The sequence below is a fragment of the Tamandua tetradactyla genome, chromosome 4 (genome assembly GCF_023851605.1).
Source record: "Tamandua tetradactyla isolate mTamTet1 chromosome 4, mTamTet1.pri, whole genome shotgun sequence".
NCBI classification, from domain to species: Eukaryota; Metazoa; Chordata; class Mammalia; order Pilosa; family Myrmecophagidae; genus Tamandua; species Tamandua tetradactyla.
Window position 1 is genome coordinate 83,266,080 of NC_135330.1, and position 113,310 is coordinate 83,379,389.

Below are 113,310 nucleotides of genomic sequence, written 5' to 3' on the forward strand. Positions count from 1 at the left end.
GCCAACGTAGACGTTTGAGATCAAGGCAGAAGTAGCCTAGATGCTAAGCAAGGACTCACAGAAATAGCCAGAAACTAAAGAGAAGAAATCTCTGGCCCTGGCAGATGCTAAGCCAAGAGATGAAACCCAGAGATTTGTCCTGGAGCAGCCAAGTGAAGGCCCGCAGACACTTAGACAGAAAACCACTGGCATCAGAAGGTGAAAGCAACAGCACTGGGAACCGGGAACAAAGACCAGCAGACGGCAGTCACGTGCCTTCCCAGATCACCCTTCCAGTGAGCCAAGGGATCTTTTTCTGGATGCCTTAGTTAGGATATATTTATGGCCTTAGAACTGTAAACTTGTAACTTTATTAAATTCCTTTTTTTAAAAGCAGTTCCATTTCTGTTATATATCATTCCGGCAGCTTAGCGAATTAGAAGGTCATCTCCTTCATTTAAATTAAACTCATCTATCTAATAAGTTACATCTATTTCAGAAATCATCTCCAGTTAATTTGTTGCTGGGCTTGCTAAAACTGTCTTATTTGTGAAGCAGCAATCCATGAAAGCATCTCTGCTATAGCTGTGGTTACTATTCAGTCGACTTTTTTCACTGGAAAGTAAATTTAATTTGTGGGATATGGAAGATTCTGTGTTAATTGCTTCCAGACAACCATTCATTTTGTTACTTCATTCAGATCTGAATAAAAGCTAAGCTAATCATACCATGTTCATTTTAAGCTCCAATAATACTGATAAAAAGCCTTTTGTAGTTCATATAAACTACTTAATGTGAAGGATAGCAGATACTTCTTCAAATAAATTTACCCTTTGATATATGTCTTACGGTCTTATGAGAAAAGAGAAAAAACAATCAGTTTTGCTACACTTTAATAGTTTTTTTAAGGGATTATTTTTTAGGTCTCCTCAGCTACATCAAATAAAAGGTACTGAGTACTCCACAGGGTACAGGGTGCTGTCAAGCACTTTAGAAAATTTACATGACATGGAGAAGAAAATATGGTTCTTGCCCCTGGAGGAGCTTACAATCTAGGGCTCTGACAACTGAGAGTGTAAGTTATTAAGTGAACAACAAAGTGATTTATTAAGGCAAATTCTTCATTCTGTAGTGCTATTGTGGACTGAACCATTTTAGAATTTGGAATTACTCCAACCAAGATAAGTGACAAGACTAGATTCAGTTGAGAACTCTTTCAGGCTCATATAGTTTTTATTAACATCTATCTAGTAAACAGAACTGACCTAACAGACAACTGAAAGTAAAGACTAGAGCTCTTGAAGTGCAAGGGCTAAAACAACTTACCATGATTACTTAATTTAAAAAACAAACTGTATAACTAGGGTTACACAAGTTTAAAAATAGGCCAAGTATTGACACTGCATTCCTCTCATGTTAGCATTGTTCGTTTAAAACAGCGAATATTAAAATAATGTGGGTTCTACACCTAACCCACAGAAAGCCCACCACAAATCAAAAGTTCTGTGTATCAAATATCCACCTCAAGTGTTCTATGAAAGTTTTAGTTATGCCCCATTATTTTATAGTCAAAAGTAATGTAAATAGTCAAATTATAAGCTAATGACCTGTATATGTTCATATGGTTGAATGTCAATGTATCTAAATAAGAAATAAATGGCAAGCCTATCTATATCAGAAAAGAAAAGAGTATCTTTCCAGATGTGCACACTCATCACTACAGGAAGAGGTGTGCAGGTTTTAAGGTTTCACAATCAGTTGTCAGAAAAACTGCAGTTATTCCTGCAGTATCTTGTTAGCATCTGACCCATTTTGTTTAGATTATGTGATTTAGTAGACATTATAACACCACCTGTCTGCTACTTTATGGTAGCTGAATGCTCATAAAAATTTGTAATTATTCCAAGTTGAATCCAACATTAACCCTAGAATCATTATCAGAAAGAACAATGATGCAGAAGTAAGCTAATAAACATAACTAAAACTATACTCACTTTTCAGAAAACAGTCTGGTCACCTGGACACACCCTGGCTACAATTTGGGGCACACTCCCACAGGGGACACCGACCTGGCCAAGGCACCCGATTTCCAGGCAGGACCACTCAGACCAGGATGACTTCAAGCCACCTCTGAGGAACAGCTCATAAGTTTACTGACTGACCTTAGCATAACTGGTCCAATTCATTCTTCTCAAAGCAGTTTAGTATCATCCTACCCATTTCAACCCAAAGTTTGACGTTAACTCAAAACCAAAAAAGTGAGCAGATGCGTAAACTAGCACATTCTTATTGCTGTATTGAGTTTGGAGATGAACCCGCCCTTCCCACAACAGTGTTGTTCTAAGAGGCAGGGGAGGAGTAGTAGTAAATTAGAATAGACTATTAATTGCACAATTAATAGAAAAGTAAAAACATGTCTCCAAATCTGTAATAAGCCCCATATCCAAAGGAGTCTTGTATGTCAGTGACGTGCTGGAGTTGAAATTCTGTGGTACATCTGAGCATCAGACTTACTCTGGCCTACTGGCATGGGCAGAGCTTGCTTTCTGCTTGCTGAAGGGTGAATATGCTACACAGACCTATGATGGTTCCTACTGAATGATAAAATTCACAGAAGTTACAGGACATTCATGTCAGGATCATTCCTTGTGCAAAGTTTGATGTAGATGAAGATAAAGTGGTTTCTTGGTCAATAACTGCAATTTCTTTCTTTTAAAGTCAGTGGGTTTCTTGTATCTGTAACCACAACAAAAAAACTATTGTTTAACAATACCTTGATGAGAAAAGAAAATTAAAGAAAAATACCTTGATGACTGATCTGTTCCAAGATTACATATTGTATATGGGGGAGTAAAAAGAAATACTAGTGACTGTTAACTTAATTTTAATTCCAGATGCTTATCACTTACAGTTCTATTATAATTGGCCCAGGTTTAATTTCATCCATCTCCATGAAAGCAAAACACTTGGTGCTGGTAAATCTTTTCTTAGGCTTGTAGTGTTTGAATTCAAAGAAGATAGCTGCACCTACAGAATTCCATAAAGCAAAATGAAAAAACCACATAAGCCACAGACAGTACATTTCTAGCAAGCCAATCAATTGTCTTTGATCTCCAGAGGCATATGCATGAACAAGCATCAGTTAGCATCATTTTACAAAGTAACCTGTGTCAAACAGTCTCTCTCATGATATGACTATATAATTGAAACTCTTCCGTGTCTGAATGGAGTAACATTTCTTCATATCATCTGATTTTACAAAGTAGAGCAAACTTTTCTGGAACTATACTGACTCGAGAGTATAGAAGTTTTTATTTACAAATAGGAGCATAAACTACTATAGAAAATACAAGATACTTGTTAATTATCAACATTACCTATAGCAATTCACTTCGTAGAAAGGGCATGGTAAAAGAGTTCCTAGAAAAAATTTGAAACTTGAATTGCTTCTCCCCCTGAAACAAAAACTCAAAAATTCAATCTGGCGGGCCGCGGTGGCTCAGCGGGCAAAGTGCTTGCCTGCTATGCCGGAGGACCTCGGTTCGATTCCCGGCCCCAGCCCATGTAACAAAAACGGAGAAACAGAATACAATAAAACAAGAAAATGTTTAAAAATGTTTCCCTTTCTTCCTTCCTTCCTTCCTTCTATCCTTCCTTCCTTCTCTCTGTCTTTCCTTTAAAAAAAAAAAAAAAAAAAAAAAAAAAAAAAAAAAAATTCAATCTTTTGGGTGTTTTGGAGTTCAAACAAAGCAAATCACATACTGGTTCTGTTTCTAAACGTTACCTATTTCCTACTATATTTTAGGAATATATTCAGGAAAAACAAAACACTGTTTCCCTCCCCCCGGAACTGCACATCACTATGGAAGATACTCTAGGTCTAAAGATCCAGCCCACCCCACCCCCACCCCCACAATGAGCAAAAGGGAATGACAAATTCACATAGTTTCATCTCCCCAAAGCCCAGCATAGAAGCTCCCCTCCTCCCCCAAAAAGGTTAAAAATAGAGAAATAACTTGCCTCATCAGTGTAGCCAAGAACAATTAATTTCTCAAGGTGGCACAGAAACTGTGATAAGAAGTCAGGGTTTGACTCTTAACTGGTTACCTATTAATGCTGTCTTAACCAGAGCACCGCCATATCTTGGCTTTTAAAGACCATCAACACACATCTAATACTTAAAACTCACAAGGAATTAGAAGCTTAGCAATATTCAGAAGTATGTGTACAGCCTTGGCACTTGGTCTCAATGGAGTGCCTCCCCTTTAAGGGGGAAAGAAAAGCGAGTCGCTCAGTTACACTGGGCTGTGGGTGGGGGAGAGATGAGCGTATTTAGCCAGTACTCTCAGCTCACGTGAGTGAGTTACAAGAGTCAGGCTCCAGGTGATCTCCTCTCGTAAGTGTATATCCCTCCCATATATGCAGAAGGGTGGCTTCTCTTATCTCCCCCCACAGCAATGATACTATAGAGGTTTTTAAGACAGCAGATCACAATTCGTAGTCTCTTCAGCTAGAGGACTCATCTCCTCTTCATGATTGCCTCTGAGGTCTGAATAAATGTGAAAATAAAATGGTATTTGAAAATGTTAAAGTCCCAAATATGTTTACCACCATTCTAAGGAAGTAAATTTTTTAATTATTCATCTGCATCATCAGTAAATAGATTTCTTGCATCCCTGGTACACACAGCTTTGTACTTCATGCTGTACATAAGAAAGAACAAAATGTAAAGTGAAAATAGCTAAGAAGATTAAATGAAATGCTTGTAAACATGAAGAAAGTACATTAATTTGCACTGATATGGGTTAAACCACAGTAAATGAAAATAAATTCAAAGCTGTAGAGAATGAATAAAGTCAAATTCCAAATACAGTTCTACTTTGAGCATTGTGCTGGTTTGAAAATATCATGTATTCCAGAAAAGCCATGTTTTAATCCTGATCCAATCTTGTGGGAGCAGCCTTTTTATTAAACCCCTGTTCAGTACTGTAGGATGGAAACTTTATTTCATTTATTTTTTAACATGGGCAGGTACCGGGAATCAAACCCCGGTCCTCTGGCATGGCAGGTGAGCATTCTTGCCTGCTGAGCCACCGTGGCCTGCCCCGTAGGTTGGAAATTTTGATGCGCTTATTTCCATGGAGATGTGACAGGCCCAATTGTGGGTGTAAACGTTTGACTAGATGGAGATGTGACTCCACCCATTCCAGGTGTGTAGGAGCCAAAGGGTTAAAACAAGACCTGCAGAATTTCCTGGGAGCAGCTGGTGTCCCTGGGTGGGCAAGAAACTGAGGAGATTGTTACTTGCTTTGTTTGGAACAGTCTGGGAGGAACAGAATGTTTGTTTACCCCCAAATGGTTACTTAAGTATGAAGAAAGTTAAGTACTTTGTTTCCTCAGGAAACCCTGTAGTATATAAGCAGGAGCTGGTGCAGAATAAAGTTGTCTGTTGTTTGCTAAAGTTAAGCTTCAGACCCCCTGAGATCTGTCTCTCTCTCTTTCTTTCTCTCTCATCATTCCTTAATATCCTTCGAGCTCCGTTTCATAGGAAGCAACACAGGTGGGTCCTGATGACCTTACTGAAATCTTTTAAAAAGAGGAAACACTCTGGAGAGAGAGAAATGACAGAAACAAGAGAAACAACAGAAGCCTCAGAGCCGAAAGAAACCTCACAGCAGAGCTGACACAGATGTGGCCACAAGGAGAACAGACACAGGTGTTTGGAGGTGCTTGGAACCCAGCAGACATCACCATGAGATGCTGAGCAAGTCAGCACCTTGAGAGGCAGGTGCCGGCCACCTGCTGAAAAGGTGTCCTTCACCCATGGAGGCTCCTTGAATTAAGATGACCTCTGGTTGGTGCCTTCATTTGGACACTTTCACTTCCCTAAAACTGTAAACTTGTAACTTATTAAATTCCCCTTTTGAGAAGCCTTTCCAGGTCTGGCACATTGCATTCGGGCAGCTAGCAAACTAACAAGCATCTTATGAATCAAACATCAAGAACACAGTGTAATAAAATAGAAAAGTTAGCACATGAACATTCCCGCTCATCACTATAGAAACATTTCTCAAAGCAATGGAGCTAAAAAAATTTGTTAATATTTTTACTCAAATCATACTGAAAGTCCTTCAACATTACTGATTTAGCACCTCTTCTCTACTATTCCTCTGACATGGTGATTCTTAAAGTGTGGTGTTTATCGGCATCACCTGGAAGTCTCGTTAAGACACAGACCATTAAGTCCTGCCCGCAGAGGTTCAGATTAAGCAGGTCTGAGGTAGGCCCCAGCATCTGCATCGAACATGGTTCCAGGTGACCTCTGCTCCCGGGGCTGCACTCTGAGAACTGGGGTTCAAACAGAGCCCTGGAATGGTGGGAGAACAGAGCAGAGGCAGCACCAGATTTGAGAAGTAAAATATCAACTGTTTTAGAGGCTGAGGCAATCATTCAAATGGCATGTGTATATCTTGTACAAGCTTCCTGCTGTACTTGAAAATTTCAAAAATTCCAACTGAACTTTGAGTGATAAAGGAATTCTGAAGTCTTCCTTTCAGAGAAAACTGACATTCCCACTGGGCAAAATGATAGGGAAGTTTTCCATTCTAAGAACTCTTTAACCTGGAAATATAACCACCTTTTTAAAAATTTGCTTTAGTCCTTTTCCATCCTCCTGCTAACTAACTGCAAGTTACAGTATCTTTCTACATAATAAATCCAGCTATAGTTCTTTGAATTGTTAGAATCTTAAATATTCTATTCAGAGTCTTAGGGAGCTCCTGCTTCCCCTAACTCTTGGGTATAAGGACATTTTTCATTCTATTTTGTTGTTAAAGGCAATACATTTTACTATCAAAGAATATTTGAATATTTAAAGATATCAAGTATTGTGGAACTAGATAATACAATTGATAACTACTAAATTAAAAAAAAAATCTGTATTTCACACAACTCAACAAATATTTGAGACATTTACTTATGCCAGGCATGCAGTGTGCCCAGCTCATAAGGCACACAAACATGAATAAAGGATAAGATGAGGCTTCTGTCCATAAGAAGCCAACTGTTTAGGATTACAAACCTTTGGTTAATTTTTCAACATGCTTCTGGAGCTCAATGTCCACATTAAAATGAACATATGTATCTTCTTTCCTTGAAGCCACAGGAGTATCTTGCACAGGAGTTAAATCTATGCCATTCAGATCTAGAGAGGAAAATAAAAGCTTCTACTTAGAAGTACATAAAGACACATACTAAAAAAACAAAAAAACTGGAAAAAAACCTGCAAACAAACTGCCAAGGGTTATCTTTCCTAAAGAGACAGGAAGAAAGCTGAAAGAAGATTCTCAGGCTAGTAGAAGGCCCTATATTCTGAGCTCTTCAGGTATCTGATGGGCTGGTTTCACAGAGGTGTGTGGAGGGAGCAGCAGGGAGGAGTGGGGAGAACTCACGGAGAGGGGAGCAGGAAGCCTTACCATAACCAAGGCATAAAAGGAAGATTGGAGAAGACAAAATTTGATCCTTGCAGTTAAGACATGAGGCAAGAAAAGTTTTTGGTTTTCCTTAGGGAGTAAGCCACTATATTTTGGTGTGCAATAAACATCTGGAATTTGAATGATATATCACAATGGGGTCCCTGCCCTTAATGCCCAACCTTAGTCAAAGCTTGGAAAGGCCTTTAAATCTAACATTATCAGAATTCTCCTGTTGTGTTCAAGGCAGAAAACCAAAAGAAGGACCTGTTAATGAACCTGCTGATGAAACCCTTCCATCAATGAACAGTTTGTTGTACACATAACGTATATGTGTGTATGGTTTAATCTTCTGGAACCAAGAATCTTCCAGTTTAATCAAATTCAACATGAATTTATTTAATGATTACTCGGTGTTTATGTATTATTCAACAGACCCATCTTAGGGAACTTAACTCAGCAGATTGTTTAAACACTTGAACAGATTATTTCCATTCCTAATGATATTTACGCAAAAACATGTTTCAGTTCAACTTGTATGCAAAAGTAATAAAATGTCTATGACATTATCATTAAAATGTTTGTTGCTGTTTTACAGTGTATCTTCCTAACTGAGATCTGCAGACAGCCTATGAAATAACCTGGGGTACGAATACTTCTAGTGGGCCATGCACTTGATGACCCGAATACTTTCTAGTGGGCCATGCACTTGATGACCCGAATACTTTCTAGTGGGTCATGCACTTGATGATCCGAATACTTCCAGTGGGCCATGCACTTGATGACCCGAATACTTTCTAGTGGGCCATGCACTTGATGATCCGAATACTTCCAGTGGGCCATGCACTTGATGACCCGAATACTTTCTAGTGGGCCATGCACTTGATGACCCGAATACTTTCTAGTGGGCCATGCATTTGATGACCCGAATACTTCTAGTGGGCCATGCATTTGATGACCCGGATTCTTTCTAGTGGGCCATGCATTTGATGACCCGAATACTTCTAGTAGGCCATGCATTTGATGACCCGGATTCTTTCTAGTGGGCCATGCATTTGATGACGCGAATACTTTCTAGTGGGCCATGCATTTGATGACCCGGATACTTTCTAGTGGGCCATGCATTTGATGACCCGGATTCTTTCTAGTGGGCCATGCACTTGATGACCTGAATACTTTCTAGTGGGCCATGCATTTGATGACCTGGATATTTTCTAGTGGGCCATGCATTTGATGACCCGAATACTTCTAGTGGGCCATGCATTTGATGACCTGGATTCTTTCTAGTGGGCCATGCACTTGATGACCCGAATACTTTCTAGTGGGCCATGCATTTGATGACCCGAATACTTTCTAGTGGGCCATGCACTTGATGACCCGAATACTTTCTAGTGGGCCATGCATTTGATGACCTGGATATTTTCTAGTGGGCCATGCATTTGATGACCCGAATACTTTCTAGTGGGCCATGCATTTGATGACCCGGATTCTTTCTAGTGGGCCATGCACTTGATGACCCGAATACTTTCTAGTGGGCCATGCATTTGATGACCCGAATACTTTCTAGTGGGCCATGCATTTGATGACCCGGATTCTTTCTAGTGGGCCATGCATTTGATGACCTGGATATTTTCTAGTGGGCCATGCATTTGATGACCCGAATACTTCTAGTGGGCCATGCATTTGATGACCCGGATTCTTTCTAGTGGGCCATGCATTTGATGACCCGAATACTTTCTAGTGGGCCATGCATTTGATGACCCGGATTCTTTCTAGTGGGCCATGCACTTGATGACCCGAATACTTTCTAGTGGGCCATGCATTTGATGACCCGGATTCTTTCTAGTGGGCCATGCATTTGATGACCTGGATATTTTCTAGTGGGCCATGCATTTGATGACCCGAATACTTCTAGTGGGCCATGCATTTGATGACCCGGATTCTTTCTAGTGGGCCATGCACTTGATGACCCGAATACTTTCTAGTGGGCCATGCATTTGATGACCCGGATTCTTTCTAGTGGGCCATGCATTTGATGACCCGAATACTTCTAGTGGGCCATGCATTTGATGACCCGGATTCTTTCTAGTGGGCCATGCATTTGATGACCCGAATACTTTCTAGTGGGCCATGCATTTGATGACCTGGATATTTTCTAGTGGGCCATGCATTTGATGACCCGAATACTTCTAGTGGGCCATGCATTTGATGACCCGGATTCTTTCTAGTGGGCCATGCATTTGATGACCTGGATACTTCTAGTGGGCCATGCATTTGATGACCTGGATACTTCTAGTGGGCCATGCATTTGATGACCCGAAACAGCAGAGGCCAAAGCAGCACGGCCGCAGTGTTGTGGAGCATGGCCTCTACATATTAAATTCTTCTCTACGTTTAATTTGCTCTTCTTTTGACTGAAACGTGGGTTGTCTTTGCTATTAATGAATCCGTGGGTCTGAATTTATTTCTATGATTGATAGAAGTTTGCTCCGTTTAATTTCAGCCCCTATCTGTTTCTTTGATTCGCCTCAAACTGGAAATTAAAGTAAGCCACTTGGATGAGCTATGCAGTTACTTTTGATTAATAGCATGGCAGCTTCCTCCTCAATCACCCAATAATTATTCTTTAAAACCATTAAATGTCTTACAAATGAAGTGCCTGGCAACAACAAAAGAATTCAACCATTTTGATTTTCCTCTCAAGTCAAAGACTGAAAAAGTTATATTCAAGGAATCACTGGATTGCCACATTTGGTAGGAGAAACACACAAATCCTAAAAGTAATCAGGTTTAATACCCCACTTTTTAGAGAAATGCTTCATTTTTTAAAGGCCCCACAGGACTACATTCAGATAACAGATGTTTGTAGATGTGTCCTATTTTCCTGTCTCTGCTGATAATTCATTGAAGGCTGATTCTCATCCACCCCTGCAGAACTGTCCTATGTACAAAGCTCTCTTGGATAGGAACAAGAGAGACTAAATTAGGAGGGACGGGAAAACGGGAGAACACTGGGCTTTGCAGAGAAAACCACACATCCTTGGAAGGTAAGGGACGTTTTGCTAACCTGTTTCCTGAAGAATGCAGCTTCTGCTGTTAAAGACAGTGTGAATGTCTAGTCCACTCCTAGATGGAATTTTAAAAATAAAAACACAGATACAAAGAACAACTCAAAAGCAAAGGTGAGTATAAATTATATAAATAGGAAAGTATTTTAAGCAAATCTCTCAGAAATGTTTGGGGGAAGGAGAGGCAGTCTCTCTCCTTCCAGGTATCATGCCTCATTGTAGAAAGGACTCAAATGAGCTGTCACGGATACAAGACCAAAACAAAAAACAAACAAACAAAACTGTCCCAAATGAAGAGCAATGGCATCAAATCCATGAGAGGAGAAGACGGAGACAGAGTTGTTTACCCTTTACACTAACTGTGATGTAGGGGTCGATGCACTGCCCGGCGTCTTTCAGGCCGATCTTCTCAATCGTGATGGTGAGTAAGGTCATGCCTGGTTCTGAGGGCAGCCTCGGTAATAAAGTACCTGCAACAGAGAGACAGCAACACAAGTCAGCGCCACCAATTCCTTCAGAATAAATGTTCTGGCAAACATAGTGAAGATACAACCTTGCTCTCAACCGACTTCCTAACTACCAAGTATTATTTTGGTTTCTGAAACCCCTGAAACACTCGGTATTATCGTTTTTAAACAAATATTTAATTATACACCAGAAAACCTGCCCTTCCATGCCTCAAAGCTAAAACGGAAATGACTAGTTCAAGCACCAGGAAGCCCAATCATAAGCTGCCACATTATCAATAACGCACACCGTACACTCATACAGCGATTGTTACATGAAGTGGCAGGACAACGACAAGAAAAGCTTTTTAAGCATTATCCTAAAGTTTGAGAAACTTAAAACCAGAATTGATCAAGTCCTTTAGTTACTACTGATGGAATAAATAATTTACAATTTAATATTTGTGCATTTAAATAATTTTACAATCTGATTTCCCACTCTACATGAGCCTATTCTATATAACCTATTTAACCAGAAGTTAATACCACAGAGAACGTCACATAACAACACAAGCGCAACTCTATTTGAAATCTTCATCCATACGTCAATTTTCAAATAAATGAAAAACCATTCCAAACTACAAGAGAGCATTCCTCCATTGATGAAATGATATGAAGGAAGAAATCGATCGTATAGTTTGTTCACTTACTGCAATCATCTATGGAGAACAGATGCACACAAAAAGGTTGATTTATTCCATTTTAATCCAGTATATATACAGTTTCTCAAACTATAGACAATAATTTTGGTGGACACTTTTCAAGTTGATGATGAAATATTTCATGCACATGCATCAATCGACCTGCCATATTAAAAATAAGTTATCATTTGAACAACTTAAACAAGCTTGAGGGAATTTTTTGGAGTGATGGAAATGTCTAAAATTGGATTGTGGTGATGGTTGCACAACTCTATAAATTTATCAAAAATCTTTAAACTGCATGCTTCTAATAGGTGGGTTTTATGATATGAAAATCATAACTCAATAAATCCATAAAATTAATACTAGTAAAAATATGAAAGTTTGTGTTTTCTAAATTTATAGTATGGGAATTACACAGAAAATGCAGGTATAGAAAAGAGTCCTCATTACACCATTGCACTGAGAGACACTCATGGGCGTGGGGTGTTATCCTACATGCATGCCCGATGTAAAACCCCTTCATGCTGTCTCCCTCTGACTGACATTTTTAGAAATGAAGGCAGCTCTAGAACAGAGGTTTTTAACTGCATTCTATGGGATGAACTTCAGAGTTAAGAAACACCCAGAAATTTTATGAAAATTTTGGATGCATGAATTTATCTGAATTTTTCTGGAGAAAGGTCTGTACTCATATCAGGGTCTCAAAGGGATCTGTTCTCAAAAGGGGTTCTGAAAAACTGCTTTAGAAAATGAGCATTACTCAAAGTAGAGATAAGTTTCAAATTCAAAGTTTGGTTGTGTTTGTGTAGAAGACTGTTTAAGTGAATTATCCAAAATGGAGGCTGAACTTTTTAAACTACTGGAGATATTATCTGTGAGTTTTAATTTGCCATATGTTTCTGTTTTCCAATGTCACAGAAATACCAGTCTCAACTGGTGATACTTGGTGAAAGAAAATTTGGGGCTGTAACAAAAAAGTCTAAAAAGCAGTAAATCAAAATGGAACACTTGAAGTATTGAACGCCATTTCAAAAGTAAAAATATAACATTACTTTAGCACACTGAATAGCTCTCACAAACCATGCTGCCAAATTTCAAAAATTAAGTTTTCTTATATTACGGTTTATAAAAAGGTCTTTAAGTTCACCACTATCTAGCCCTTTTAACCTTTTCAAATTGTGAAATCTAACATATATTCAGCAAAGCAAATAAAACAGATATACAGCTTAATGAAAAACTGGAAAGCACACCTCCACGTAACTGCCACTCAGGTGAACACATTAAACATTACGCCAGGGGCGCCCTCCAGCCCCCATGCCTTTTCCTAATTGCTCCCCACTATACTGGCTTTTAACATAATTATTAGAAAGCATCCCTATATAACACAGTTTTGCCTGCTTTCGAACTTTAGATTCGTTACCAGCAGCTGTAGTTTGCTCATTTTTGTAATTATATAGTTTCAGTTGTATAAACATAACACAGTTTATGTATTCATTCTTATGCAGATGAACATTTGAGCTGCTTCAAATTATTGGATACCGCTAACAAAGCTGCTATAGATATTCTTGTACACAGACCCTGGTGCACATAACTAACATTTCTGAAAAAGACGGATGACCGAGTCACTACGTAACGGTAAACTATTTTTCAAAGTGACTGTGCCAATTTCTCCTCCTAGCACAAGTGCAGTAACATCCCCATCGCTCCGTGTCCTCACTAACAGCTCATTTCAGCCAATCTAGGATGTAGAAAAAGCGGAGAGCTAGTTTTAATTTGCCCTTCTCCAATGACTAATGAAGCTGAGCACATTTTCATATTAAATTGGGCATTTGGATTTCCTCTTTTAGGAAGCTGTTCGATTATCTTGCCCATTTGTCTATTGGGTTGCCCTTCTTTTTCTTATTGATTTGTAGGAATTCTCTAATAGCTTTCATATAAACCTTTCGTTGGGCACGTTTTGCAAATATCTTCTCACTTAAAAAAAAACTTATTGAAGTATAATGTATGTATGAAAAAGTACACAGATTCTAAGTACAATTTAATGAATTTTCACAAAGTAAGCACATCTGTACAACTAGTCACCAATTCCAAGAGAAGAAATATCATCATCCATAGATCTCACTGTGCCCCAAATCATACTTCTCCCAAAAGGTAACTATCCTGGCTTCTAACAACAGAGATTAGTTTTGTATTTCTGGAGCGCCTTTTCTCTGCTAATGGTGACATCTGATTGCCGTACTTCTTAATGTTAACATAGTCAAATTTATTAATCTCTTCCTTTATAGTCAGTGCTTTTTGTGTCCTTTTCAACAACTCTTTCCCTTCTCCAAGTTCATGAAGGCATTTCCTTATCTTATAAAAGTTTCATTATTTTTCCATTTGCATTCAGTCCTATAATTCAACTAAAACTTTATTGTTCATGGTGGGTGGTAGGAGCCTAATTTCCTTCTATTCCACATGGATACCATCTAGACTGCCATTTCTCCCACAGATCTGCAGGGACCCCTCAATCATAAACCAGTGTGGGTCTGCTTCCTTATCCTTGCATTTTAATTATTATACTTTACAAAAAGTCTTGACATATGGTAAAGGCAAGTTCTCCTACCCTGACTTTATACTTTGAAAGTCCCAATTACTTTCGGCCCTTTGCATTTCCAGGTAAATCACAGAATTTGCTTGTCAAGTTCTTCAGGAACAACAGACGCAGCAACAAAAACTGCTGGAATTACACTGAAGTTCAGAACAATTTTAGAAATACATCTTTACAAATTGCTTTTTTCCAATCCATGAACTCGTGTACTTCTTTCCATTTATTTAGGACTTCTCAGTTTTCCTCAATAAAGTTTTATCATTATCTTCACAGAGGTCTTGTATGTCTTTTGATGAATTTATTAAAAGGTACTTGATTTTTTTATACGATTTGAATATCTGAACACTAGATATGGTTCTTCCTACTGGTATGTCACTGCTCCTAATCCTGAATTTTCAGTGGGTGGATCTAGGGAATATAGTTTTTGTTTTTTCTTTTTAATCTTGAACTCATACTGATATCTCTTATTCTAATCCAATACCAGAGCTTCCCTTATCTGTCCTCCATTCCACATTCACATCTTCACATTGAAAACCTTAGTTCCTAATCACATCAGTCTACTTACTTATTTGCTCAATCCTATAATACACACAAAACAGTTTCAATATCTCTATACGAATATCACCGCAGACCACAAACTTACTAAATAAAATTCAAGATTTTTATGCAGTTCTTTTTATCACTGGAAAATATCCCACTAAGGGTGTACACAGTATTTTATTCAAAACTATTCTGATTAGAACTTTTTTCTTCTACATCTTTATGTCTATCTTTATCAACGTGATAAACAGTTAAGTTTATTTCAGTTTCCATCACATAACAGGTTATTAACACCCCCATCACCATTAATTTTTGTTTTGAATATGTAAAATGTGGCTCAAAATTCAAAATAAATTAAAAATTATACTCAAAGATATTCCACTATGTAACCTAGCCCATCAATCCTCCATTCCTACCCAATGCCTTTAGGAAATCAATTCCATTAATTTCTGCCTTGTTCTTCCTGTGTCTCTTTGTTGTTGCAAAAATAAGCATGAATATAATTAGAGTTAGATAGAGATCTAATCATAGATCACTGGTGTCCAGAAATGAAAGCTACAAATGTAAGCTGCATACGTAATTTTACTTTTTCTAATAGCCACAGTAAAAAGAAATAGATGAAATTAATTTTAATAATATAGTTTAATTCAATATAATCAAGTTATTTATCACTTCAACACGTAACCAATATGAAACAATTACTAATGAAATATTTTACTTTCTTTTTTCATACTAAGTGTCTTTGGAATCTGGTATACATTTTACACTTGACAGCCCAGCAGTTTGGACAAGTGCTGAATAGCCACATGGGGGTAAAACCTACCATATAGGACAGCTCAGAGTTGTATAAATAAGAGGTAAATACATATTCTCTTCCTCCCTTCTGTTTTCTACAAAAGATGACATATTAGGTTCTTTTCTAATTCAAGGTAGGGTGTAAAACATTTCACTCCATAACGCAGGTTCAGTATTACCTTTATTAGAGAACAGCAGCCACTGACAACATAACCAGGATTACAAAGAACACAGAAAAGTGTCAATTCGAGGCAGTTCACAGCGGCTCTCTCAATGTTCTCTCTCCCTGCACAGCCAACGCCTAGTCACCATTCGGTTGTCAATTTATGCTAGCTCACCTTTTCTGGATTACCTTGTTAAGCTCCATTTGCTCACCTGTGAAATACTGTACATATTTCCCATAATTATTATGTATTTATGGCCCTGTCTCTCTAACTACATACACAGTAAGCATACTGAAAGAATGGTTTGGATAATTTTTCATTTAGTATCTGTTGCACTAGCAACAGATAGATCTTTGTGGAATGAATATTTTGCCGAATAAACAAACAGATGGTACAGCTTTTGAGGTTATTATGCTCTACTAATATTATGCTCTAGTAAACAAATGGCTAGAAAATATTTAAAATGTTTTTTTGAATAATAAAAAGATAAAATTCAAGAGTAATACCATATCATCCATAGATAGCTCCAGGGTTAGATGAGAAAAGTAGCATACTTGTTATCAAAGATAAAACCATATGATAGCTATAAATCAAAGCAATACATTAAAGCAAGATTTCCAAATAAAGAATTAAAATATTCAAAGATATAAAGGAAAATGAGAATAAGTAACTTTGTTTATAAAAGCTGAAGCCTAGAACTGGGTAAAGAAAAGAAATCATCATACTTGAACCACTGTAATCTAAGCTTTTCCTACAAGAATTAGATCATTTGCTGTTAGATATAGAGCAAGAATCAGGAATAATAAACGTCCTTCCACGTAGAAGAGCTGCATAAATAATAAAAAGCCAACATTTATAGAGCACTTCCTATGTGCCAGGCACTGAATCATTTATATATATTAATTTATTTAACCTTCATAATAAGTCTACGACATCGGTGCTAGTTCTAGTCCCACTCATCTGAGGTGAAAACTGAGGCACAGAAAAACTGCGTAACTTGCTCACTGCCATGCAGTAATCCAGTGCAAAGTCCATGTTTTTAACCACCACACTTCATTTTGCCATTTTCAATTTAAATTGTCCGCAAATTCTAAAAAGCACCTATATTCTGCTTTTCGTAGTAGTAATTTTGCATTCTTTGACTTCTAGCAGGTTTGGAGAAGCAAAAAACTGAACAACAGTATTCAGTTCCCAGTAGCTGTAAGACTGAGGTTTCTGTCTCCTTGCAGGCTGTCAGCTGGGGGCTGCCTTTAGTTCTTACACATAACCCCTGACATTCCAGAATCAGCACAAAGTGTCAGAAAGTCATCCTACTACCAACTTCCAGACCCTTTTTTTGCTATCATAATGCTTTCTGACCCATTCAGGAAAGGGTCTCTGCTTTTCAGGTCTCAGGGGAATAGACTCAATCACCCCAACAATCCAGGATGCCTCCCCATCTCAAGGTCCTCAACTTCAACCTCATCTCCAAGTCCCTTCTGCCATGTAGCACAACACAGTCACAGCTTCTGGGAATAGGGGGGTTGACATTTTTTTTTGGGGGGGGGGGCACTATCCTGCTACAACGTTTTTAAATACAGAAAGCTCTATATGCCACAGCTAACTAGTTAAATCAGGGTTTCTCAACCAGGATTCTATGGAATCCCAGGGGAATCCTTGAGCTGTTGCTAGAAGTTCACCCAAGAGAGTGATTTCACTCATCCAAGAGTGATTAAGAAAGAAGAAAAGAAGTTTTTCCGGACCTTTGCCCTCCCTCTCATTCCCTTCTTTCCTGATACTGCAGGCTGCATAAACTGCAGATCTGAAGGCACTGAACTTAAAGAGCGCTTGCTGGCTCTACTACCTGGTACAACTAATGCTAGACACACAGCTTTTACATATGCACTTGATTTTGTTGTATTTATAAAAGGTTTTTGTCCCCTAGATTAGACATTTTTCCTAGATTATTTTACAGTATTTTTGATTTTCTGTATTGCATTTCTTTGCACATATTATGGGCTTCTAACTCTAAACTTAGAGGCAAGATTAGCTACTTTAGCAAACAGAATTATGTGGTTTCTCTTTTATTTTTTTTACATAGTACCAATGCTTGAGAATTATGATTTGTTTTATCCATTACTAAACTTTAATCTATTATGTACAGTGTACTTTAATTTATAAAGATCCTCTAGTAACAGATATTATATATTAAGACATTGCTTAATTGGGAAAAAATAGCTACCCTATGGAGATGTGACAAACCCAATTGTGGGTATGTTGGCCTTTTGATTTGATGAAGATGTAACTCCACCCATTTGAGGTAGGACTTAATTAGTTTACTGCAGTCCTTTAAAAGGGAAACATTTTGGAGAAAACGCAGATGCAGATGCTTGGAGAACAGCTGCTTCAGAGCCAAAAGAGACAGATATTTGAAGATACTTAGAGTGCTGACAGAGAGACCAGATGTCTAGCCACAGATGTTTGGAGATGCAGAGCTCAGGAGCCTTCCTATGAGATGCTAAGCAAGCCAGAACCCAGAGTTGTATCCTGGTGGCGCTAAGTGAAGGCCCACAAATGCTTAGAGGAAACCAGTGATATCAAAACCTGAAGCAATGGAACTGGGAACAGGGACCAGCAGACACCAGCTACACGCCTTCCCATGTGACAAACATCGGCCTTTCTTGAGTCAAGGTGTCTTTATCTGGAAGCCTTAGTTTGGATATTTTTATGGCCTTAGAAATGCAAATTATAATTAAGAAATTTCCTTTTTAAAAGCCGTTCCATTTCTGGTATATTGCATTCCAGCAGCATTTAACAAACTAAAACAGATTTTGTACCAGAGAAGTGTGGTGCCATGGTTTGCAAATAATAAACATGTTGGAATGGCTTTTTAAACAGATAAGGGGTTAGGGTTAAGGTTAAGAGTTTTGAGGATCTTGATAGAAAAGGCCTAGAATGCTTTGAAGAGACTGTTGGCAGAAATGCAGACACAAAGATATACCTCCAATGAGGCTTTAGATATAAATGATAACTGTGTTGTTGTTGTTGCAAATGGAAGGAAGGCAATTTTTGTGGATATAAGGCAGAATGTGAGAGTGATGAACTTCGATACTTAGCTGAAGAGATTTCCAAACTAAACATGGAAAATGCTCTCATTGCAGCTTATTGTAGAATGTGACAGGAAAGAGAGAAGTTGAGAACTAAACTCCTGGGTATAAAGAAAGCAGAAACTGACAGTCTGGAAAATTCTGGGACTCCACCAGAAAGGGAGAGCTCAGAGAACAGTGCCCCATGTGAGGATTTAACCAAACACGAAATCACCCAGCCATTTCAGCATAAGTCAGACTGGACATAGAGGAACCAGGAAGGATTTGTGGAAAATCCTATTGTCTCATGGATGTACTCCTTGTATACCGCATAGAAAGCTGACAAGTTTCTTGTGAGATCTGTTTAAATGTAACCACTGGCAACATGGACTAAAAGGAACAGAAAAAGGACAGACTGAAGGAGAAATTACTTCAATGGCAGCACCATGGAAGTTAATGTCTGGGGCCAGGAAATCTCAGACCAGGACGGCATACTCACCCATACACGTGGAGAAGCTGAGTTTGCCCTAGAAGCAGAGGGCAACCCTTCTGCCTCAAGGTTCAGGAAAAGTTTTAAAGCCCCAGATCTTGGAGAGGTTGGAGTGCATAAACCAGGAATAGGGGGGAGCCTGGTGACCGCTCTATTTTTCTGAGGGGCTTGAGCTTGTGCCCCAAAGATGGTAAAGAGCCCAGGTGCTGCCCTGGCGCTTGGAGAAGGTGGAGCCAAGAAAAAGGTGGCCCCTCAATGCACCCCAATGTTGCAACCCTCACTCCAGTGTTGGGAAAGAGCAGGGCCACTTTGTCGGTCCTTGGGGGGTGGAGGGTCTGCCACTTTCTAAAGCCCCAATCATAAATGACTCTCAGACTCTGAAATCCAATGAGTTTCCCCTGCAGGTGTTCACAACTGTTTTGTTCTGAGGACCCTATTTACCTTTCAATTTCTGCATATGGCAATGGTGACATGTACCCTATGACAGTTCCTCCTTTGTATACTGGAAGCAGGTAACCTGCTCTGAATTGTACATGTCCAGAGTCAGAGGAGAATTCTGCCTTAGAACAGACCATGTCTGTAGCTGACTTCGATTAGATTTTGTACTGTTTCTGACTTTGTATTGCATTTGTATTGTTACTGAAATGGTTTAAGATTTTGCGATACTGTGGAATGAATGAATGTATATGGAAAGAATACATCTTTTTTGAGTCCAGAGGGTAGACTGTAATGGTTTGAAACTGTTATGTACCCCAGAAAAGCCCTGTTTTCTTAATCCTGATTCATTTGTTGTAGGGTGGACCTTTTGGTTAGATTATTTCCATAGAGATATGACATTTCCAATTGTGGATGTGGCCTTTTGATTAGATGGAGAGCATTCCACCCATTCAAGGTGGGACTTATTAGTTTACTAGACTCCTTTAAAAGGTGAAATATTGTAGAGAAATCTCAGATGCAGATGCAGACACAGACATTTGGAAATGCAGAAGCCCCAGGAGATGCCAGGAGCCAAGAGAGTTGATAGAAACTAAACAGGAACCAGAAGTGACAGAGATGCAGATATCTGGAGATGCTCAGAGTGCTGACAGAGAGAGGAGATGCCTACCGATGGACATTTGGAGATGCAGAGCCCAGCAGATATTGCCATGTGCCTTCCTATGAGATGCTAAGCAAGCCAGAACCCAGAGCTGTGTTCCGAGGAGCTAAGTTCCAAGGAGCTAAGTCCACAAATGCTTAGAGAGGAAACCACTGGCATCAAAACCTGGAAGCAATGGAACTGAGAACAGGGACCTGCAGAAGCCAGCCACATGCCTTCCCATGTGACAAATATTGGCCTTTGAGTCAAAGTATCTTTTCCTGGATGCCTTAGTTTGGACATTTTTATGGCCTTAGAACTGTAAACTTGTAACTGAATAAATTCCCTTTTTAAAAGCCATTCCATTTCTGGTATACTGCATTCCAGCAATACTTACAAAACAAAACATACGTCTTCACTACAAAAGTCACGAACATGACTATATGCTAAGTCCTGTAATTCCTCTTAGCACATTATCAAACCTTGCAGTGGTCTTGGGGACCAGTGATACAAATAAGACACTTTCAGACTATACTTTTAAAGTAGTTACTGTAAATACATGGCCACGAAAATTAGCTTAAGATTAGTATTGCCTCTGGAGAAGTTTTACTCCTACTAGACAAAGTAGTCTAGTACCGCCCTTAGATAAAGTAATGTGCGTTTTTAGAAAGCGATGCTCACCAGGAACTCGAGCAGGAAAGCAGTCAGGAGACCCAGCTCCAGCGCCACCCTCCTCCTCATCCTCTTCAAATTCCAAATTCTCTTCTTCACCAGGTGCTAAAATTCTTCTACATGGAAAAAGGTGGAAAAAGGATGAAACTACACTTACTAGTGGAGCCTCACGACGATCATTTCCCAGGTAAGATATCCAATGATGATACAAACTCAAAAAACAAAAGACAGAAATATCTGAAAAAGAGGTGAAAAATGAGAGGATAAATACGGATGCTTATTTATCTTACCTTAATGGGACAGGCTGAACATCAAACGGGAATTCTTTATTATATGTAAGAATATTCTTCAGGACTGCAATAAAAAAAGAGAATGAACAAGAAATATGAATTATTCCATGAATTAGAACAAAAAATTCTATCTTAGAAGGACTAATTTGAATCAATTTTACTATTCATATTCATATTTAAAAAAAATTCTCAACCTTATCATCATTTCAGAGCCACAGTGCATTTGTCCTTTGAAGGTGTTACCTAAAGAAAACACCCATAGTCTACTCAAAGTACCAGCACTTTCAGAGTACAACCAGATCTCCAAGGACAGTAAACTCCAGATTCTCAGAGCCCTCCTAGAAAACAAACCTCAAAATAGTTCTCCCATATACAAGATCTGAGGTGAGACACAAGGCACACAGAGGACAATGCTCCTTTCCCAGGTACTTTAATTATAAGAGAGGCATCAAAGATGACCAATTAGGTACATAACAGCACATCTTATTCTAAGTCCTGAGTAAATGTCCCCTCAACACCATCAAATTGGTAAAGACTGCACTAGCCTCAGATTTCTTTTATGATAAATTCATATTACACATATATAATTTTTAGAAAAAATATGTACGTATTTATATACATATGTGTATATATACACAAACACATGCACAAAGTGGGACTATACTCAAAACAGTCTACAAACAACATAGCACCACCTCTTGTGTTCTGGCAGCTGTTGACACATAATTCAATGATTTATTTATATTCTGGCATGTACACTTAAAGAAAGATGTTCCACAGTTCTGGTTACTTAATGGAGAGCTACTATCAGTATATGATTTAGTGCTTAATTTCTTCCCTTATGGGTCTGCAGTAACTATCTGCAATTATAGCAAAGTGAATTGCAAGAACTGGGCAATCCAAAAGACTCCTGTGATTTTGCACCAACTTTATTCCGCCTCTCTTGTGTTGGTGTCCTGGAGTTTAGAGCTAACATGGGTGTAGCATACTGGCATCCCAAAGGAAGAAACCCTAAAAGCCTCAAATAGGAGACAGATTCGTTTAGTATACTTACATGTGTATTTCTAAGTCCTCCAGTGAGAGAGAAGAGTGAGATCTGCGCTAGACTCTCATTCATTATTTTTTCTCTTTTCCTTCAGTTCTCACCTTCTCCCTTCCTTTCTTCTTCTCAACAAATATGCACTGAGTGTCCATAATGTTCCAGTCACAGTTTAGGAGACAAAAACGTGGCTGTGATCAAGACAGAGGGTTCTTGCCCTCAATATATGGGACTTAGATCTTAGTCAGGAAAGACAGACAATAAATAAGTCCACAAATAAATGAGATAATGTAAAGCTGCGATTAGTGTTATGAAAGACACAAATTGGAGGATTATGGGAGTAGAGGGAAAATTTTAGGTAAGGTGGACAGGGAAGTCCCTTCAAAACTAAGTTACTAGAAGACATTTTAACAACAACTTAGGATGAGAAGAATCATACAGAAATAGCTTTAGGATAATGGCTTCCAAGTATTAAAGAACAGATCAGAACAACAAGGAAGGTACTGAGGCAGGAACTAATTTGGCTTGTTCAAGGGACAGAATGGTTATACACCGATGTTTGATAAGCATGGGGAAAGTAGCAGAAGACAAAGTTAGGTTTGAAATCAAATTCTAGCTCTACAATTACACCACATTTGAGGATTCATACAACTATTCTGAATCTCAGTTTCACCTAATATGAATAGTACTTCCTTCATGAACTGTTGAGAGAATTAAATAATGTAAATGAAATTACATGGCAAAATTTAAAGTACCATGCATTATTATATGTAATTCATTTGCTCTACAGTTCTCTCTACCTAGCTGACCAGGATCTTATTTTCAGATCTCCCTAAGAAGCAGAATTTTTATAATTGTAAGAACATCCTTTCTAGATTTGGCACATGATTGCTCTTTGGGAGTAAACTATTAATTGAACCCAAGAAAAATCAATTTTAGTTTCTAACATGAACTGTGCTAGGTACTGTGAATGGGGGAGTGAGTGACAAAATAATAAAAGACCATGTATCATTCACAGCAGAAACAAAAGCACAGATATATTTTCAATGATAATAAAAAGAAAAAATCAACATATAAAATACATATAAAGAAACCTATCAATATGGTAGGGTGAGATGTTTCAGGGCTCCTTCTCTGCACAGAATCTTGGAACAACCATCAAGAACTGGCAGAAACAATTTTCTCAAAGTTCCAAAAACAGTTAAAGGCCTGCAGAAACAGGGTAAGTACGGAATCAAGAAAAAGACTACTTAAAAGCAGTAGGATTAAAAAATACATATAGGGCAGTGTGATGGTGGCTAAGCAGGTAGAATTCTCACCTGCCATGCTGGAGACCCAAGTTCGATTGCTGGTGTCTGCCCATGTGAAAACAAAAAAAAAAGCAGTAGGATGTCTTGGCAATTTGGTGGCCCCCTCTACCCCCACCTCTCTGTGGAGCTGGTGGGTACTCCCAGTACAGATTCCTGGTCCCAGTTCCAGAAGGAGCAGAGTAGCTAACAGGTACATGATGGGGACATGTGCGCCTGGTGGTCGCCTGATGGACTTGCTGTCACAGAACTTGCTCTGCCTGTAGAAAGTAGCTCCTGGAACTCTGAGAAGGTTTCGGGAAAACAGTCAAGTCATGCTACCTGGGGCAAGGGACTGCTGGCTGTAGGACATCCAGCGCAGTGCCCAATAGGAAACATTTCCCAAGGAAGAGGCACTGTGTAAATAGGGAAATTCCTAGGGCCACAGGCACAAACCCAAGATGAAAGACAGGTGAAGAAGCACCTACACTTTGCCTAGAGCTATTCTCCAAGCTCACTACATGCATAAACCCTGAAGGAGAGCACTCAGAAGTCAATGTACATAAATTGGGAAAGGTGATTAACTATTTTCCTTCTTTTTTTTTGGTTAGCTCCTGGCATTCCAGAAAAGCTCTATCATAACATTAGCTGGATGCAAACTTAAAGAACAGGTGCCTCGAGTCTAAATTCCAGAGGTAACACATTAAACTACTGAAATGTTCAGGTTTCAACAAAAGCTTCCAAACATACAAAAAAATGGCAGGTGATGGCCTAGGTAGAGGAGAAAATTAAAGTCTTAGAAACCATCAAAAAGGAAGACAAGACCTGGGACATACCAGCTGTGCTGGTTTGAAAGGAAGTATGCCCCCTAAGAAAAGCCATGTTTTAATATAAATCCCATTTCATAAAGGTAGAATAATCCCTATTCAATACTGTATGTTTGAAACTGTAATGAGATCATCTCCCTGGTTGATGTGATTTAGTTAAGAATGGTTGTTAAACTGGATTAGGGGATGACATGTCTCCACCCATTTGAGTGGGTCTTGATTAGTTTCTGAAGTCCTATAAAAGAGGAAACATTTTGGAGACTCAGAGAGAGCAGAGAATGCTGCAGCACCACGAAGTGGAGAGTCCATTGGAGATGAAGAGGGAGAGCACCTCCCGGGGAGCTTCGTGAAACGAGAGGCCAGGAGAGTAAGCTAGCAGATGATGCCATATTCTCCATGTGCCCTTCCAGCTGAGGGAGAGGCCCTGACTGTGTTCGCCATGTGCCTTTCCGGATGAGAGAGAGGCCCTGAACTTCATCGGCCTTCTTGAACCAAGGTATCTTTCCCTGGATGCCTTTGATTGGAATTTTCTATAGACTTGTTTTAATCCTCAGCCTTGGAGCTGTAAACTAGCAACTCATTAAATTCCCCTTGTTAAAAGCCATTCCGTTTCTGGTATATTGCATTCCAGCAGCTAGCAAACTAGAACACCAGCCAAAGACTTTTTAAAAAATGGTCCTAAATATAGCCAAAGAGCTAAAGAAAAACATGAACAATCAATTAGAGGAAGTCAGGAAAACAAAAGATGAACTCAAAGAGAATTTCAATACAAAGACGAAAATTACAAAACGCAACCACACAGCTGAATACCACACTTACAGAAATTAAAAATTCCCTAAAGGGCTTCAAGAGCAGACTGAACATGTGGGAGACCCAGGTTTGATTCCCGGCCTATGCACCCTGCAGCCCCCGCCCAAAGTAAAGAGAGCAGGTTGAAGCTGGCAGAAGAAAGAATCAGAGAACTTGAAGATAAGACACCTGGTATCATCCAGTCTGAGGAGCAGAAGGAAGAAAGAATGAAGAAAAGTGAACAGAACCTGAGGAAACTGTGGGACACCATCAAGTGTACACACACACTGTACGAGTCCCAGAAGAAAGAGAATATTCAAGGGAATAATGACTGAAAAGTCCCCAAATTTGACAAAAGAAATGAACACATAAATCCAAGATGCTCAATGAACTCCAAACAGGATAAACCCAAACAGACTCATGCTGCTGATATTGTTGAATGCCAACAACAGAGAATTCTGAAAGCCATGAGAGAAGCAACATGTACTGTCAAGGACCCTCAATAAGATTAAGTGCCCATTTCTCACTGGAAACCACGGAGGCAAGAAGGCTGTGGGATGACATATTTAAAGTGGTAAAGGCAATGAAGGATTCTATATCAGGCAAAACTGTCTTTCAAAAATGAGGGAGAGATTAAGATATTCGCAGATGAACAAAAACTGAGGGAGCTCATTACCACTACCTGCCCACAAGTGATGCCAAAGAATGTTCTTCAGGCTGAAAGGAAAGGACAATTGACAGATGCAGATTAAAGCTGCATGAAGACAAAAAGCTTTCCTGTGGGTAACAGCATGGATAAATATAAATATCATGTATTTTTGGTTTGTAACTCCAGTTTTTACTTCCTATATCTAAAAGGCAAATGCATAAAATGTAATGATAAAGTAGTGGTGTGGGACTCATAATATATAATCCTGTAATTTGTGACAAGAACTAAAGAAAGGTAGGGGGAGAGAGGAGTATAAGAACACAGGTTTTGTACCATTTGAGTTAAGTTGGTATCAAAGCAAATGAGATATAGATTCAGAATGCTAAATTTAAGGCTCATGGTAATTACAAAGAAAATACTGGAATATATGCAAGCTCATGGAGACAGAAATTAGAGCACAGCACACAGAAGCAGGGTAGAAGGAGGAATTAATGCATAATGGGTGGAGAGTTTCCATTAGGGGAAATGGAAAAGTTTTAGGAATTGAAGGTGATGAGGGAGTCACACTATTGTGAACATGATTAATTTCACCCAATGTTATTCTTGGGAGCGGGTGAGATGGGAAAGTTTATGTTGTATATATGTTCCCACAATTTTAAATACAGAAGAACAAAGAGCAACTAAAGATACACATGACAAAGGCAATACATAATTCTGGGATGGGATTCAGCAATGAAGGAGAAAAGGCTCAAAGGGTTCACTGAAACACATGGGGAAATGAAAAAAACCGAAACACAGATGCTAAGGTCTATCAATGCTACATTGCTTAAACTTGCTAATTGCACTAAAGATGGTTACATGAGTGACTATCCTTGCTCTTCAGAAATTCACACGAGTATCAAGTGTTCAAGGAGCATGCTGTACACAACCGACACTGAAAATGGACTGATGGACAGACAGAATGATGTAGCAAATGTGGCAAAATGTTAAAATTGGTAGATCTGGGTATCTGGGGGGTTAGGGTATGTTGGCATTCCCTTTATGGGATTTGTTATTACTTTTCTAACTGTCCTGTAAGTTCAAAACCATTTTTAAAAAATTAAAATTTTTTTAAAAGGTAGAAAACTGCATCAGTTTAAGAGTATCCTTCATTTATATTGCAGTAAAAGAATAAAACAGCATTTTCTTTCTTAGGTTTCAATGCTTTAAAAGGAAATGCTTATTTTGTATTTAAAAGTACAGAGTGTATCACGTATTTAAGTTATGTAAATAATTTTGGAAGGAATAAAGATAGATTCTAACTTCCTGTAACTATGGGATAGGTCTCCATTTCCACCAGTAATGGCAATAACAGAGATTCTAACCTCCTTTTAAAATAGGTTCTACTTTAAACTTCACATAAGATTTTCCTTCCACCAATACTAGTGACTTAGGAGATTTAATAAAGGTTTGGAAGAGGAGAAACAAATTTGTAATTTCAAAGGTACCATTGTGACTACATCACGCATTGGGGACTAACTGGTTCAATCACCAGAACTTATACACTTAGAACCACTGAAAGGCAGACATTTGAGGATGTGCTCTATACTGGTAAAAATTCAGCCCTCCCAGACTCATTTTCTGAAGCTTACACTCTAAAAATGACATACACACAAGTATCAAAATGTGTTCTGTTTTTGTGGCTGACCTGTTTTGCTTTTGCGGTAGGCAAAATGGGCTAGTACTTCCTATCTGAAAATTATGTGGTGAGATTCCTTGACCATGTTCAACTATATTCAACTTAAAAAACTACTGGGTTCGTACAATATGCAAACCATTGAAATAGGTTCCGTGGGGAAAAATACAAAGGTTATTCACAATCTTGGAAAGATAAATGTAAATAATAATATAGTGCAGACTATAATAATGGAGATGAAAGTACTTTTACAAAGAAGAGGTAAAGTTTAATTTTGATTGGGGAAAGCAGACAGCCTTCTGGGAAAGGTAGGATTTTGGAGGACACTGAAGGAAGAATCAATGGAAGGGAATTTTCCAGGGTGGTGGTGGGAGATATGTTTAAGTAAGAAGTAGTATATTACTGAGGATTAACAAAAGGAAATTAAATGATTCGGACTTTGAATATCTTAGGTTTAGTATGGATTTCAGACAGGACTACAAGAAATCTGAGAAACACTGGAGGAAATAATATATTAGCAAAATAAACCAAGTCCAACATTTTAAAAACTGCAGTTATTGATTTTCCTTTTCTATAATCTTTGAAGAGGCAAAGACCATTCTGACTAAAGAACATAATATGAAATACAAATACCAATTTGTAGAAAAGGTTCAATTCTGATAAAATAGCTCATAACATGTACCCAACTTTCATAAGTTCAAAATCATAGAGTATAATCTACTAAGATACAGTATATACATTTATGTTCTTTTCAAAAGCAGCATCAAAAATGGGCAAAGAGTGCCAAGATGGCGGCTTAGCGAGGTGTGGGATTTAGTTCGTCCTCCAGAACAGCTATTAAATAGCCTGGAACAGTACAGAACAGCTCCTGGGGCCACGTCAGCAACTGGACACACAGCGTACCCCAGTCTGGACCAGCTGGACCGGCTGCAAGCCCCCCCAGAACTGTGAGTTCCCCAAGCTGCGGTGGCCAGGGACCCTCCCCCACAGGCTGGTTCCCAGAGGGGAAAGGAAAGGGAATTTACCAGCAGCAGGGGCTGAGCGCAACTAAGCTTCAATTGTGGAATTAATTCACAAATTCTGACTATTAAAAAATAGGCCTCCAGCTCAGGTGAACCTGGTCAAAGCCAAGGCTACTGTTTTTCGCCCTGCCACTGAGGGGGCAGGGCTGACAGAAAAAGAAAAAAGAAAAAAAGAAACACTTTTTTGGATCAGACAGCACATACACTTGAAAGGGTCTGGGCCCTGAAGGAAAGGAGGGGGCACATAGGATCTGCAGGTACACAAAGCAACATACCAACTTATGCTATTGATTGGCAAACCTGAGGAACAGGGGTCCTGCTCTCAGAAGGATTTTTCTCTTTACTTTTTGTGGCTGTGTTTCTACAAAAGCTTGAATGCCTTTGGATACAGCAGTAGGATTTCTCAGGCAGCAACTGCCCCAGGCATAGGCAGAAACAAGCTCATTTGAGGGCCTGTCTGGAGCCTGTACCTTCCCCAGGGGAGGGGTGAAGCCCAACTCAGGTGGAATCCCTCGGTCAAGGAATTCAGACCCCAGGGCTTGGTAATGTGAAGCAAATAAAGACAGCCTACAACTTCTCCTCCATCTCCACCACGCCCCTAGCAGGGAGAGTCTGCCAAAGTTAAACATACTGCATCTTCTTATGCTGGTGGGAACCACAGGCAGACAAGCACCACATACTGGGCAGGATAAGAAAAACAGTCCAGAGACTTCACAAGAAAGTCTTTTAACCTGCTGGGTCTCACCCTCAGGGAAAACAGATGCAGGTGACTCTTTCCTCCTGACAGGAGGCCAGTTTGGTCTGGGAAAATCTGGCTGGGGTCTATAATACCTACGTAGACCCTTCTAAGGGTGGGGGGAAGGCACCATACAGGCAGGGCAAGAAACAAGAAAACAAGAACTGAAAAATTCTCCTCTGTTAAACAAAACTAAGCTAGTGCTCCAGAAGAAGCTGAACTGAATGTCAAAGAACAGATAGACAACAAATTCATCCAGCAAGAAAACCCTAGGTAAATGAAGTGAAAGAAATGTCCAGAATAAATTAATTAAGGTAATTAAATGCCTAGACACCAGCAAAAAATAACAAATCACACTAGGAAAATTGAAGATATGGCCCAGTCAAAGGAACAAACCAACAATTCAGATGAGATACAGGAGTTGAAACAATTAATTCAGAATGTTTGAACAGGCATGGAAAACCTTATCAAAAATCAAATCAATGAATTGTGGGAGGATATAAAGAAGGCAGGAACGAACAAAAAAGAAGAAATCAAAAGTCTGAAAAAACAAATCACAGAGCTTATGGGAATGAAAGGCAAGGTAGAAGAGATGAAAAAAACAATGGAAACCTACAATGTCAGATTTCAAGAGGCAGAAGATGGGTTAGTGAACTAGACGACGGAACATCTGAAATCCGACAAGCAAAAGAAAATATAGGGAAAAGAATGGAAAAATATGAACAGGGACTCAGGGAATTGAATGGCAACATGAAATGCATGAATACATGTGTTGTGGGTGTCCCAGAAGGAGATGAGAAGGGAAAAGGAGGAAAAAAAACTAATGGAGGAAATCATCACTGAAAATTTCCCAACTCTTAGGAAAGACTTAAAATTACAGGTCCAAGAAATACAGCATTCCCCAAAGAGAATACATCCAAATAGACGTACTCCAAGACACTTACTAATCACAATGTCAGATGTCAAAGAGAAAGAGAGAATCTTGAGACAGGCAAGAGAAAAGCAATCCATCTATACAAGGGAAGCCCAGTAAGACTATGCATATAGACAGAACATCTAGACAGAGGATCAATAAAGAAACTGAGAATTTGAATATTACAATAAATGAGCTAGACTTAACAGACATTTTTATGGACATTACACCCCACAACAGAAGGATACACCTTTTTCTCAAGTGCTCATGGATCATTCTCAAAGATAGACCATATGCTGGGTCACAAAGCAAGTCTCAACAAATTTAAAAAGATGAAATCATACACAACACTTTCTCGGATCATAAAGGAATGAAGTTGGAAATCAATAATAGGCCGAGTGCCAGAAAATTCACAAATACGTGGAGGCTCAACAACACACTCTTAAACAACCAGTGGGTCAAGGAAGAAATTACAAGAGAAATTAGCAAATATCTCGAGGTGAATGAAAATGAAAACACAACATATCAAAACCTATGGGACGCAGTAAAGGCAGTGCTAAGAGGGAAATTTATTGCCCTAAATGCCTATATCAGAAAAGAAGAAAGGGCAAAAATTCGGGAATTAACTGTCCACTTTGAAGAACTGGAGAAAGAACAGCAAACTAATCCCAAAGCAAGCAAAAGAAAAGAAATAACAAAGATAAGAGCAGAAATAAATGAAATTGAGAACATGAAAACAATAGAGAAAATCAATAAGACCAGAAGCTGGTTCTATGAGAAAATCAACAAGATTGATGGGCCCTTAGCAACACTGACAAAAAGAAAAAGAGAGAGGACGCAAATAAATAAGATCAGAAATGGAAGAGGAGACATAACCACTGACCTCACAGAAATAAAAGAGGTAATAAAGGATACTATGAACAACTTTACGCTAATAAATACAACAATGTAGATGAAATGGACAAGTTCCTAGAAAGGCATGAACAACCAACTTTGACTCAAGAAGAAATAGATGACCTCAACAAACCAATCACAAGTAAAGAAATTGAATCAGTCATTCAAAAGCTTCCCAAAAAGAAAAGTCCAGGACCAGACGGCTTCACATGTGAATTCTACCAAACATTCCAGAAAGAATTAGTACCAACTCTGCTCAAATTCTTCAAAAAAATTGAAGTGGAGGGAAAGCTACCTAATTCATTCTATGAAGCCAACATTACCCTCATACCAAAACCAGGTAAAGATATTACAAAAAAAGAAAACTACAGACCAATCTCTCTAATGAATATAGATGCAAAAATCCTCAACAAAATTCTAGCAAATCGAATCCAGCAACACATTAAAAGAATTATACATCGTGACCAAGTAGGATTCATCCCAGGTATGCAAGGATGGTTCAACATAAGAAAATCAATTAATGTACTACACCATATCAACAAATCAAAGCAGAAAAATCACATGATCATCTCGATGCAGAGAAGGCATTTGACAAGATTCAACATCCTTTTCTGTTGAAAACACTTCAAAGGATAGGAATACAAGGGAACTTCCTTAAAATAATAGAGGGAATATATGAAAAAACCCACAGCTAATATCATCCTCAATGGGGAAAAATTGAAAACTTTCCCCCTAAGATCAAGAACAAGACAAGGATGTCCATTATCACCACTATTATTCAACATTGTGTTGGAGGTTCTAGCCAGAGCAATTAAACAAGAAAAAGAAATACAAGGCATCAAAATTGGAAAGGAAGAAGTAAAACTATCACCGTTTGCAGATGATATGATACTATACGTCGAAAACCCGGAAAAATCCACAACAAAACTACTAGAGCTAATAAATGAGTACAGCAAAGTAGCAGGTTACAAGATCAACATTCAAAAATCTGTAGTGTTTCTATACACTAGCAATGAACAAGCTGAGGGGGAAATCAAGAAACGAATTCCATTTACAATTGCAACTAAAAGAATAAAATACTTAGGAATAAATTTAACTAAAGAGACAAAAAACCTATATAAAGAAAACTACAAAAAATTGTTAAAAGAAATCACAGAAGGCCTAAATAGATGGAAGGGCATACCGTGTTCATGGATTGGAAGACTAAATATAGTTAAGATGTAAATTCTATCTAAATTGATTTACAGATTCAACGCAATACCAATCAAAATCCCAACAACTTATTTTTCAGAAATAGAAAAACCAATAAGCAAATTTATCTGGAAGGGCAGGGTGCCCCAAATTGCTAAAAGTATCTTGAGGGAAAAAAACGAAGCTGGAGGTCTCGCGCTGCCGGACTTTAAAGCATATTATGAAGACACAGTGGTCAAAACAGCATAGTATTGGCATAAAGATAGATATATCGACCAATGGAATCGAATAGAGTGCTCAGATATAGACCCTCTCATCTATGGACATTTGATCTTTGATAAGGGAGTCAAGCCAACTCACCTGGGACAGAACAGTCTCTTCAATAAATGGTGCCTAGAGAACTGGATATCCATATGCAAAAGAATGAAAGAGGACCCGTATCTCACACCCCATACAAAAGTTAACTCAAAATGGATCAAAGATCTAAACATTAGGTCTAAGACCATAAAACAGTTAGAGGAAAATGTAGGGAGATATCTTATGAATCTTACAATTGGAGGCGGTTTTATGGACCTTAAACCTAAAGCAAGAGCACTGAAGAAAGAAAGAAATAAATGGGAGCTCCTCAAAATTAAACACTGTTGTGCATCAAAGAATTCATCAAGAAAGTAGAAAGACAGCCTACACAATGGGAGACAATATTTGGAAACGACATATCAGATAAAGGTCTAGTATCCAGAATTTATAAAGAGATTGTTCAACTTAACAACAAAAAGACAGCCAATCCAATTACAAAATGGGAAAAAGACTTAACACACACTTCTCAGAAGAGGAAATACGGATGGCCAAGAGGCACATGAAGAGATGCTCAATGTCCCTGGCCATTAGAGAAGTGCAAATCAAAACCACAATGAGATATCATCTCACACCCACCAGAATGGCCATTATCAACAAAACAAAAAATGACAAGTGCTGGAGAGGATGTGGAGAAAGAGGCATACTTATCCACTGTTGGTGGGAATGTCAAATGGTTCAACCACTGTGGAAGGCAGTTTGGCGGTTTCTTAAAAAGCTGAATATAGAATTGCCGTACGACCCAGCAATACCATTGCTAGGTATCTACTCAGAGGACTTAAGGGCAAAGACACAAACGGACATTTGCACACCAATGTTTATAGCAGCATTATTTACAACTGCAAAGAGATGGAAACAGCCAAAATGTCCATCAACAGATGAGTGGCTAAACAAACTGTGGTATATACATACAATGGAATATTATGCAGCTTTAACACAGAATAAACTTATGAAGCATGTAATAACATGGATGGACCTAGAGAACATTATGCTGAGTGAGACTAGCCCAAAACTAAAGGACAAATACTGTATGGTCCCACTGATGTGAACCGACATGAGAGAATAAACTTGGAATATGTCATTGGTAACAGAGACCATCAGGAGTTAGAAACAGGGGAAGATAATGGGTAATTGGAGCCGAAGGGATAGACTGTGCGACAGGACTGGATACAAAAACTCAAAAATGGACAGCACAATACTACCTAATTGTAATGTAATTATGTTAAAACACTGAATGAAGCTGTATCTGAGCTATAGTTTTTTTTTGTTTTTTTTTATATTTTTTTGTATTTTTTATTTTTATTTTTTTCTCTATATTATCATTTTATTTATTTTTCTGTTGTCTTGCTATTTCTTTTTCTAAATCAATGCAAATGTACTAAGAAATGATGATCATACATCTATGTGATGATATTAAGAATTACTGATTGCATATGTAGAATGGAATGATTTCTAAATGTGGTAATTTTTTTAATTAATTAAAAAAAAAGACTATGCATAGGTTTCTCAGCAGAAACCATGGAGTTGAGAAGATATTGGGATGATATATTTAAATTACTAAAAGAGAAAAACTGCCCAAGAATTCTACATCCAGCAAAACTGTCCTTCAAAAGTGAGGGGGAAATTAAAACATTTGCAGGCAAAAAATCACTGAGAGAATTTGTGACCAAGAGACCAGCTCTGCAAGAAATATTGCAGGGAGCACTACAGGCAGATATGAAAAGACAGGAGAGAGAGATGTGGAGAAGAGTGTAGAAATGAAGACTATCAGTAAAGGTAAAAAGAAGAAAAATTAGATGTGACACATAAAATCCAAAAGGTAAAATAGTAGAAGAAAGTACTTCTCATACAGTAATAACACCAAATATAAATGGATTAAACTCCCCAATCAAAAGACACGGACTGGCAGAATGGATTTAAAAACATGACAACCTATATGCTGTCTACAGGAAACACATGCTAGACCCAAGGATAAACATAGGTTGAAAGTGAAAGGTTGGGAAAAGATATTTCATACAAATAACAATCAGAAAAGAGGAGTAGCTATAGTAATATCCAACAAATTAGACTTCAAATGTAAGACAGTTAAAAAAGACAAAGAAGGACACTATGTATTAATAAAAGGAACAATTCAACAGGAAGACATAACAATCATAAATATTTATGCACAGAGCCAGAATGCTCCAAAATACATGAGGCAAACACTGAAAATAGAAATAGACAGATCTTCCATAATAGTTGGAGACTTCAATTCCCCACTCTCATCAATGGACAGAACATGTAGAAAGAGGAGCAATAAAGTAACAGAATTTGAATAATACAATAAATGAGCTAGACTTAACAGACATTTATAGAACCTTACACCCCACAACAGCAGGATACACCTTTTTCTCAAGCGCTCATGGATCATTCTCAAGGATAGATCATATGCTGGGTCACAAAGCAAGTCTCAATAAATATAAAAAGACTGAAATCATACAAAACACTTTCTCAGATCATAAAGGCATGAAGCAGGAAATCAATAATAGGCAGAGTGTCAGAAAATTCACAAATATGTGGAGGCTCAACAACACATTCTTAAACAACCAGTGGGTCAAGGAAGAAATTAGAAGAGAAATCAGTAAATAGCTCGAGGCAAATGAAAATGAAAACACAACGTATCAAAATTTATGGGATGCAGCAAAGGTAGTGCTAAGAGGGAAATTTATTGCCCTAAATGCCTCCATCAAAAAAGAAGGGCAAAAATCAAGGAATTAACTGTCCACTTGGAAGAAGTAGAGAAAGAACAGCAAATTAACCCCAAACAAGCAAAAGGAAAGAAATAATGAAGATTAAAGCAGAAATAAATGAAATTGAGACAATGAAAACAGTCGAGAAAATCAACAAAACCAGTAGTTGGTTCTATGAGAAAATCAGTAAGATTGATGGACCCTTAGCAAGGCTGACAAAAAGAAGAAGAGGATGCAAATAAAATCAGAAATAGAAGTGGAGACGTAACCACTGACCCCACAGAAATAAAGGAAGTAAAGAGAGGATACTATGAACAACTTCATGCTGATAAATTCAACAATGTAGATGAAATGGACAACTTCCTAGAAAGGCATGAACAACCAACTTTGACTCAAGAAGAAATAGACGACCTCAACAAACAAATCACAAGTAAAGAAACTGAATCAATCATTAAGAAGTTCCCCAAAAAGAAAAGTCCAGGACCAGATGGCTTCACATGTGAATTCTACCAAACATTCTAGAGAGAATTAGCACCAATCCTACTCAAACTCTTCAAAAAAACTGAAAAGGAGGGAAAGCTACCTAACTCATTCTACGAAGCCAACATCACCCTCATACCAAAGCCAGACAAAGCTATTGCAAGAAAAGAAAACTACAGATCAATCTCTCTAATGGATATAGATGCAAAAATCCTCAACAAAATTCTAGCAAATCAAATTCAGCAGCGCATTAAAAGAATTATACACTATGACCAAGTAGGATTCATCCCAGGTATGCAAGGATGATTCAACAATCAATTAATCAATTAATGTAATATACCATATCAATAAATCAAAGCAGAAAAACCACATGATCATCTCGATTGATGCAGAAAAGGCATTTGACAAAAATTCAACATCCTTTCCTGTTGAAAACACTTCAAAAGATAGGAATAGAAGGAAACTTCCTCAAAAAGATAAAGGGAATATTTGAAAAACCCACAGCTAGCATCATCCTCAATGGGGAAAACCCGAAAACTTTCCCCCTATGATAAATGAGTACAGCAAAGTGGCAGGTTACAAGATCAACACTCAATAATCTGTGTTTCTATACACCAGTAATGAACAATTTGAGGGGGAAATCAAGAAAAGAATTCCATTTACAACTGCAACCAAAAGAATAAAATATTTAGGAATAAATTTAACTAAAGAGACAAAAGACCTATATGAAGAAAATTACAAGAAATTGTTAAAAGAAATCATAGAAGACCTAAATAAATGAAAGGGTATATCATGTTCATGGATTGGAAGACTAAATATAGTAATGATGTCAATTCTACCTAAATTTCTTCCTTTTTATTAGAGAAATTGTAGGTTAACAGAAAAATAATGCAGAAAATATAGAGTTCCTATATATCCCCTTCTCATTATTACCTTTTGCATTAGTGTGGTACCTTTGTTACAATTAATGCAAGAATACTATTGTAATTGTACTATTAACTATAGACCATAGTGTACATTACTGTTCATTCTTTGTGTTGTATAGTCCTATGGTTGTTGTTTTTTTAATTTTTATTTAATAACACATATATGACCTAAAAACTTCCTTTAACCACATTCAAATATACAATGCAGTGTTCTTAATTACTTCTACAACATTGCGTTACCGTTACCACCATTCCTACTAAAACTTTTCCACCAACCCAAACAGAAATGGGGTTTCTTTCTGAGGTCGTGTAAATGTTCTAAAATCGACTGTGGTGCAGCTGCACAATTCTATAAATATTCTAAAAACCACTGAATTGTCAACTTAAATGGGTGAATTATATAGTGAGTTACATCTCAGTAAAGCTTTTTTTTAAACAAACAAACGGTATGAAATTTAAAATCACCTGAAAAGATATTAAGTGCCAAGAAGAGAGAAGCCAAATGAAACTGATATAATTTTACAACATAATAAGATGAATACCATAATGCTATCTTTCCTTTCTGTTCTTACTGTAAATTTTAAGGAGAAAAATGAGAGTGAGAAATAGAAACTGATAGCAATTTTAGTTCAACGTAACCTTCCACTAATATCTGGGTCAATAACTTCTCAGGAGCTTGGACTAGAAAACTGTAACATTTAGGACTGATGTCAGCATCTCATCATTACAGGTACTAATAACAATAGCGTGGTGGAAGGAACATGAGCTTTAACTTAGACCAGGGTTCAAACCCTGGCATTTACAAGCTGTGAGTTCAAACGCAAGAGTTAGTGGTATGAGCCCAATGCAGTTGAGAGAATTAATCCAAGTTTTTAGTGTACAGCTGCTTCTCTAAAAAATGATTACCATTATTATTCACAGAAGACCTTGTCAGGTATTAAGAGAAATATTTGACCATGTTTATAGGAACAGATCAGAAATATACTTTTGTAAGAATCTTAAATTTTCTTTGCAAATAAATTTTAAAAGACTAATGGAAAATAGTGACTAAATAAGGTTAGTCGAATTCTTAATTATTCTTATCATTAAAAAAAGTTTAATACCACAATTTTTTTTAGAAACATTACATGACACAGATATCTTAACTGTAGTCATAATCTCTTATTTAAAGTCACCAATGTACTTTTCTGAAAATAATGTTATATATAGCCAGTCACAAAAGATCAAATATTCTATGATTCCCTCTAGAATAGGCTCATTTATAGAGACTGAAAGTAGATTAGTGATTGCCTTAGGCTGAAAACTGGGAAGCTGGTAGAATATGGGGAGTGATGCTAACAGGTACAGGTTTCATTTTGGGGTGATGAAAATGTGCTAAAATATATTATGATTATTTGTATAACCTGGTATTTAGAGATAAGAACAACAGCCAATCAGGTGAACAATAAGTCAATTCAGAACACAGGGGTAAGGAAGACATCGTCTGTACTTTAGAATGTCATCTCCTCTTTGAGACCAAAGGAAGAAAGGTTATTTTGTCCAGAATCTAAATTTTCTGTAGCACCTAATCTAACCCAACCTGCTGGATAGATAATTTAAACAATCCAAACACAGGGAGCCCAGAATAGGAATGAGAGTTTTTAATCCTGTATAGCTTAATGTAATGCCTGGATAAATCCTAGAGTATATTAAGCAGATAATCAAGAAGTATTGGCAAAGTCCCTTGAGGGATGGGAGAAAAAATATGGAACTTTACCTCCAGTAAAACCCCTGATATTGTGTCAAACATTAGAGACACCCAAATTAATAGGCCAAGCCCTTGATCTTGAGGCTTGTTCTTGTGAAGCTTATGTAGGTAGCGGAGAAGCTTAGACTACCTCTAGGTAAGCTCAGAGTTACTTCTGGAGGACCTCTTCTGTTGCCTGGATGTGGTCTCTCACTCGCTAAGCCCAATTGCAAGTGAAATCATTGCCCTCCCCCCTACACAGACATGACATCCAGGGGTGAAAGTCTCCTTGATAGTATGAGATGACTCCCAGAGATGACCATGGCCCTGGCACCATAGGCTCAACAATGCCATCCTGACAAAAAAGGGGAAAGAAGTTTAACAAATAAGGTAACAGTGGCAGAGAGAGTTCAAATAGAGTTGAGAGGCTTCTCTGGAGGTCACTCTTATGTAAGCCTCTATTAGACATTGCTACCTATGTTAATTTGCCAAAGCCTAACCAAAACCATTCCTACCAATCCTTAAGAATACCTAAGGAGTTATTTAAGATTCTACAAAGGTTCCATGCACTAGGGTAACTTTCCAGAAACCTACAACCTCCAGATGGGTCCCTGGACCAGGTAGTCCTGAAACGCAGAGAGGCCAGCTTCTCCAGAACATTAACTTGTTCCATCCCTTATCCCATATTATGACAGCCCATTCCAACATGAAAAAGTTAGAATGGGCATAGCCCAAGTACCTCGAAAGAATGGGAGAAAGGGCAAAGGTGATGGTGGAGTTATAGAGAGAAAGGAGGGTTTAACAAACGAGTATGAGTGCTGAATCATTATACTCATATTTCCTTTAGTCACCAGTGTCTTAGATCAGCTAGAAGTAAAAACCTAAAACTGTAGAATTCTAACCCATACCAAACTCTGAAATCTGTTTTACAACTAATTATTGCAATGTGCTTTGAAATTTATTGCTGTTTTGTATTTAGATTACTTTTAACAAAAAAGGAAAAAAGTTGATGTGATGATGAATGCACAGCTATATGATGATACTGTGAACCACTGATTGTACACTTCAGATGACTACATGGTATATGAACATGTAATATATATCAACAAAAGTAAAAATATTTTTAAAAATTTATTATGATGAGGGCTGTACTCTGTGAATACACTAAAAAAGCCTTTGAATTGAACACTTTAAATAGGTGAATTGTATGGTATGTGAATTATATCTCAATAAAGCCATTATAAAAAAATCTTATTCAAAGTATTTGTTAATGTTTTTAAAAAGTCATAAAATAAAATTCTAGGCACAAGAAAATATGGCAGTTAACAACAAAAATTTGTGCAAAATTTTAATTACTTGACTGGTATTCATGGACCTAAGCAAGGACTACTATTTCTAAATACAAAAGTGGTTCCTGTAACAAAAGTTTATGATCTGAATTACCTAAAGTAACCAAAACTATCATAATACTTGCTATCTTCAGAAGGATAGGATTCTGAAGAGATGGAAAAATATAGTTACCTAACAATTTTATAAAAACTACCAGAATCAAAACAAATCTGCTATGAATTTTTTTTTTACTTCCCTCTATCAACAGAAACAATAGAAATCAGATCTCCTTGGTACAGACCATGAGAATTCTTTTCTTGTATTAGACCCACAGTGAAAATCAAATCACTCCTACCACAAAATATACGTATTTCCCCTACCTGATGTAGAACAGTTAGAAGTTGGCAGTTTAGGCAATCTATATCTATACTCTCATAGTACTTATTTATGAGGTAAATTTTATCTTCAGTCTCTTACGTGAGGCATGGAACATCAAATGGATTGCACTAGTGTGAAAAGAGTACAAGACTGATCAGAGTTCTGAGTTTTAGGCTAGTACTAAGAGTCTATGAGAAAAGGGGAAATCATTAAATCTCTTTCCTCAACTATAAAGTGAGAGAAACTCAACTAGATGGCTCTCAAAACTCTTTTCTGTTTAAAATGCTTAGATTTTATGATCCCTACTTAAAAATTTGACTTAACAGATGGGTAAGTAAAATCTATTCCCTATTTACATGACAATGTTAAGATGTGCAATCCTGATATAATGACAGTAGAGACTGGTCACTGACATTCAGTTAATCCTATGTGCAACTTTTATACCTTTGCCCAAACTGCAAACATTTTCCCTGAGAAAACATTCACTTGAACCAGCAAAGGAGTTTTCTTTGCCAGCATTCTAACAACCAAAATATTTGAAGGAATGTTTACTTCAGAAAAACTTTAGAGAACAGAAGAAAAAACGAAGCAACAAGTAACTACTTTGCAAAGCAGCTCAAAACTGTTTGGACTGTACTTTTTGATGACATATATTGTAAACGGGTGTAATGACCATAATTTTATGTTCTCCTGTAAGTGTTTACCAAAATAATTATTAAGTTATTAAATGATTTAAGCAAAATATAGGCTTATATATGTTTAGATGAGGTAAAATCTATATCAAATAATTTTCTACATTATATAATGAAGATGAAATTCAAGCAATAGTAACTATAGATAGTATAGGAATTATAAAAGCACAAAATTCACATAGGATGAAATATATAAAGCTATTTAGCATCTATGCTAAATAATATCTATAATAGATAATATATTTAATTACATTATTTAATATATTATAAATAATATAATTAATATTTTCTAAAGGAATATCACTAAAATATGTAAAATAAAACTTACTTGGTTCTAGCTTCTTCAAATCCTCCAGTTTAAATTCTTCTTGGGACTGTGTGGACTAAATTTAAAACATGCACATTTTATCTTTTTATTACAAAGATTTCACTACACCTGCATAATCTATAAAAAATTAGCCAAAATAAATGCATTTTTTGCTTTCAATGTACAAAAGGAAAAGCCACAAACTGTTTTTTCGTTTGTTTTTGCCTTCTTGGAAAAATCAAGTTAAAAGTAACAGAATAAACAGAATTCATATCTTTTATTGCCACGGTTTATGAAAGCATTGACTAAATCCTTTGCGTTTTAGTTTAACAGAAAAATTTCTAGTGTTATAAAATCCTTCTGAGACAATAATGCTTTTGGAATAATGCCTAATGATTTACCTAAATAATTCAGAATAATTTCCTTTCCTTTTATTATAAACAGAAAAAAAAAACCCACCACCAAACAAAGCTCTATTACCTGTAAAGCTGCACTTCGTAATTCCAAGCATGTTGCAATTTTGCCTATTGTTTTCTGTAAGGAAAAAAAAGCTATCAATACCAAAAATATGTTAATTGTTGTGAAAATAATCAAGATACTTTTTCTTGATAAGGGATCTCTAATTCTTTCAAGTAAGTAACATTTTATTTCTTTCTACTGTCTTGCAGACTTTAGAGAAATGGGAGGCAAAGGGCTGGGATAAGGCAAAGACCACGAGTGTCTTTTCGTTTCTGAGCTCACTTGCCATTACCAACTCTAAATCAGTTTGCTTTGGCAACCACCTTAGATAAGATTGCAAGGGCAATGAAAAGGCCTTCCTGCAATCTTCCCTCCCAACCTTTGCCTTCTTTTCTTCAAATTCGCTAAAAGCCTTAGAAATGAAATTATATGAAAACACAATGGCATCATTTAACTTTGGCTTAAGTACAACCTTGACTTATTTAATTAAATACATAAGCAATGCTAAGCAAAATCAATATTTGTGAAGGACGGTGGCAAATTTTGTAGTCGGATGTGTTTTACATAATATAGTAAGCTATAAAATGCATAAAACCCACAGGGCAGAGTCCTGCTCTTGATAAGCTCATATTTTATTATGTGATAGAAGACAACTTCAGAATCACTACAATATAAAGCAGAGGCACTCCAGTCTATAAGTTTTAGCAAAGACAGTTGTTATATGGCCTGAAGAAATGGGACAGAAATCAAAATTAGGAATCAAGCTCCAAAGACTGGGAAGATTTCTAAAACTAAAGAGTTTAGGAAATGGTCATTTAGACAGTGGTTCAATTGTCTAAAATTCCAAACCGAAAGTAGGGTGAGATAGGTTTAAGAAATAAAGTGGTGCGAGTCATTCTGAAAAGTACCTTCAGCTGAGGAATTTGTTTTTGTTTAAGCAATAAATTACACAGGTGTTTGAACACAAGAATGACTCCAATCAGACTTGCCATGTAAGAAGACTGTTGTGATAACAGTACATATAGGTGGAAGTAGAAAAATGAAAACACTAAAGGTAAAATCAGTCAGGTTATATGAACTGTCCAGATAACAGTAATCAGAACATAAATGACTTCGGTGGGATTGAAAAGGAGAAGCCCCATACAAGAAACATCTATAAGAGCAGACAGCTGAATTATTCCCACCAAAACATTCCTTAAATTTTTATCATAAATAAATTCAGACCATGTGGTAGTTAGATTCAATTGTCAACTTTGCCAGGTGAAGACGCCTAGTTCTGTTGCTGTGGACATGAGCCAATGGTACATGAACCTCATCTGTTGCTGATTACACCTACAGTCGGCTAGGAGGCGTGCCTGCTGCAATGAATGACATTTGACTTAATTGGCTGGTGCTTAAACGAGAGACTCAATGTAGCACAGCCCAAGCAGCTCAGCATACCTCATCTCAGTACTTGAGAAGCAGAAAGGAATCATCCCAGGGAAAGTTGTTGGAACCCAGAGGCCTGGAGAAAAGGCCAGCAGAGATCGCCTTGTGCCTTCCCATGTAAGAAAGAACCTCAGCTGAAAGTTAGCTGCCTTTCCTCTGAAGAACTAACAAAATACATCCCTTTTTATTAAAAGCCAATCCATCTCTTGTGTGTTGCATTCTGGCAGCTAACAAACTAGAACAAATTTGGTACCAGAGAGCAGGGTGCTGCTGCGGTTTTCAAATACCAGACATGATGGAATGGTTTTTTGGATGGCTAAGGGGAAGATTTTGGAGGAACTGTGAGGAGAATGATGAAGAAGTCCTGCAGTGCTTGAAGAGACTGTTGGTGTAAATGGAACCACTGCCAATCTGGACAAAGGGGGACACAAAAGGGACAAATTGGAGTTTTCAGAGTGAGAACCATGGAAGCTCGGGTCTGAAGCCAAGAAACCTTGGCCAGGAGAGAGGACCCACCCATGTACATGGAGAGGGTGAGTTTGCCCTGAGGGCAGAGGGTGAGTCTTCCATCTCATTGCAGTGGAAGAGTTGTGCCACCTCAGGCCTTGGAAAAGGTAGAGCATGCTCCTTGGGGGACTGGGGAGAGCGTGGCTGCCACCACATGGAGGGGTTGAGTGTGTGCCCCAGAAATGGCAGAGCGCCCAGGAGTGGCCCCGATGTCTGGAGAGACTGGAGCCGAGAAAAAGGTGGTCTCCTCAGTGTTCCCGGAGGTTGATTTGGAAAAAGGCAGGCCATTGAATAGGCCCTTGGAAAGAGTGGGACTGCCACTTTCTAGAGCCAAAGGATAAATGATTTTCAGACTTTGAAATCTAATGGTGTTTGCCCCACAGGTTTTACATCTGTGTTCCTTCCAATTTCTCCCTATGGAGATGAAAAACTGTATTCTGTGAATATCCTCCTTTGCATAAGGCACCAGATAACTTGTTTTGAGATTCATAGGTCCACAGCCAGAAGAGAATTTTTTGTACCTTAATATTGTTTGAGGTGATGCGTGTAGTTGCCAAGTTGACAAGGGGTGGACAAGTGGTAGATAGATTCGGCTGTCAACTTGGCAGATGAAGGTACCTAGTTCTGTTGCTATGGACATAAGACAATGGTACGTGAACCTCATTTGTTCCTGATTACATCCACAGTCAGCTAGGAGGCATGCCTGCTGCAATGAGTGATGTTTGGCTTAATTGGCTGGTGCTTAGATGAGAGACTCAACATAGCACAGCCCAGGCAGCTCAGCATTCCTCATCTCAGCACTCACAGCTCAGCGCAGGCCTTTGGAGATGCAGAAAGAAATCACCCCAGGGAAAGTTGTTGGAACCCAGAGGCCTGGAGAGAAGGCCAGCAGAGACCATCCTGTGCCTTCTCACGTAAGAAAGAATCTCAGCTAGAAGTTAGCTGCCTTTCCTCTGAAGAACTAACAAAATAAATCCCTTTTTATTAAAAGCCAATGTCTCTGGTGTGTTGCATTCTGGCAAGCTAGCAAACTAGAACAGACCGTAAAAGTGAAGTATTTATGTATATTTTCAGTGCCTGCACAATAAAATATTCTGAAAAAACATGATCTTTTTCTAAATGTATTGATGATGACTTGTAAAAGTTTTGTGAATTATATTTGGTGATCTTCTCTTTTTTCAATTTTCCTTGGAAGGCAAATGATGAAAAAAGAGGAATAACAAGTATTTCCCTGGCCACTGGTGCTTAGGCGAGTGGGTCTTCTATAAGTATCACATCTACAACAAACAGCTCGTATAGTGACGCACAAAGCAAGCTACTACTTGGTAAGGTACGACTGTTGGTCAAGGAACAGGAACAATATTTAACCATTTCCAAAATCTTAAGAACTTCCTTTTAATCACAAAATAACAATTTAGAATATGTCTGATTACATTTAAATATAGTGACAGCAAGTTTCAAAATAGGCATAGATTTATTTACCCTCTCAAATAGCTATTGCCTAGAAACCAGAAAGTTTTTCTACATAAAATCTTCGATCTCCAAACTGTTGTTCAAATATACAACTCAAATATGACAAAACTAGCAAATAATTTTGAATATTAACAATAATAATAATGGCTAACAACTATTGCACACTTACTAAGAGACAGACTCTAAGTGACTTACAAACACTAATTCACTTAATAGCCACTATAACCCTATGAGTTAGAATATAACTTCCCTCCCATTTCACACATGTGAAATCTAAAGCACAGAGAGATTAAGCAACTGGACTTGGATCTCAGTGCCTTTGGCACAACAAAGCAACAGACATTTTAATATGGTTTACCTATAAAATTTAACCAATTTTATGTACCTTCAATTTTGGTGTTTAAAAAGAATTTTGGGGCCACGGTGGCTCAGCAGGTAAGAATGCTTGCCTGCCATGCCCAAGGATCCGGGTTCGATTCCCGGTGCCTGCCCATGTTAAAAAAAAAAAAGAATTTTGTCTCTACAAATGAGATGTATCAAAGAGCAACTCCTTTAAAATATTAATTCATTTCCTTTCTTCATCATAAAATCTGTTTAATGTGATGTTTTTCAGTGAAGGTAAAATGGTGTAAACAACTATGAGTCCATTAATAAATATTTTAAATTTAAACATTTCTTTAAGTTAAACAAAACTTTTAATATAGAATCTGCTAAACTAATCAAAATACCAATAGGCATTATTTATAACTAATTTAAGGGACCACATCCAACCTCAGTATTAAAAAGGAGTGAAACACTGTCATTCAGCTGTAGCACTAACTTTCAAACTGTGTGGCATTTTATTTTTAATACTAATATCAAAACTGAGGACTAGTTGCCACAGTTGATTGTACCATTTTTAGAAACAAATGATTCAGAAAAGTAATTAAGAAGCTGTGCTGGTTTGAAAGGATGTATGTCCCCTAGAAAAGTCATGTTTTAATCTAAATCCTATTTCACAAAGGGAGAGTAATCCCTATTCAATACTGTATGTTTGAATCTGTAATCAGATCATCTCCCTGGAGACGTGATGTAATCCAGAGTGGTTGTCAGGCTGGATTAGGTGATGACATGTCTCCACCCTTTTTGGGTGGGTCTTGATTGGTTTGCTGGAGTCCTATAAAAGAGGAAACACTTTGGAGAATGGGAGATTCAGAGAGAGCAGAACAACACAGCCACGAGAAGCAGCAAGCCCACAAGCCAGCGACTTTTGGAGGTGAAGAAGGAAAATGCCTCCCAGCGAGCTTCATGAAACAGGGAGCCAGGAGAGAAAGCTAGCAGATGATGCTGTGTTCACCACGTGCCCTTCCAGATGAGAGAGAAGCCCTGTGTTCGCCATGTGCCCTTCCACTTGAGACAGAAAACCTGAACTTCACTGGCCCTCTTGAACCAAGGTGTTTTTCCCTGGATGGCTTAAGGTCTTCTTTAGAAAATGCTTATAAGAAAACAGATATTTAGAGATAAGAATGAAGCCTATCAGGTTGGGGTGAAAGTAATTCAGAAAGAGGGGTAAGGAAGACAGTGCCTATACTATAGAACCACAATATTTGAGGCCAAAGGAAGAAAGGTTCATTTGGTCTGGAACCAAAATTTTCTGTAACATATCATCTGACTGAACCTAACTGTACAATTCATTCGAACAAAAAGAAACACAGGGAGCCCAGAATAAGAACGAGGTCCTTTAATCCTGTATAGATTGATGTAATGCCTGGAAACATCCTAGAGCAAATTAACCAGACAATCAAAAGGTATTGGCAAAGTCCCCTGAGAGAGGGGAGAAAGACTATAGAACTATTAAAACCTTACCACCAGGGAACCCCCTGATACTGTGTCAAACTTCAGGGACACCCAAATCAATAGACCAGGTCCTTGATCTTGAGGCTTGCTCTAAGGAACCTTATGTAGGTAGCGGAGCTTAGACTATCTGCAGGCATGCCTAAGAGTTACTTCTGGAGGACCTCTTCTGTTGCTCAGATGTAGCCTCACTCTAAGCCCAACTCTGCAAGTGAAATCATTGCCCTCCCCCCTACGTGGGACATTACATCCAGGGGTGAAAGTCTCCCTGGTGACATGGGAGAGGACTCCCAGGGATGAATCCAGACCTGGCTTCATGGGGTCAACAATCTGTATCTGACCAAAAAGGGGAAAAGAAGTTTAACTAATAAAGTATCAGTGGCAGAGAGGGTTCAAATAGAGTCAAGAGGCTACTCTGGGGGTTGCTCTTACACAAGCTTCAGCACGAGAAGCAGAGTCCACCAGCCAGTGACCTTTGGAGATGAAGAAGGAAAATGCCTCCCAGGGAGCTTCCCTGGTGTTCTAGTTTGCTAGCTGCCAGAATGCAATATACCAGAAACAGAATGGCTTTTAAAAAGGAGAATTTAATAAGTTGCCAATTTACAGTTCTAAGGCTGAGGGAATGTCCAATCTAAGGCATCCAGGGAAAGACATCTTGGTTCAAGAAGGCCGATGAAGTTCAGGGCTTCTCTCTAAGGTGGAAAGGCACATGGTGAACATGGCATCATCTGCTAGCTTCTTCTCCTGGTTTCCTGTTTCATGAAGCTCCCTGGGAGGCTTTTTCCTCTCCAAACGTCACTGGCTGGTAGACTCTGCTTCTAGTAGCTATGTCGTTCTGCTCTGCTCTCTCTGAATCTCTATTCTCCAAAATGTTTTCTCTTATAGGACTCCAGTAAACCAATCAAGACCCATCCAAATGGGTGGAGACATGTCGTCACCTAATCCAGTTTAACAACCACTCTTGATTAAATCACATCTCCAAGGAGATGTTCTGATTACAGTTTCACACATACAGTATTGAATAAGGATTATTTTGCCTTTATGAAATGAGGTTTAGATTAAAACATGGCTTTTCTAGGGGACATACATCCTTCGAAACCAGCACACCTGGATACCTTAGATTAGACATTTCTATAGACTTGTTTTAATTGGGACATTTTCTCAGCCTTGGAACTATAAACTGTCAACTTATTAAATTCCCCCTTTAAAAAGCCATTCCATTACTGCTATATTGCATTCAGGCAGCTAGCAAACTACAACAACAAAGCACATACTAATCAGTCTGTCAAATGTTGAAGAGAAGCAGAAAATCCAGAAAGCAGCAAGAGAAATCAAATAAGACTGAGTCCAGACTATTCAACTAGCACCCTGGAGGCAAGAAGACAGTAATCCTGAAAGAGAAAGACTTCCAGCCAAGAATTCTGTACCCAGGAAAACTGTCCTTCAACACTGAGGGAAAGATTCATGTTTTAACAAAGAAGTCCTGAAACAATTTGTCAACAAGAGACCAGGACTTCCGGGTTAAGATGGCAGCTTAACAACGTGCACGTTTTAGTTTGTCCTCCAGAACAACTACTAAACAACCAGAAACAGTACAGAACAGCTCCTGGGGCCACGTCAGTGACCAGACACACAGCGTACCCCAGTCTGGACCAGCTGGACTGGCTGCGAGCACCCCCCAGAACCGTGAGTTCCCAAAGCTGCGGCGGCCAGCGCCCCTCCCCTACAGGTCGCTTCCCAGAGGGGAAAGGAAAGGACTTTACCAGCAGCAGGGACTGGGCACAATCAAACGCCAATTGTGGAACTAATTAACAAATTCTGACTACTAAAAATAGGCCCCCAGCTTAGGTGAACCCAATCAAACCGGAGGTTGCTCATTTTTGCCCTGGCGCCAAGGGGGAAGGACTGACAGAAAAAGGGGGGGAAAAAAAAAAAGAAGGAAACAGAGGTTTTTGTGGCTGTGTATCTACAAAGGCTTCAATGCCTCTGGTTACAGTGGCAGGACTTTTCAGGCTGCAACTGCCCCAGGCATAGGCAGAAGTTAGCTCTTTTGGGGGCTTGTCTGGAGCCTGTGCCTTCCCCAGGGGAGGGGTGAAGCCCAAATCAGGTGGAATCCCTCTGTCAAGGAATTCAGACCCCAGGGCTTGGTAATCTGAAGCCATTAAAAGCAGCCTACAGGGCGGGCCGCGGTGGCTCAGCGGGCAAAGTGCTTGCCTGCTATGCCGGAGGACCTCGGTTCGATTCCCGGCCCCAGCCCATGTAACAAAAACGGAGAAACAGAATACAAGAAAATGTTTAAAAATGTTTCCCTTCCTTCCTTCCTTCTATCCTTCCTTCCTTCTCTCTGTCTTTCCTTTAAAAAAAAAAAAAAAAAAAAAAAAAAAAAGCAGCCTACAACCTCTTCTCTGTGTCCACCACACCCACAGCAGGGAGAGTCTGCCAAAGTTAAAGGTACCACATCTTCCTATGCTGGCGGGACCTGCAGGCAGACAAGCACCACGTGCTGGGCAAGATAAGAAAAACAGAGCCGAGACTTCACAGGAAAGTCTTTCAACCTGCGGGGTCTCATCCTCAGGGAAAACCGACACAGGTGACTCTTTCCTCCTGACAGGAGGCCACCTTAGTCCGGGGAAAACCTGGCTGGGGTCTACAATATCTAAGTAGACCCTCCTAAGTGTGAGTGGGGGGAAAGGCACCACACAAGCAGGGCAAGAAACAAGAGAACAAGAACTGAAAAATTCTCCTCTGTTAAACAAAACTTAAGCTAAAGGTCCAGCTAAAGCTGAACGGAATGTCAAAGAACAGAGAGACAACAAATTCATCCAGCAAGAAAACCCTAGATAAAAGAAGTGAAAGCAATCTCCAGAATAAACTAATTAAGGTAATTAAATGCCTAGACACCAGCAAAAAATAACAAATCACACTAAGAAAATTGAAGATATGGCCCAGTTAAAGGAACAAACCAACAATTCAAATGACATACAGGAGCTGAAACAATTAAATCAGAATGTACGAACAGACATGGAAAACCTCATCAAAAACCAAATCAATGAATTGAGGGAGGATATAAAGAAGGCAAGGAAAGAACAAAAAGAAGAAACTGAAAGTCTGAAAAAACAAATCACAGAACTTATGGGAATGAAAGACACAGCAGAAGAGATGAAAAAAACAATGGAAACCTACAATGGTAGATTTCGAGAGACAGAACATAGGATTTCTAAACTGGAGGACGGAACATCTGAAATCCGACAAGAAACAAAAACTATAGGAAAAAAATGGAAAAATATGAGCAGGGACTCAGGGAATTGAAAGACAATATGAAGCGCATCAATATACGTGTTGTGGGTGTCCCAGAAGGAGAAGAGAAGGGAAAAGGAGGAGAAAAACTAATGGAGGAAATTATCACTGAAAATTTCCCAACTCTTATGAAAGACTTAAAATTACAGATCCAAGAAGTGCAGCGTACCCCAAAGAGAACAGATCCAAATAGACATACTCCAAGACATTTAATAATCAGAATGTCAGAGGTCAAAGAAAAAGAAAGGATCTTGAAAGCAGCAAGAGAAAAGCAATCCATCACATACAAGGGAAGCCCAATAAGACTATGTGCAGATCTCTCAGCAGAAACCATGGAGGTGAGAAGACAGTGGGATAATATATTTAAATTATTAAAAGAGAAAAACTGTCAACCAAGAATTCTATATCCAGCAAAATTGTCCTTCAAAAATGAGGGAGAAATTAAAACATTTTCAGACAAAAAATCACTGAGAGAATTTGTGACCAAGAGACCAGCTCTGCAAGAAATACTAAAGGGAACACTAGAGACAGATACGAAGACAGAAGAGAGAGGTGTGGAGAAGAGTGTAGAAAGGAAGACTATGAGTAAAGGTAAAAAGAAGGAAAATTAGATATGACATATAAAATCCAGAAGGCAAAAGAGTAGAAGAAAGTACTACCCATGAAGTAATAACACTGAATGTTAATGGATTAAACTCTCCAATCAAAAGACATAGTCTGGCAAAATAGATTAAAAAACAGGACCCATCTATATGCTGTCTCTACTCAAAGGACACGAGGCCAAGGACACAAATGGACATTTACACACCAATGTTTATAGCAGCATTATTAACAATTACCAAGAGATGGAAACAGCCAAAATGTCCATCAACAGACAGTTGGCTAAACAAACTGTGACATTCACATAAGATGGAATACTATGCAGCTATAAGACAGAATAGAGTTATGAAGTATGTAACATGAATGGACCTTAAGGACATTATGCTGAGTGTAATTAGCCAGAAATAAAAGGACAAATACTGTATGGTCTCACTGATGTGAACTGACATTAGTGAATAAACTTGGAATATTTCCTTGGTAACAGAGACCATCAGGAGATAGAATAGGGTAAGATATTGGGTAATTGGAGCTGAAGGGATACAGATTGTGCAACAGGACTGAATATAAAAACTCAGAAATGGACAGCACAATATTACCTAATTGTAATACAATTATGTTAAAACACTGAATGAAACTGCATATGAGAATGATAGAGGGAGGAGGGCTGGGGCATAAATGAAATCGCAAAGAAAGATAGACGATAAAGACTGAGATGGTGTAATCTAGGAATGCCTAGAGTGTATAATGATAGTGACTAAATGTACAAATTTAAAAATGTTTTTGCAGGAGGAAGAACAAAAGAATGTCATTACTGCAGTGTGCTGAAAATAGATGGTAATTAATATTTAAAAATTTCAACTAATGTGTGAGACTAAAGCAAAAAATGTTTATTTGGTACAAATCTATACTTTGACTACTGCATCTACTAATATAACTTATGTAGATAGTTGACTGAACACCTTAAGTACATGGAACTTTGTATAGGACATGAGATTTTGTTGGTTTGTCCAGGTGATGCCCTGATAAATCCCAGAGTGATTTGATCAGTGAGTGGAAAAGTATTTGCAAAGTCCCCTTTGGGGAATTGTGAGAACGGGGGAAAACTCAACTTCCTCAAGTTGAATTCTTGATATTCTCACAAGCAGTGTGGACAACCAAAGCTATAGGCTGAGCCCCCAGTCTTGGGGTTTGTTCATATGAAACTTAACTCCACAGGGGATAGGTCAAGCCTACTTAAAATTAAGCCTAAGAGTCACCCCCAAGAGAACCTCTTTTTTTTGCTCAGATGTGGCCTCTCTCTCCAGCCTACACAGCAAGCAGACTCACCACACTACCCCTGTCTACGTGGGACATGACTCCCAGGGGTGTGGATCTTCCTGGCAGCATGGGACAGAAATCCCAGAATGAGCTGAGATTTAGCATCAAGGGATTGAGAAAAACTCTAGAATGAGCTGAGACCCAGCATCAAAGGACTGAGAAAACCTTCTCGACCAAAAGGGGGAAGAGTGAAATGAGACAAAGTGTCAATGGCTGAGAGATTCCAAACAGAGTTGAGAGGTTATCCTGGAGGTTATTCTTATGCATTAAGTAGATATCACCTTGTTATCCAAGATGTAATGGAGAGGCTGGAGGGAACTGCCTAAAAATGTAGAGCTGTGTGTTCCAGTAGCCATGTTTCTTGATGATGATTGTATAATGATATAGCTTTCACAGTGTGACTGTGTGATTGTGAAAACCTTGTGCCTGATGCTCCTTTTATCTACCTTGTCAACAGATGAGAGAAACATATGGAATAAAAATAAATAATAGGGGGAACAAATGTTAAAATAGATTTAGTTTGAAATGCTAGCGATCAATGAAAGGGATCAGTAAGGGGTATGGCCTGTAAAATTTTTTTTTTCTGTTTGTTATATTTTTCTTCTGTGTTTTTATTTCTTTTTCTGAATTGATGCTAATGTTCTGGGAAATGATCATGATGATGAATATGCAACTATGTGATGCTATCGTGAACTGCTAAGTGTATGTGTTGGGAATGTTTGTGTTTCTTGTAATTTTTTTTAATTAATAAAAAATTAAAAAATAAAAAAAACAACAAAAAAACAAGAGATCAGCCCTACAAAAAATTGTAAAAGGAGTTCTGCTAAAAAAAAAGACAGGAGAGGGAGGTCTGGAGGAGGGGACAGAACTGAAGAGTATCACTAAGGGTAATTTAAAGAATACAAGGAGAAAAAGGGAAAAGAATATATAGATCTGACAAATAAAATAAAAAAGATAAGATGGTGGAACCAAGAAACATCTTTGCAGTAATAACTTGGAATGTTAACAGTCTAAACTTACCAATTGAAAGATACAGACTGGCAGAAGGGATTAAGAAACATAATCCAGCTGTACACTGCTTACAGGAGAATCATCTTAGACACAAGAATACAAATAGATTGAAAGTGAAAGGATGGGAAAAGATTTTCCACGCAAGTTGTAACCAAAAGAAAGCAAGAGTAGCTACACTAATATGGGACAAAATAGACTTTAAATGTCAAGATATCACAAGAGACAAAGAAGGACACTATATACTAATTAAAGGGTCAATGCACAAGAAGATATAACAATCATAAATGTTTATGCTCCCCATCAAGGAGCTCCAAAGTACATGAGACGGACATTGCAAAACTGAAGGGAGCGATATATGTTTCAACAATAATAGTAAGAGACTTCAGTACACCACTCTCCTATACAGACAGAACAAGCAGACAGAAAATCAACAAGGAAACACAGAAGTTAAATAACTTGATAAATGAATTAGACCAAACAGACATATATAGGTCATTGCACCTCAAAGCACAAGGATATACATTCTTCTCTAGTGCTCATGGAACATTCTCCAAAACAGATCATATGCTGGGGCACAAAAGAGGCCTCTATAAATTTAAAAATATTGAAATTACTCAAAGCACTTTCTCTGATCACAATGGAAAGAAGGTGGATCTCAATAACAATTAAAGAATGAGAACATCCACAAATATATGGAGATTAAATAACAGACTCTTAAAACAACCAGTGGGTCAAAGAAGAAATTGCTAGAGAAATCAGTAGCTATCTTGAGATGAAAGAATATAAGAATATCAGAACTTATGGGTTGCGGCAAAGGCTGTGCTAAGAGGGAAATTTATTGCCCTAAATGCCTATATCAAAAAACAAGAAAGAGCAAAAATCAAGGACTTAACAGCAAAGGTGGAGGAATCTGAGAAAGAACAGCAAACTAATCCCAAAGCAAACAGGAGAAGAGAAATAACAAACACAAAAGCAGAGATAAGTGAATGGGAGAACAAAAGAACAACAACAAAAAATCAATAAAACCATAAGTTGGTTCTTTGAGACTACCAATAAAATTGATGGGCCACTAGTACGATTGACAAAGAAAAAAGGAGAGGATGCAAATAAACAAAACCAGAAATAAGTAGGGGTGCATTACCACAGACCCTGAAGAAATAAAAGAAATCATAAGAGTATACTATGAACACCCTTATGCCAACAATTTAGACAACTTAGATGAAATGGAGAAATTCCTGGGACACACAAAGAAGCTATATTGACTCAGGAAGAAATAGAAGATCTAGACAAACCAATCACAAGTAAAGAGATTCAATCAGTCATCAAACATTTTCCTACAAAGAAAAGCCTAGAGACAGATGACTTTACAGGGGAATTTTATCAAACATTCCAGAAAGAACTAACAACAATCCTGTTGAAACTTTTCCAAAAAACTGAGGAAAAAGGAATTCTACCTAACTCATTTTAAGAAGCGAATATCATTTTCATACCAAAACTGGGTAAAGATGCCGTAAGAAACGAAAACCACAGGCCAATCTCCCTAATGAACACAGATGCAAAAATTCCCATCAAAATATAAGCAAATCAAATCCAACATTAAAAGAATTAAAAGAATTATACACCATGACCAAATGGGATTTATAAAAGGGAAGCAGGATGGTTCAACACAAGAAAATTAATTAATGTAATACAGCACATTAACAAATCAAAAGGGAAAAATCACACAATCATCTCGATTGATGCTGAAAAAGCATTCAATGAAATTTAGCGACCCTTTCTGATAAAAACACTCCATGAAGATAGGAATCAAAGGTAACTACCTCAATATGATAAAGGGAATATATGAAAAACTGATAGCCAGCATTGTACTCAATGGAGAGAGAGACTGAAAGCCTTCCCCCTAAGATCAGGTACATGACAAGGATGCCCACTGTCACCACTATTATTTAACATTGTGCTAGAAGTTCTAGCTAGAGCATTTCAGGCAGGACCAAGAAATAAAAGGTATCCAAATTAGAAAGGAAGAAGTAAAATTCTCATTATTTGCAGAATCCTGAGAAATCTACAATAAAGTTATTTGAGCTAATAAACAAATTCAGCAAGTTGGCAGGATATAAAATTAATGTGCAAAAATCAGCAACATTTCTATACACAAGCAATGACCTAGCTGAGGAGTCAGTTAAGGAAAAAATTCCATTCAAAACAGCAACTAAAAGAATCAAATACTTAGGAATGAACTTAACTAGGGATGTAAAGGACTTGTACACAGAAAACTACATAACATTGCTAAAAGAAATCAAAGGAGACCTAAATAGGTGGAAAGACATTTCCTGCTCATAGATAGAAAGGATAAATATAATTAAGATATCAAAAAGGTGAAGAGGCCAAGTTCATCTACAGATTCAACACAGTACTAATCAAAATTCCAACAATGTACTTTGAAGATTTGGAAAAGCTAACTACCAAATTCATCTGGAAGAGAAAGAAACCCCGAATAGCTAAAGGCATCCTAAAAAAGAAGAATGAAGTGGGAGGATTAACACTCCTTGACTTTAAAATCTATTATAAAGCCACAGTGGTCAAAACAGCATGGTACTAGCACAAAGACAGAAGCACTGACCAAATGGGATCGAATCAAGAGAGCAGAAATAGACCACCAAATTTATGGACAACTGATTTTTGCAAGGCCCCCAAATCCCCTGAATGGGACAAAATAGTCTTTTCAATAACTGGGCATGGAAGAACTGGGTATCAATAGCAAAAAGAATGAAAGAGGACCCCTGTCTTACACACTACACAAAAATTAACTCAAAGTGGATCAAACACCTAACTATAAGAACTAGCACCATAAAGCTTCTAGAAGAAAATGCAGGGAAACATCTTCAAGACCTAGTAATAGGAGGTAGCTTCCTAAACTTTACACTCAAAGCACAAGCAACAAATGAAAAAATAGATAAATGGGAATTCCTTAAAATCAAATGCTTCTGTACCTCAAAAGACTTTGTCAAAAAGGTGAAGAGGCAGCCAAGTCAATGGGAGAAAATATTTAGAAATCACATCAGAAAACATTTTATGTCCTGTATATAAAAGGAAATCATACAACTCAACAACAAAAGAAAAAACAATCTAATTATAAAACGGGCTAAAGATATGAACAGGTATTTTTCTGAAGAGCAAATACAGATAGCTCAGACCACATGAAAGGATGCTCATTTTCAGTGGCTATAAAGGAAATGCAGATCAAGACTACAATGAGATACTACCTCACACCTATAAGAATAGCTGTTATTAAACAAACAGAAAATTATAAATGTTAAAGAAATGTGGAGAAACTGGGACACTTCTGCACTGCTGGTGGGAATGTATAATGGTGCAGCCACTACAGAAGACTGTCTGGTGGTTCTTTTGGAAACTAAGCATTAATTTGCCCTATGACTCTGCAATAGTACTACTTGGTATATACCCAGAAGAGCTGAAAATAGCGACACAAACAGACATTTGAACACCAATGCTCATAGCAGCATTATTCACAATCGCCAAAAGATGGAAACAAACCAAATTCCCATCAACAGATGAGTGGATCACAAAATGCGGTATACACATACGATGGAATATTATGCAGCAGTAGGACAAAATGACATCCTGAAGCACATGACAAGATGGATGATCCTTGAGGACATAATGCTGAGTGAAGTTAGCCAGACACAAAAGGATAGATACTGTATGAGTCCACTTTTATGACCAGCAGAAAGGTATAATCAGAGGCTTATAATATAGAAAATAGGGAACTTACAGATACATAGAAGCTATAGATGGGTGAACCGTTACCTAAGGAGTTTAAACTCCAATGTAAGGGAAAAGATAGGAGTGAAGGTGATTCTCTAGTGGGTCTATAAGTAATATTATCATATTGAAGATGAACAAGATTGAAAGGGTTTGTATAGACCTACATGTCCCACTGACTCACACTAGGAATATGAATGAGGTCTTGTTAAGAATTACTTCAAAGATATGATTCTTGTATAAACAGTGTTTACGTACAGGGTACAGGGGGAAAACTGCTATTGCATGCTATGAGCTATGTTCAAAAGGAAACCATGAGCACTACCACAGCAACAGCAGAGGTAAAGAATGGGGGAAGGGACAAGAGTTAAGAGTAGGTTTAGATTTCCTATTTGGTGAGGGTGTGTTTATTGGTTTTCTGTCTCTTGGTAACAATGAAATTATCTAAAATTGATGGACTGGACTTTGGGCCCTCTACACAATGTCCAATGAATGCAGGTGGCTGAAGGATGCACTGATGGAGATGCAGATTGGTGAACGATGGTGTACACTTATGAACAAAGGTTGTGCTGCTACAAAAAGGAACAATGTTATGAGGCATGCAACGATGTGAATGAACACGTGGAACATTTGGTGAGACAAAAAAAGCCAGAAACAAAAAACAGCAGTGGTATGGTCACCTTTAGAAAATGCTTATAAGAAAACAGGAGCCTAAATTGTAAACTTTTAGAGTAGACACATTAAGTCCAGGCATTGATTATTATTTCTGGATTCTGAGAGGCTCTTTTATACATATAACCTGATATTTAGAGATAAGAATGAAGCCAAACAGGTTGGGGTTAAAGTAATTCATAACACAGGGGTAAGGAAGACAGTGCCTATATTTTAGAACCACACAAACTCTTTGAGACCAATGGAAGAAAGGTTTATTTGACCTGGAACTGAAATTTTCTGTAGTGCATATTCTAATTCAACCTATCTGTACAGTTCATTGGAACAAGTGAAACACAGGAAGCACAGAATAAGAAAAAGGTCCTTTAATCCTGTATAGATTATTGTAATGCCTGAAGACATCCTAGAGTATATTAAGCAAATAATCAAAAAGTATTGGCAAAGTCCCCTAAGGGAAAGGAGAAACAATCTGGAACTATTAAACCTTACCATGAGGGAATCCCCTGATACTGTGTCAAACTTTAGGGACACTCAAATCAATAGGTCATGCCCTTGATCACAAGGCTTACTCTTGTGAAGCTTATGTAGGTAGTGGAGAAGCTTAGACTACCTATAGGATGCCTAAGAGTTACTTCTGGAGGACCTCTGTTGCTGCTCAGATGTGGCCTCAGTCTCTCTAAGCCCAGCTCTGCAAGTGAAATCATTGCCCTCCCCCCTACATGGGACATGGCATCCAGGGTTGAAAGTCTCCCTGGTGACATGGGACATGACTCCCAGGGATGAATCCAGACCTGGCACCATGGGATCAACAATTCCATCCTGACCAAAACAGGGAAAAGAAGTGTAGTTAATAAAGTATCAGTGGCAGAAAGAGTTCAAATAGAGTCGAGAGACTACTCTGGAGGTTGCTCTTATGCAAGCTTCAGGTAGACCTTGCTACCTACCTATTATAACCTGCCAACCCCCAACCAGGACCATTCCAGCCAATCCTAAAGAACATCTAGGGCAATATATAAGATTCCACAAGGGTTCCAGGCACTAGAGTAACCTGCCAGAAACCTATAACTTCCAGGTCGGTCCCTGGTCCAGATAAGTTCTGAAACCCAGCCCAGTCTCTCCAGAACATCAGACAGTTCCATCTCCCTACCCCATATTAGTGACAGACCCTTCCAATATCTAGAATTATCATAGCCCAAAAAACCCCAAAGAGAGGTATGGAAAGATGAAAGATGATGGTGGAATACATAGATGATTAGGACTTAACAAATGAATATGGATGCTGAATCATTAAAATTGATCTCTTTTAGTCTCCAGTATTTTAGAGCGGCTAGAAGTCAACACCTAAAATTATGAAACTGCAACCCATGTCAAAGTCTGAAATATATGTGGTGCTGTGCTTTGAAATTTATAGCTTTTTTGTATATATGTTATTGTTCACAAAAAAAGAAGGAACAAAAAGTCGATTGTAATGATAAAGAAGATATAGCCCTCTAGCCTCCTATATTCTGGAGCAGCTAGAAGGAAAAATATGAGCAGATCGTATGATAGCCCATGACAAACTCTTGGATCTGTCCTATAACCACACATGTTGAAGAATGCTTGAAAACGATTGCTTTCTTATTTCTTTGCTTTGTATTTATGTTATACTATATAATAAAGTTTAAAAAATTAAAAATTAAAAAAATAAAACTGAAAAAAGGCAATAGAGTTTCATTTAATTGACTTGACTTTTTAGATGTAAACTGCTAATCATCTACTGTTTACTAGAGTTCAAGATAAGGAAAGAAGGGGAAGAATGTAAAAAGGGGGTACCTCTGAAATACAGTGCTGGAATTTTCATTACCACCAAATTTGACTGAAAACAGGGAAAACCTTTCTAAGCATCATGAGACAGGATGTTCTATTCTGCCCAGAAAATTACATGAGAAAATCTATTACATGAAAGTATAGAATTCAATGGAATGAAGGTTTTGGCAACTGTTCTTTGGCTATTAAATCCAGTTGTTATAATAACAAAACTATTGAGAAATGAAATAAAAGCTAAGTCAACTAATCATGAGAGAGGATCAAATAAGCATCATTAGGGTACACAGGTGGTTCAGTGGTAGAATGCCAGGCTTCCACGTGGGAAACACAGGTTCGATTCCCAGACCATGCACCCCCGCAAACAAAAAGAATCATTAACTTTCTTATTTTATACTAGAAATCTTTGAGAATCTTATAAATAAAAAATCCATATGAAACTTTTATACTATTTATCACAAAATAATAAAGAGAAATCAGTAGTTCTGTTTTAAAGTCTTTCAGATTTAAAATATTATCAAGATGTATATAAGTTAATTCTTTTAAAAATTAGGACCTATCTTAAAATTACAATCATATAGGAACAGATAACAATAATCCAAGGTCCAATAAAACACATTCTTATCAAGCATTTTTGAGAGTTCACTGTGAGCGAGACAGTGAAGAATTTCATAAAGAAAGCACTTTAGATGTACAAAAGGCTTAAAAATTTTTTTTCAAAGTGCCACAAACTATTTTGGTTGACATAACTCTAAAAAGTGCCACTACTACCAATATGCTTAAAATATTGAAAGCATAAGGAATATAATTCAAAATAGAAAGCATAAAGAAAATTTTTGCTTAACATAGCATAGACAACATTCTCTACTTTCCTCTTTTAAGGAAAACAAAATTCCCTTCCTTTGGCTTATGTGCCAAGTCGGGCATTCAATTTATTTTGCAGACTGAACAGGTGGCCAAAATTTCCCATAATATGTTCTTCAGAATACTAGATCCAAATAAATGTTCTAAAAAGGGTACAGGGAAACTTCCAAAAGTAGATTTAAGAAACACTGCATAAGAAACTCTTTTTAAAATATTTGACATACACATTTGGTGTTTTTGGCAAATTTTTGAAAAAAGCCCTAAGAAATTATAAGCGCCTTCTATTCAAATAACACCTATTAGTTTTTCAGGACCAATGTTCCCCCAGAACATGTCTTGGAAATTTTTGTTTTTTTAATCATGTATTAACTTGGAGTCTCTGATAACTTTTCCATTTGTGACAATCAAATAAGGCCTACCTGCCAGCATGAAGAGTTCTGGCCCATTGTGAATGTTATACCTCCAGTGTTAAGAAAATTAAAGTTTTGCATAAAACTTTCCTTACATTCATAATATGGTACAGAGTGATCTACATCCTTCTCTAAGCTCAAGGAATAAGCAAACAGGCACAGGCTCTCTCTAGTAAAACTGGCAACCACAAATGCCTTCTAGGCACGTATTACACATACTAAATACCTAAGAAATCAAGTCTCCAGGAAAGGAGGAGATACACAATGCCTGAAAGGTAGATGATGTATGTATACTTCTTTTTTAGATGTAGGGACACATTTCACAAAGATTTACTGTTATCTAATCCCTCATTTCATATATAAGGAGACTGACGCCCAGAGACAGAGCCAGAATTCAAGATTAAGTCTTCATCCAAATGGAGAGATGTTTATTTGGCACAAAATTTATATTTTGGTGGCACATTATCTCCTTTAACTTGTACGGTCAGTTTATTTGACACCATGAATCTGGTTAGAGCATGACAACTTGTTAGTTTATACTGGTTCGTGCAATGCCCTGATATATCCCAGAGCAATCTGGGCAGAGAATAAAAAAGCATTTGCAAAGTTCCCTTGGGGAACTGGGGAGAAAGGAGGAAAAATTCAATCTCCCCATCTGGGGAATTCCTGTTATTCCAGCAAGCAGTGGGGCAAACAATTCAATGGGCTGAACCCTCTATCTTGGGGCACACCCCTATGAAATTTATTCCAGCAAAGGAGAAGCTAAGCCTACTTATAAATATGCCTAAGAGTCATCCCCAGAGAACTCCTTCTGTTGCTCAGATGTGGCCTCTCTCTCTAAGCCAACTCAGCAGGTGAGTTGGACATGACCCCCAGGGGTGTAAATCTCCCTGGTAATGTGGGACAGAACTTCCAGGATGAGTTCTCATCAAGGGACGGAGAAAGCATTGACTAAAATGGGGAAGAGAGAAATGAGACAAAATAAAAAGTCAGTGGCTGAGAGATTTCAGAGTCGAGAGGTTATCCTGGAGGTTATTCTTATGCATTATATAGATATTCCTTTTTAGTTTGTAGTATATTGGAGTGGCTATAGGGAAGTAACTGAAACTGTTGAGCTGCGTTCCAGCAGCCTTGATTCTTGAAGATGACTGTATAAAGATATTACTTTACAATATGACTATGGGATTATGAAAACCTTGTGTCTGTTGCTCCTTTTATCCAGGCCACGAACAGATAAGTAAAAAAATATGGATTAAAAAATAAATCAATAATGGGGGGGACAAAGGGTAAAATAAATTGGGTAGATTGAAATACTAGTGATCAATGAGAAGGAGGGGTAAGGTGTATGGTATGTAGGAGTTTTTTCTTTTTTCTTTTTCTGGAGTGATGCAAATGTTCTAAAAAATGATCATGATGATAAATACACAAGTATGTGATGATATTGTGAGCCACTGATTGTATACCATGTATGAAATGTATGTGTGTGAAGATTTACAATAAAAATATTTTTTAAAGTTTCTTCAGCACAGAACTCAACTGTCACAGGTCTTTTAGGTCCTTCTGGATGTTCCAGAGGGGATCAGCATTCTTCACTAGTTGAGCAATGTGCCGCGGTTTGAATCTCATGTGTACCCCAGAAAAGCCATGTCCTTTAATCTCACTCAATATTGTTGGGTGGGAGCTTTTTGATTGTTTCCATGGAGATGTGACCCACTATGGGTGGTAATTTTTGATTAGATGGTTTTCATGGAGATATGTCCCCACCCATTCAAGGTGGGGAGTGCTTACTGCAGTCCTTTAAGAGGGAGCCATTTTGGAAAAAGCTTTACAGCCCACGTAGCCAGACACCTTTGGAGATGAAGAAGGAAAATGCTCAGAGGGGAGCTTCATGAAACAAGAAGCCAGGAGAGAAACCTAGCCATATGCCCTTCCTGCTCAGACAGAAACCCTGAACTTCATCAGCCTTTCTTGAATGAAGGTAACCTCCCCTTGGTACCTTAATTTGGACATTTTCATAGCCTTGCCTTATTTGGGCATTGTCACAGCCTTAGAACTGTAAACTTGCAACTTAAAAAATTACCCCTTTTAAAAGCTGTTCTATTTCTGTTTCACATTCTGGCCACTTGCAATCGAAAACAAGCAACTTCATCAACATTCGGCTTCTGGTTGATAACATGGGTTAATCCCCGAGCATTCAGGATACTTGGAAGGCTTAAGAAGACTTTGTTCTCAAAGCCATACAATCCCCCTCACCATTGTTGAGAATGGATGAATCCTGGACAGATTCTTGAACATGGATTCAATCAGATCAGCAAATAGATCTGATTGAAATAGAAAAGCAAATACATTAGATAAAGCAGTCCCAAATATTTAACAAATATAAATATACTAAATTCTATAGGAAGTATGGCTAACCCAAATCATTGGGTGTTTTTCTTCCTAAACTCCTACAAATAAGAATCAAATGAACTTTCGTGCATCAAAGAACTTTGTCAGGAAAGTTAAAAGGCAGCCTACAATAAGGAGACAATACTTGGAAACCACATATCAGCTAATTGGTAACCAGAATATATAAAGAGATTCTTCAACTCAACAACAAAAAGACAAACAAACCAATTAAAAAATGAGCAAACAATACAAACAGACAGTTCTCAGAAGAGGAAATACAAATGGCTAAAAGGCACATGAAAAGATGCTCAACTGCACTGGCTATTAAGGAAATGCAAATCAAAACCACAATGAGATATCATCTCATATCAGCTAGAATGGACATTATAAAAAAAACCAACAACAGAAAACAACAAGTGCTGGAGTGAATGTGGAGAAAGGCACACTTATCCACTGTTGGTGGGAATGTAAAACGGTACAACCACTCTGGAAGGAAGTTTGGTGGTTCCTCAGGAAGCTAAATATAGAACTGCTATATGATCCAGCAATCCCATTATTAGGAATATATTCAGAGGAACTGAAGGCAAGGACACAACTGGACATTTGCACACCGATGTTTATAACAGCATTTTTTACGATTGTCAAGTGATGAAAACAGCCCAAATGCCCATCAACAGACAAGTAGCTAAACAAGCTCTGGCATATACAGACGATGGAATATTATACAGCTGTGAGACAGAGTAAAGTCATGAAGCATGTAAAATGTGGATGAACCTTGAGAACTATGTTGAGTGAAATTAGTAGAAACAAAAGGACAAATAAAATACTGTATGGTCTCACTAATATGAACATATGAACATTAATGAGTGAACTTGGAGAACTGAAATTTTCAAGAACACGGGTTATCAGGAGATAGAAACAGGATGGAGACTGGGCATTTGGTGTTGAAGGAAAACAGACTGTGCAACAGGACTGACTGTAAAAATTCAGAAATGGATGGCATAATACTGTCTGATGGTAGCACAACAACATAAGTACTGGATGAAGCTGAATATCAGTATGGTTGAGGGAGGAGGGCTGGGGGCACGTATGAAACCAGAAGGAAAGACAGATGCTCCTTTTATTGAGGGTATGGACAGATGAATAAAAAAAAAAGGATAAAAACATAAATAAATAATAGATGGGATAAAGGGTAAAAAATGGGGTAGTTTGAAATACTAGTGGTCAATGACAGGGAGGGATAAGGGGCATGGGATGCATGCGTTTTTCTTTTTATCTATTTTATCCTTTTTCTGGAGTGATACAAAGGTCCTAAAAATGATCATGGTGTTGAATGCATAATTATGTGATGATATTGTGAACCAATGATTGTATACCACGTAGGACTGTATGTGTATGAAGATTTCTCAATAAAAACATTTAAAAAAAAGAATCAAATGAACATAGGTTTAAGGACTAATATAAATTTGTTTAGACATAAACCTGTACAAAAAGTCACTCCTAACCCTAACAACTTGTGGAAAAAAAAAAAATACATTAACGAAAGAAAATTCATTTACCATAGTTTGCACATTTTCTTAAGAGATGAGTTTTTTATTTTAATACAATTTTATTGATATATATTATATATTCAAATACCATGTAATCATCCAAAGTGTACAAGCGATGGTTCATGGTATCATCATACCTGTGATGATGATGTGCATTCATCATCACAATCAACTTTTTTTTTCATTTTTCAAAAAATAACATACATACAAAAAAAAAGCAATACATTTCAAAGCATATAGCAACAATCAGTTGTAGAACAGTTTTCAAAGTTTGGTATGGGTTCCAATTCCACGATTTTAGGTGTTTACTACTAGCTGCTCCAAGACACTGGAGACTAAAACAAATATCAATATAATGATTCAGCAATCATACTCATTTGTTAAATCCCACCTTGTCTGTATAACTCCACCATCTCCTTTGATCTTTTTCAAATGGGCTGTGGGCTATGCCCACTCTAACTTTTCCATGTTGAAAGGGGCTATCAACAATATGGGTTAGGGGATGGAACTAGGTGATGTTCTGGAGAGGCTGGCCCCTCTGCATTTCAGGACTTATCTGGCCTAGCAATCCATCTGAAGGTTGTAGATTTCTCGAAAGTAATCCTAGTGCATGGAACCTTTGTAGAATCTCATATAAAGCCCTAGGTGTTCCTTAGGGCTGGCAGGAATGGTTTGGGTTGTGGTCTGGCAGACTATGAGAGTTAGCAATGTCTAGCTGAAGCTTGCCTCCAGAATAGCCTCTCGATTCTATTTGAACTCTCAGCCACTGATAACCTATTTGTTATACTCAAGAGATGAATTTTTATCACATGAATATGTAAGGAGAGGAATAACACATTAATTTTTTTCTTTATCTACAAGATTAAAAATTGACTAACACTAGATACTCTGAGCCAGGAAAAAATGGAAGTCGTTTCCTTCCACTTCTTAAAGGATCTCAAAGCTTCAAAGTATCCCATTTTTCATAATCCCTAATAGTACAGGAGTCAACTTGACACATAAAGATTTTATTCAAGGAAAAAGAGTTTCATTGAACATTTTGCACCCTTATGCACTTATTTTGCTGACAGATACTTATGCCATGTTTTTTACTTGAACTAGGTTTTTTCAATGGTGGGTCTTTGGGGTGGGTTGGTTTGTTTTTACTGAGAAAAAACAGAGAAGGAGTTAAGCAAATTCAGAGTTAAGTAAGTACTGAGGTAGGATGCAATTATTCATCATCCCTCTATGTCCCCAAGTGATTCTAGACAAACTCCAGTCTCTGGGTACCCAACCCAAGTGGGGATGGCCTCCCCCAAAGCTAACAAAGGGGGAACGGCTTGTTCTAGACTATAATGATTAAAGAAACGCATTAAGTTAGAAAACACATGGTGTCTCTAAATGATAAAAAACTGATGAAAATTCAATTTGGGCAAAACAAAATGGGGTTATTCTTTTTACTTAAAAATACAATAGCTTGTTGTTGTTTGCTCTTTTGCTCAATGGACTCAAAAGACGGGACACTTTTCATTTGTAATCTGATACACCTAGAGATGATTTTATGGTACCTTTTGTTCTTCTGTGAATTCAGAATTATTATGTTGAGCTTGGGCCTCTTTTTGTAGATGTCTTGCTAATCTGTAAAAAGAAAAGTATGTTCTTTAAAATTTAAGGAAAGCAAACTATTTCAAATGCAACAAGGTAAAACAATTTAAATCTTTTTAAAAAGACAGTGAAGTATACAATGCTTTGTTCTGTTTTCAAAGTATAAATCTACATTATCTTTAGAATCAAATTCTTTATATAATGACAAAAATAAAATAGAATACTTTTCATACAATTTCACTGGGACAAACTCCAGCTCCAGGCAATAAAAACAGAATCTTAGAGCTGGAAGGAATCTCAAAGGAATCTAACCCAAAAATCTTTAGAATGCATGAATTTCTTCTACCACAAGCCACTAAGTAGTTGCCCAGATACTGTTTCAACACTTCTAGTGAGTACCAATACTAGTACCAACCAGAGACAATTTATCAGTCAATCATTAATTTGCTAATGGGATTAGTCCAAATCCAAATTATATTTCTGAAAACATTCTTCATTGGAAATAAAGAAAACCTTCTCCTAGACATGGAATTCAGTTTGCCCAACTACAATCCTGATTAAAAGTAGCACCAAGACCTTGAGTGTGTTTGGAAGGACGAATCAATGTCACTAGCTCAAGTTCAACAAGGAGGATTCAAAACTATTTCTGAGGCAGCAAAAGCCAAAGGATTGACTCTTATAATTCAACAACTGAAATACAGACATACCAGGTAAAAAACAAACAAAGAATATAAACAGATATCCTCTCCAAAAAAGATATTAAAATGGCCAATAAACACATGAAAAGATGTTCAATATCACTAGCCATTAGGGAAATGCAAATCAAAACCATAGTGTAATACTACTTCACACCCACTATGATGCCTATATTCAAAAAATGGAAAAAAAAAAAAAAAGGAAAATAACAAGTGCTGGCATGGATGTGGAAAGACCGAAACACTCATATACTGTTGGGAGGAATGTAAAATGGTACAGCCACTGTGTAAAACAGTTCTGCAGTTCTACAAAATGTTAAACATAAAGTTACTGAATGATGCAGCAATTCCACTACAAGCTATGTACCCTGGGTGTACTGAAAACATGTTCACACAAAAACTTATACATGAATATTCATAGCAGAATTATTCACAATAGACAAAAACTGGAAAGAGCACATATAGGCATCATATGATGAATAAACAAAATGCGGCATATTCACCCAGTAGAATATTATTCAGGCATAAAAAGGAGTGAGGTACTGATAATGCCAGCTCGGCTGAACTGTGAAAATATTATGTGAAGTGAAAGAAGTCAGACCTAATGGCCACATATTGTATGATTCCTTTTATATGATATATTCAGAACAGGCAAATCTAAAGAGGCAGAAAGCAAGTTAGTCATTCCCACGGTGTAGGGGAGGGGGAAACTGGGAATGACTGGTAGCTGGTACAGGGTTTATTTTGGAAGTGATGGAAACATTGTAAAATTAATTAAGTGGTGATGGTTGTACAACATTGTGCAATTACTAAAAACCACTGACTTGTTTACTTTAAACTGCGGAATTTCATGTTACATGAAATGTATCTCAAAAAACTTTTTATGGGGGGGAGAGGAACCAAAAGATTCAAAAGATACATTCATGAAACATTTCATAACTGACAAAAAACATGATTCCCAAAGATAATATACTATTCTGGATGTGTAATAGCACTAAGGATACAAAGGGTAGCATGTTCCACCAAGTTATTTGTAGAAGACAGTTCACCAAGTTTCCACATAAGGTCCCAGATGGGAATTATATTATACGCAGTCATGTCTTTAAAGACCAGGCATGATGTTCATTACACCCCACACCCACTACTCAATCTATGAAAGTTTTGCATCCTCCTCATCATAAAGCAAGAAACTCCCCCCCACAAAAAAAACCACATATGCACATCCAAAATAATCCATAAAATTTGCTAGGATAGATCTACCGCATGACTTAATCAAATCATACCATCCATTTATTTCCTTTCCCCCAGAGCTGGAAACTCCATAATTTCTTTTCTAAAATATCATTCATACATCCAACTTTTGTGGATTCTATATAGGAGAAGATACAAATAGAAAGATAAAGCCATTGTCTTGGTTCTCTTCTAAATCTTACTGGCCTACCGCCTATGGAGCATTCTTTAGTATCATAGCCTGCATATCAACTATATATCCCTGAACTCAGAGAAGTTAGACTGTGCCATGAATTCCTTTATTTGAATAATTCTATACATCATTTGCTAAGTGACTACTAACCTAGCAGGGTCACTTTCATAAGAATATAGCTCTAAACTCTTGCTCAATATTAATAGTCAATAGCAAGAAAGCAAACTTCAACCAGAGAAACCTATTTTTAAAATTCGACCAACAGAGGGCGGGCCAAGGTGGGTCAGCAGGCAAGAATGCTTGCCTGCGATGCCAGAGGACCCGGGTTCGATTCCCTGTGCCTGCCCATGTAAAAAAAAAAAAGGTTACACCAACAGATTGGATGGAAATATTTGCAAATCATTTATCTGATAAAGGACTTGTTTCCAGAATATATAAAAGAACTCTTACAACTCAATAGATATGAAACAATAAGCTAAAAACTAATAGGCAAACCATTTGACAGCACTTTACCAGACAGATCTATAGATGGCAAATATGCATATAAGAAGATGTTCTTCATCATTAAGGCAAATGCAAATTAAAACAATGAGATAACACTATGTAACCATTAGAATGCTATAATCAAAGACAGGCAAAAACAAATCCTCACAGGCTGGTGAGGATTTGAAAAAACAGGAAATCTTATACACTGCTTGTGGAAATCTAAAATGGTACCAGCTACTTTGAAAAACACTGACAGTTTCCTAAAAAGGTCGCACAAATTTACCGTATGACCCACTCCTAAGTATCTGCCCAAAATAAATGAAAATATATATCCTCATTTACATGAACTTACATGAACGGTCATAGGCAACATTACTGAAAATAACCAAAAAGTACAAACTCAAATGCAACAAACTAGTGAAGAAATATACAAAATGTAGTATATACATACAATGTAACACTGTTCAGTAAGAAAAGGAACAAAGTACTGATACATGCTATGACAGGGATGAACTTCAAAAAGATTAAGCCAAATTGAAGGCAGCCACAAAAGATCACATATTTTATGATTCCATTTACATGAAATGCTCAGAAAAGACGCATCTATAAAAAAAAGTATGGGACTAGTAGTGGAAATATAGAGGAATTGCAAATGGGCACAAGGGATCTTTGGGATAATGGAAATGTTCCAAAATTTGGTGGTGGTGATGTGGTTTCAACTTGGTAAATTTACTAAAAAATCATTTAATTGTACATGTAAAATGGGTGAATTTACTGCATGTAAATTATACCTCAATAAAGTTGTTAGAAAAAATAAAGAAACTTTTAAAAACCTAGGCAATGGATACACACCCTAGAATGTATTAAGCACATAATCAAAACGTACAGGCAAAGTCTCTTGAGGGATGGGAGAAAAAATATGGAACTGTTAAACTTTACCACCGGGGAAACCCCTGATACCGTGTCAAACGTTAGAGACACCCAAATCAACAGGCCAAGCCCTTGATCTTGAGGTTTACTCTTGTGAAGCTTCTGTATGTAGCAGAGAAGCTTAGCCTACCTCTAGCTATGCCAAAGAGTTACTTCTGGAGGACCTCTGTGGTTGCTCAGATGTGGACTCTCTCTCTCTAGGCCCAACTCTGCAAGTGAAATTATTGCCCTCACTGCTACATGGGATGTTGACATCCCTGCTACATGCAAGGAAAGTCTCCCTGGCAGCATGGCAGACGACTTCCAGTTTTTAGTCTGGCCCTGACACTATGGGATCAACAATGTCATTCTCACCTAAAGGGGGAAAAGAAGTGTAACTAATAAAGTTATCAGTGGCTGAGAGAGCACTAATAGAGTCGAGAGGCTACTCCAAAGGACACTATTTGCCAAGTGTCTGTTAGACATTGCTTTCTATCATAACTTGCCAAAACCATTCCAGCCAATCCTAAAGAATACCTAGGGCAATATGTAAGAGTCTACAAAGGTTCCATGCACTAGGGTAACTCCAGAAACCTACAACTTCCAGATGGGTCCCTGGACCAGGTAAGTCTTGGGACCTAGAGGGCCCAGCCTCTCCAGAGCATCAGCTAGTTCCATCTCCCGACCCCTTATTATTGACAGACCCTTCCAACATGAAAAAGTTAGAACAGCCATAGTCCAAATACCCATAAAGAGTAGGACGGAAAGATCAAATGTGATGGTGACTATACAGAGAAGGTAGGGTTTAACAAATGAATACGATTGCTGAATCATTATACTGATATCTCTTTTAGTCTCCAGTATCTTAGAGCAACTAGAAGTAAAAACTTAAAATTGTGGAACTGTAACCCATAACCAAATTTTGAAATCTGTTCTACAACTAATTGTTGTGCTGTGAGATGAAATTTTTTGCTTCTTTTGTATATATGTTATTTTTCACAAAAGAAGAAAAAAAATCGATTGTGATGATAAAGAAAAATATTTATGCCTTCTAGCCTCCTATGTTCTGGAGCAGCTAGAAGGAAAACTCTGAGATGATTGTATGATAGTTCATGACAAATGCTGGGATCTGTCCTGTAACTAATTGTTGAAGAGTGCTTTGAAAACTTGCTTGTTTTCTTTCTTAGCTTTGTATATATATATTACATTATACAACAAAAAATTTTAAAAAAAATTAATTTTCAAGTCCACAAAATACTTCTCCATTCTAAGACAAAGAGAGACATGATTTTGTCCACTTAGGAAAACTGCTTATGCTTTGTGTATCAGATGAGTAGGTGGCATTTCTATTAGTAAAGGTGAGAAGCCTGTCAAATAGACTTCTTTAAAGACTCATCATGAATGGCAAATCTTGCAAGGGGGCCTACAGATAGGACACGACTCTTCTCAAGGTGCAATTTTCAACAGACTCTAAACACATAAACTATTGGCTGGCTGAACCCCCACAGCATTCCATGACACAGAATAGGCTTCTCAAACTATCTGTAGTGAAGCACAAGTTTTTTTTAACCCCAACCTGTCCCAGACTGATACTTTTAAAAATTCTACTGAGATATTGTGAAAAATATAACAAACAAGCAAAAAATATCATGAAGATTCATATTGTTGTTTCTAAATGCTTGCTCCCAATTTCTGAATTTATCAGTTGCAGACCATTAATAGTTTCCCTCAATTTTTGGCTCACACTTTGAGTTGTGCTAATATAAAGCACAGTAAAGATAACTAAAACAGGGATTATTCAGTCTTAAAACTCATCCACTCATTTAATAAATATTTAGTAAGCAGTCCTGTCCTAGATAAATACTTCAGGAGTGATCCTGTGAAACGTCTGATTTTCAGTACCATTTCTGCACGACTATGCCGTTACTTGAAGGGTCATGTTTCTGCAGGCAGCTTGCTAAATGGAGTTATCTTTAATTAACCATGTATGTTTTACTTCAGTGGCCCCCAACTGGCCTCCTTTATCCAAACAGACAATTCTCAACAAAAGGCCAATTTCCCTTCATTTCTGGATATATTAGATCATTTTAAACTCCTGACTTCATTTTATATGTAGTGTGTATAAGTTTACAAAATCTAAGACAATCATTACAAATTTCCATTCAAATTTGACATTGGCAGTTTTCATTAGTTTGCAGACTACTCCAAATCATGAAGTTCAAAGATTAGTACTGCAGTCCAACGACGGATTTGGTTCCTGTGTTTCTATTACCATCATTCAGACGTTTTTGAGAAATCCCAACTAAACAGCTTTCATGTTCAATTTTCCTTTGTAACGTCAATTGGATATCCTCATCTTCACTTTCCATGGCAAGGGCTACTGGACCGACAGGTGCTACACTCACGCACCACCCGCCCCCACAAGTGAGGCAGCTTTATATTTCAGGGCATGCAATTTTAGGTGACATACTGACGACTGATGATACACAGGTGCTCACTGTGTAACTGTCCAATTCACTTAAAGAACTACCCGATAAATGCATCTCAGAGAAAGCCCCTCAAGCCCTGTGCGGCAGAGAAGTCAGGATTTGGAGTTTAGAAACCCCAGATTTCAATGGTGCAGTTTTGTGACCCTAATCACCTGTTTAACTCCAGCTTCACTTTCCTCATTTTAAAATAGTAACATTCTCACCGGGTAGCTGCAAGGGCAAATAAAATCATGTGAAGGTGCAAAACAACTGTAGTTGTTACACACTGCAAAAAGGCTCAGAGCCTGGTTGTTTTCAGGGATATTTGAAATCACAGGCACTTCAAATTCAGTAGGATTGGGTAAAGAACGGTCACACATTTAAATTATCTTCAGGGTCAGATTAAAAAAAAAAATTGTGGGGACGGGATAAAAATTTAGAACGTCTAAGGACCAGTACTGTATTCTTTCTAGAAGACAAGAAAAAAAGGATTTTACTCACATGTTTTCATACTCCGTAAAACCTCAAAACAATAACTTGCTTTAACCCAAGAAGTAGTTCGCAAACAACAGCATTTTGGTAGGCCGTGTTTATTCTCAGTAAAATGCATAGGGGAAGAAAGATATTATATACACGCGTCTAGACTTCCAGCTTTAAAACCGAGATCGGACTCGGGCTGCCCGAAGGAGCCGGTCCTCACATGCACCCAGGTCCTCACATGCACCCAGAAGTACATGCTGCACGCAGGGCAGGCGCAAGCCCGAGGAGGAGTGGTGGCTGTGGTATGTGCCCTCCTGCTCACACCCTGCCCTCTCCAGCTCACATCCTGCTCTCCGGCTCACACTCTGCCCTCTGGCTCACACCCTGCCCTCTGGCTCACACCCTGCCCTCTCCTGCTCATACCCTGCCCTCCAGCTCACATCTAACCCTCTCCTGCTCACACCCGGCCCTCTCCGGCTCACACTCTGCCCTCTCCTGCTCACACCCGGCCCTCTCCAGCTCACACCCTGCCCTCCCGCTCACACCCTGCTCACACCCAGCTCTCCAGCTCACACCCTGCCCTCCCACTCACACCCTGCCCTCTCCTGCTCACACCCTGCCCTCGTGCTCACACCCTGCCCTCCGGCTCACACCCTGCTCTCTTCTGCTCACACCCTGCCCTCTCCTGATCACACCCTGCCTTCCGGCTCACACCCGACCCTCCCCTGCTCACACCCATCCCTCTCCGGCTCACACCCTGCCTACCCGGCTCACACCCTGCCCTCCCGCTCACACCCTGCCCTCTCCTGCTCACACCCTGACCTCTCCTGCTCACACCCATCCCTCTCTCGCTCACACCCTGCCCTCTCCTGCTCACACCTGCTCACACCCTGCCCTCCGGTTCACAGCCTGCCTTCCGGCTCACACCCTGCCTTCCGGCTCACACCCTGCCCTCTCCGGCTCACACCCGGCCCTCTCCGGCTCACACCCAGCCCTCTCCTGCTCACACCCTGCCCTCCGGCTCACACCCTGCGCGGGCTCCACCCAAAACCACTGGGCACAGCGGGTGGGGTGGGGGCCCACAGCCTTGTGTAGGGCTCTTCCCCAAAACGGCAGCGGAATCGGGTGGATCGTAAAAGCGGCTCACCGGGAGCGCGGCTGGAGGCGCGGCGCGAGAGGGCCCTCCTTTTGGCAGGAGACTCATCTTCGGCCTCGCCACTTCCTGGGGGCACCAATCCCCTCAACAACCTCGCGCACACTCGCGCGCACACACACGCACTGGTCCGCGAACGTGGACGAAGCACACAGCTACTCCGCACAGCCTGCGGGAAAGCGAGAGGCGGCGCCTCGAGGGGCGGAGGAGAGCAGCCCGGCGGCACGACCGCGGACCCACGAGGCTGGGAAGCGCGAAGGGGTGGCCTGTGGGCCGACGCGAGCAGAAGGCAAGGCCGCCTGCTGACGGGACGCGGCGGCGACGCCCGGGCGGCCCCGCAGTGTCTGGAGCGGCTCCTCTCGGGCCGGGGGGCGCGCGGCCGACGGCCTGCAGGGCCCCACCCCGAGAAGCCCGGGCTGCCGCTCGGTGGCGAGGCCCGGTGAGAGAGGGCGGACCCGAGCCGCTGTGGCCGCGCCCGCGGGTGGTCACTCACATCTGATACTCGTCTATCGCCTCCACCAGCTGGCCCCAAGAGTCGAAGTCGGCGCCTCTCCTAAAACTGGCGCCCCAGCGCTGCAGCAGAGTCCTGGTCACTTCCGACATGGCCGGTCCCCACCCCGTGCCCTCCCGCCCCTTCCCCAGCAGGGCCGGGCTCTAGGGCGCCATCCTCCCCGGGGTTGGCCCTGACACTAACAGGACCATGAGGATCCGCTACGGTCACCACCGCCACCCAGTGAGGAGCCGCCCAAGCCCATTTGCAGCCGCAGCCGAACTTGGCGGCTCCAAAGCGGTCGCCCCGCGCAAACCCCGCCCCTGAGGACCCGCCCCGCGTTTGGTTGAGGCTGCCCCAGTCCTCCGCGGTAGCCATTGCTGTCGGGGCATTGACCTCAGCCCAGTGGGAGGCCCGGCCAATACTTTTTCTCTCCGAGAAGAGACCGCGGCAAAAGAGTTAAGTCCCTGGAGGGGAAGGAAGGAAAGGCTGAGGAATGGAGTATTCTCAGGGAGCTGCTACACAGCGGACACCCTCCGCCCCTAAGCAGCAGCTTCCGCCTCGGTACCTGTCATGGCTGCTCCAGCCACGTGACCCTGCTGGGCTCTGGCCGGCTTTCCGGCAGTTTTTTTCCGACTCCCTCTTTTTCTTACTTGGGGGCTTGCACATTTCCTTTCTTGCCTGAGGAGACTGCTGTGCAAACTCGGAGGAATCCATCAGTATGTCGTGAGGACGGGCGCCACCCAGTAAGACCCCACCCCGGCCGTTTCCCCAGAGGCCCAAACAACAGGATCTTCCCCTTTTACGGGAGTCACCGTAGACCAGTGCCCCCTCCACCTCCCCATAGGGGTCCAACAGTCTCCTGGTGCGTTGAATCAAAGGAAAGAAGGAAGATCCATAGTGACCCGATTCAGCGGTATTCACGGCTCAATTTGCCGAAGGCTCTTGCCCGGGCGATGCCGCCAGCACTGGGAGGTGTGTAAGCTAACTGGGCATTTGTCCGGCTGTTTGCCCGAGTTCCCGGGTTGATAGTATCGGCATTCCACTGACAGGGCTGTTCTGAGCGCGGGCGCGGGGCTGGGCCGCCGCCCCCGACGGCACCCGCGGGAAGCGCGGCCGGAAGTGGGTAGGAAGTGGGCGCTCGCGGCGCTGGCGGCCTGGCGCCAGGTAGGTAGGAGCGGGGTCCCGTGTCCGGAATCGTTTCCCTCCGTGGACAGCTCACCCGCCGAGTTCCTGAACGCTGAGGTGAAAAGATGAGACGGGACAGCACCCCTCTCGCTCCTGAAGTGAAGACAGACCAAACTTCAGGCGGTTTCCGCCAGGCGCCGGGAGGCCGCCCTTCCCGGAGGAACTTGAACTTCGCGGTGTCAGGTGCGCGCGGACCCGTCTCCAGGCGGCGTGAGGCAGGTGCGCGTGGACCCGTGTAGGTGCCGAGGCTGTAAAGGAGCGCTCCGTGGAGGACGTTCAGGTGGTACTTTAAAAAGGTGTAAGCGTTCAATTTTCAGTAGGTGCTTGGGGCGTTTTCTGATTAAATATCGGATGCGCCTCCGAGCCGTTTTTGTCACATTACGTAAATATAAGAGACGTGCTTAAAGTAGTTATTTCGTATTTTTCTAATAATAACAAAAGTCGGTTGACAACCTTGTATGATGCATTCAAAGTAGGTACACCTTATCAGAATTTCATCTTCATTGCTTCCTAACAAAGAATCTGATTTCCATATTTAAGTCTTAGGCGAGGTCTTCGTGTGTTATGTGCGTTATCTACCCGAGGACTTTTAGGCAAGGAACAAATTGGCGTTTTTCAAACCTCAAAGGTATGGGATTTAATTTTCTTTTTAGTTGACATTTCAGTTTAGTTATTTTTTAAATGTTTTCGGTTTTAGAATAGAAATAATTGAAGTAAACGTGTTACTTTTTATTATGCAGATATTGATGCTTATAAGCTATTTTATGGAAAATACATTGATTATAGAACAGACTCTATAATTCTGTTGCCGGCAGCAATATGATGTAAGAAATGTGATGAATTTAAAACCCGTTTGTTTGTAAGTAGCCTTCCTAAATGAGGGTCATCCTGTGAACCTTTTTGGAAATTACGTTCATCTGGTCCTGTGCCCTTCTATTTGCATCTGTCCAACCCATGTCTAATACTTTGCTACTGAAAAGTGGGGTCAGGAGAACAGCTGCATGAGCCTCTTCTGGGAGCTTGTTAGAAAGGCAGATTCTTCAACCTGGCACCAGACTGTTGAATTAGAATCTTCATTTTAACAAAATTCCCTCCACCCCATTCCCCCACCCAGGTGTCTTAGGCACACTGAAGTATGAAAATCACTGCTCTATTTGTACTTACTGGGGCAAATTTCCAAATACTGTTCTTTTTATGGGTCTGATCTAAACTCCCATGAATAGGCAGTCAATTAGAATAAGATCTACTTATAGCATTAAATCATTTATATATATGTATATATTTCTTTCATATGTAAGATATATACCCACATATATACTACAGTAAACTTTTCTTTTAAAAATATTTAATATACTATTTACCGGTTTATTAAGTGTTACTGTCTTTATTTTATATTTACTTTTTTCTATAGACAACATCTATGGAAAATTATCCATTGGCTTCATATTAAAAGCCACAGCTCCTGTCTCTTTTAACTACAATTTGACTGCTGGCCGTGCTGCTTCAAAAGTGTGCAAGTAAGTTTTAATCAATCTCAACAAATATTGATCGAACCATCCTTGGATACAAGGAACTTTTGAGGGGACCCATGTTCAGTATAGAAATACATAACGCAGACTCCTTATAAACTCGTAAATGACATATAAAGTATTAGCTCATAGATTCTTTTTTTTTAACTGAGAAATCTTCACACACATACATTTTATACATGTTGTACAGTTAGCGGTTCACAATGTCATCACACACTTGTATATTCATCACCATGATCATTTTTCAGAACATTTGCATCACTCCAGAAAAAGAAATAAAAAGAAAAAATTCATACATACTATACATCTTACTTCTCCTCATAGATTCTTTTAACTTTTTTAGCCAACCAGGCCACAGTCCTTATTTTTAGATACGTAAACTGAGTCCCAGAGAATCTCAAACAATCACAGAAAAAGAGTTCAACAGTATATTATAACAGTACAGAAGATGACATGAAGTAGTACATTGCTACTGTACCTTGACCAGATAATAAACTCATTGAGTTCAGATCAGGCAGAGATCCCTGTGACCATATTAGGAAAGGACATGACCATGTTTTAAAATTTCAACTTCTGTGTGAGACTAAAGAGAGAGATGTTTATTGGCTGCAAAATTTTTATTTTGGATAGTGCATTTCCTAATTTAACCTGTATGATCAATTTAGTTGAACACGATAAGTACATGAAATCTTAAATAGGGCATGAGATTTTGTTGGTTTGTCCAGGTTAGTGTGATGCCCCTATAAATCCCAGAGTAGTTTGGGCAGTAAATAAGTATTTGCAAAGTCCCCTTGGGGGAGCAGGGAGAAAGGAGGAAATATCCATCGTCCCAATTTGAGAGTTTCTAATGTTCTCACGATTGGTTGGCACAAACAATTCATAGGCTGAGCCCTATGAAACTTACTCCTACAAAGGATAGGCTAAACCTACTTAAAATTAGGCCTAAGACATGCAACTAGGTGAATGAACCTTAACAGCTGTATGTTGAATGAAATATCAAGAAGAAAAAGACAAATATGCCTCAAACATATGGACTAACTATAATCTAAAAATTCAGTGAACTAAAGTGAGAGCATGGGTTATCAGATTGGGGCCTGTTGTAATGGGTCCTAGATTGTAAGCTCTTAAAGCAGTCACATATGTTCAGGAGATATAACTGTTAATTCTAAATTCTGAGATACTGAACTGTTTGTATATAACATGGTCTTTCCCAGAAACTTTGAGTATTTATGTGACACATGAGACTCAGTCAAGAGCTCTGAAGCTATGCAAGTCAGTAGTACACCCATACAGGAACTATTTAAAAAGTTGAAAAAGCGATCCTACATTGAGTAGAGATATGAATGAAGCTGATCTGGATAGGACTAAGTTATACCAGAAGTCTGGGTAAAGGATGATATCATCCATATTTTAAAACTTCAACTTCTGTGTGAGACTAAAGGGAGAGATGTTTATTTGGTACAAAATTTATATTTTTGGTGGCATTACCTAATTTAATTTGTGTGGTCAGTTTAGTTGAACACCATAATTACATGGAATCTTACATATAGTGTGAGATTTTGTTGGTTTGTCCAGGTTAGTGTGATACCCCGATAAATCCCAGAGTGATTTGGGCAGTGAATAAAGAAGTATTTGCAAAGTCCCCTTGGAGGAATGGGGACTAAGGGGGAAATAGTCCACTTCCTTAATTGAAGAATTTCTGATATTCTATCAAGCAGTGGAGACAATCAATAGGCCGAGCCCTCAGTCTTGGGGTTTGCCCCTATGAAATGCCTACCCTGCAAAGGGTAGGCTAAGCCTACTTAAAATTAAGCCTAAGAGTCACCCCCAGATATCCTCTATTGTTGTTCAGATGAGGCCTCCCTCTATAAGCCAATATGGCAAGTAAACTCACTGCCCTCCCCGTCTAAGTGGGACATGACTCCTAGGAGTGTAAATCTCCCTGGCAAGGTGAGACAGAAATCCTGGGATGAGATGGGGCCCAGCATCAAGGGACTGAGAAAACCTTGACCAAAAGAGGAAAGAGAAATGAGGAAAAATAAAGCACCAGTGGCTGAGAGATTTCAAACAGTCGAGAGGTAATACTGGAGGTTATTCTTATGCATTATATAGTTATCTCTTTTTAGTTTATGGTGTATTGGAGTGGCTGGAGGGAAGTAGCTGAGACTGTAGAGTTGTGTTCCATTAGCCTTGTTTCTTTAAGATGATTGTATGATACAGCTTTTACAATGTGACTGTTTAGCTTGTGAAAACCTTGTGTCTGATGCTACTTTTATCTAGGGTATGGACAGCTGAGTAAAAAATATGGATAAAAAATTAATAGATAATAGGGGGGACGAAGGTTAAAATAAATTGGTAGATAGAAACACTAGTGGTCAATGAGAGGGAGGGGTAAGATGTATGGTATGTAAGAGTTTTTTCTTTTTCCTTTTTATTTCTTTTTCTGGAGTGATGCACATGTTCTAAAAAACGATCGTGGTGATGAACACAACTATGTGATGATATCATGAGCCACTGTATACCATGTATAGAATGTATGTGTGTGAAGATTTCTCAATAAAAAAAGTCAGCAGTTCTTGGAAAAAAAAAATTAGGCCTAAGAGTCTCTCCCCGAGACCCACTGGTTGCGCATGTGGTCTCTCTCACTAAGCCAATTCAACAGGTGAAGTCACTACCCTACTTCCTATGTAGGATATGACTCCTAGGGGTGTAAATCTCCCTGGCAATGTGGGACAGAAGTCCCGGGATGAACCGGGACCCTGCATCAAGGGATTGAGAAAGCCTTCTTGACCAAAAGGGGGAAGAGAAATGAGACAAAATAAAGTGTCATTTGTTTTGAGTGATTTCAAATGGAGTTGAGAGGTTATCCTGCAGGTTATTCTTATGCATTATATAGTTATCTCTTTTTATTTTATGATGTATTGGAGTGGCTGGAGAGAAGTAGCTGAAACTGTAGAGTTGTGTTCCTGTAGTCTTGATTCTTGAAGACGATTGATTGTATAAAGATACAACGTTTACAGTGTGACTGTGCGATTGTGAAACCTTGTGACTGATGCTCCTTTTATCCGGGGTATGGACAGATGATATGGATAAAAAAATAAATAATAAGGGAAACAAAGGGTAAAGTAAATTGGGTAGATGGTAATACTAGTGGTCAATGAAAGGGAGGTATAAGGATAGTATGATTTTTTTCTTTTTTAATTTCTTTTTCTGGAGTGATGCAAATGTTCTAAAAAATGATAATGATGATGAAAACACAATTATGTGATGATATTGTGAACCATTGCTTGTACACCATGTATAGAATGTATGTGTGTGAAAATTTGTCAATAGAAATATTTAAGAAGAGAGAAAATAAAAGGATGTGAGCTGAAGTTTAAATAAATTGTATGGCTTAGCTCTTGGGGTGGCAAGCTATGGCCCACATATTTGACCCACTGCTTGTTTTTGTGGAAGTTTTATTGTAACACAGTCACCCATTCATTTACATGTTGCCTGTGGCTGCCTCTGGCTGTTTTCCACAACAGCAACACAGTTGAATAGGCTCAAAAGAGATCTTTTGGTGGGAAAAGCGTAAAATATTTATACTATTTGCCCTTTTATAGAATTTTTTTTTTAGTGTGCTAATCCTTGATTTAGATAGTTATATGGGAAAAGAGGAAGTCATTTCTGTTAGGAAAACCTTTGTTACAGGGCTTGTAAGTAGAGTAGATAGTTGGAGAAAAAGAAATAGTTATAAGTGATATTTCAAAGGAGTAGTCAACCAGCCTGATGGACTGATTTGCTCTGGGAGTTTGTCAAGGATTCAGTTTATTTAAGATATGGAACCTGGATGATCAATAAATTAGTGGTACTGGTAAAAGGAAAGCAGGAGAGGTGTTGCCTTTTGTGGAAAGAAATGATTGGTGCAAAGTCTTGCTAATCTAGATCAGGGATTGGCAAACTTTTTGTGTAAAGGGCTAGATAGTAGATATTTCAGGCCTTGTGGGCTACATATAGTTTCTGTTGTGTATTTTCCTTATTTTTATAACACTTAAAAATGTAAAAAAACATTCTTAATTCACCAACTGTACAAAATCAGCTGTGGGCCAGACAAAAACAAGCTAGACTCCTAAAAGCAGATGAGTTGTTTAATCTGTGGCATTGGGCAAATCCCTTAATTTCTTTGGACCTAATTATTCATCTATAAAATGAGCAATCTGATTAGATATTTCTAAGGTACATTTTTCACAAATTGTATAATATTAAGATGAACATAACTTTATACAAGTTGGGCTGCAGGTATTGTTTGAGCATCTATGTGAAAATACCAGATTATTTGAGTCTAGGCCTTCAGGATTCAAATTTGCTTGTAGTCCTGGAATCAGTCTTTCTCAGCTTCTGGTTAAATGTGTCAAACAATGACTAATTCATAAGGTAGCACATGCCATTTTCAGTCAGCTGTATGTAATTATTGGTATGTATGTTCCTTGAAGAAGCCTTTGAGTTAATGCCAATGTGTAAGTACTACATCTAAACCATTCAAGATAAAGTCAGTTGAGTACGTATTTTGCCTTAGACACCTAATGGGGTCTGGGTGTACAGTCCTTTCTCTCTTGGTGCTTACAATTTAAATTTATTATTTCTTTTACACATTGGGTTTATTTTATTTATTTATTTTTTTTGCATGGGCCGGCACCGGGAATCAAACCCAGGTCTCTAGCATGGCAGGTAAGAACTCTGCCACTGAGCCACCGTGGCCCACTCCATACACCATTTTATTTATACCCATTTCAGGTGCCTTCAGTCATTGTAAATGTAATATGATTTCTGGAGAGCCTTACTAAGCTAATTGTCTTCAGGAATTGGATATGAAACTGAAACAGGAGGACTTAGTTCAAAGCTGAAGATGTAGATCTGGGAATGGACGTAGTTGAAATTGTCAGAAGAGATGAGATCTTAAGAGAGAAAACCAGAAAGTCAAAGACTAAACTTTTTGGAATTTGGGAATAAGGGGGCATAGAAAATATAGAAGAAATTTTTAGAGGTAAGAGGAGGACCTTGAAAGTTTAATATTATTGGAATCAAGGGAGAAAAGAATTTCAAAAAGAAAAAGGTTACTCTGTACCATTTACTGCTGCAGAGAAGTAAAGGAAAATGGAGACGAGGAAGTACTTATAAACATGCTTTTACACTTTCTTGATAATGCAGTTTTATATTTCCTAAAATAAAGTTTTCTACTTAATAAAATATATTTTGCTATTTTATATGTAATTTCACATTTCAAAAATATTAAGAAGGGTAGTGCAACGGTGGTTCAGTGGCAGAATTCTCGCCTGCCGTGTTGGAGACCTGGGTTTGACTCCCAGAGCCTGCCCATGCCAGAAAATATATATATATTACGGAGATGCTAAAATCATACACAATCATATTAAATTTGCACCTTTCAAAGCCTTTCATTGTGAACTAGTCAGTTTAACTTACTCATTTTCATTTCCCTCAACTTGTAAATGCATGCATTTGTTAAATTTTTTAATTAAAAATTGCTGTAGATTTTTATTGCATAATGGTATCCATAATTTTCCCCTATAATTGAACTGAATTTTGAACAACTTTTAAAGCAGTTTTTAGAAGTGTCCTTTATCTTTAGTGTTAGTCATAATTAAAGAATAGATATGCGGGAGGAAGTGTTATGTTTTAAATCTCTTGCATTGAAACCTTTAAGCTGCTTTTGTACAGTTCCTCCTAATACAGGTTACTTAACTTTAATGTTTCTTTCTCACATAAGTGATTTGAGAACATCCAGGGCATCATTGTTTTAGCTGTTCACTGATTTGAGCTGTAATCCAGAAATAATGACGAAAGTAGCAGATTCATATTTTTTAATTTTACTAGGTTAGTTATTTGTATAAACTTTTGAGGTTTTTTTTTAAACAACTATGCAAAAGTTCACATTTAATTCTTAGATTTTCCAAATTTGAATAGTTTAGTCGTCCAGGCTGTATACTTTGAGATGCTTTAGTTTCAGAAATTTGAGAGTGCAGGGTTGATATGTGATCTTTTTAACATTTTCAGAATTAAATGTGCACATATTATGTTACCTTAGGACAAGTTATGGAATAGAGAGGGTGGGCAAGGGGTTACGAGTTTCATGTAGGTATCTGCAAAAGTCATGATCTGAAAATTTTTCTAAACAGAACACTTCAGGTTTCTTCTAAAATTCAAATGTTTTGTACCTTTTTTTTTCTTTTGGGTTCATAAATTCATTGGGTGAATCTACCTGAGAAAGCAAATTATGATATATTCAAAATTTTAAGTGGGCTGATACGTTACTAGGACAGATTCCAAGGTGAGCAATGTGAAGGAAGTACTAAATGGAAGCTGGTTTTTGTGACTTTATAACCAGTAGCTAACTCATAGCCTCTGTATTTGAAGAGAAAAAAATAAGGGTCTGATCACATTTTAAAAAATATGTTTATCGACAAGTGTTCACACATATACAGTCCTTATGTAGTATATAATCAGTGGCTCACAATATCATCATATAGTTTTGCATTCATCAGAGTGAAATGAGACAAAATAAAGTGTCAATGGCTGATAGACTCCAAACAGAGTCAAGAGGCTATCCTGGAGGTTATTCTTACGCATTAATTAAGTAGATAGCACCTTGTTATTCAAGATGTAATGGAGAGGCTGGAGGAACTGCCTGAAAATGTAGAGCTGTGTTCCAATAGCTATGTTTCTTGTACATGATTGTATAATGATATAGCTTTCATAATGTGACTGTGTGATTGTGAAAACCTTGTGTCTGATGCTCCTTTTATCTACCTTGTCAACAGACAAGTAGAACATATGAAATAAAAATAAATAATAGGGGGAACGAATATTAAAATAAATTTAGTTTGAAATGCTAGTGATCAATAGCATTGATCACTATTGAAAGGGAGGGGTAAGGGCTATAGTATGTATAAATTTTTTTCTGTTTTCTTTTTAAAAAAAAGAATCCTAGGTACTTGTTAAAAATGTAGATACTGCGCCTCATTTCAGACTGACTCTTGGGTGAATCTCAGAAATTTCTACCTTTAAAGCTGCTCTATATACAATGAAATTTGAAAGCCACTATTCTCATATTTACTATTATGGAACACATACTGGGCCTTTATTTATACCCACTTATTATTTATTAATTACCAATATATGTGTGTGTATCTTATCTTCCCATCTATATTAAAAATAGGTAGTGTGTTTTCTTCATACATATTTACCAGTAGCTAGGATACTATTAGTTAGCATATAGTGCTTTATAATTTTGATTGGATGTATAATAGGCTTCATGTCTTAGTAACTGACAGAGTTTAGTAAACATGTTTATAGTTCTACTTCCCAGCAGAATGCTATTTTTTAATTAGTTTCCATGGGATTTAATGTTTTTTCTTAATAGTATACCAGATATGCTTTAAGACTTGCCAGAAAAGAAAAGTAAGTTCATATTGAGGGGTTATATGCGTATGTGTTATTTTTCACTTATGTGGAGCATCAGTATTAAAAAGTCTAGGCTACTATTGATTTATACCATGTATGCACAGTATATATATGAAGATTTGTCAATAAAAATATTTTGATTAAAAAGTTTAGGTTACTGATAAAAGGTACTATTTTGGATAAGTGAAAGGTTACCTCATAATGACAGTATTTTCCGTATCAGAATTACGGAGTCTGATGTTAAAAGGGAAATTTTTTTTTATCTTTCATGGGGAAGGTCTTTCTAAATAAGACCCCAAACTAAGGAACTATAAAGAAGTTTGCATATCATAAACAGAGTTACAAAACAAACAACAGGCTAGTCGAAAAAAATGCAATTCCTATGACAAATTGTTTTTCTAATGTGTAAACTCTTACAAATCAATAAGGAAAAGACCAACAAACCAGTTGAATATAAGCAAAGGACATCAACAGACAGTTAAAAGAGAGAAATACAAAAGATTTATTAGTATGTGCAAGATGCTTTAAAGAATTAAAGAATGGCGAAATAAAATGAGATACAATTTTTGGATTAGCAAAAGGGGATACTAGCAATAGGAAACTGGCAAATTATGGTACATCGGTATGTGGGAATAATATGCAAACATTTTAAAAATGAAGTTGAATGTTATGTACTGATGTAAAATTATCCCTAAAGAGTGTTAGCTAGAGTGGTGAGTATAGCTACCATTGTTTATGCATGTGGTTTCTAAATGTGTGGCTGTGTTAAATGTATAATTTGTTATGCTTGTACATGAACAGAAGACATCTAGAAGGACCAGCAGGAAACTTCTGTCCAGAGTTTACCTTTAGGTAGGGTTTTTTTTTCCCATTTATAGTATCTTTTCTTTGGCTGTTGTTTTATTTGTTGCTTTTTAATTAATTAATTAATTTCTTTATTTTTGCATGGGCAGGCACCAGGAATTGAAGCCAGGTCTCTTGCATGCATGGCAGGCGAGAATTCTGCCTGCTGAGCTACATGGCCCTGTATTTGTTAGTTTTTTAAATGCCATAATAGAATTTTCAAAAGAAATAAAGCCAGGAGTAAGAAACACAAATGACTGAATTGTTTTTATGAGAATTTATCAATTGTTTGGTTTTAGTGCCAGAAACTATATTTATTCTCTGACTAATCTAACCACTGTCTTTAAGTGCAACAGAAGGTGAAGCAAAAGAAGTCCATCAAAGCTTAAAAGTTACAGCTGGGATTTTTAAACATTTAAAGGTAAAAAATGATGTATATTCTCGATGCTTTAATTTTTGAATTTTTTTTTTTTGGAAGTGGGAAGGACTTTTTTCATTAGGTAAAAAGAGCTAGTATGTATTCTGTTTTCATTTTGTTAACCAGCTTGTTGATGGGAGCTGTCAATTACAGAATTTTAAATGTATGAATTTTAGTCTTAAAATCAGTGAATTTTAAAATTAGAAAATCCACATTGTAATATCCTGCTTATTTTTTCTGTCTCTTTCCAAAAGGTAGGAGAGAGCAGTCAGGAAAATTGATAGTCCTTACCATTTCTCATTTCTCCTTCCAGGAGCTGCCAAGAGCAGGCATGACTTTTTTAAAACTGAACTTCTGGTTGTATTCTCTGTTTCTTAGTGAAAAGATTAGAGGGGCAGAATACCCACTAATTATATTAAATTGCCTGGAGACGTGATGGGAATTAGGAGAAAGAATAATGTATTTTTGCAATCTGAATCCTCCCCCCTACCCCACCCCCGCTTCATTCTAATTAAACCACTACTTATCGAAGGCCTACTGGAGGCCAATGTTGGGTTCTCTTGTGATGAAATAAGACTCTTTTATAATGATTTAACAGCTGTAATCCTTAGTGAACTGTAGAATTGTGAGTAGTAATTTTTCTTTATATCCTCAATTATTAATGTGGATAACATTTCAGGCTGCCATGCAAAGGGGAATTTGGCTTACTATTCATTTAAAGATCTAAACAATCTATTAATGATCCAAATTTTGATCATGTGTTTCTTGTTCTTATAAAAGCTGGGTTGTATGCTACACGGGAGTTTTTAGTCTCTTTTTTCTGCAGTTTTCGTTTGTCTTTGAGTTTCTGATATATTCCCAAATTGAGTGTCTCGTAACTTCCATTTTCTTCAACTCTTAACAACTGGATTAAAATACAATTTGTCCTTTTTCTTTTTTTTTTTCTCTTGCAGGAAAATCATATTTGAAAACATGTTACACCTGCAGAAAAGGGAAGGGGTTTAGAGGCATGGATCATAGAAACTTATATTATCCATTGTCAGGCTGAAACTCAAGAAGGTATAAAATTATAAAATTTCTTGAAGAAAATCTATATTGGCTTTCAATTATTCTTTTTTCAATCACGATTAGCTGGAATTGAGTTTCAGCTTTTGAGAAATTTGTGGTGAGAAATAATTTTTGGTTCTTGCCTTCATGCTTCACTAGCAGGAAAAGGCATTATGGCCTATGGCTCTTTTTAAGAGATTTTCATCTCATGCCATTTCTGACAGCATAAAATTAATTCTTTAACTTATCTTTTTCCTCTCTTCCTTGCTGGTCGTTCCTTTTCCTCCCCTTCCCGTGGCTTAGTGTGGTCCTCAGGCAGCATTGGTAATGGAGGCGTGCACCAGGCAGAATTCTGGTTTGGTGTTTCTCTATCTTAGCCAAATTCCTGCTCTTAGACTCAGAGATCTATGCTAAGAAATTGATTCATGGCTGCTACTATTTGGCTTCCCTTGTAACCTTGCCTTTCAGTGGCAGGAAATAAAATGAGGATTAAGTTGAAAACTTGATTTTGTTTTTCTTTATTTCAAACCTCTGGTGCCTTGGAAATGTTTAGGTTTCTAGTATATCATGCTATAGTGGTAACTTTCTGTGATTAGCTAGTGATTAATTTAAACAAATGGTGTCAGAATCAAGAAGCTCATTATTGTCTGTTTGTGTTTGCATATTCTGCAATTTATTTTGCATATTAAAATAGTTCTAACAATCTGTACTAAAATTCCAATTTTAAAACCATAAGACTGTCTTTTGATATTGTTGTTGAACTTAGGGTGGATGCACGTGACTTTAATCATAGATTCACTTTGTTTTGATTACAGTAACAGTTGCTTGAACAATTGAACTAAAACAAGCTTCTGGACTAATTGCTGCTCTGGCATATGAAACAGCCAATTTCTGTCAAAAAGCTGGTAAGCTTATAATTTTACAGTTAACGGGCTTTTAGTCTTTAAGGTTTCTGATTTATCTACTGTTGGCTTAATAGGGAACTGAGAAAACAAGAAAATTCTCAGAATGCTTCATCATTTCCAAAATTGGCATAATCTGCATTATTTTATTGGTCTTAAGAAAAATATGAGAAATAATTAGAGCTGTTCACCGTTAATAAGCTACATAAGGAGAACATAAAATTTTTAATCAATTATAGCTAATTATATCTATACTTAGTTATATCTAAGACATTATTATAGCAATAAAGTAAGAGCCTAAATCAACTGAGCGTGGTAGAGAAGGCGTTCTAGAGAAAGTTAGTGTTTTGACCTTCTTTTGAAATATAAACACAAGTTTAAAGCTCAGTAGTATCTTTGGAGTATGGGAAAAGTAGGACATTCTGTAGTATGTACAGAGATAAGAAAAAGCCAAGCACATTCTGGGACCTTTTGACAGTTTTTGTTAGCTGAAGCACAGGATGAGCCTAAGAGAAAAGGTGGAAAGGTATATATTTGTGAGGTTAGGAATTGGTTACTAAATCTATCGAAGGATCTGTAGATATTTGATACCCATTAAGATATTACTTATCTGACTTGATTAGATAAGTCAGATAAGTCTGACTTGATTAGATTTGAATTTATAGAAAGGTTCCTATAGTTGTGGTATGGAAGATGGAATTGCTGGGCAATTGCTTATGAAGAAATTGCTAAAGTCTATAGAGGAAATGATAAAACTTTGACAAAGACAGCAAAGCAGGAAATGGGGGGAGGGAGGAAACAGGTTGGAGACATGTTTGGTAAAAGGATATATGAATGTATGTATGTGCCTGTGTGGGATTTATACAAGTTTCAATGATGGACAGAGTTAATGAGTATTAGGAAAGTATAGTCTATGTCTCTGATATTGGTGGGCATTGTTATATTAAGGAAAAATGTTAGATTAGATAATAAAATGATCAGTATTTACTTTGAAGTTCTTAGTCACATCTGTTATCATTATCTTAAACAACAAATCAAAGAAACGCCGTCATCTTTTAACCAATCCCATTATGTAGCTTAAAACTTAGTTATAAGAAAATCCTGATATTTAGAGAAGAATGAAGCTGATCAGGTTGGGGTTAAAGTAATTCAGAACACAGGGGTAAGGAAGACATTCTAAATCACACATACTCTTTGAGATCAAAGGAAGAAAGGTTTATTTGATTTGGAACTGAAATTATCTGTAGCACATAATCTAACTCACCTATCTGTATAGCTTACTTGAACAATTGAAACACAGGGAGCCCAGAATAAGAAAGGCGTCCTTTGATCCTGTATAGCCTAATGTAATGCCTGAATACATCCTAGAATATATTAAGCAAATAATCAAAAAGTGTTGACAAAGTCCCTTGAGGGTTGGGAGAAAAACTATGGAACTATTAAACTTTACCATCAGAGAATCCCCAGATACTGTGTCAAACATTGGGGATACTGTGTCAAACCCAAATCAATAGGCCAAGTCCTTGATCTTGAGGCTAACTCTTGTGAAGTTTATGTTGGTAGTGGAGAAGCTTAGCCTACCTATAGGTATGCCTAAGAGTTACTTCCGGAGGACCTCTTTTGTTGCTCAGATGTGACCTCACTCTCTCTAAGCCCAGCTCTGCAAGAGAAATCATTGCCCTCCCTGCTACATGGAACATGACAGCTAGGGGAAAAAGTCCCCTGGCAATGTGGGAGATGACTCCCGGGGATGAGTCTGGCCCTGGCACCGTGGGGTCAACATGTTCCATCCTGACCAAAACGGGGAAAAGAAGTGAAACTAATTGAGTATCAGTGGCCGAGAGAGTTCACAGAGTCGAGAGGCCTCTCTGGAGATTACTCTTACTCAGGCTTCAGTTAGGCATTACTACCTATCATAATTTGCAAAACCCAAACCAGGACCTTTCCACCCAATCCTAAAGAACACCCACAGTATTATATAAGATTCCACAAGGGTTCCATGCACTAGTATAACTGTCCAGAAACCTACAACCTCCAGATGGGTCCCTGGACCAGGTAAATCCTGAAACCTAGAGGCCCATTCTCTCTAGGACATCAGCTAGTTCCATTTCCCAACCCCTTATTATTGACAGACCCTTCCAACATGAAAGTTAGAATGGCCATAGTCCAAACACCCCTAAAGAGAGGGATAGAAAGAGCAAAGGTGATGGTGGAGTTATACAGAGAAGATAGGATTTAACAAATGCATATGATGGCTGAATCATTAAATTGATAACTCTTTTGAGATAGCAATTTTAGTCTCCAGTATGTTAGAGTAGCTAGAAGTAAAAACCTAAAATTGTGGAATTGTAACCCATGTCAAACTCTGAAATATGTTCTACAACTAATTGTGGTGCTGTGCTTTGAAACTTATTGCTTTTTTGTGTATATGTTATTTTTCACAAAAAGAAAAAAAAAGTAGACTGTGATGATAAAAAATATTTTATGCCTTCTAGCCTCCTGTATTGTGGAGCAGCTAGAAGGAAAAATCTGAGAGGATCGTATGGTAGCCCATGACAAACTCTGGGATCTGTCCTGAAACTACTTGTTGAGGGGTGCTTTGGGAACTATTGCTTTTTTGTTTCTTTGCTTTGTATATACAATAAAAAAATTATATATATATAAAAACTTGGTTACAGGAAAATAACTTACTTCATATAAAGCAGGTTTTTAAGATGTGTGTAAATGCTTGAAGTTTAGACTTGAATGGCATTCTGATTTTAGCATCAGAACACATGAACCTAAAAGTCTCCTAATACTTTTGAAAATGTAACTTTAAATCACTTTATCCAGTTTGGAGCCTGTGTACTCTGTGAAATGGAGAAAATGTCTTCATATGAAAATGTGTTTCTACATAGTTCATGCAAGTATGCATAACCCTAAAAGCAATGTTAACTACTGCGTTTTCAACCCTTTAATGCCAGATCTCTCATCTCCCCAAACTCATCATTAGCATTTTACAATTAATAGGCAGCTTTCAGTAATGTTCACTGGCAGTCAGTGCCATTGTGAACTAAAGTAGGTAGAAAAAGATGATTTACAATTTTAGAACCAAATTATAGTGAGGCAATTACTTTAAAAAATTTTTTTAATTTTATAATGTAACATATATACAAACAAAGAAAGAAAAAAGAAATCGTTTTCAGAGCACTCCTCAACAAGCAGTTACAGGACAGATCCCAGAGTTTGTCATGGACTACCATACCATCCACTCCGACTTTTCCTTGTAGTTACTCCAGAATATAGGAGGCTAGAAGGAATAAATTTTTTTTTATCAATACAGTCCATTTTTTGTGTGTGTGTGAAAAATTATATATAAAAAAGAAATAAATTTCAAAGTACAGCACCACAATTAGTTGTAGAACAGATTTCCAAGTTTGACATGGTTACAATTCCACAATTGTAGGTTTTTTCTTCTAGCTGCTCTAAAATACTGGAAACTAAAAGAAATATCAATTTAATGATTCAACAGTTATATTCATTTGTTAAACCCTACCTTCTCTGTATAATTCCACCATCACCTTTGATCTTTCTTTCCCACTCTTTAGGAGTATTTGGGCTATGGCCATTTGAACTTTTTCACGTGGGAAGGGTCTGTCAATAATAAGGGGTAGGGAGAAGGAACTAGCTGATGTTCTGGAGAGGCTGGCCCCTCCTGGTTTCAGGGCTTATCTGTACAGGAACCCATCTGTAGGTTTCTAGAAAGTTACCTAGTACATAAAACCTTTGAAGAATCTTATGTATAGCCTTAGGTGTTCTTCAGGATTGGCTGGAATGGTTTTGGTTGGGGTTTGGCAAGCTGTAATAGGTAGCAATGTCTAACTGAAGCTTGCATAAGAGTATCCTCTTGACTTTATTTGAACTCTCCCAGCCACTAATACTTAATTAGTTTCACTTCTTTTCCCCCTTTTGGTCAGGATGGAATTGTTGAATCCACAGTGCCAGAGCTGGATTCATCCCTGAGAGTCATCTCCCATGTTGCCAGGAGACCTTCAACCCTGGATGTCATGTCCCATGTGTGGGGGAGGGAAATTATTTCACTTGCAGAGCTGGGCTTAGAGTGAGGCCACATCTGAGCAACAAAAGAGGTCCTCCAGAAGTAACTCTTAGGTATGCCTATAGGTAGGCTAAGCTTCTCTACTACTTACATAAGCTTCACAAGAGTAAGCCTCAAGATCCAGGGCTTGGCCTATTGATTTGGGTTTGACACAGTATCCCCGATGTTTGACACAGTATCAGGGGATTCCCTGATGGTAAAGTTAATAGTTCCATATTTTTTCCTCCCATCCCTCAAGGGACTTTGCCAATACATTTTGATTACCTGCTTGCTATATTCTAGGATGTATCCAGGCATTACATTAAACCATACAGAATTAAAGGCTCTCATTCTTATTATGGACTCCTTGTGTTTCAGTTGTTCCAAATGAACTATATAAATAGATTGAATTAGATTATGTACCACAGAAAATTAGGTTCCAGATAAAATAAACCCTTCTTCCTTTGGTCTCAAAGAGTGGGTGCGGTTCTAAAATATAGACAACATCTTCCTTACCTCTGAGTTCTGAATTACCTTAATCCTGATCTTATCAGCTTCGTTCTTATATCTAAATACAAAATTATACATATATAAAACAGCGTTGGGCGGTGCAGCGGTGGCTCAGTGACAGAGTTGTCGCCTGCCATGCCAGAGACCTGGGTTTGCTTCCCCGGGCCTGCCCATGCAAAGAAAAGAAAATAGCAAAAAAAAAAAAAAAAGCAGCCAAATCCAGATAATAATAATTGCCACTCTGGACTAAATGTGTCTGCCATAAGAGCTTACAATCTAGGCCCTGTTTTCTTATAAGCATTTTCTAAAGGAGGCCATACAATAATTGTTCTGTTATTTCTGGCTTATGGTGCAAATACTTTTTTTTTTTTTTTTTTTTTTTTATTAATTAAAAAAAGAATTAACAAAACAATTAGAAATCATTCCAATCTACATGTACAATCAGTAATTCTTAATAACATCACATAGTTGCATATTCATCATTTCTTAGTACATTTGCATCAATTTAGAAAAAGAAATAAAAAGACAACAGAATAAGAATTAAAACAATAATAGAAAGAAAAAAAAACAAAAAAAACAAAAACAAAAAACCTATACCTCACATGCAGCTTCATTCAGTGTTTTAACATAATTGCATTACAATTGGGTAGTATTGTGCTGTCCATTTCTGAGTTTTTATATCCAGTCCCGTTGTACAGTCTGTATCCCTTCATCTCCAATTATCCCTTCTCTTTTTTTTTTTTTTTAATTAACAGAAAAAAAGAAATTAACCCAACATTTAGAGATCATACCATTCTACACATGCAATCATTAATTCTTAACATCATCACATAGATGCATGATCATCATTTCTTAGTACATTTGCATTGGTTTAGAAGAACTAGCAACATAACCGAAAAAGATATAGAATGTTAATATAGAAAAAAAAATAAAAGTAATAATAGTAAAATCAAAACAAAACAAAACAAAACAAAACAAAAACCTATAGCTCAGATGCAGCTTCATTCAGTGTTTTAACATGATTACTTTACAATTAGGTATTATTGTGCTGTCCATTTTTGAGTTTTTGTATCTAGTCCTGTTGCACAGTCTGTATCCCTTCAGCTTCAATTACCCATTGTCTTACCCTATTTCTAACTCCTGCTGAACTCTGTTACCAATGACATATTTCAAGTTTATTCTCGAATGTCCGTTCACATCAGTGGGACCATACAGTATTTGTCCTTTAGTTTTTGGCTGGATTCACTCAGCATAATATTCTCTAGGTCCATCCATGTTATTACATGGTTCATAAGTTTATCTTGTCTTAAAGCTGCATAATATTCCATCGTATGTATATACCACAGTTTGTTTAGCCACTCTTCTGTTGATGGAGATTTTGGCTGTTTCCATCTCTTTGCAATTGTAAATAATGCTGCTATAAACATTGGTGTGCAAATGTCCGTTTGTGTCTTTGCCCTTAAGTCCTTTGAGTAGATACCTAGCAATGGTATTGCTGGGTCGTATGGCAATTCTATATTCAGCTTTTTGAGGAACCGCCAAACTGCCTTCCACAGTGGTTGCACCCTTTGACATTCCCACCAACAGTGGATAAGTGTGCCTCTTTCTCCGCATCCTCTCCAGCACTTGTCATTTTCTGTTTTGTTGATAATGGCCATTCTGGTGGGTGTGAGATGATATCTCATTGTGGTTTTGATTTGCATTTCTCTAATGGCCAGGGACATTGAGCATCTCTTCATGTGCCTCTTGGCCATCCGTATTTCCTCTTCTGAGAGGTGTCTGTTCAAGTCTTTTTCCCATTTTGTAATTGGGTTGGCTGTCTTTTTGTTGTTGAGTTGAACAATCTCTTTATAAATTCTGGATACTAGACCTTTATCTGATATGTCATTTCCAAATATTGTCTCCCATTGTGTAGGCTGTCTTTCTACTTTCTTGATGAAGTTCTTTGATGCACAAAAGTGTTTAATTTTGAGGAGCTCCCATTTATTTATTTCCTTCTTCATTGCTCTTGCTTTAGGTTTAAGGTCCATAAAACTGCCTCCAATTGTAAGTTTCATAAGATATCTCCCAACATTTTCCTCTAACTGTTTTATGGTCTTAGACCTAATGTTTAGATCTTTAATCCATTTTGAGTTAACTTTTGTATAGGGTGTGAGATATGGGTCCTCTTTCATTCTAGGACAGAAATTTTGATTATGTTATCTCCACAGAGATGTGAGGTGCCCAATTGTGGGTGTGACCTTTGATTAGAAGGAGATGTTACTCCACCCATTCCAGGTGGGTTTTAATTAGTTTTACTGGAATTTTTTAAGGGGGGAAGCATTTTGGAGGACCCTCAGAAACAACAGAGCCAGCAGAAACTTCCGAGCAGTGCTTACACAGATGCTGACGTGGAGGGTTAGTGATGCTTGGAGCCCAGCAGAGGTCACCATGAGATGTTACACAAGTCAGAACCTGGACAGAGCCAAGGGAAGCCAAGAGATGAAATCTGTCTGCGGAGAGGCAAAGTGAGGAACCCCCAGAGGGACAGAGGCTGAAAGCAACAGAGCCTTCAGCAGGGACCAGCAGTTACCAGCACACGACTTCCCAGCTAACAGAGGTTCCAGACACATCGGCTTCTTGAATTAAGGTATCTCTCCCTGGATGCCTTAATTTGGACACTTTCATTTCCTTAGAACTGTAAACTTGTAACTTATTAAGTTCCCTTTTTAAAAGCTATTCCAAAAAAAAAAAAAAAGCTGCTCCAATTCTGGTACGCTGCATTCCAGCAGCTTACAAACTAATAACACCTTGTTAATTTGGCCAAGGAGACACTGTGACTAAAATATCCCATTTTATATAATATTGTTTGAAATGTCATTGTAAATTTTGGAGATTTAATAAATGTAAAGATGTTTCCTGTTGCATACATTTAATAATGAGGTATCTTTTTATTTATGAAAATAAAAAATGATTTTACTTAAGACTTCATGAAATTCTGACTTTAAAAAAAAAAAGGTTTTACATTTACTAAGCCAGTAATAGATACTGCAATACAAAGTCATAATTCTTCATAGTAACTATTAAAAATTATATATTTGCATCAGTTGTTTTAGGCAACAAGAATTCCATATTCAACGTTCTTTGCCCCTTCAGTTTCTACTTCTGTTTGTTTGTACCTCTCACATCCTAGTCTGAAAGGAGGCTTCCACCTCGCCTTCACCTGATACGTAGCATTATCTAGTGTGAGGCAGTATTGTGCACTGTGGTAAGCTGAGCTAGAGAGCTTATCATTATCACAGTGTAATTAATATTCTGTAGAAAACTTTCTACCTTGCAAACGATATCACACTGTCTGTGCTCTATAAAAGTACTCAGTAATAAAAATGTATTCAGAAATATTTCCTTATTTCCCAGAGTAATAGTGCTTTGGAAAATACTGTTTCTTATGTGTCTTAATATATGGGTAAAAATAAACTGCAGTGTCACTTTGGACTGCCGTTACTTTGTGTCTAAAGATTATTTTTTCACTTGGTATTAGAGTAATTTAACTAAAATTTGATTTTTATTTCAAATTTGGTTTAAAATGGTTTAGTAGTAAACTAAAAGGATTAAAATAATCTGGAAGGGGAGCTTTCACTGAATTATAGAATAGCACACCATATTTGATGTTTATACAAAAGGCCTCTTGGCAATTTATTATATCTAATGCCTGCTGGTGGTCTTAGGTAGGTGCAAGCTCGTACACTCACTCTTAGAGTGCTCTCCAGAAAAGATGTTAGATGGCTTGGTGCTTGAATCCTGGTTCTCTAATGCAGAGCTTCTCTAAGGGTTTGCCTTGGGCTATTGAGCTCAGCCTTCCAGGTGGCTGGAGCTCCCAGACCAGTCGCCCCCCACCCAGAGAAACCTCTTCCAGGTCTCCAAGTCCCGTTCCCCCCCAGTGGTCTGAACAAAGACTCTGTGAGTGCCATGCTGTACGAGCAGTTGGGAAGCACCTCCTGGGTCAGCCATGTGGGTAACACCCCGCCCACGCACAGTCACTGGGGGCACCTGCACAGTTAAATGTTGAAAATAAAGATAGGAAGGTCCTGCCATGTGAGGGTCTGTTAGCGATTCTGAAGGGAGCGCTGTTGCTTATTTACATATTTGTGAAATTCTCATTTCACACTCTGCCCTTTCCCCCCAGATGGTTAGGGTGACTAGCTGGCACAGTGAGTCTCTATTACCGGTCGGAGTAGACCAGTTGCCCGAGGTGAGGTGGCATGGCAAAATGAGAGTGGATACTGCTCTGGGAAGCTCCACATCTGAGTCCAAAGAGCAGGACTTTGGATGTCCCATCCTTGCTTTCACCAGAGGCTTGACCTTTAGCAGGAAGGGAGAACCAGCAGTGGCTGGGAGAACACAGCGCTGATTAGCTTTTGTGTAATTACTCAGTGCCACGTCTTAGCTGCATTTTAACCTGACCGATTTGAAAACATTATTTTAGATAAATGAAAGCAGAAAGAACTTTAGAAAAGTTTAGGTATTGTGCCTTCCTGACGTCAAATGCCATCATGTGGATGAACCTTGAAACCATTTTGCTAGGTGAGAGAAGACAGGCACACAAGACCACATATTGTATGGTTCAGTTTATATGAAATATGCAGATTATGTAAATCCAAAAAGGCAGAAGACCAGTGGTTGTCAGGGGCTGGAGGGAGTGGGGGAAAAAGGAGTGGCTACGAATGAGTATGAGGTTTTCATCTGTGGTCATGAAAATATTCTGGAACTAGATAGTGGTGATGGTTGGACAACATTGTGACTATTTAAGAACTGAATGGTACACTTTAAAATAATGGCTCCAATGTTAAATTTAATGTTATGTGCATTTGCCACGCACACACACACAATACACACACCTGTTTGGAAATATTATGGTTGAAAAACATGGGTCTCAAGCAAGTTGCATAACTCCCCATTTCATCTGTAAGATGGGGATAATAACAGCAGCCATGAGGAGTCAATGAGATAATCCATGTAAGTAACTTAAATAGTACATGGTGCAATAAATGTTAGCTGTTATTAGCATTAATCACCAACAGTCCATTAACCTCACTGTGAATTCGCTCCTGAATTAAAACTACCATTTTAATCTTTTTTTAAAAATAGTTTTATTCAAACACATACAATCCATCCTAAGTTTATGACCTATGGTTTCTGGCATAATCACATAGTTATGCATTCACCATCACAATCAATAAAGCAAACATTCTCATTTCTTGGGAAAAAAAGTCATACCCCTTATATCCCCCTGTTATTGATATTTACCTTTAGTGTAGTTGCTTTGTTACAACTTTTTAAAAAAGTCACAATATTATATATGAAGTTTAACAAAAAAAAGTATGATGGATCCATTTACTACCTCTATTTCCCCCCATTGTAAATCCATCTCAAATTTTTAAAAATTATTTATCTATAGCTTTTAAAAAAATATATATATATATATTATACATCGAAACGACAGGTTTGCAACCAACCAAAATGACCACCAAATTAGAGAGAGGCAAGTGTGTTGCGTGCATGTTCACAAATGAGTACATAAATGATAAAATAAGAATAAAAATAAAACCGAAAAACTTGGGCAGAGTCAGGCAACGGGGACGTTAAGGCTAAAAAGAGCTGAAGCCTGAAGAACATTCACCATCCGACAAGAGAAACTTCCAAAGGGAGCGCGGCCAGGTGCCAGGAAGGAGGGGCTCAGGAGAGGGGGGACCGGACATGGGTTCGGGTGTGACGGACAGTGCCCGCCCAGATGGGGCGGGGCCTGCTGGGAGGCCGCGCATGCGTCCTGTCGCCCTGCCCCACCCCCGGTCCGGCCGGTCATCCTGCCCAACCCCCACACCAGACCCGGCGCAGAGACGGGCCTCCACGCCCCACCCCATCCCCCAGGCACGGAGCGCCCAAGCCACGCCCACACCGCAGACCGAGCCCCTCCTCCTCCACCGGGCGCCATTCCCCCACCTCCCCTCGCCCCCGCTCACTGCGGTCCCTGAGGCGTTAGGCTGTCCGGAGAAGAGCAACCGCCCGGGGGCGCCCGCCGAGCGTGGGCAGCAGCGGTGGGAAGGCGGCCGCCCTTCCCTGCGTCTGGTCAGGGTCCGCCGAATAATGTCCGCTTCCTTCTCAATAACTGTATCATGTTAAGAAATAGCATGATTTCTAACGTTAATTTCTTAATGATCTTAATGTTAATGACCTCCTCTGGGGCCACTGTGCTCATCATCCGAAACTCAGCCCATCTTTTTTGCATATAAAGTTTTCAGAATTACTGCAGTTCAGAGAGAGATTTTGGGCCTCTGGCTGTCTGGTCTCCTGCTAGGCGTCAGGTAATCTATTGTTTTTAATTGTGGAAAATAACATACACAAAAAATGAATACATTTCCAAGCTCACTGCAGTGATTTATTGTAGAACAGATTTCAGAGTTTGGTATGGGTTACAATTCCACAAGTTTAAGTTTTTAATTCTACCTTCTCCAAGACACTAGAGACTAAAATATCAATATAATGATTCAGCAGTCATACTTATTTGTTACATCCCATCTTCTCTAACTCCACCTTCTCTGATCTTTCTCACAATCCTTGTTTTTTTTATTGGTAAATCTTCAAACACATACATACATTCATGTATACAATCAATGGTTCACAATATCATCACTTAGTGGTGTATTCATCACCATGATAATTTTTTAGAACATTAGTGCATCCTTCCTTTTACCACCTTTACTTTTAACATCTCAGGCATTTCAGAACACCCTGGAAGAGGAGATATTTCAAAAAGTTCTTAGCATTGTCAACTATTTAGAGAGTTGGGAAGAATAAAATGCACACATAGAACAACAGTTATAAAATGAAAATACGACACTGGCACAGAACCTCCTTCTCCCTCTGGCCTCAGCCTTCCGCCCCACGTCCTCTCCAGCACAGAGCAAGCACGCATGCATCGCTCCCTGTGTCGCTTCTGGAGGCAAATTCCAATTCAAAGTCATTTCCAGAAGACATTTCTATGATTCCCCCCCCCCCAACAAATGTACATTACAGGAAGGTGTGTAATTTTCTCTCATCATAAGTCAGCAATCTCTTTACATCTAGAAAACCTAAATGTGGCAAAAGTTTTCTGGTAAAAGGCTGGAGGGACCAGTAGCTATGTTTCTTGCAGATGATTGTGTAATGATACAGCTTTTACAACATGACTGTGTGACTGTGAAAACCTGGTGTCTGATGCTCCTTTTATCTATGGTATAGACAGATGAGTAAAACATGGATAAAAAATAAATAGGAGGGTCAAAGATTGAAATAATTTGGGGAGATGGAAATACCATGCTCAACCAGAGGGAGGGGTAGGGGGTATGGTATGTATGAGTTTTTTCTTTTTCCTTTTTCTGGATTGCAAGTGTTCAAAAAAATGATCATGGTGGTGAAAACACAGCTATGTGATGATATCGCGAGTCACTACTGTACATCACGTAATGTTTCTATGTTAGTAAGTTAAGAATCATCAATAAAAATATTATTAAAAAAATTGCGGAGGGAAAGTCGAGAGCAGCTTTTTAGTAGTGTGTGCACAGGCCTTGCATAAACAGCCTGTAAATCCCCCCAAGGGTGCGGGGCACGTGCTGTTGGGCACACGTGGCACGTCTACCATTTCTCTCCATTATCCAGCAGGCTCTGGAGAAGCCAGCGAACCCCCGCTGGCCGTCAACCGCCCCCGCTAACCGCCCCCCCACCCCCCCGTTAACCGCCCCCGCTAACCGCCCCCCCCCCCGCCTCCCCCGTTAACTGCCCCCCACCCCCCACCCCCTGCGCCGCGCAGGCTGTGTAGTCCCGGCAGGGACCAGGTGGCCGCGCGTTCACTCGGCCGGGCGGGCCCGCAGGTGGCGGCTGTGCGCGGCTCAGGCCTGAGCAGGGGCCGAGCTTGAGCCCGCAGCCCCGCCTGCCGGGCCCCGCGTCCCTCCCGCCCCGCGGCCTGTGCAGCCGCCCCCGGCGGGTCCGGGCAGGCCCGCCCAGACTCGGAGAGGCTGCCGCGGGCGGGACCCGGCGCGGGGAGGGCGAAGGCCTCGCTCCGCCTCTCCCCATGCTCTCTGCGGAGCGCCGGGTGCAGACTGGCGAAGAGTGGCTGTCAGGAAGCCCCGCAGAGGTTCCCGGTGTTAACAGAGGCAGCTTCGGTCAAGGGGCGATGAAACGTGAACTTGGAGAGAGGAGAGAAAGGCGGGGCGGCTCCTGACTGCGGGCTCCGTGTGCACACCGGCTGCTGCTTGCACACTTCACACTCAACCTGCAGCAGCCACAGCAGCAGGCCACGTGCATAAGGGACGGGCAAGGGCTCTGGACACGGAGAAATGACACTGTCAGCTCACGATCCTTTTTTTTTTAGACTTTTTTTATTGTACGACGTATATACAAAGCAAAGAAAGAAAAAAGCAACAGTTTTCAAAGCACCTTCAACAAGTAGTTATAGGACAGATCCCACAGTTTGTCATGGGCTACCATATCGTCAACTCAGATGTTTCCTTCCAACTACTCCAGAACATTGGAGGCTAGAAGGAATAAGTATTTTTTTATCATCACAATTGACTTTTTTTCTTTTTTGTGAAAAATAACATATATACAAAAAAGCATAAATTTCAAAGCACAGCACAACAATCAGCTGTAGAACAGATTTCAGAATTTGGTATGGGTTACAATCCCGCAATTTTAAGTTTTTACTTCTAGCTGTTCTAAGATACTGGAGACTAAAAGAAATATCAATATAATGTTTCAGCAATCATACTTGTTCTTTAAGCCCTACCTTCTCTGTATAACTCCACCATCACCTTCGATCCCCCATCCCACTCCCTAGGGGAACCTGGGCCATGGCCACTCCGACCCTTTCATATTGGAAAGGGCTGTCAACAACAGGGGATAGGGAGAGGGAACCAGCTGATGCCCGGGAGAGGCTGGGCCCTCACGATACTTCTTGTTCGGTTACTTTTCTTCCTTTTCTTTTTTTCTTGTTTTCCTCAGAGGGGGGGGTAAGAAGGGAAAGAAGCCACCCCTTTACTTGTTTGGCAGGAAGAAATACCTGGGCGGCTGGGAGGGACGCCAGGTAGGACAAGAGTCCAGGACCCTCCAGAGAGGAGAGCCCCTGGGGAAGGTCTGCTAGTCTGACCACTATGAATAAGGAGGGACTGAAAACCATTAGCAGTGGCTCTCCATGTCTCAGACCTCCCACCTGTGGGACAAGCACTGCAGGAAGGAGTGTGGGAGGAGAGAAGCCAGGGATGGCTGAAAGCCTCCGCCAGAATTGCGTCTGGAGGCAGGGGATGACTAGTGACCACCACAGGCCACTATACCAAACATTCATGGAGCTCCTTAAGTGTGCCATCATGCCCCACCCCTGTGCTAGGGCCGGGGACCCGGAACCCAAGAAGACATGGCCTTTCCCCTAAAGGAGATGATGGTTATATCAATGCAAATAATTGTTTCCATCATTTCTTCATCTACACCGTCCTCACAGACACCTTTCCTGCCCATTTCTTTCATTCCCTGTGCCTTGGAGCCGTTGCTCCTGCTTCTGCTTTATCTAGTGAATTTCTCTGAGGAAGAGTGCAGGGGTTCAGGGAGGGGAGAGAGGGAAGGAGGGGCATGGAGACTGGAGAGGGGTGGAGGGGTTGGGAAGGGAGAAGGGATTGGAGGGGGAGGAGGGATTGGAGACGGGAGGAGGGATTGGGAAAGAGGAGGTGCGGGGTTGTAGGGGACAAAAGCCCAGAATCTAGTACCAGGAAATTTGCCCCATCTCCTCCCACCTTCCCAAGCCCTTTCAATGCTCTGAACTTCAGTTTGCTAATCTGCAAACTGTAGAACTGTGAGAATCAGAGGAGAGCACATACATTAAACAACAGTACAAGTGGCTAAGAGCTATGCAAATGATTTTATTGCATTTTCTTCTTCCAGACTAACATTTATTTATATATGCCTCTGTGGAAATCATAAGATCAAAAGAATGCAATGTGATCTTTTTGTAATTTCGCCACCTTGAGTCAAGGTAAAAACTGGTTGCATTAGTTTGCAAGCTGCCTGAATGGAATATACCAGAAGTGAATGGCTTTTATAAGGGGAGTTTAGTAAGCCTATAAAAGGGCTCCAATAAGCAACCCCACCTTGAATGGGCGGAGATGCATCTCCATGGAAACCATCTAATTAAAAGTTACCACCCACAAGTGGGTGGGTCACTTCTCCATGAATAATCAAAAATCTCCCTACCAGCAATATTAAGTGAGGATTAAAGGACATGGCTTTTCTGGGGTAAACCACAGATTCAAACTGGGACATAATTCATATCCCATTGTATCATTCCTGTTGTTGGAAATATGGGCTGTTCCACTGTTTTGCTATTATTCATTATTGTATTATAAACATTCTCATGGCTGTCTCCTAGAACAGGGGTGATAGTTTCTCCAGGCTATAGACCTAGGAGCGGAATTGCTGGTCTTCCCTGTTCTGATTGCAAGAAATGCTACTGCACCCCCATCCCCCTGAATATCCCAAGGAGTATGGGTTCCGTTGTTGCTTTGTTATGAGTCTTCAGGAGAAACAGATCTTTGTAACGGGGAGAGAGCTAGTGGTGGGGGAGCTTCCCAGGCCACAGTCCAGCTGTCAGCCACAGTGTTGCGAAGCCAAGACCACAGAGGGGTTGGCAACATGGGCCCCTCATGAGCTCGGTGCAGCTTTGCCGAGCCAGGGTGAGGCGGGGTCCCCTTGCCTGCAAGGTCGCTACCAGACTGCAGGACATGGAAAGTCAACACAACACTACATGCCATTCTGAGATCATAGTGTTCTTTATTCAAACTGCATTAAGGAAAACAAATTGGCTTGTGGGGATGCTCCCCTGAGCCCTGCTGGTCCTCCTTAGAGCTCCCAGCTCTGCTTCCTGTTTAACAGGATTCAGCAGTCACTGTAGTGTCAGGATGTCCACAGGGATAATCACCCCCAGTCACATTCCACTGTCTCTAGGTTGAGCTCCACGCTGCCCTCCTCTGACTTCAACCCGATATCCACATCAGCACTAGGGGCTGAATTTGCTCATTTTGTAGAAAGGCTGGCTTTGAAATTTCTCAAGGAAGCACTGATCCTTCTGAGTCTCTTGTTCATAGAGCCTGAAGTAGCTGCTGATATGCTCATCCGTGATTTGTAACGCGTCCTGGACTCCTTCGCCACAGGCATGTGGCCGATACCCTTTTGAGCAGAAGGGCACCTGCTGTCCCCGCCGCCTTTTTATTTTTTATCCCCTTAAGTGGATCTGTGGCTGGACAAGAACTGGCCCCATGATTTTGGGCCTACCTGCGATGACTTTCACCAGTTCTCGTGTGATGGGAACTCCTCCTCCCTCCAGGGGCTCTGTCCTTTTCCCTTCGTTCTTTCCTTTCCCTTTTTTACTTCCAGGCTTCGGCATTGGTCTGGGAGACTTGCTGGCCTCCTCCTGCCCAGTCTTGTGGCCGTCGCTCACAGAGATGGAGGGAGAAATTCCTGCTGCTGATTCTTGACCTGTTTCTGCCTCACTCTTGCTGGCAGATGTTGTTCCTGAAACCATTCACGCTGCTCTCCCGAGAGACAGTGGCTGACACCAGCCTCCTGAAAGTACACTGAGTCCTGGCTTGTAGCTCCTGCCATGGCCAACTTAAGGCTCTTGGATGGCATATTGGTGACACCTGCAATGGCCATGCTGTTTTTGCATCCTCATGGGCCCGTGGAAGCTGCTCCCACAATTGCTGTGGTGATTTGTTCAGAATCTGCACTTAGATGCCTTCACATTTCATGGCAGCTGCTGAGCTGCCCTTCACTGCCACATGCAATTGCCCCTCATGCTGCTCCTTTGTCAGGCTGTGGAGGTTTGGGGGTGGACACATCAGGCATGCTAGTGCCTTTACATTTGGTCCATTACCCCTGGCACAAGCATCAGGAGAGCTCCCAGACCCCTCCGAGGTCATGTGGAGGCTCCCGACGCTGACTTGGTCTCCAGCCCCCTTTCCACAGAAATCTGTAGCTGCTGTGCTTGCCTGGTTCTCTTCCTCAGACTCAGGCTTGCACATCATGTCCCCAGGGGATGGACATGGTTACTGCTCTTACTGTCCACTGGTGGTTGCAGGAGATGAATTCGTTTTTCCTAATAGGCAAAGAGGTCTTCCTGGGCTTCTAGAGGAGGGCACAACTACAGGGAGCAAGAATGGGCAGTAGCAAACTTGAGGTGCAGCTTCGGCTTCTCCTGATTGTGAATGGAAATCCTTATAAACCTCAAGGGCAAGAGCTTCGTGAGTTCCAGGTTCCTGTTAGCCTTGCGGCCTCTCCCCTGGGTGGTCTGGCCCTCAGGCCCAGTGACTGGTCGGGCCTGCAGCATGATGTTGAGGAGGGCATGGAGGGGGCTGGGGTGCATGGTGCCCACGGGCCCTGCTCCAATGAGACTGTGCAAGTCAACCAACTCCCCTCCTGCTGATCTGGATAAAGTCACTGTGAAAGATGGGGGCAAACTTGATTATGTCCTACTCCACTTGTGCAGCTGGCACTGCAGTTTCCCCACGGTGGCGTTTAACACGCCAACGGCAGGGCCGCTCTGTGCCACATAATAGGGAAGCCAGCAGTCACAGCTCATGGCAAGCGGGTGTTGCAAAGCAGCACTGGCAAGGGCGGGTCACTGGAGCGTCCTTCCCCTCGTTGGCCGGGGAGGGGTCAGCAGCACCCTGCGTCATGCAGGTGGCTCCCCAGCAGGTCTCCTATCCCTGCACTACCCCACAGGGTGCCCTTGATGTCTCCGAGCCTCCCAGAGGGCAGGGTGGGGTGGGGGTGGTGGAGGCAGCACTGGAGTCTGGGCCCAGTTGACGCTAGAGCCCTTGTGCTAAGCTGCTATGGCACTTGGCCTCGCAAAGATGACTTGGACCATCTAAATGCTTTCAACTAGACTGATGAACAACCTTCAAGAAAGCCAACAAAACTTATCATGGATGCCACATAATTTTGCTAAGTGCATATGTTACGGAGAATCCAAGACAACCCCTTCAGACACACTCCTCAGTGGCTGGGTTGAATCAGGGCTCACATTTTCCATGTGGCCATCTCTGTTCCTCCCTTCTTTATGCTTGCAGCTGCTCTTACATTTCATACTCAGGTTGCAGCAGCCACAGCAGCTGGCTATACAGATAAGGGACAGGCAAGGGCTCTGGGCACCGAGAGGCTGGGGAACTACACCTTCAGCTCATGAACTTTCTTTTGGTTCATTGACTTTTATTCCTTTTGTTTCTTTTTTCTCCTCAGAAGTGGGTCTATGAAGATAAAGAAGTTGCCCCAGTATTTGTTTGGCAGAAAGAAACACTTGGGCCCCCGGGAGGGACACTGATAAGAACAAGAGCCCAGGGCCCTCCAGAGAGGAGAGTCCCTGGGGAAGGTCTGCTCGTGTGGCGTCTGTGGGCATGGTGGGACTGAAAACCATTAGCAGTGGGTGCTGCGGGTTCCCGTTAGGTGGTTGGGGAAAGCAGGGTCCCTGCATGTATAAGAAGTCTTTCCAAGAGAACCTTAGCCATCTATTCAAAGTTATGTAAGAATTTGAAGGATTCAATTCTTCTGTGACATAAAGTCATTTCGCATAGTGTCATATCTCAGTTGAGCAGGAGGAGAGAGGGTTGAAAGGAGTGAGGAGCCCCCTGGGCAGCTAGACAGTAAAAGGAAACTCAGCAGCAGCCTCCCCTGCCTGCTGTCCTCCCTGATGGCATGCATGCATCGCATTAGTAGCAGCATGCTGAGGGCCAATTTTAATTCCATTTGCCTCATTATTAACGTCAAAGACTCCTTCTTGGAATTTTTCTTAAGTTTATTTGGTTATATCAAGAAATGCCTCTTCAACATTGGAAGCAGTCTTAGCAGAAGATTCCATGAAGATGAGTCCATGTTCTCATGCAGACGCTTCACCTTCTTTCTTTACTTCTCTTCTAGATTCTAAGTCACTTTCATTTCTAATAAGTATAATGGCCATGTGGGAACTGGAATGCCAGCGGGCATCTTCTAAAAAGATTGTCAAGTGGGTGAATGTACCCGTCCTTGTAATATCATGCACTAGCAAAGCCCTTGCTGCATCTCTGTAGTATGGCCTTGTGATGGTACGAAAAGACGCTGGCCCTGCTGTATCCCATATCTGAAGTTTTATCTGTTTTTCATCTATAGTGATCATGTGAGCACCAGACTCTTCACCCAGGTGGTGCACTGGCTGAAATCTCTTGTCTGTGCGCAGCAGCGATAAGCGTGGTTTACCTGCACTGTATCCCTGATGATGAGGTCCCTGAAGAGGTCGGCAGGTGCCATGGTCACGGCCGCTCCGGGCCAGGATGCTGGGCTCCTCTTCCTGCTGCTGCACCCCTACGCCCCTCGCCCCGATGTCACTCAGGGTGCCGGTTCGAAAGGGCGGACGTCCCCCAGCAAAGCCATGTTTTAATCAAAATTCCATTTTGTAAAGGCAGAATAATCCCTATTCAATACTGCATGTTTGAACCTGTAATTAGATCCTCTCCCTGGAGATTTAAGATAAAAAGATTAAATTAAAACCAAAAAATATATAAATAATAGGTGCTATTTACATAAAGATTTTTTCATCTGCTACCAAAACTGGAACTAAATATCCAAAGGAGATATTTATCGAAATTTGCTTTTCCACAAATTTCTTCCAGAAGTGGCTGTTGTTTTCTGAGCACATGGGGGATGCTGACAGCAATGAGACGGTGCCAGGAGGGGCTGCCCGAAGGAAGGGGGGGCAGTGGCACAACCTACTGGGAGGCTGTCGGGCTGTGAGGTGAAGATCCCAACACCATCCCCGAGAGGCCAGGAGGGTTGTCTGGGTTTGCTGGGGCGTCTCCGCTGGTCCCAGCCTGCTCATGAGAGGTGCCAAGTGAAAGGCGTTCAAATGGAGAATGGAAAACGGGCTTCTTCCATTTCAGGGGTGCACGCTGACAGGTGGCTGAGATGGATCTTCGGGGCCACTGGGAACTGCAGTTGCTCCCAATGTGTCTGCTGAGCGGACTCCGCTGGGGTCCCTGTCAGCGATGCGTGCAGAGAGGGGGGGCTGCTGGTCAGTGCTCGGAGGCCCAGCCCCCCTTCCCGGGGCCGCCGTGCCAGCTGCGGCTGCCATGGGAGGTAGGGGGATGCCGGTGAGGGCGCGGAGGCTGTAGGGGTCCATGGGAGGGACAGGGGTCAGCGACTCCACGCTCAGCATGGCGGTAGTGTCCTCGTAGAGCAGGGAGATGGTGGGCTGCTGGGGGGATGAGGCTGGGAGACGGGTTGGCTGTGTCCACATTGGTGCTCCTTCCCAGGGTCTTGCTGGCCTGGACACCGGCTTCCGTCTCATGGATGATCACCGACTTGTTGGGAAGGTCAGGCTGAGACTGGTCTGGCACTGTGGGGTCATCTGGGCTGTGGAAGGGCGGAAGCTGAGCTGGAGCATCCTAAGTCACAGTGGTCGGCGCTCCTGCTGGCAGATGTTGGTGAAGGAGAGGACAGGGGCAGTGAGCTGTGCTGGTTCAGACACGGGGCCAGGGCAAAACCTGGCACCTTGCCCACGGATGTGAAGACAGTGTGCTGCACCATGGGGTCACTGCTGCCCTGGCAGCACTGGTCATAGAAGCGGAAGGGCATGTGCTGGGTGGAGGCAGAGGAGCCGGCTGTCATCCTCTACTCCAGTCACCTGCACGTCCTGTAGGACTTCAGGTGTCGGCTAGACGGGGAGGTCCAGGAGGGCAGCTATTCTCTGCATCTTCATTCGCCTGGCCTGGATGCGGCCCATAGCCAGGCGCAGCTTGGCAGTGATGCAGCGGATGTGGTTTGAGAAGACAAAGGCGGCCTGGAGAATGGGGAAGGGCTTGGCGTGGGGACTGGATGCGGGTGTGTGGATGGTGACATTCAGGGCGTGGCTGTCATCGTCTACACCCGTCACCTGCACGTCCTGTAGGAGGCCTGCAAACCTGACCACGCCCCAACCAAGCCTGGACACATCGGGCTCCACCAGACTCATCTGGTAAATGTCCACGGCTAGGAGCCGCTGGACCATGCCGCCATCCTTGGTGACCACTGCGCAGGCGATCCACTCGCTGCTGTTCAGATCCAGGACGTCGTCAGCTTTGATGAGGTCCTCCTCCCGTGTCAGCGGCAACTGAGTCTCGGGCTCACCTTGCAGCTGCAGCGACAGGGACCTGAGCATGAAGAACAGCCGGATGGCCCGTCGGGTCTTCTCCACATCACCGCAGGGCAAGCGCTTCACAAAGTCGATGCCTGTCGGCGGCGTGCCCGCTGGAGGCAGCAGGATGGAGGCATCCGTCATGAGGTTCTCCACGCTCATGGGCTGCACAGTCATGCTCCTGTACTCATCTTCCAGCATGTCTAAAGAAATTTCTCCTCCCTCATAAAAATGCCTCACAAGGTGAACACTTTCTTCTCTCGCGCTCTCCAAGCAGGCCAGGTGTATGTCCTTGATGATGCAGCCGGTGCTGGTCAGGACTTGCTGCTTTAGGAGCAGGCAGCTCAGCTCCAGCATTGCCAGCGGATCTTCCCGTCTGGCTGAGCAGCACTGTCTATTATCCTGATGAGTCTCTCGGCCAGTAGGTGGTTGTAGGGGATCTTCTGGGCTGCGTTTGGTACTGGGAGCTGGATTCGCTCTAGTTTTTCAGGATCCATGCCTTTATTCTGAGACATGGTGTAGAGGCGGCAAAGCACGAAGAGGGCATGGTAATCATCATCTGGGCTGTCCAGGGCCTGGCACACCATATCCAGGAAGGGTCTGCTCCACTGCACACTCCCGCAGCCCGAGGCGGCAGCACTCTCCTCATCCGCAGTGCTCTGCTCCTGCGCGGAGGTGCTGGCGGCCAACTCTGACAGCCTGCGCTCCATGATCACCGCCTCTCTCTCTTCAGCCTTCTCGGCATCGACTTGGGCATCCTCGGTGGGCCCTTTCTCCTCATCTTCTTCCTCCCCAACGTTTTGTCGTTGGGTCTCTTTTGCACCTGCCTCTTGCCCTTGTGCTTGTTTGTCTCAAGGGACCATTCTTGTGACTCAGTTGGTTTAACGAAGCACCGACTGCTGGGCTTGGCAGAAGTTCTCTGGACATCTTGCTCAGGCTTGGCAGACATCTCAGGCAGATCGCCATTCAAAATTGCCTCGGCTAGCGAGCACACCAGTGGTGCCTGATGTATGGTGAGGAAGACCTGTGACAGAAGATAGAGGGAAACCGGCAGGCTAATTTTCGGTCGCTCTCCTCCCTTGTCCTGATTCTGCAGTGAGTACACGTAGAGGGGGAGGAACAGCCTGGTAAGCAGGTGGTCGGTGAGCACATCACTGAGGAACTCACAGTTGATGAGGGTGTCGTTGAGATAGTGCAGGTGGTCCAAGTGCTCAGCCACCAGGCTGCTCCGTCTCCCCGGGTTCCCGTGCTCCTCACCCGTCTATCCTATCCTACACCCGCACACAGCTATCAAGTTTGATCACACATCTCCCAAGGAGCCAGAGTAAACTGGAGAAGTAAGGAGCAGCGGTTTCATCTCTGATATAGTGCAGCATGGCCTGGTTATCCACTTTGTAGACGTTCAAAGTTATGGTTCTTACAGCAATTCTAACCATGCTTTCAGGGTGACTAAAAAATTTGATGGCTTCTGTATACAGGGCAAAGTCATTCGTGTGCTCATTGTAAAAGAAATGGACAGTGTGGTTGTTTAGCTTTAGAGACAGTGTTTTCAGGAATGAGATATAATATGCCATAATATCCTCGTCGGAAAAGTCAAACTTATGCACAATGATGGAATTGACACGGTTATTGGAGAGCAGGTAGTAGAGTGAGGTCTCACGATTGATGTTATCAAACAGGAGGTTTAGGGTCTGCAGCAGCTGAGCGCACACGCGGCGGCCCGATCTCTGCCGCAGGAGGCGCAGGAAGAAAACAAACATGTTTTCCTGGAGGAAGAAGTCGAATACAGAGCTGTCATTCTAGTCTCCCCAGATCAGGATCTCGGTGATGGAGCGGATGGTCTCCACTAGTTGGTTGCGCTTCTGTTCTGTGACCGCACTTGGACCACCTGCACTATCTCAACGACACCCTCATCAACTGTGAGTTCCTCAGTGATGTGCTCACCGACCACCTGCTTACCAGGCTGTTCCTCCCCCTCTACGTGTACTCACTGCAGAATCAGGACAAGGGAGGAGAGCGACCGAAAATTAGCCTGCCGGTTTCCCTCTATCTTCTGTCACAGGTCTTCCTCACCATACATCAGGCACCACTGGTGTGCTCGCTAGCTGAGGCAATTTTAAATCTGTTTTCGGTCAAGACACGGAACCGATCACAGCAGACATGTTAAAAACATCATTCTAAGAGTTTCTCACGACAAGACTGTTCACAAATCCAAACTTATGCATGTCACAATTAGGCATGTGACTATGCTACCACTATATTCTGATAAAAATCATAATGCATATTTTCTCACCAAGTACAAATTTAGCATGTATGTTATAAACATTAAAATATCTGCTTCATTTTCAAAGTGCTAAAATGTGCATTTGATAAAATTTTCCCATAAGTAATTACTGAAGCAACATAAAACAACATTGGTTTACCAGGGAAATCCAAGTTTTCACTGCTTCCTTTTCTCTCCCTGTTCCATGTTTCCACCCCTTGAAAAAAATGTTCGTATCTTTTATTGTAAGTTAGGTAAAAGACTGCTTCTTAAGCAGACCAGTAAGGGAAGCAATAAAAGAAACATATCTATGGACAATATTACTTCAACCAGATTTTCTACCAAGCAAAATCCTGACTACTTCAAAATATTGGATATGAAATTTTATTCTACTCAATTAAAAGTGACAAATTCCTTTCACATGGTGCATGCATTTGAGTAGTAGATGTTGTTCAAACAACTGCTTGATAAAATTATGTATCATATGTATTTTCTTTATATAAGTGGTGAAATGTAGTACTGTACCTAATAGGAAAATTAGGATAACTGAGTTTATAGAATATCATATATTAATAATAAACTCATATTCTAACTATTTATTATTAAAACAGTTAAATACCTATTGTAGACTGGTAAGATTGAGCTGAGCTTTGTCTGTTATTTTGACAGCAACCTAAAAAAGAGAATCAAAGCATATTTAAGAATATATATTTTGGTGAATTAACACATATGAAGAAAATACTTGTTTCATTCCTAACTAAATATAATTTAGACATATTTGGTATTCAAACAATTGGGTGGTAAATTTGCTAATCTGGCAGACTTGAAATGTACTCTATTGACCAAAATATTTAACATATTTGATCCTAAATCAATAATACTAAGCCTTTGTAATTTCTTCCAAGTTTCTCATTTTAAAGCAAAAATCACCTTGAATCTCAATATTTTAGTTATAAATCTGACAAGCAACAATTAACTGGGGGGGGGTGGCTTATAAACTTGCAGTAAGGTAATCATTATATGAATAAAATTGTTCCATGAGTAGAGAGATTAGACACCCAAGCTCACTTACAGCAGACCGACAAAACAGATTTCAATGTCCTCTTCAGTTTCTGCCTAGTGTAGCCGGTATCTGAACACTCCAGGGTCATAATGAACAGGGAGGAATATGGCAATATTTGGTATACAGTAAAGAGAAAACTTATTTTAAAAACATTTTATTATTGAGGTTTTAAAAAATAACATCTTAGATCCAGTACACATTATGTAATTTAGAATGTTAGATATTTATTTAAATAAAACCTTTGACCCAACACAAAAATATATACATAATACACATATATGCAAATAAAAAATTTTACTATATAAAAGCACATAATTTAAAACATGGGATTTTAGAAGTCAAATTCTCTTATTAGCTATGAAAAACACCTCTATAACATTTGTTCAGCATGGTCTCTAAATGAATATAAACTAGTAAATGACTCTGCATATTTACACCCAATTTATCTTGAGTAATAATTATTAAGAACTTCTCCTAGCCCTGTTCCTAGGGTTTGTTAGCAATGGTAATCAGAAATGTTCTTCAGAAACCACATGAAAGGTAGAAGCCTAAGGAAGGCTCTTGTGCAGCACAACTAATTTCTAAGAGATCCTAATATACAAGGATGACTCTTTCCTAGATGTTGAGGTCAGCTTTTATGCCATGAGATATGCACCACTTACACATATGCCAGTGTTTACCATCCTGCAACTGTCACTGATCCTCCAACGTATAAGAAAGCTTTTTAACAAGACTCTGGAGAGATCTAAGGAAATATTAAAAGGCATCATGAAAACTTTCCTCTCTACCAGCTAGAGCATGTCTTGCCAATTTCACTTTGGCAAAATTTCCCTCCCCTATTGTTTTCTGTGAGTGATAATTTCCAATGTGAGGTTGTTCATCTGTGGCTGATGAGTTTCTACACTGAGGGATGTCTTGTCTGCTACTTGACTTAGTAGGTTGGATGTTTGGTTCAGTGTATCCATCCACAGATGGATGCTAAGAATAAGACTGTTGCTTCCTATGGAATGGAGCTCGAAGGATATTGAGGAATGACGAGAAAGAGATGGGATCAGGGGGTCTGAAGATCAGTGATAATAGACAACAGATGACTTGATTCTTAACCAGATCCAGCCTATATACTGCAGGGTGACAAAAGGCATGCATGCATTTCCACAGGAAACAGAGTGCTTATTTTTCAGTGCTCTCTTTCTTTGTACTTAACATAACCATTTGGGGTAAACATTCTCTTCCTCCCAGACTGTTCTACATAACAATCTCCATAGTTTAAGGCCTCCACCACCCTGATGCCAGCTGCCTCCCACAAATTCTGTGGGTCTTGTTTTAACCCTTGCTCCTACATTTTCCCCTTTTTATTTTATTAGCTGAGGTGACTGTGCCTGTCTTAGGTTGCCCTTAAGCTCTGAAGGAAGGGTCTTACCTGTCATTGGCTACCAGT

The 113,310-nt window shown here is 39.7% G+C and overlaps 2 protein-coding genes and 2 pseudogenes across 18 annotated transcripts; 1 reads left to right on the plus strand and 3 right to left on the minus strand.

Annotated features, from left to right (window-relative positions):
• Positions 1-855: 855 nt before the first annotated feature.
• AIDA (axin interactor, dorsalization associated) lies at positions 856-75,422 on the minus strand. 4 transcript variants are annotated; one of them, XR_013174392.1, is made up of 11 exons: positions 74,944-75,422; positions 66,235-66,304; positions 41,773-41,826; positions 41,314-41,368; positions 21,351-21,414; positions 21,070-21,176; positions 10,867-10,989; positions 7,061-7,183; positions 3,357-3,399; positions 2,889-3,006; positions 856-2,715 (listed from the first exon to the last, which is right to left on the minus strand). XR_013174392.1 is itself a non-coding variant. In XM_077157933.1 (11 exons), exons 3-11 carry the CDS (start codon positions 60,783-60,785, stop codon positions 2,619-2,621), a joined length of 768 nt encoding a protein of 255 aa, XP_077014048.1. In that variant the 5' UTR covers positions 60,786-60,799; positions 66,235-66,304; positions 73,880-73,992; the 3' UTR covers positions 856-2,618. The 4 variants fall into 4 exon arrangements, 3 of the variants coding, with proteins under 3 accessions (XP_077014048.1, XP_077014046.1, XP_077014047.1); XM_077157933.1 differs by lacking the exons at positions 3,357-3,399; positions 74,944-75,422 and adding exons at positions 60,759-60,799; positions 73,880-73,992; XM_077157931.1 differs by lacking the exon at positions 3,357-3,399 and having other exon boundaries at positions 74,944-75,418.
• Positions 74,585-95,837, plus strand: LOC143681147 (BRO1 domain-containing protein BROX-like). Of its 14 annotated transcripts, XR_013174399.1 has the most exons (9): positions 74,624-75,121; positions 75,223-75,350; positions 76,104-76,191; positions 76,304-76,387; positions 76,975-77,080; positions 85,745-85,817; positions 86,768-86,873; positions 87,677-87,766; positions 94,661-95,837. XR_013174399.1 is itself a non-coding variant. In XM_077157935.1 (7 exons), the coding sequence occupies exons 1-5, from the start codon at positions 75,629-75,631 to the stop codon at positions 86,780-86,782; spliced, it is 399 nt and encodes a 132-aa protein (XP_077014050.1). In that variant the 5' UTR covers positions 75,457-75,628; the 3' UTR covers positions 86,783-86,873; positions 87,677-87,766; positions 94,661-95,837. The 14 variants fall into 14 exon arrangements, 5 of the variants coding, with proteins under 5 accessions (XP_077014050.1, XP_077014051.1, XP_077014052.1 ...); XR_013174396.1 differs by having other exon boundaries at positions 74,585-75,350; positions 76,975-85,405; XR_013174394.1 differs by having other exon boundaries at positions 74,623-75,350; positions 76,304-76,422.
• A 9,999-nt stretch (positions 95,838-105,836) lies between these two features.
• Positions 105,837-106,685, minus strand: LOC143681148 (ras-related protein Rab-2A pseudogene; annotated as a pseudogene).
• Positions 106,686-106,952: 267 nt separating this feature from the next.
• On the minus strand, positions 106,953-111,960 carry LOC143680319 (protein CLEC16A pseudogene; annotated as a pseudogene).
• Positions 111,961-113,310: the final 1,350 nt, after the last annotated feature.

Coding starts and splice junctions, on each gene's coding strand:
- AIDA (XM_077157931.1), bottom strand. CDS start 75,092: ATGGATTCCTCCGAGTTTGCACAGCAGTCTCCTCAGGCAAGAAAGGAA. Junction 10,990..21,069: donor CTTTCCTGCTCGAGTTCCTG/GTGAGCATCGCT, acceptor TCTCTGTTGCAG/GTACTTTATTACCGAGGCTG. Junction 2,716..2,888: donor GGGCCAATTATAATAGAACT/GTAAGTGATAAG, acceptor TTGTGGTTACAG/ATACAAGAAACCCACTGACT.
- LOC143681147 (XM_077157934.1), top strand. CDS start 75,629: ATGAGACGGGACAGCACCCCTCTCGCTCCTGAAGTGAAGACAGACCAA. Junction 75,783..76,974: donor CTCCAGGCGGCGTGAGGCAG/GTGCGCGTGGAC, acceptor TTTTTTCTATAG/ACAACATCTATGGAAAATTA. Junction 77,081..94,660: donor GCTGCTTCAAAAGTGTGCAA/GTAAGTTTTAAT, acceptor GAATTTTTTAAG/GGGGGAAGCATTTTGGAGGA.